Genomic DNA, 107,101 nt, shown 5'->3' with positions numbered 1-107,101 from the left:
GTAGTCTCATATCTAATGCAATGATCAGACAAGAGATTAAATGATGAATGTATACTATCTATTATAACTTCAAAACATGCATTATCGCAATTTTATATTTCACAAGCCTCAAATTTGTAATATTTCAGTATATGCTTCAAAGGGCGGCTACGTTTTAAAAGTGCAGTCATCCCATCTGTGCAACAAGTCTTCCATTATTCCACAATTTTTTCCTCCAACAATCCAACATGAGAGTATAGCCTGAGGGTTGAACTGTAAGCCTCAGCATGTACTTTCTTTTCTTTCACTGCTTGGGAAATGTCAACATACGATCCAACAGGATGCAGTGTTGCATCCAGGATGCAGCTCTCATTTACATAGTACATCTTCAAGGGATGAGCCAGGAGCCACCCGTCCCTCTAGTTTTATCTGTCACATCTACAGGTAAATGCCAAAATAAAGGAAACACTTCAGTAAACGAGGGATACAAAAGTATATTGAAAAGCAGGCACTTCCACACAGGTGTGGTTCCTGAGTTAATTAAGCAACTAACATCCCTTCATGCTTAGGGTTATGTATCATAATTCTGGGCAGGCCATTATTTTGGCTACCATGGCTATGCCCCGATGGGATGATAATGCTCCCATCCTCAGGGCACGAGTGGTCACTGAATGGTCTGAAAACGATGTAAACCATATGCCATGGCCGTCTCAGTCACCAGATCTCAACCAAATTGAACACTTATGGGAGATTCTGGAGAGGTGCCTGAGACAGCGTTTTCCACCACCATCAACAAAACACCAATGTATGTAATTTCTTTGGGAAGAATGTTGTTGCATCCCTCCAAAAGAGTTCCAGAGACGTGTAGGATATATGCCAAGCTGCATCAAAGCAACTACCTATTTAGAGACTCTATGTTGGTGTTTCCTTTATTTTGGCAGTTACCTGTACATACGACTAGAAAAAACACAGCCAGGTTATAAGTATCCAACATTAACCGCCTGCTATGACAGCTTTTAACTTCCCAAATGATGAATGATGGCTGACAAGCCAGGAAATCCAAAGTGCATTAAGCAACAATTTAATTGAGGGGGCAAATAATAGTTCATTAGATACATGGTCTGGATGAACAATACATCTGTTCTATCAGTGTCCTTGTCGTATGTCCACCCATATTCCCTAACAATCAACCAGCTCGCCAGAAGCCATTATTAACGTGTTCTTTCTGTCAGCGCACAGAACATCCGAAAAGGGATCAATTGTGTTTTTCCTCCTGTGCGCTCCTGACAAGAGCACAAATTGCTGTCACTTGTTCCTGTGCCTTAGGTGAAACGTTAAACAAGAGAAACGACAGTGGAGTTTCTCTTGAGGAGGACATTTTGAGATACTTTGCAAAACTATACCCTCTGGGTTAAACTGGGTTGAGTCAAAATGGTTGACTTGCTATTTCATCTTACTTCAGCGACATGTCTGTAGTTGGTTGAATTGGCAAAAAGTTCTCAAATTGTGGCTAACATTTTTGTCTCATTATGCTGTTGTCAAAAGTGAACCGATTCTGATCATCAATAGTGTTATGTTCATACAACTATCTGAGAAGTGTTTGAATGTGGTTATCGTGGTTCACAACAGAGTACATGACAAATCACAGCTAATATACGGGGGTGACATTTTGTTCCAGGTTAGTCATAACTGGGCAGGACTCTGTCCCTTGTTCCCAATGCACCTTTGTGTAGCTGTGGCTACCATATCAGCTAAATACTGGCCTATCTTATCAAACCAACTGCACCGTGTTGTGTAGAAGGTGACGAACGGCCATAGATTCCTATTAAAAGATTCAGGCCAGTGTGTGTGTGTTTGGGATCTACAGTCAGCTTCAAAAGCTCCCTCAGTGCGACGTGACACTGGAGAATGGTTTTGCACCCCTACGTGACAGCTCCGGAAACACAGAGCAGTGTTGAGCAAGAAGGCTGTGGAGGGCTGTCCTACTGTCAATGGAATGCTGGTCTCTACTAAAACTCAACATAAAGTTCTCCTCTGACTGGATGACTCCTTCTTGTAAAAAGTGAATGACATGCCGTTATAACCTATCCATGAACGACACAGACAATGACAAAGAGTTCAGTTGACTGATACATAACATGAATGATACTTTTTAAAGAACTAAACTGCTACATCACAAAGACAATATCTGGTCACTTGAAGGAATGTCGTTTCTAAGCAAAACATGTATTTATGCTGCACTGGTGTATGTATCATCTTATTCTCAATTCCACCCTTTCTGGAATTTGTCCAACCAATGTATGAACTTTAATTGTTAGAAAGTTACAGCATATACTCTACTATGCAAACTCAAGCAAATTAAAATAATCGAATAAAGTCTAGGTTTATTGTAAGTCGGAATAATCTGTTCCGTTGAGTGTTATATCTTACAGTACATTACCTATATTCAGTATCATTATACGTCGGCTATTTGCCACTTTAATATGGTGTGATGTGTAATCATTGTAAAATACTTTCCATGTATGCAAATGTTAAGGTTTACAGTAATTAAGTCATGTCGTGGTGTTTCCATCATCCCAACGTTGGTTTGGTGTTTCTAGCATGAATGGTTAAGAAAGCAGTGGCACTTTGAATAGCTCTCATGCTCACCCCTGACTCCCATGTTAATTATGCAAATATTTAAGTGGTTGTCATTTCTAAATTATAAATAATATAAAAAAATCTGAACAGAAGCAACGTAATTCACACTAGACTCGATGTTTGTAAGTTGCAAATATAATATAATAATATGAATCCATGAAGTGTTTCTATCTTCCTGAAGTTGTTTTGGTTTTTCAAGCTTGAATGGTTAGTATAAATTCTACATCTCATTGACTCCCATGTTATTAATTGGGCAAAACATCATCCAAAACACAACCAAAACAAACTGCAAATGCATCTCACAAGCTTGATGTAGTCATTGTGTGCAATGAATATGGGACCAAATACTAAACGTACACTAAAGCGCTTTCATTTCTAACTTGTAAAACAGATAACTATGAAAATACCCTCAAATAAAAGCTGACATACTGTACTGTTACCTAACACGAAACGTTCTATCTCAAATCTAAAATGCTGGAATATAGAGACAAATTTAAAAAATGATTATTTACAGTAAAATTAGGATATCCTGAAACAGCAGGACAAAACTAACTGCAGTTAGAGCTTTTTTAATGACTCGAATTATACTTTTTGTTCAAATGTGAAGGAACCCAATCCCAATTAAAACACTCTGTTGTGAGATGATTCACTGGCCATTACAGTAAAGTAGTGTCTAGAAGCCTGGCCCAGTTTGTGTTGGGGCCAGAGGGCCAGCGTGAGTTCAACACTGTTTAGTCTAACCCTCCCAAAAGTCACATACAAGAGTCATTTGGTAGGGAGCTGTTTCAACAACCCTATACAATTCAGATGGACCTGTCCATCCTGCAGCAAGACCTACATCACAGAGCCTCTGTGTAAATATATACATCCAATTGTAAATATAAACAAAATGAACATGGAAATGACATATGGGACGTATGTTTTTTCTTTAAATTATTTTAAAGGATTTTGTAAAATAACATATACACCCATTTCATCAAGTCTATAGATAATTTCATGTATATATTTATTTCAACGGAACAGGCAACAATCGTGTTTCTCCCCGAAGTTTTGCTTTTTAATAAGAAAAACATGAATCGTTCAAATCACAACATTCAAATCATAAACAACAACTTGACAATATATACAATATATAAGTCTGAAAAGCAAAATCATTTAAATAGTATTTTTAAAACTAAAATACAAGAAATAAAAACAGCATTTCTGACCTGAAACTCATGGTTTATCTTTGAAAAAGTGTTCCTTCAGTGAATATTCAGTTATTGGACCTCCATTATCAAAACATCTTGAAAGGCACTTTGAGGATGAGGGTTGCGACATAAAGCTCAATGTTGCATTGACATTGTTACAGTGATCCAATTCTAGTTTGCCATTTGCAGTAAAAAAGGTTATTATATGTAATTGTTGTAACACACACTGGGCCACCCCAGCTGTGCAAAATGGTGGGAAATCTCGTGCAAAGTACTGTATGTAAATGGTCCTATTAGTGAATTTCCATTCAACTCCTATCTTAGTAACTGACATACCATAGCTCCTCTCCCTCCTAACCCTTGGTATGTTGTGTAATATAATGTGAAGCAATTCCCAAATATCCTATGACATGAAGAGCTGGGGAACAGCATGCTCTCATTATTGATAATAAAAGGGGTCTCTGAAAATGTTTTAAAACAGACAAACAAAGCTGAAATTAGATTTACCACAGTTTCATCCATTTTTATACAGACTTCATCTTTTTTCTTTAAATGGATACCTGGTAAAAGAATACAAGAAATGGCTCTCTTATCAGTAAAAACAACAGCCTTCCACCTCTTGGAAAAAGTAACCATGGCAGCTACATTTGTGTTTATGGATGGGTATTTGAAGAGATTAAAACAGCATTTTAAAAATGGGAATGAAGCAATATGTTGTAAAACACAACAAGAATTCCCTGTAATGCAGTAACAACTGCTCGAAGCAGTAACCTGAACCTTTTCTCACTCCCACAATCCCTCAAATTGTTTCATGTCACATTTGTTTTGTAACTTGTCAATACAGCACTGTACAAGATATATTAATTTTCTTCCCTTCATAAATAAATGCACAACTTCTTTCCCCCACTCCGTCTATTTACACTGTGTACAACCCAAGTAGTCCTGCTTGTCTGTTGAACAAACCAAAACCCAGTTTGAAGTAGTCTAAAAAAGAGATAAGCAAAAAAATGGCAAAGGGGAGACATGACTTCTGTGTGGATTTATGAATGTATCAGTTTAAAGACCTTCTGGTGAATAGGTGTCAATCCAGCACTGGGTTTAACCTTTGTCTTCAACTTCATGTAACTGCAGGGTTTCCCTTTTCAACTGTGTATCAGCACTGCTAAATGTTCTTTGGTCCCTATTGAGTAGCCCTTCAATGGCAGCCATCTTACATTTTGGGATTTCAAGGCTGCTAAAAGTCCTTGTCAGCACCACTTGGCTGTGGTCCAGAGGCCTCCATGTTAGGAGGCATTGAGGACCGACCGGCTGTAGAGGGTTTGGTAGTAGGCCCCAGAGTCCATGACCGAGGGTCCTGCACTGTCGTAGATCTGCTTGGCTGCTATCGGAGAGGAGGAGGCGTAGCCATTGTAGGCCATCACCTGGTCCTGGTACGTCTTCAGATCCATCTTCTGCTCATTGGACATGAGGTTGGTGATGGAGAAGGGGTGGTTGAAGTTGTAGTGGGGATCCATGGCCTTGAGAGGGTCGTTCTGCAGGTCCAGATTATGCATGGCGCTGGGAAGGAGGTGGGGGCTGCCTCCCATGATCTGGGAGTGGAGGAGAGGGGCGGAGGAGGAGATGGAGGAGGGCACGGAGGAGGGGATTTCCACCGGGGTGCTCTGAATGTGGGACTGGGGCTGTGGGGGGCAGTCCAGCTGGACCATGCTCCTCTGCTGCTCCTCTGAGGAGGAACCAGGGTGGGAGTTATCAGAGTGGGCTGAGTCAGCCCCCTCCGAGCCCCCCGCTGGGCTGTGCTCCTCCATCAGGCTGTCTCCATGGCCCCCCTTTCCCGAGCCTCCGTCCTGGGACTTCCCAGACTTCTTCGCAGCCTTCTCTTGATCGATCTTGAAGCGCTTCTGGCGGCGCAGGTAGCAGCCGTTCTCAAACATGTTGCCTGAGTTGGGGTGCAGGGCCCAGTAGGAGCCCTTGCCGGGCTTGTCGGGCGAGCGGGCCACCTTAACGAAGCAGTCGTTGAAGGACAGCGAGTGGCGGATGGAGTTCTGCCAGCGCTGCTGGTTCTCGCGGTAGTAGGGGAACAGGTCCATGATCCACTGGTAGATCTCGTTGAGGGTGAGCATCTTGCTGCCGGACTGCTGGATAGCCATGGTGATGAGGGAGATATAGGAGTAAGGTGGCTTGGCGTGGGTCAGTGAGCGGCGGTATGGCTTTGGCACCTCCTTGGCCCGGTTGAGGGAGGTGGGAGAGGGGTAGCTCAACTGGCTCATGGGCTGGCCCATGTTCTGGTAGTGGGAGAGGGAGCCCAGGGAAGGGCCTGGGGAGCCCAGCTGGGAGAGAGAGTTGGGGTTGAGGGATGAAGTCACCGGGGACAGGTTCATATGGTTGGCTCCTCCGCCCATGGAGGCCAGTTGACTGTTGAGCCCAGAGCTGCCATAGCCCATGTTCATGGTGGCTGGAGAACAAGCTGGGTTCAAGTTGATGTAGCTGTTGATGGTGCTCATTGAGCTCATTGAATTCATGACACTGGGAGAGGAATACATCTGAAAACAAAACAGAAAAGAGTTGATTTAGTCATTTAGAAACACAAAAATATAGATATGTAGGTTTAGACAATAAATAATGTAATTGTATTTTTGTGTTCAAAAGCCTGTACTAATGGAAAGCATAAACGGACAATGATACAACTGCTGAAAAAGGGACATTGAGTTCACATAGCATTGTTAAACCTGAAAATGAAAAAATAAAAATATAAAAATATGCCTCAAAATAATCAACTGAAAATGCGCGTCATGGATTCGTTCCCTTTCATTTAGTAGATATCCTACTACTAAGTACTACAAAACCACAGCAAATAAAACAAACTTTTAACGAAACGTTCCAAAATATCTGACCATAGGCTATCGGTGATATAATACGCTATAAAAAAGGATCACAGAGCCGTAAACTACACAATCATCTAAGTAACCTAATATTTATTTGAGAGCATATAATGTTGATTAAAGACAAGATTTCAGTTGCCTTTCATTTAATCACGAATTTCTTGAGGAAATGTATAGCTTATTTAAACTTTCGGAGGTAGCCTACGTTAATCAAATGAACTGCTAATTTAATTTCCGAGATGCTTTAACATTCACAATTTGCATATTTAAATAGATTGGCCAATACGTGTTAGTAAACAGACTAGGGAATAAATTTAAAAAAAGATAGATTTTATGTAAACAAGCTTCTAAATGTCACATATACAATTTCAACAGGTCACACAATAGACAAATTGAGCCAAATCATATCACATCAGTGTTATATGTTGAATTGTAAAAGTCTAACATTACTATATTAAAGATAAAAAATTGCAGCCACAAGTGAAAAAAGGAGTGAAAAAAATCAAAATAAAGCCAGTTGTGTTGGTAAAATACTGAGCTTTCGATTAAATAACTTACTTTTAAGAAACTCTAGAATAGACTTTAAAGAAACATATATCCAGCATCCACACACACATAACCCATATGGTAAACTTATATAGAAAAAGTGTTTTTACCTCACTGGCTTCGCTGTAGAAGGCATTCCACTCTGGCAGTTCATGAGACTCCATCTTCACTGAGCTCAACATCCCAAATACAACTTTTTATAGTAAGAAACTATATTTGAGCGAATGAGACTGCAAATCCTTGTTTGTGTTTATAATAGCTTTGAGTCCCTGCTCAAAATTCAGGACACCGGCAAAAATAGTACAAGTTAAATCCAAGATAACGAAAGAGTTCCACTGACTGGTTAGAAGGCTAGAATACAAAATAAACAAGAGTGAGTAGGTCTTCAGTTAAATGTCAATATTTATTCGTTGATTTATCAATCATCCATCTTTTCATAATCAAGAGTAACAGGTTATTTATATTAAGCAGGCGTTCTCTTTGGGGAACGCTAGATCCGTATGACGTCCGCAGAATGCTCCCGTGAAACGATCCGTGTGAGTCAATGTGCTATGAGCAAGTACAGTAAAAGTTGGACGTGCCTTCTTAAAAACGCAGGTGAGGTCCCGCCCCATAAGGGCATTTGAATATCGTCCAAGGCTATTTGAATATCGTAAAAAGACCTCTCTTGCCCCCTGGTGAGGGTGTATATTGGCCCGGGACAGACACATCCATCTCAATTGCAGCATGCATCCTCCACTTCTTGACTACAAACTGCTGCTGAAACCTCACTGGATGTGTCTGCTTGTAGGCTATTTTCATAATTTATTTTACACCACAATTATGAAATCAAAACTAATTTGTGGCTTTCAATTATTAGAATATGAATTTATAAAGTGTTGCTTCAAGCTGAGTCGTCTTCTGATTGATAATCAGTATGACTGCCAATTAAAGTCAATCTGTAGCTCAATGGGATTGACATTATTTTATTTGTCTCTCATTTTAATACACTTGACCGATGAAAATATCCGCTCAATAGGTCAAGATCTGAAATGAAGAGGACAACTCGAAGGATTATTGCAGGCCTTGATGTGGTCAGGGGTATAATCTTCTCACGGGTTAAATTCATCAGTGGGAGGTCTGATAGGGGAGCCTGAGGTGAATGACCAGTGGGAGAGCTGTTAATACCCCCGACTAACACTTCTCAGGAGCTCTAACGGCTTTATGGAGAATGATTAGTTGCTGGGGAAATTGACTTCTCAGAAGCACTTTGGTCCCCAACTCCCATAGCCTATGCTCTTCCTCGTTATAGGCCTGCACAGTTTAAGTCCAATTGAACACTACATGAACGAAACATTGAATTATTCATATGCAATACAGGCTATGTTGTCTGCAATAAGAGGGTTACATTTGAAGGTAAATTAAGTGATGAAAATATTGGCAAACCAAAATAACGAAAAACAATAAATAATGCAGACCTAATCCAATGTGTGATGTAGGCCTATCCTTGGCCTGATTCAGAATACACATCTCGTTGTCAAGCGCAGACAGTAAAATCTGAATGTCAATGCATTTCCTAATTGCCAATGAATGGAGCTGTAATTGATGCGCATAGGTGGTCGACAGGATTAGCTGAGAAAAGTGCTAAGGAAACACGCAGGAAGAACACCTCGTGTTCAGCGCAATAGGCAGAAGTAGCTTACTCCGGGACACTTTGGTTTAAAAAATAATTGAAGGTATGAAAAACAACATAAATAATCAAAAGTTTAAATACAACCGAATTCGTTCATTAATACATCTTTTTGATTCAACATTAAGATCATGAGGACTAAGGAAAGCATGATCTCTATTAGGCCTATTGGTCTTAACACTTCCAACGATTTGCGCCTGTTTGCAAAATGTTGTCAGGTCGATTAACACATTCAATGGGATCAATCAAACGTATTTATAAAGCCCTTTTTACATCAGCCGATGTCACATGGCGGTCTGTAATGATAGCAATTAAGCTTTATAGAACAATTCTTTCCTAACCAAGTAGATGATTGAAGTCGGCTATAAGCAACAAGTTTGAGCACTGCTTTGAACAATTATATTTAAGCATGGGCTTACATTTTATTGAATTGTTTCTCAAGGCCAAATAAAACTAGCTAGGCTATATTGTTTTGAATCGAAGGCCAGCTATTTCGATATATATAGATAACCCGTCCAATGATTCTACTACATTATGGAGAGCTTTGGAGTAAGATGCTGTACCGGCTGTACTGCATTTGAGTAATGAGTAGACAGAACTACTTCCTCATTAATCCTTTGACTTTAAATGGTCTATTCCCCCAACACACATCCCTACATCCTCCTGCAGGTCGGCCGCTTCTAATGCCAATGTGACAGTAGATCGTTCATTAACACCTCAATAATTAGCTGACAATAGATGAGTTGACATTAATAGAGGAAGCCAGAGATTTCAATATGCTTTCTAGTGGGGGGAGTTATGACTGAGATTCGCCCTCTACAATATCTTGGTAGGCGGCGTTGTTCATTTAGGCTAACCTTTATGTGGGTTTTAAGAAGTGTAGGCCTACAGTAAAATACATTGAAAAACAAAGGTCCCCATCATTACATAACAGAACCTATTATCTAAGTGAAATTATGGCCGATGTCAAATACGACGCCATCTAATTGATAAACCGGTAACGGTGCCATTTCCCTCCAATATAGCGACCCCCTACAAAAAAAAAATCAAAACATTGGAAAATGAAGTGGCCTCCTGGTAGACTACAAGAAAAGTGGGCAGAAGTTCACAACACAAGATCTGCACAGGTTAAAGTCCGCCATCTACTGGACACAGCAAGACACTGAACATCGAGCGTTTCTTTGCAACACAGCATAAAACCGTGGCAGTATTTATTTTTTAAATATACATTTTTATTTATGCTTGAAATTTGTCGTCAATTACGTAGAAGTTTCATGAAAAATATCAAAAAGTGACATTTACACCCAATGAAGAAAAAATATATACAGTACCAGTCAAAAGTTGACACACCTACTCATTCAAGGGTTTTTCTTTATTTTTCAAACTATTTTCTACATTGTAGAATAATAGTGAAGACATCAAAACTATGAACACATGGAATCATGTAGTAACCAAAAAAAGTGTTAAACAAATCAAAAAATATATTTTAGATTTTTCAAAGTAGCCACCCTTTGCCTTGACAGCTTTGCACACTCTTGGCATTCTCAACCAGCTGCTTTTCCAACAGTCTTGGGGTTCCCACATATGCTGAGCACTTGTTAGCTGCTTTTCCTTCACGCTGCAGTCCAACTCATACCAAACCGTCTCAATTGGGTTGAGGTTGGGGGATTGTGGAAACCAGGTAATCTGATGCAGCCCTCCATCACTCTCCTTCTTGGTCAAATAGCCCTTACACAGCCTGGAGGTGTGTTTTGGGTCATTGTCCTGTTGAAAAACAAAAGATAGTCCCACTAAGCGCAAACCAGATGGGATGGCGTATCACTGCAGAATGCTCTGGTAGCCATGCTGGTTAAGTGTTCCTAGAATAATAATAATAAAAATTAAAAAAAAGTCACAGACAGTGTCACCAGCAAAGCACCCCCACACCATCTCATCTCCTCCTCCATGCTTCACAGTGGGAACCACACATGCGGAGATCATCTGTTCAACTACTCTGCGTCTCACAAAGACATGGCGGTTGGAACCAAAAATCGCAAATTTGGACCAAAGGACAGATTTCCACCGGTCGAATATCCATTGCTCGTGATTCTTGGCCCTAGCAAGTCTCATCTTATTGGTGTCCTTTAGTAGTGATTTCTTTGCAGCAATTTGACCATGAAGGCCTGATTCACCCAGTCATGAAGCTGAATGAAAGAATGCCAAGAGTGTGCAAAGTTGTCAAGGCAAAGGGTGACTACTTTGAAGAATCTCAAATATATTTTTGATTTGTTTAACACTTTTTTGGTTACTACATGATTCCATGTGTTATTTCATAGTTTTGATGTCTTCAATATTATTCTACAATGTAGAAAATAGTCAAATAAAGGAAAAAACATGAATGAGCAGGTCTGTCCAAACTTTTGACTAGTCCTGTACATGAAACTGAAAGTTGCATGAACAATTAAAAAGGTACACCCAGTCCTATAGCTGACATTCAGGGTTTTATTTTACTATACAAGTCAGTTAAGAACAAATTCTCATTTACAATGACAGCCTATGAACAGTGGGTTAACTGCCTCGTTCAGGGGCAGAACGACAGATCTTTACCTTGTCAGTTCAGGGATTCGATCTAGCAACCTGCAGTTACTGGCCCAACGCTCTAACCACTAGGCTACCTGCCGCCCCGAGTAGGTTTCCATTCCAGAAAAATGTTTAAAAAAATAACAACAAAAATAAGGGCAGAAATAGGCTAGTGTCAAGTAGAAATAGAGTTGGAATACAAGCTTTAACCTTGAACTGTGTTGAGATAAGCAACTCAACAGGAGTCCATGGCAGACAGGACCATAATAATAGAAAGGGAAGACAATCCTTACTAATTTAGGGGCCAAATACAAAAATACTTCTACTTTGTATGGATTTTTTACAAGTGCTTTCTGACAGAGGATGCCATTAAAGGCATTTTTTTTAAATGTATTTTTTATTTAACTAGGCAAGTCAGTTAAGAACAAATTCTTATTTACAATGACGGCCTACCCCGGCCAACGCTGGGCCAATTGTGCGCTGCCCTATGGGACTCCCAATCACTTGAGGAAAGTTGTATGAACATTTCAGTGCTTTTGTAGGAAATTCATTTGTTGTAAGGGCTACATTTGACTTACCGTATTTTTGATAAGTAATAGGCCTAATTTTAGTACTACATACACTTTCAGATACAGCTACTAGTGTACCGTATACATTCATGCCAAAGTGATCAGCAATGGCTTGATGTATTGTCCTCATTCAATTTCATATTTACACATGCACATGGTAAGGTATTGATTGGCACCAGCTCTGCAAATTGATAATTCAATTAATATATTAATTTTGGTGACGAACATAAAAAGGTTAAGGAAAACCTGACAGAGAAAGAAGTATTTTGATATACATGTATATATTATCTTTTAAACAATTCAAAGAGTTAAGTTCATAGGTAAAACAGAGCATAAAAGAGGGATTTTATAGAACTTTGAAAAAATAATAATAAGAGGATCACGTGAAAAACTTGAATCTCAGTCAATATAGAAAAAAACCTTTGACTTCACATAGAGTAAATTCCTTTAAATTAAACATCATAAAGTACACAATATTAGTTTAATCTCTACACCCTCTACAACTTCAGTTAACCTATAACTATCCTAGCAAGAACCATTTCACCCACTATTTCCCTGGCACATATTGAAATAATAAAGTAATTTAACACAAAAATTATAAGATTACAGAAAGTCTACACCCCCCTTGAACATTTGTTGCATTACAAAGTTGGATGAAAATGTATTTGTAATTTTTTTCAACAATCTACACAAAATACTGTAAGGTCAAAGTATTTTTTTATATATTTTATATATTTTTTAAAGACGAATGAAAAATCAAATACCTTGATTGGATAAGTATTCACCCCCCTGAGTCAATACATGTTAGAATCACCGTTGGCTGCGATTATGAGTCTCTTGCGTAAGTCTCAAAAGAGCTTTGCATACCTGTATTGTGGAATATTTGCCCATAATTCTTTTCAAAATTCTTCAAGCTCTGTCAAGGTGTTTGGGATCATGGCTAGACAACCATTTTCAAGTCTTGCCATAGATTTTCAAGCAGATTTAAGTCAAAACTGCAAATTGGTCACTCAGGAACATTCACTGTCTTCTTGGTAAACAACTCGTGTAGATTTGACTTTGTGTTGTAGGTTATTGTCCTTCTGAAAGGTGAATTTCTCTCCCAGTGTCTGGTGTACAAGCAAAAGCAGGTTTGCTTTTTTTTTTCTTTCTTCAAGATTTTGCCTGTGCTTAGCTCCATCCCATTTCTTTTCATCCTGAAAACCTCCCCAGTCTTTGCCTATGTCAAGCTTCTGAACTAATTTAGACTTGCCTAAACAAAGGGGGTGAATACTTATGCAACGACTATATTTTTGTTATTTCATTTTTAAAACATTATGGAGTATTTTGTGTTGATCAATGACACTTAATTATTTTTTATTTTTTTTACAATTAAATCTATTTCAATCCTACTTTGTAACACAACAAAATGTGAAGAAAGTTCAAGGGGGTATAGAATTTCTATAGGCACTGTAAATCTACTTTAGCATGAATCTTTGGTTTCTACGCATGTGTATAGGCTACTCAGTGATACACACAAGCTGTATTGTTTCAAAACTAGAGATTGCACATCTATTACCATCGAGAGAGATTGTCTTACATTCTACATTCAGTATAAAATAGAGAGGTATCCATCCCATTTCTTACATGCTGAATAAAGCATCTTTGTTGGGCACTGTGAAAGCCATCTTATTGTATCGCGTAGCACTGAAAGTCTCTGTGTCTGTCTTATAAATCGATGGCGACATACCTTAACTGCTGGTTTGAGGTTTCAGCAAAGAGCAAACAACTAGCTCCGTGACAGTCAGTTTTATGTAAAGGGCAAATGTGACGCGAAACACAAAAAACGGTCACAAGAGGAACAGTCCAAGTCTATACGTCGCTGTAACATTTAGTCAAGTCATCAGTCTTTCTCAATGCCACTCAGAGATCTTTTAGAAAGATGTTCCATGAAACAGAAAACAGACCTAAAATCAACTGTAACAGGACAGATTTTGTTTTATTTAACTTTTACTTAACTAGGCAAGTCAGTTAAGAACAAATTCTTATTTACAATGACGGCCTACCCCGGCCAAACCCGGACGACGCTGGTCCAATTGTGTGCCGCCCTATGGGACTCCCAATCACGGCCGGTTGTGATACAGCCTGGAATCGAACCAGGGTTTGTAGTGATGCCTCTAGCACTGAGATGCAGTGCCTTAGACCGCTGCGCCACTCGGAAGCCCTAGATGAAGTGCATACTTCCCAACCATGGTCCACTGGTTTATAAAGTCAGTGACTAATACTAGTGACCAATACTAATAAGTTGATGTTTGAGGGACAAAGGGGTGAATTAGGTATTAGAGGTGAGCAAGGGCTGGGGGTATGGTCCCCCCCTAACCAACCAGACAGTGGTGTGATAGTGTAAGGCCTGCCCCATGGAGGTAGAGATGTATGAAGATTGGCTGCGAGGTGGGGAGAACCTGGTGGATTGTCATGGTGGTTAGCTGTGAGGTGGGGAGAACCTGGTGGATTGTCACGGTGATTGGCTGTGAGGTGGGGAGAACCTGGTGGATTGCCGTGGTGATTGGCTGTGAGGTGGCGAGAACCTGTTGAGATTGTCGTTATCTGCAGGCACCAGGCTGCTGCTCCACTCAGGCATCAACAGCCTTCTGTCCAGACAGACATCACATAAACAAACAGATTAATAAAAAGGAGGCTAATCATATTCGGTGACAATTTAAGCTACATATCATATATTATACTGTATCATAAAGCACGTCACAAACACTAAATTAGCCTATGGCCTAGCTACATAGAGAATACTTTGGCCTAAAGACTGACTCCAAGACAACAAATTCAAAGGAAATCAAGATGTAGTGAAATTGCATCTTACAGTCAGGTGTCCCAGAGGATTTAGGGGTCGCGCTCCTTCTTCACCTTGACGTCTCCAGCCAGGATGGTAGCGACCTCTCCCTGCATGAAGGCCCAGGGCACGTTGGAGCCCACCAGGGGACACCTCTCTCCACTGGGGCAGAACATCTCGATGCCGGCCCCCTGGCTCCGGATGAAGTCTCTGGTGCAAGGGAAGCAGAATTTATGGACCGCAACAGACGGGCACTGGACAAAGTGAGTGTCCTCCAAGCGCTCATGGCAGATGGTGCAGCAGAGAGGGGGACCAGAGGAGCCGGAGGGGTCCCCTGCTCCCTGGTCCGAGGCACCAGCCAGGGGGAGGGCTGCCGTGGTGCCCCCTGTAGAGTTGCTAGCTCCCTGGGGTTCCCCGTTCCTGGAGGCCAGGTGGCGCTGCTGCCCTGCAGGGCAGGCTGCCATGGGGCTGCTGCTGCTTTGTCTCACTGCCAAGGAGGAGTGGCCCAGGCCTCCACCACCACTACTGCTAGGGGCTTCTCTGGGTGACTGGCCAGCGGCTGCACCCGCGTTGTCAGCCACGCTCATCAGTGCTGTGATGGGGGAGGGGTCGCTGCTGTGGGAGTGGGAGGCCGAGCCCTCCTGGTGAGGAGGTGGCTGGCTTCCGCTGGGTAGGGAGGAGGCAGCTAGGTGGATAGCCATGCCCGGGTACATCCCCATGGGCCAGTGCTGCCGGAGCTGCTCCTCTGTGGTCACTACCTCTCCACCCTGGGGCTCCGGGGAAGTCTTCCTCCGGCGCACGCGGGCTGGCGGTGCCGAGCGGGCCATGTGACACAGCGCTGTGGGCAGCATGGAGCAGCTGGTGTCCAGGTAGGGCTGGGGGAGAACGTCAGGGCCAGGGGTGTCCTTAAAAGCCCGTACCGAATCACTCAGCAGCTCAGAGAGCAGCCGCCAGTCCCCCGCGCCATGCCTTTTCTCGTACTCCACATACTTCAGGCCCAAGTTGATCACCTTGTTCCCAGAGTCTTTCTGGCTGTCGTGGAACATCTGCTTGACCAGCGCCGCCAGGCTGGAGAACATATACCCCGAGCCGCACGGGTACTCCGCAAAGATCTTCAGCTCAAAGTCCAGCGTCAGCTTGGCGTCGAAGGCAAAGATCCGTCCCACCAGGCTGTGGTCCTTCTTGAAGCGCACATTGAAGGGGGTGCAGCCGGAGAGGGTGAGCAGGGCCCCTCGTACAGCCTTGGGTCGGCCGGCCCAGTCGTCTGCTCGGTTCCGTACACTCTCTGACAGCTCGGCCAGAGCCTCTGCGTTCCTCTGCTTCTCCCTCAGCTCCTTCTCAAACTCAGGGCTCAGGAAGGAGGGCACACCCATGCCCATGCTCAGCTGCCTCTTGGTGATCTCGTTCAGCATGGGGGCAGAGAGGGTGAGGGGGGTTCCCCCGACTCTGGTATTTAAACCGGGCACAGCTGCTAGCAACCCGTGCGGAGCCCCCACAAGGCCTTGTGTCATTAAATTGGGTGGAACGGTACACACCATGGGTCGTCTGGCGTTGATAGGGCTCTGTCCACTGACATCTTGTTGTGGGCCCCCGTCATCTATTCTGTGCAGACCGTTGGGGAGCCGTGCTGGGGCTCCGTAGTCCCCTCTTCCCCTTTCAAAGCGTTCAGGAGGTGGCCTACCACCCTCCATAGGTCCATCTCTACCACCTGGGCCATGTTTGGTGGGCTGGGGACCCGGAGACCTGTCACCCTGCATACCATGAGTTATTTTCAAATGCCTGGCCGTCTCTATGAGGAATTCAATACGGTCCGCCCCTTCATAATTCACACAGCCTCGGCAGACAGTCTCGCTAAAGTCCCAGATCATAGCCCATGGCATCTTAGGCAAATCGCAAAGGTAACAACACCACTGCCGCCTTGAAGACAACTGGGAGGAGGACATATTTAATAGGCCCTCTTATATCTTTCTGGCTTTCTGAGGTCCTGGTTAAACAGATTTAGCTTTCAATATTTCAGGAACAAAAGCCGCTTATTTTACTTCTCAAATACCCCAAAAAGTATATGATACACTTTTTGTAATACACACAAAAAAATGGTGTTTACCCCCTTTCGGTCGCCTGCGTCCATGAAGTGTTTCTACTAGAAGACTGTCTTTGCTGGAACTTACACAACTCCGTGATAATGATGCATTCTGGGATTTATTGTTTTCGTTTGCGATGGCCTTCGTGAGTACGTGCCTCGTGAATAGCATCAGTTGCGTCTAAAATGCGAATATAGACTGCACACAGACCAATGTTTACGAAAAGTTATCATATGGATATTAATAAACACTGTATGTAAAATATTATCTATTTACAAAGGAACCGATATGCGCATCACACGCAGCCCAGATCCCCGTGAACCGAGCTAGGTAGTGTATCCAGGTCAAAGGTGATTTTTTTTTTTTAACAACACATGTTGCACCCATGCGCATTTAGTTAGACTAAGTTACATTTCGCAATTTAGCAGTACATAGAGGTCATGCCAAACGATGTATCTTCATCAAGTGATGAGGCAAGTGACACCGAGGAGGTTCCGCAAAAACGGAGAAAGCAGGGTAAGTTTTTTCTATCTTAAATAACGTTAGCTAGCTATCTAGCTAATGTTAGCTACTACAATCAAGTCCATCAAAGCTGTCTGCCAGGTATCTAGTAAATCCTGTTAGGAATCAAAATTAGGGATGCTGCAATGGGCAGACAGCATTGTGTATTATATGGCGAATTCCACAACAAACACAGATTACGTTCACTTCGCTAGCTAGCTATATAGCTAATAACAATAACTATGTTTATCCCTTCAGCTTCAAGGTATCAGTGTCCAGCTGATTTTGTGGCATTTGCCCACAAACCATGTGCCAGTACCCTCATCGAAAGGGTTTGTGAGGACAACACAGAATTATGGCTCATCAAAGCTCCCAGCAGTTTCAACCCGGACAGGTAGGCTATCCTTCTTTCCATTTATATGAATTATCATAGAAGCGTCATGATTCACTTCTAATAACAGACAGAGATATCAAACAAATTCCTCAGCATTTCTCAGTCAGTGATTAGAAGTGAGGCAACATCCACTTCCATTGCTTTACACCCACATGGTCTATATCTGGTGTGCGTAACCTCTTAACATACTGTGATCTCTCTCTCCGTCACAGTTTCAGCAGTCTGAAGATGCCTCTGTCTGGGCTGCAGACCATGCAGGCCCCTGCCCAGCAGACGCGTGATGGTGGGAACACCAGCCAGATCTACAGCGTGCTGGGTGGGCCCTCTGGTGCTGCGGACCTCCATCTCCTCACCAGTCACCCCCAGGCGCTCGACTCGGTGGTCTGTGCCCCGGCCTTCAGCGGCCTCCTCAACATCTGTGAGAGCTACGGCGACTGCAGCACCAACCAGACCCCCATAGCCATCCCAGCCACCCCGGCCCCCACCGTGCCCCCGGGGCTCCGCCAGCGCTTCCAGCCTTTCGGAAGCAGGACCCCCACCCTCTCCAGACTGATGGAGGATACACTTGATACTCCGCTGCCGTCTACACCAGAGACGCCTCTCAGGGTCACACTGGACCCGGGGGAGGAGAGGAAGAGCAAGAAGAAAAAGAAGAAAGAGAAACTTATAAAGACAGAGGAGGAGATGGAGGTGGTCAGGGTGAAGGAGGAGCTGCTAGAGACGACTCACTGTCCAGAGGAGCAATATGAACTTCCTGGGCAGGAAGCTGAGCTCTCAGAAGAGAAGAGGAAGAAGAAGAAGAAAAAGAAGGACAAGGACAAGGACAGAGGAGAGGTGGAGGACACTGTATATTCATCTTTTAATGTAATTAAAGAAGAGGTGGAAGTTAAAGTTGAACCAATGGACAGTTCCTATGGTGAAGTTGAAGATTCTGGAAAAAGGAAGAAAAAGGTGAAGAAAAACAGGCATGATGATGACTAGTCTGTTGTTTTTTGTGGTAATCTTGGTTTGTGAAGTTATGATATAATAGTATCATTCAATTAAGCAGTTCAACAAATAATTATTATGCTACTGTACTGTCATTTGGATTTTGGGGGGGAAATGTGATCATCTAATAAAGCCGAGACGATAACACATACCGGAGTGTTCAGACTTGTGCCTCTTTATTCACACCAAAAATATATATAAACGCAACATGTAAAGTGTTGGTCCCATGTTTCATGAGCTGAAATAAAAGATCCCTGAAATTTTCCATATGTGCAAAAAGTGTATTTCTCTCAAATTCTGTGCACAAATTTGTTTACATCCCTGTTAGTGAGCGTTTCACCTTTGCCAAGATAATCCATCCACCTGACAGGTGTGGCATATCAAGAAGCTGATTAAATAGCAATATCTTTACACGGGTGCACCTTGTGCTAGGGACAATAAAAAGCCACTCTAAAATGTGCTGTTTTGTTACACAACACAGTGCAAGTATTGAGGGAGTGTGCAATTGACATGATAACTTCAGGAATTGAATGTTCTTTTCTCTACCATAACCTGCCTTCAACATTGTTTTAGAGAATTTGGCAGTACGTCCAACCGGCCTCACCATGTGTTACCACGCCAGCCCAGGACCTCCACATCTGGCTTCTTCACATGCGGGATCATCTAAGACAAGCCACCCGGACAGCTGATGAAACTGGGTTTGCACAACCGAAGAATTTCTGCACAAACTGTCATAAACCGTCTCAGGGAAGCTCATCTGCTTGCTCGTCGTCCTCACTAGGGTCTTGACATAACTGTAGTTAGGAGTTATAACCGACTTCATTGGGCAAATGCTCACATTCAATGGCTGCTGGAGAAGTGTGCTCTTTACGGATGATTCACTGTTTCGACTGTACCGGGCAGATGGCTTGTATGGCATTGTGTGGGCAAGCGGTTTGCTGATGTCAACGTTGTGAACAGAGTGCCCCATAGTGGCGGTGGGTTATGATATGGGAAGGTATAAATTAAGGACGATGAACACAGTTGCCTTTTATCAATGGCGATTTGAATGCACAGAGATACCATGACTAGATCCTGAGGCCCATTGTCTTGCCATTCATCTGCCGCCATCACCTCATGTTTCAGCATGATAGTGCTCGGCCCCATGTTGCAAGGTTATGTACACAATTCCTGGAAGCTGAAAATGTCCCAGTTCTTCCTTGGCCTACATACTCACCAGGCATGTCACCCATTAAGCATGTTTGGGATGCTCTGGATCAACATGTACAACAGCGTGTTCCAGTTCACGCCAATATCCAGCTACTTCGCACAGCCATTGAACCAGAGTGGGACAACATTCCACAGGCCACAATTAACAGGCTGATCAACTCTATGCGAAGGAGATGTGTCGCTCTGCATGAGGCAAATGTTGGTCACACCAGATACTGACTGGTTTTCTGATCCACACCCCTACCTTTTGTTTTAAGTTATCTGTTACCAACAGATGCATATCTGTATTCCAAGTCATGTGAAATACATAGATTATTTAAATTCACTGATTTCCTTATATGAACTGTAACTCAGTCAAATCTTTGAAATTGTTGAATGTTGCGTTTATATCTTTGTTCAGTGTAGTTAATTTATCCTCAGTGTTACCATTAACTATTGATTCTGCTGCAGTCCTGCAGTACTCTGTCTCCACAGGCAGGTAGCGCTGTGGTACAGTGGTTCTTCCCTGGTTACCGGACACAGATTCGGTGGGTTGCCTCTCTGCCTGCTCTCACTCTGCACTGGAGTGTGGTCCTGTTTTCTAATGAGTTCAGAGACACCTCTGGTGCTATCCGACTCAATGTCTGTACTTTCCTCCCACTACACTACATGTATGCATCACTTACTCACTGCAGGGCTGTGGCAGAGCCGCTTTCCCCCCTCTTTTCAGACACATTACTGTATTTTTGAAGGTTGCATTTGGATGGTTTGATTTTATGAGTAAATTATGCGTCGTGAACAAACAAATTAATTTTGTTCCTGAATAACAATAAAAAACTTAGCTCTGGTATGGAGAGCATAGAACGTTGATGTTGGATCAAACCTTATGCGATATTTCTATGTATTCACACATTGCAATGTGTGTCTGTGTGTGTGTTAGGGATCTGCTTCAGGTATGGTGCTGCTGATAACTTGGCTCCTAGCTAGTGGGTTACACAACAGGTAAACAGCAGAACATTGACTCCTGTTCTGTGGGTGTCTCCTACACCACCACTGCCCACCTTTGCTGTCTCACGGGCTAACAGATTTAACCATGACTGGTTATTTGTCCGTTTCCATTTGATCCACTTGAGGAGAGCAGTCGTTGTCCTCCAGCAACAAACCATTCTGGGGCTTGTGTCTTCCTCCACATTGTGCACACGGTCATTAGTGTTCAGTGGATTAGCCATAGGGTCACCAGGTCAAGTCACAGCTGGGACAATGAGGCCCTCAAGTGAAGCACCTGGACGTGAAACAGAATTCTAGTAGAATTATTAGTATGTTCCCCTCTATCTCTATGCGTTGATGTATTGTTTCATGGGGATGGTTTTGCTATAGGCGCTGCAGGTAGCTTGAACAGTAATTGCTGTCTGGTGAAGCAGATTAATAATTGAATGCAGTCTGAAGTTAAGATACAACGTGTCCAGACTGCAGAGCAGGATTGGGCCCTGCGCGCCCCAACCGATGCAAATGATAAGATTTGAGGGGAGGGAGAGGGGAGCGACTAGTGGGGGTAATGCATTGGAGAACCAATCTCGCCGGCTGTACCCACCCCCTCCTTCTCTTCCCCCCTCTTCTCTCCTCCCTCCCCATCACTGCAGCGATTCCCTCTCCCCCTCTCCCTCTGTACTGCTCTCCTTTTCAACCAGCGCTCTCCAGCCAGCCTGCTGCAATGTGAGGGTTTCCATGGCAACGCAGACCTGCCAAGGACCATGGTGCTCTGCTCTGTGGCAATGGAGAGAGAGAGAGAGAACGAGCGAGAGGGGTTCGGCTCATCAATGTGTTATACGTGAGCTCCACCACTTTGGGCATGCTAAGATTGGTGTCTCGGAAAGCTGCAGTCCCCCTCTGCTTTTCTCTCTGTCCTTTTCTTTCCAAGCCCATAACACTCAGCATTTGACAGGGATTAAAGTGCATGGATCGATGCAGAGAGAAATGGTCCATTGGTTTAAGGATGACAGTGAAATTGGTCTGTGTTGCTAAATGCAATGAGAATTGGCATTGCGTTCTGGCGTTGTTTGCCCTTTGATGAATAAGTGCCTCCCTGACATTGCTTTGGCTGCAGCAGAGCGCCTCCAAAACAAGTCCTACCACACCAGCAACTTCATTGCATACTAATGCCTTGACATGACGCACACTCAGCCCTCCCATTCAAAGAGAAGAAATATGTCATTGAACCGAATAGGCTAAGGCCGCCTCTGCAAAATAGAAGAAACTCAATACAGAAGTACGTAATCTTTAAAAGTGTTGAATACACATTGTGCTCAGAATGAAAAGACGTACTGTCAATGGAGACTAACCTCGTACCGTTGATCAGGTGGACGAGGGTTTGGGGTCTTTTCTTCTCCTGGGCTTCATGTTGATTTGAATGGGCTCCTCTTGGCTGCTTCTTTTCTGTTGAATGTTACTTGAAGAACTGAACACCATGAACGTGCTGTGCCTATTAATGCTTGAGGGGAAAGCATTCAGTATAAATGGCTATTTAATGTAGATAAGCGTGTAGATAATTGATGATTGTAGATAAAGTGATTGAAAAACAATGTATTTACTTTTGATATTAGCCATTCAAATGAACAAAACTTCAATGGGGAATGGTCTGCACTGAGGAAAATCTGTTGCTATGCACTAAGTCAAGTCAGACATATGCTATGAAAGCAGCCCGAGCTGTCTTTGCAGCCAGTCTCCATGACAACCTCAATGCTATTTCCCTCATTGTTGTCTTGGACCAGCGTTAACACATCCTGAAAGCATTTCTTGGACCCTAATTCGTAAAAGCCTGGATGTCCTTCTATGGGCTTGCATGTATTCTTAGTCGTTATTCCCAGGTGGCAGTTTGGACTTTTGGAGGAACAAGACAGCAGAGAGAGACAGCAGTCCCTCGGGGAGAGAGAAGTCCTTGCTTTGACCTTCACAGTAGCAGGGAAGAAGGAGCAGTGAGCAGTTCAAACATCCCCGTAGCCCATACTTTGGAGACTAAGACTCCTAAAAATCAACCTTGGTGATACTACATTGTCTGCATGCTGTACAGTGCCACTAAACACTGTGGCATTAGCCATATAATACAGCAGATCCTTCCCTCCTTCACTCCAACATATGAGCTTCAACTAATTCCATATCAGTGGCATCTAAACATTTGTCACTTAATTGTATGCACATGTATGGTATGGAATGGAATGTGTATATGTACTGTACACCCTAAGACACATTATGGCATAGATTATACATAATATTGGTGGGATGTTAAAACATTTTGTAAATATTGAATATGGACAGTAATGCGGGTTACTTTTGTTCGAGAATGACTTCATTGACTTCAATTCAGTGAAATAGATCACATAACTACAGTCAATTGTAACCGTAATTCCTCCTTAATTCAGAGTGGACTGCACAGCTGATCTGTGTGTACAGCTGGACAAGCTGTGCAGGTTAAGTGCTTTGCTCAAGGGCAGAGCAGCACTATCTCCTCCTGGGACTTCACAAGGACCAGATGACACCATACCTTAGTGAGTCCTTAATAATGTATCAACTCACTGTCTCTAATGCCGTATGACTGGCATCATTTCCAATCTTTCAAGACTTCATAGTATCTCATTTAACAGAAGGAATCATACATACATTGTTAGCAGAAATGTGTACTATACTATTTAATGTACCACTTCATACAGTTGAAGTCAGAAGTTTACATACAGCTTAGCCAAATACATTTAAACTCAATTTTGGCCCATTCCTCCGGACAGAGCTGGTGTAACGGAGTCAGATTTGTAGGCCTCCTTGCTCGCACACACTTTTTCAGTTCTCCCCACACATTTTCTATAGGGTTGAGGCCAGGGCTTTGTGATGGCCACTCCAATACCTTGACTTTGTTGTCCTTAAGCCATTTTGCCACAACTTTGGAAGTATGCTTGGGGTCATTGTCCATTTGGAAGACCCATTTGCGAACAAGCTTTAACTTTCTGACTAATGTCTTGAGATGTTGCTTCAATTTATCCACATAATTTTCCTTTCTCATGAAGCCATCTATTTTGTGAAATGCACCAGTCCCTCCTGCAGCAAAGCACCCACACAACATGATGATGCCACCCCCGTGCTTAACGGTTGGGATGGTGTTCTTCGGCTTGCAAGCATCCCCCTTTTTCCTCCAAACATAACGATGGTCACCATGCCCAAACAGTTCTATTTTTGTTTCATCAGACCGTAGGACATTTCTCCAAAAAGTATGATCTTGTCACGACTTCCGCCGAAGTCGGTCCCTCTCCTTGTTCGGGCGGTGTTCGGCGGTCGACATCACCGACCTTCTAGCCATCGCTGATCCATTTTCCATTGGTTTTGTCTTGTCTTCCTTCACACCTGGTTCCAATCCCATCAATTACATGTTGTGTATTTAACCCTCTGTTTCCCCTCATGTCCTTGTCGGTGATTGTTTGATTGTATGTTATGTGCAAGTTATGTTCTGGTGTGCGATGGGTTTTGTACAAACTTTTATTATTTTGTGTATTTTGGTTTTTGGAGTTTTGTGAGCACTTATTAAACGACTCCGTTTATACCAAGTTCGTTCTCCTGTGCCTGACTTCCCTGCCACCAGCACGCACCCATTACAGATCTTTGTCCCCATGTACAGTTACAAACCGTAGTCTGGCTTTTTTATGGCGGTTTGGAGCAGTGGCTTCTTCCTTGCTCAGCGGCCTTTCAGGTTATGTCGATATAGGACTCGTTTTACTGTGGATATAGATATGTTTGTACCTGTTTCCTGCAGCATCTTCACAAGGTCCTTTGCTGTTGTTCTGGGATTGATTTGCACTTTTCGCACCAAAGTACGTTCATCTCTAGGAGACAGAACGCGTCTCCTTCCTGAGCGGTATGACAGCTGCGTGGTCCCATGGTGTTTATACTTGCGTACTATTGTTTGTACAGATGAACGTGGTATCTTCAGGCATTTGTAAATTGCTCCCAAGCATGAACCAGACTTGTGGAGCGCTACATTTGTTTTCTGAGGTCTTGGCTGATTTCTTTTGATTTTCCCATGATGTCAAGCAAAGAGGCACTGAGTTTGAAGGTAGGCCTTGAAATACATCCACAGGTACACCTCCAATTGACTCAAATGATGTCAGTTAGCCTATCAGAAGCTTCTAAAGCCATGACATAATTTTCTTGAATTTTCCAAGCTGTTTAAAGGCACAGTTAACTTAGTGTATGTAAACTTCTGACCCACTGGAATTGTCATACAGTGAATTATAAGTGAAATAATCTGTCTGTAAACAATTGTTGGAGAAATTACTTGTGTCATGCACAAAGTAGATGTCCTAACCGACTTGCCAAAACTATAGTTTGTTAAGAAGAAATTTGTGGAGTGGTTGAAAAACAAGTTTTAATGACTCCAACCTAAGTGTATGTAAACTTCCGACTTCAACTGTATATAGCCCTAAAAAATGTTTGTTCTATTTTGAATCACAACATCCTTATTTGTAGCAGCTAATAGTAGCCAATTCAACCTTGTATAACTTATCATACCAACTCAATGTGTTTTAGTAGTGGATGAGATTTGTTTGTGTGTGTGTCGTGGACAGTTTTGTCTCTCTGTGTGGCCTGGGGGACTGTCGTTTTGTCAGAGGCCAGGTTTCAGGGGCCAGGGCGCTGGATGAGGAGCACGTAACCTGTCGAAGAGGGCCACCGCTGCCTCAGCCAACCCTGCTGTGCACCCATCTGCCGCTGGGCAGCAATATGCCCACACGGTTCCATCTGTCCAGTGGCTCACCCCCCTAGATAAATGGGGAAGCAGCGGAGGAAAATGGGTCACGGGTGCTTTAAATACCTCCTCCATGTGTATGGTTTAACCTTCAAGTACTTGTTGCTGTTGCTGGAACCATGGACAGGCATTTTATATGACTCAAAGTGGAAATCCTTACGTGTGATCCACTTACAAATATGGCAGAGGCTTTTTCCTCCTGCCACTTTCAGTATTACAGTATGCATGAAGCTTGAGCCAGAGGTTTTGGATCAGAATAGTATCAAATTAGAGTTAAGTGGGTCAAGATTGCAGTAGGCTAATTTCCTTCCTTAAATAATCACTGATTTGTCCTGGATATTAACACATTAGTGGTCCTACAATCAGAGAGTACTCCATGCATGTTAGTATGATAGTAGAAAAATGTATCTAGGCTGAAACTGGACTTCCTCACATTATGAGTTCTCAGAAAGCAGGCTCAATAATCTGAGTTATGTAAAACAGGATTATGTCTACTGCAAGTATTGCATAAATACCCCTGTCATTCTAAATTCTCTGTGTGGTGTTCATCCATTATTTTGTAATACAAAGGTGACCCCTCAATCCTCAGCCTTAAAAGTCAGTTTAGTTAACAATTTATCTATTTTGATAAGCGATTTTTCTGCCAGATGTCGATTGTCTAACCGTTATGTGTTGTCTTGGTCTTTTGGGAGGAATAAATAGCAGCCGTTTCATTTTCCTGCCCACTTTATCTGATTTGATTAGTCTGACTTACTGAATGGCCATAAAGCCTATAATAACTCGGAGGGGTTCCGTCTAAAGGGATAGTATCAAGGTCATTAATCCACTATTCATTGTGTACTATTTAATGTGTCTAGTCTATGACCTTCCCCAGTTGAATAATGCCTTACCTTTTGTACTTTCTTCAACCTTTACCTTCTTGTCCCCTGTGTTCCTCTGTATAACCATTCTCTGACTCCTAACCCCTGTTCTTCCCCTGTGTGCCGGCTCAAGGCTAAAGTAGCAGCTCCTTACCCATCAGCCCACGGGGTAAAATCCACAACTGCCTCTGTCTGTCTCAAACTGGGCCAAGTCATTTGGATCTCCCCTGGCTTCTCCCTTATGGTTCATTGGTATGTTGCAGAATCTTCCATCTCCGGCCTTCTAAGTGTCAGGCCAGGGCTCCTTAGAAAGGTCAAATATGTTTGTGTTTCCCGGGGCCTGAAAAAGACTAATGTGTCCCTTTAGGGTTAAAGCCATCCTTGGAATGTCTCCGGGTGGCAGGTGTACAGTATAAGTCTGTAGCAGGACAGGAAGCCAGACGTCAGGTGATGAGTGGTCGGTTGGTGTCAAAGGACTGTGAATTTCACCATGCAGTCTGTATTGACCAGTGTAGAGTACCTAAGAGTACCCTGCTGTCTCTGTAAGGAAATCACAATGTTGCACCTCTGTGATCGATTAGCAAGCCCTGGCTGGAACTCATTATCCTAAGCAAATGAGTGAGTCAGTGTACGTTTAATATTCCTGTCTGCCTTGTTTTGTAATTGTTCAAATGAGCTGTATAACACAAATTGTTGGGACAATGACTATACATGGCACAGCTATGGTTGATAATCAATTATGTGAGCATTTAGTAAGTACGGTATATGCCGTTCCCTTGGGATAATTTAATGAAATGAAGTATCATTTACAAAGACAGTTCAGGACCATACAAACATTAGCTATTGAAAAGCTATCGAAAAGACGGAAATGAATGATGGCATTAAACATTAAAATGTTTTAGTTGCCCCCCCACACACACACACACCCACCCACACACATCATCGGCTGGCAAATTATATGCACCCAAAAAACATTTCCATTATGCAAATCCACCCACAACCCACCCAGGCTCAGAATTCTATTGGTATGCTGTACTGTCACCCACTTCATTTCCCTGTAGGATCATGTTGATACTAACCACACAGAGACAGTTCACATATAGGATATTGGAATAATACAGCAGGCACTGCTTAGGCTTCCCTTGTATACAGTAGAAAATGTATTTATTAAAGCATATGCCCAAGAACTGAAAAACAACAACTGCAAGATTGCAGAACATATCATGTACCATAAAATTGATAAAGGAATCACTGTACACGCTACAGTGTTTTAAAATCACAGCTTTTGCATCGCAATTTAAACGTATTTATTCTAACTTGTATTTATACACATAATAATCAAACATTAATTACATTTAAAGTTCTTTTTGGAATAGTTAAGAATGTAATGTGTCTCTTATTTTAAACATAATCTGTAATGTTGGTTAGAAATATCACAACAGCAACAACCACAAAAATAAACATACAAAAACGTACAATCATTGTTCAGTATTTTGCTTATCTGACTGGCATAAATTGTTAAATCAATTTGATTTAAAGAGAATGATAAACCAGATGGAATAAATACAGATTTTGGTCTGTGGAATAAATGTTCTGAAATATAATCTATAAACTGGCCGTGACGCAAAGTACCATAATTATAAGATCATTGGCTACACCTGTCATTGCATAGGCCCCGCCCTCATACCAATGTAACTACCTGTGGTACAGCCTATTACACTAACAGGCTAGTAAGTTCAATGCCTATGTAATGTAAAGTGTTGCCAAAGGACAATAGGCAGTTTCCACTTTAGTTGCTTAGGATGTGGGAATCATTTTTCCATTGTTGCTAGTCAAATATGGACTCCTCACCTCTTGTACCAGTGCAGATGGCAAGTTTAAGTGGGAGAGGTCCGTTGAGGTTTTCTTCAACCTTGGGGTTTGTTGTAGCTCAGTGGTTTTAAGTTCATTTCCAGGTCCAGGAATTTGATATCACTTTCTTAATGATGGATACTTGTTAAATGCATAGAAGGTACATGCAAATGGTAGACAGCAACAATTGAATGCTGAAAAACAAGTGTGGATTTAGTTTCAAGATTTCAGTCTTATGACAGTCTACAATTTGTATCTTCCTCAATCAAAGACAAAGTATTAGTTTCCTAGACAAACATGCAATAAGTAGATGAAAACATTCAAGAAATAACCCAAACATTGACCTGAGTCCTTGTAAAAATGTGAAAATGTCGGTATAACTGTTAGAACACAAACTCGGTCTTCCACAGGCAGTCGAAATACAAATAGCATTCTGTTTGTCAAAAATATACATTCCAATTTCAAATGTAATTAAATTACAAATAATCTCCTTTATCAGCCAATACTTTAAAATCTGATGTAGTCTATAATTAAACATTTGTCTTCCCTAATTTTTATACAAAATATTGCATTAAAAATACATTTATCTATTGATTCAAGCAGAGGTAGGGTGAAATTGTCATTAAATGTCTCCGTAGCCGTGTTAATTCTTAGTCAAAATTGTATCTTTAATTCTTGGTCAGAACTTTCTCTTAATTCTTGGTCAAAATATCTCGTAAGGGAACAAATCTCAAACATTGGCTGTTATGACACATTATTATTCCTCTCTCTGTATCAACCCGTACCTGGAATAGCCAAGCATGAGAGAATAGAAATGAGCTTCCGTGGAATTCAATTAGGCAGTATAGCACTGTGATTTGCCAAGGATTAAGTGCTTGTGTATTTTTCAAATTCAAAACATCTGCTGTTTATTCTGGCAAATGTATAGCCCCCTTACCAGCGACCTAGGTAACAGAGCAGTAGGGTGTGGGTGGACATGGGTGTGCTGTTGCAGACAGAAATCTGAACAGCTACATACAGTAGGTCTGGTGATGGGACTAATGCTACCGTACTGTAGCCACAGGCAAAGCAGTTCCGGTTTACAGTCTGATTGTGCAAAACGCAGGTAAAAAATAATTATTAGCAACACATTTTTGTACACATCAATTACTATATGTGTAATGTAGCATCCCCCCCCCCCCCCCATGTTTGCTAAAATTGCCTTGGAGGACTCTGCCTTTGTATCTATGGCACATGATAAAGTGCTGTCATCTTATCTATGAGGGGATAATGTGGACATTTATTCCATCATCTATATTTTATCCTGTGAACCCCATAGGGTCAAGTCCTGACTAGGCTGTTATTATGACATTATTAATGGGAGTTGTCTTTGATGTCCTTGTTCTTAGGTGAGGGAGCAAGTAGAAGAACTAGGTGCACAATCTATTCGCTCCAGCCTCAAGCATACTGTATTAGGGCAAACTCTTTGTCTCGCACTCTCTGTCCTCTAGAACTGAGTAGGATGTTAGCCAACACTAGCATCAGCAGTGAGGAGAAGCACAGAGATCTCAGCAACAAGGCATTACGTCTATCCTACCTCTCCTATCTAAATTTCCGAATGGGACTAGGGAATTCCATGGAACAGCCGGTCTGGGATTTACAGGGATTCTTGGGATGAACAAGGGAATGGAAAAAGAGCAGCTAGGAGGAGACGGAAAATCAATGTCGCCTCAGGCAGGAGAGATGCACAATTAGCAGGATTGGCAGCATTGGCGAAGATGAAACACAAGCTGTCCTACCACCAATCCAGTCCAACTGGCAGGAGAGATAGATGGGAGGTATATGGAGGGGCCTAATCTGTCATTGTAGCGGCTTCACCAGATGCCCAGAGGTTTCACGGAAAACACAAGCCACAAATGGGGCTTACAGGGATTGAGTAGTATTCCGTAGAGTGAATAATACAGTGCAAACAGACCCTTTAAAGGGATAGTTCACCCAAATTCCAAAAATGACATTTTGGTTTCCTTACCCTGTAAGCAGTCTATGGACAAGGTATGACAGCAATCAATGCTTTGGTTTGGTTTCCCTAGCACTGTTTCAACATGCTAACGTTTTTGAATTTGTAGCACAAATCCCATTCAAGTCATTTTTTGCACATCCTTTTCAAAACATACACTACCTTTCTGGCCATTTTGAGCCTGTAATCGAACCCACAAATGCTGATGCTCCAGATACTCAACTAGTCTATAAAAGGCTAGTTTTAGTGCTTTTTTAATCAGAACAACAGTTTTCAGCTGTGCTAACATAATTGCAAAAGTGTTTTTTAATGATCAATTAGCCTTTGAAAAGGATAAACTTGGATTAGCTAACACAACGTGCCATTGGAACACAGGAGTGATGGTTGCTGAGAATGGGCCTCTGTACGCCTATGTAGATATTCCATAAAAAATCTGCCGTTTCCAGCTACAATAGTCATTTACAACATTAATAATGTCTACACTGTATTTCTGAACAATTTGATGTTTTAATGGACAAAAAATGTGCTTTTCTTTCAAAAACAAGGACATTTCTAAGTGACCCCAAACTTTTGAACGATAGTGCATATGTGACTTTGTTGAGCTTCACAATCAATTTTCATGACCTTGGATGATTTGGACATGATGCGTGAAAAATGCTAATATTGGTCCCATGACTGGAATGGGATTTGTGCCACAAATGCTAAAATGTAAAGCATGGATTGCTGTCATACTTTGTCCATAGACTGCTTACAGGGTAAGGAAACCAATGTTGTAATTTGGCTGAACTATCCCTTTTAGGTTCAGTTATTCTCCATTAATCTCATAACTTACCTCCTTTCAGTCCATTGACGTTCTGGAGTGACTACAAAGCTATCAAGGACACAAAACAAACACATCTACTGTAGTGCCTAACAAAAGGCGCATCAAAGTTCTGACATTGCTCTATTACGTTGCTCAGAGGCTCATTACAATTTCTGGCTTCATATTGTACCATAACGTTATTTTAGCGGCCTTACAAATTGCCTTGATTTAATGACTTGGGAGGTGTGTGCCGTAAACCATAAACTCTGCTTCATTCTGAACCTTGGAGGTACTTCTTTAATGTATGGAAGGTTTGTGAGACAGGTTTGGTTTTCAGACCATGCTGTGAATGTTGATAAACCTGGGGACTCTGCTGTGCTGCAGGTCAATAAACCAATAGCCAATGCATGGAGAGGTCTAAGCCCATTGGCCAGAAGTAGCTTGGATCTGCCTAAATCCACAGGTCCTGATAGGTTGGCTGTGGAGACATGGTGAATGCGTGGGGGTGGTGTTTGCTGGTTGGATGAACTGGTTGGTGCACAGTGACAGTGGGAGGATGAAAATGTCAAAGAGCAACATAGCCTCCATCTTGATGGTGTCATTTCTATTGTATTGGGTGTGCTGGATGAGGTGAGACGAGTCCCAACCTTTCAGATCGTCTCATAACCTCTGATTGCTACGCTGCTTGTTCAGCAAAAACATGGTAATGTCCAACATTGTCATTCATGTCCTCCTTAAATACCTAAACCCGCTTGAAATATTCTTTCTGCCTCGGGTAAACATGTGTGTTTGTGAAACACCACAATATCATGTGCAACGTTGTATTACAGGACAAGGGGTGTTTAACTTACCTCTTTTGGGGTTTGGTTATAGTATTAACTGTATTCTGTCCAATATCAACTGTTTTTCAAGCACCTCTTTGAGTATTAACGTGGTAAACCAATGTGTGGGCCTTGATGAATTAATTAGTAAGACTAATGATGTCTTCCTGACAATTAGCTTCAATGGTTTATTTGACCCATTATTACCATGTACAAATGAACAAAACCGTTACAACATTTTGCATTCATTGGTCCAAAACCTCTCCTGATGGTGACATGAACACTGACACCAACGTTTGTTTTATTATTAGCGGCTAAATGTTGCACTAATTTGACAATGTACCATCCATTCTAACAGTTCAAAAAAAAGATATTTTCATTGCAAAAAATAGTAACATGCAATGACTCATAATTACATTAACTCATGTCACACAAATTGTTGTTGAAATGTCATCATTTAGCAATACGTAATACGTAATTTTTTTGTCCTACACATTCTTTTTCAACAGCGTTGGTCTCATTTAGGTTGTAAACAATACAGCATTTGCTTGCTCCTTTAAGTGGGTGCATATCATCCCTCAGAATAATTGCTAAGCAACCATTACATGAACATTGGAAATCATCGTCGTCTTTGGGCTCCATAGAAATCATTAGGGCAGAATAAAGTGGGACAACTGCAGAATGCAGGATATAAAGGTAGATCAAGAAGATACCCTGAGAATCACTATTTCTCTTTCTGTCTATTCTCTTGTTTTTAGACGAATCGTTTTCTGATGGGCCTGGCCCCGGCAGCTAGAGAGGATGGTTGAGTATCAGGTGGGAAGCAGGTTGACTGGCAACGGGCTCCTTTTGGAAACATGGAGGAGACATGTTAATGTGGATCTGGTCGAGTAGTATGTTATCGATGGAGAACATCACATGGTGCTGGCGTGTGGTAAGGGATGACTCAGGGATAGGGTAGTGGTGGAGAGTGGTTTGGTGGGAGGGTTATGAACGATAGAGTCGACTCAGGACACATGATGAAGTTCCAGCTATAACGTCAGGGGATTCCATTGGTGAATGGAAGCCCTCCAGGTTTTAGCTTTGGTGGACATTGGACAGAACACCCACCCACCAAGGCTCAGACAGCAGCCTTTCCATTCACACACTCTCTCCCTCATACACACACTCACACACACACACACACACACGCCACTCATACCATATGGCCCCGCCCCCAGACCAAGCACATGGTTTCAGGCACAAACTTGCAATGTGTTACTTGGATGAGACTGAGTGTAGTGGGAGGTGAAGAATAAGACAACAGAAGACAGGTGATGCTAAAATGAACATTTATAATGACTGTTGTTGCTGTCGGAAAAGAATAATCCTTAAAAAAAAGATTAAATATATATTAGCACTAGATTGCTGACTTCACTGGTAATCCACAAGTCAATAAACACAACTCACTACTTTTTTTAACTTTTTTTTTTACAAACACAATGCTACAATTACATTAAATATTCAATACTCTTTAAGTCAGTTAATGAATGGTGTTAAAAGCAACCACTAAAATACTAAAAAACAAAACAATAATTCACCTTTCCAGTCATTCCCTTTTTCTTGTTGTGTTGTCATTTATTAATAGTATATAATAGGTTGGAAATAAATAACTCATGAAGTGTTATCAGAAAATGAGGCTGGCAGCATAAAGCATTGTGAGTGGAGCACAAAGCTAAGCAATGATATGGTCAGTCCAGTCTAGCTGTGTCAAATGAATACTTTCAGTCTTCTTCGATCTACTAAACTCACTGACCGAGATATGTCTCAGTTGGCACTTCGGGCACCTTTGTCATGTTGGCATTTACATTCAGCAACGCCCACCTACAATATGCCTAATTAACATAATCGTAGTTATAAACTATATCACTTTTATCATGTGACTCTATTGCACTAAAGAGGGCTCAACTTCCTTTTTGTGGTTTGGGAGCGACACGGTTTTCCCTAGTCTTGTGTGTCCCACATCTAGTGTAAGGTGCTGAGTCTAGCAAGTTCTCCACATTGATATGTTCTTCCACTACCAAGCATTACAATAACTACGACTCACACTAAGCAAAACGAAACCACCAACGGATACAGCTACGGTAGCAAATGTAAACAATTCTATCACGAGGATGATTTTCAGCTCCAGAACTTAATTCTCTTTTGCGTTTTTACATCCTTTTATCTAAGTGGAGCTAGCATGGAAATAAACAACAACAAATACAGCAGGTCACACCAATGTCAATACAACAAGCTACTGTAGCAGAACAAATGAGTAGATGTATGGGGTGCGTCTTCCTTTTCCTCTTTCCACTAAGTGGGTTTTATGCTGCCGGCCCCATTCTGTTGAACACGCCTCTCTTTACAGCTCAACAAAATCTGACAAAAATATTTACAATGAGAGAAAAATGAAATTGTGGAGAAACAGTTGTTTAGTTTTTTTTGTTTGCCTGTATTTTTTTGTGGATGATTTTTCATTCTTTATCTCTGAGAATTGCCCCAATGATGAGAAACAAGCAAAAAAAATCAAATAATTTCAACTAGAATTGCACAGTCTCAAATAGTTTTGGTGATGGAATGGAGATTTAAGTCCAAACAGTTTGATGAACATAGAAGGGGAGGAAGAAGGTCAATAAAGTTCATGAGGGGTGAAAAGTTCAAAGTTCAGAAGACAGAGGATGGCTGCGCAGCTGACGATTACACTCCTTACACCATTCTGAGTGTGGTTTAATGTTAAAGAAAAAAATCGTCATTAGAAATGGATTTTTTATTTTTCCCATCGAAATCAAATGGAGAGACTTGGGGGTGAGGAGAGTGACAAGTGCCCCCAACACTATGGCACACAATCAATGATGTCCTGGAGGTTGAAGAGATGGTAGAGAATTAGGAAAAGCAGTTTATGAGAGGTAGCCAGCCTTTACCGGGTTAATCCAGGTCTGCTTTTAGCTTGGGGGTTTTTGATCTGTTTCTTTTGGGTAATGTTGAGGCGTCATGACTGACATCATGTTATGGAGGAACATGCTGGCTTCATGGGTGCGTCCAATGGATGTCCAACATACAAGAAAACTCAAAAAAGTTTGGAATGGTACTGTTTTTGTTTGGCACTCGGGAGAAACTCGAGGAGGAGGAGGAGGAGGAGGAGGTGGGTTTGGTGGTGTGGCGGGATCGGTGCAGAAGTGTGGGGGAGTGGTTGGAAAAGGGGGGCAGTGAAAGTGCAAAAAGGAGAAAAGGGGGAGTAAACAGGATACATATGAATGGCATTTTGTTATAATTGGTCTAGGTTAGAGAGCGTAGTACAAATAAAAAACAGGAAAACAAAAAAGAGGAACTGAACAGTGATATGACAAATGCAGTCTAAAATTGCTGGTGCTTCGATGGGGTACAAGCTCAAGAGTGGGACCCTGGGTTCCGTGAATGTCTGGCTAAGGGTGGTGGGAGTGGGTGTGAGCGAGGAGGGCGGGGGTTGGGGCATTGTGAGGTTTTGGAGTTGAGCACTAATAGCCACACACCTACTGAAAAGCAATGATGTCACCTACAGCAGGTGAACCATACGTTTGCATTCCTCTGCACATCACAAAACAGATCTGTTCGCCCAGCAACATGGAGACGACACCATGATGCTGACCTACTGCAGACACACAGACACGAGAGAGACAGACAATAGCACATGCACAGCTGTACAGTAAGGTACTACACTAATGCACAAACCCCCATCTCAGCTTACTCTACAGGGCTATACAGTATACCTCATGCTGACATTGTACTGCAACTGAGGCATCGCTAGGAACAGGGATGTCAATTTGGTTAAAGTTTAGACTGAGTGTCCCTTTTTGACACTGTTATTAAAAGCTTCAGAAATATACCTAAGTCCAAATTCTGTGTTAAGTGAGGACAAGCTATGTTTTCTTGTGGCTGACCAGCTTTTGTCATTTACAATCCCCTTTTGAGTATGCCAACACCATTCAGTTGTCTAATGGTGAAACTGAATGACAGTTGGGCAATTGACAACATGGGGAATATTGGCAAAATATATATTTTGTCGTAGAAAGTGTAATTATGTAATGAGACCAAATTCAGTGATTATAGAGTCACACACACCTTGTCCCAAATTCTGGAGAGACCCAGGATTTTGAGAAATACAAAGCTGAACAGCAACAGAGTGTGAAAAATCATGGTGCCTACACACGGCCTAGTTTGACACATCAAAATACTTTTCCTAGTTTCCTTTCAGGAGATGGGGGTTTAAATGAGAAATCTGTCTAAATGAGAAATATAAAGTGCATATTTACATCAAGACAAGAGATCAAGCTCAGAGGGAGCGAAAGGGGAAACAGATGGTTAGAATGACACTAGGGCCAGATCTGGCCTACCTGATGTTAGTTATTCACACAAAACACATGGACACTCAAGCCCTGAAGTCATGATCGAAGAGTGATATGCAAACTTATGCAGAGGTGAGTACACTCCTGGACAATATCTCCATATCTATGTAAAAAGCATTAAAATTCATTCAGGATTAAATAACTCAGTTTTAGTAAAAGAAGCACAACCAGAAAAAAACAAATTGCTTCATGTTTGATTAAAAGTTTGTTCCTATCTCTCTAAGACTGTTTTAATGCCTAGACAAAGTTCTCACAAAATACTCATCCAGTCATACAATCTAATTATACTGTGGCCTTGCTCTAATGGACTATGTCCCTGCATGTTCTTAGTGAAAACAACACACGTTTGAAATTGTGTCAAGGAAAATGAAAAGGCTTTTCCATTGTTGGCATGCAACGATTTGTCTTCAAAATGAAGAATACACACCGGGCCAAAAATGTTGTACGATATTTTTTTCTAACATTTTTTTTGTCCACACTTCACTTTGATATCATGCAATATAGACGTGCAAAAAAGATAACATCTATCTCCACAAAATACATTTTCAGAACTATAAAAGGCTGTATTAAGAATGTTAATATCATGTGTATCATTAACCATGCTAATCTATCTATATGTTGATTCTTCTGGCCCCGGAGTCTAAGTACTGTATTATTCAAGGAATTCTGGATTACTAGCTAACAAGATGGCTCCCTTCCTCCACAATCCCTTATTTCATGTCATATAGTAAGTAAAGGGGGAATTAAAAGTTTAACTAAAACGTTTTTTTTTTTTCATCGATTTTACTCAACAACAAAAAAGTCACTTGTACCATTTCCTTCTATTTACAATTATAAATATGGTTCGTTTGGCACTTCTCACATTTTTTTCTTATAAAAGTACGTTTCCTTTCATGTAATGTTTTTTAAATCACGCGTATTTTCAGTTTCAGTCTTTAAAGATCTATTTTGGCACAGGTTTATTTGTTGAGTTTGTTTTTACAGTAATTATTATCTTATCAGCATGTATAGCATTTAGTACACCTCTTGGAACTAGAACACCCTGCTAAACGACCAATCAGATATGTTTTAACTTTATTTTTAGTACATCACTTATTAAATAGCAGCAATTTCACAAAATCGTAATTATGTAAATCTATTTCAACATCTAGGTAAATCCTAAGCTTTTACAATGGACAGAACAAAAAGACAATACAAGGACAACATGCTACTACGTATATTGCTTCCAGTACTCATCACATTTTATCTAGATCCCCTAAATTACAAACCAACCAAAAATGGACACCCTAAAACCCCATCATCATGGGGTAATTTTGTTGAATTAGATAAAAAGATAACAAAGCCGTCCTTTGACAAATGTTGTTGGCACCTTCCCGTGATCTCCAACTACAGGTATTTGATATTGTTCTATTTGATATCATTCACATTGATTTGTCACAGTTGTAGTATCGCTTATATCCAGTAATCTCTGTCATTTCTTAATGACTTCAAAGTGCAGTATTTCCCTTATTCTACTCGCAATCTATGTAAATGTGTTTATGAATGGACTGTATGTATCTGGGCATGTGTACCAAATGTAGCATAATGCTTTCACTCCTATCACTAACATACATAATAAAATATGGTTTCAAGCCACTTGCCAGGGGATTGACAGAATGAAGTCAGATAGTAGCTCTCTCTCTCTTAGTTGCCTGGTTGCAGGTTACTTCCTCTGCCACCTACTAATTTGTTCTCACTGCTGCTGGCAAAATGGTCACTAACTAGACTCTCATGCTCAGCTCTACAACCAAGGGAACTCTGTCCTCTCTACCCTCAAAGCATTAGGAGACTCAGACAGTCATTGTTTTGGAGTGGTTGTGGTCTGGAAGGTCAAGCAGACATGCATCGTAACACCAGACATTATCACCCGACATTATCACCCATGGAGAGATGTGAGAGGGGGGCTCTGGGTTGATGTGTAAGAATGGGGTGCACGGCGGTACAAAGGTTGGGGGGTGAGGAGAGTGGATGGTATTAGATGGGAATAGAGAAGCCTCCTTACCAACCTGTCGAGATACGCGCTCACTGTCGCTCCAATGGACAACAGAGAAAACATCCCAATGTTGAATCATAGTGAGAGAGCCCACCATTGGATAGATTTCCTTTACATTACAGTGTCTAAATGTCCAATTGGGGAGATAGGTTCCCTTACCAGACCAAGTTAGATTGTTTAGTGTCAAGCAAAATGTGCCCCCCCCCTCCTTTGGCATTTTAGAAGGAATCACATTTTAGGTTAGCCCGCCATTTTCAGTTGGCTAACAGAATATATCAATTTCAACTGTTTGTGAAAACAGCAAATATGAAAAGGGAAGTCGGACGATTAGAGTATCTTAAAAAAAAGAGCAACCCGGTCAAAATTGGGATAAAACTCCACATACCTCCAACTGTTGTCTTTGAACAGCAAAAGCTGAACATGCACACCTGCCACTCCACCCCCCCCCCCCCCCCCCCAATCCCATCCTCCAAATAGAGACTGTTTCTACAACCACATTACTTTCATTGCCAAACTGAGTCAAAGCGCATCCAAAGCCTCAATCCAGGATCACGGTTTCAACGTAGTGTTTAGAAACATGAATACTCTTTCCTCGTCTTGCATATCTAACTGAGAACTGATATTGTATGCAAATAGAGTTTTGTTCATGAGATATGATTAGTTGCCTGGTATTTTCATGTGTACATTTCCCTGGCAGAATAATAACGCATATGCCTGTGACCAAGCTCCTACAGCACACAGCCCTGACCTCATGGGCAGAGAAAAAGATCCCCACACTTCACAGTGCATTAAGATGGACTTCAGTGTACTCCGATTGCAAAAAAACAAAACAAGATAAAACAAACCAAAACATCTTTAGCAGCTTATAGGTTAGTGGGTAGTATCCATTGCAGGGAGTGTGTAGTGGGAGGTCCCTACAGTTTGCCAAAATCAGAATAACCCACAACCATTAGACTTGTAGTTTACGCCCAACAGACCGTAGCACCTTACATTCCCCCCGTTCATCGTGGACAGAAGAACACTGCTTGATAAGAGAAAGTATTAGGGGAAACAACTTCTAAATATGAACTACCTTGAAATAGATCTGTTTGCAATGAGACGGGGCCTGGCAATCTGCTTGGACCCTAGTGAAATCGTTTCAACTATCAACTTTCTCATCTTCAGTGTTTGTATTTTTCAGTAGTATGTACGTATCCTGGCGGGGTCACCACCTCTAGGTTCTAAGTGCTCTTGTTCCTGGTGTCTCGGCTGGCCTGTCTAGACAGTGTTGTTAGAGTGCCACAGGCAGAAGAGCAGCGCTCGCTGGATATCTCAGTGGAGACGGCTATGGCCCTACAGTCCCAACAACACTTTGGCTTTTCACAATGTTGAGGGACACAGGCTAAGCTGGAGAGAGGAGAGAAATCTGAGCTCAGACAACATTGAAACAACTTTGGGGGTTGACGTTATTAGAGAACTTTGTTCCTGCAAGAATGTGAACGCTGCTCTTGGGCCTGTTGTGCAAGTGGCATTTTCATTGTGCAGCTATGTATGTAGATAGAGACTAGTCTGCTTGATTTCACCGTAATCTGCCATGTAGATATGTTATAATCCCTTTTTAGCACTGAAATGGCATCAGAGGGTTTGTGTGTGTTTGTGTTTTAATGTGAATATTTACTGTCCTGCTCTTTGCTGGATATCAAAGCTAACCCTTATTCTTCGTAATCACTGTAGTGGTCCCTACGGTGGTGCAGTTTTTACTGGACTTAAATAAGACATACTGTATATTACACTACGTGACAAACTATTAAATCCACTTAAATTAAACAAATCAAATCAAAAAATAGTCTTTACATTCATGTCAACCTGAATTCACAGATTTAAAAAACAAGGAAAATACCGAACTTTATGGGTGAAATCATATTAATAAATAATGATGATGATATCTATAATAATCATAATAATAATCATAATATCAGACTGCAAACCTTGTTGAGAAAAATGCCCCAACCTCTATATGTACTCTTGCGCTATGCTAGAATTCTGACCCAATGAGATGCACCATGCGTCTCTGCCTTTGTCCTACATATGAAACGCGAGCATCCCATATATAAATATGGAGCGTGACATAGCATGCATCTGGCTAAATCAGAACCTAAGGCGCGAGGCAATAGGGATAGGAGGGCACATCTCTCAACCTCCTTTACCCAAAACAGAGAGGGGGGGGGGGGGGCTGTGAGAGGGGCGAGGGATGGGGGAATGTAGGGGGATGTCGTCAACTACAGGGATTTTCCTTAGATCTCAAACCAAGCACTTGTTTGCAGTCTTCTCAGACCCTTGTAGGGGGAGGGCGAAAAGTGGGGGGCAGGGTAAGGGGCAAATTGAAACTGAAGGCAAATCTGAAGAAAAAAATCAGTGAGCTACACAGGAATGGGGGTGGGGGTGGGGAAGGGGCTGATTCCATGGGGGTCGGCCCCCAGTACCCCCACCGCCCCCCTTTTCCAAACTGCAGCGCGGCAGCATGCCAGTTTAAAATCGCATTCACCACTGTCCGGAGAATAGCCAAACAAACAAAAAACAAAAGAACAAAAAAACAAAACAATAAAAAATCCCGAAAGATCAAGACTTAAGTAATAAAACCGTATTTACATTTTACACCTTATTTTCATTTGTATTCCGCATTACACTTTCTCCTCTCTCCGAGCAAATATTTGCGTCACATCATTTTTACAATACTGAAACACGAAAAAACGTGTGGACGATTCCTTCCAACATTCTTGCTCTCCTCTCCATTTCTCTCTCACTTTGCATTACTCCCCAAGCCCCCACTCGTTTTCCTCCATTCCATTCCCTTTTTCTAGCCCACCTTCTGTGGGTTGGTGGCGCGCACACCCTGCTCATACGTGATCCGTTGGCTGATCAGATACTGAGCTGCCTGCGTTGACGCCGGAGAGCCGGTTATGGTAACTTTACGGTTCCGGGTGCCGGGAATGAACTCTCCCTTTTTGGAGATCTGGATCCGGGCTCCAGTCAGCTCCTGGTACTCCACTAGCGTTTTCCCTCCTTTCCCCAAGATGGCTCCGACCAGGTTTTCGGGAACAGCAATCTCCACCACGTCCTTGGCCCCCTCCTGCATCTGCTTCTCAGTGGCCATCAGGGATTGTGCCATCAGCGGGGATGAGGCACTCAGGTAGCCGTTGGTGGCCCCCGTGGCCGCGGCCAGCGAGCCCAGGGTGAAGCCTCCCAGGGAGGCGGCCTGGTGGCCTGCGCTGGTGGAGGCATCGCTGGCGTAGGATGCCAGGAGGTTTGCAGCGGCAGCCGCGGCGGGGTTAGCGCTTGCCGCTACGGCGGCCAGGACTCCTGAGGCTGCAGCGGGGTTGAGCCCCAGGCCCAGGGAGTTGGTGTTGTAGCCGTAGCTGGCTAACGTGTTGAGGGCCGAGGTAATGGTCAGGAGGTCGTTGCCTGAGAAGCTGGGACCCATGGTGGTGGGGAAGCCGCCCATACTCTGCATGGTGGCCTGACCCAGGAGGCTGGAGGCTGTGGCAGCGGCGGCAGCAGCAGCAGCGGGGTTCACCTCGGCTGAGTTGGCGTAGGGAGAGCCGGTGGGGTTGGAGTTGGCCACAGGGCCGGAGATATTGGAGTAGCTGATGTTGAGGCAGCTGCTGCTCTGGGGGTCCTCCTGGATCTTCTGAACGATGATCTCCACGGCTTTACGGTTCTGCTCGGGCTCTCCGCTAATGGTGACCACTCGCTCCTGCAGGTTGATGCCCTCTGGTTTTTGGGAGAGCTGCACCCAGGCGCCTGACTGCTCCATGACAGCCTTGACTGTGGCTCCACCTTTACCAATGATCAGACCTGCTGTGCTGTTTGGTACTATCAGCTTGGCCTGGGGAGAGGAGCAGAGAGAGAGGACATAGAGATGGTTACTGCACTGATTTCACACTGCCTTAACATTGTATCTCTACATGACAGAAGTGTGATATCAATTGAATAGAGGAAGGGACTGGGCGAGGGAACGGAAGAAAAGAGGTAACCAAGATAATAACTTGAAACAACCCAGAACAATAGAGAAGGAGGTAAGATAACAAACAAAGAGTGCGAATAGGGAGTATATTAGAAATAACTGACAGACAGAGAAAAAGAGAGTGAATCGAGCTTGAAATAGAGGGGGCTAGCAAAAGGAAATAGAAGTATAAAAATTGTTATATACTCAATATCTTTTTTCAATGCTGTAGCATAGGGGAGAAATAAGAGTGAGCTGTTTTTACTCCTTCGACAAACATTGTAACATTGACAGAGAGAGTCGTTTCTGGACAAAAAAAAAGGGAGAGAGAAAGAGTGTATTTTTCCCCCTTTGTTTCCGAGCTGTGAATCTATTATAAAGAGGCTCCTGGTGAAAAGCATCTACTCCCAGGGGTCAGTGTTACCATGGAAACAGCTCCAGCATTCAAGGGGTACTGAAAAGGAGTCGAAGCGACGCGTAGCAACTAGACCCATCCCCCCCACCTCCACCCAAATTCACACAAGCGTGCACACACACATATACACCCTAAATAATTCTCGATACAACTATGTGTATACACGTACTGTGTACACAGTATACACACTCACATAAACACCCATATTAAAACATATGCACGCCTTCACTGTCCTTTGTCATTCAACATTAGAGAAAAGGTGCCAGCTAGGGAGAGTGAGGAGGCAGATTTTTTTTCTTTCTTAATAAGTATGTACTTGATAAGTGCCACAAACGATTTATGACGCATTAAATGTACTGTAGTGGTATTTTGAACAAGGGTAGTTTTGCACCAAGGCCAGTCACACAATGTTACGAATGAACCTACTACGCAAGGATGATAAATGAGAGGAGTCTCACAGGGATGCTAATGGTTACCTACCTATATCGTGCGATGTGGAAACAGTTACAAAACTCTTCTTTGAATATTTGAAAATCCATCTTGAATGGTAAAAGAAGAAAAGCAAGTGAGTGTTGGTCGGAGGACAAGGCAAAGAAAGGAAGGAACAAAGAGAGAGAGAGAGAGAGAGAGAGAGAGAGAGAGAGAGAGAGAGAGAGAGAGAGAGAGAGAGAGAGAGAGAGAGAGAGAGAGAGAGAGAGAGAGAGAGAGAGTGTCTGTGTACAGGGGAAGTATGGGGCTAGTAATTAGCATGGCCTCCATGTTTCTCGCACTGGGTGGCTGGATTTGATCTTTACACTTTCTCAATGTTTGCTCCAGTCCTTCTAAAGACTTCAACATTTCTTTACAGAGGCGCTGCTGTAAACCTTGATTCTGTAGCCTTGCTGGCTGTGGTACACTGCAGTGAATTTACATAGAAATGGGAAATTAACAGAAGGCAGGGACAGAGAGAGATCAGGACTTGACTTCAAACAATTAAATATAAAATATTATTTTTGAGTATTCGTAGTAAAATATTTTATTCACATATTTATTTGTGACAGTGATGAAGAATAATCATGCATTGGAATTGAGGGATTGTTTTGGTTTAGTCCCCGTATGGATAAGTGCCATCTAAATTGGTCTTGGCTCAGTGCAATTTCTCATCCAGTTTCTCGCAACCAATTTTTCACCACATTCCCCCTAATTTTCATACAAAAGTGTGTGGTTCAATGTTGAGGCAAAAATATTTCCCTCTTTTTCATTCAAGCACGCATTAGAGATGGGTTTGAGGATCAGAACAACTGAGTGGGGGAGAAAGAGGTGAAGATTCTCCTAAGAATCCTTTTCATCTTCTGCATTGCACATATACACACACGCACACGCACACGCACAGCTTTTGCATGTTGTTGGATTGGATGTGTAATGATTCAGATGGGACTTGCCTCCTAAAGATTAGAAGCAACGGAATAAATAGCTGAATAGTGCGATGTATAAAACCCATTACTGCTAATGATGAGTCTCTAGGACCACATTCAGCTCTTTAATATTTAATAGATGTTCAAAATTGTAATTCTCTTTCTCTCATAAGTCCTTTACCCCACATGCACTGTTTCTAAAGAATTCATTTTTTTGTTCTTGGTTGCCGTTGAGTTTCCCTCGCTATGTCATGTTTGGCCATTTTAATCTGAAATAATCGTCCTCATCCCCAAGAGTTATAGCTGACAATCAGTTTTTTTGGGTGTGTTTTTTTTATGAAGGGGAGAACATTTGGCCTGTGCGTTGGAGCAAACTGCTGATTAAAATGTAGGCTCTTTAGAGTGCGGTAAGAATAGAGCAACGTCGGCGGATACGCCAAGCTAATTTAGCTGAATGTGTCTTAATGCAGGCAGACTGAGAATGAAGCCTCCTACCTCTTCCTTCAAAGACAGGGTGAAAGAGAGGGGGGGGGGGGGGGGGGGGGGTTGTGAAGGAGGATTGGGAGAGGGTAGGGGGAGAGGCGAGAGAGAAAGCGAAGATGAGAGAGACCTGCTGCTGTTTCATCAGCCGTGGCTAGTCGTTCATTATGTACTGTGGGTTGGGGTGTGGGACGGGAATAGGGGTGAGGAAGAAGGCTGGGGCTGCGCTGATGGGGACCAGGGATGGAGACCATAATAGCCATGGAGGGTGCTGAGCCATGGAAATATGTTTGAACCAGCTTTCGGAGATAACAAACATGAAAACAAACAAACAAACAAACCACAGAAGTTAACAAGGCCTGCAGCCATCAAAGAGATAAAACAGCGTCATTTGCTAGGCTGCCGCCGTCCCCGATATAGAAACCACTTCTTTTTCGGTTCCAGGTTTCCATCACGTCCATAGCTTGACAGAATGTATTGCTGTAGCAGTACTACACCCTCACTGTTCATCACCCCCTCTCCTGGTTTCTCTCGCCATGCTCAGGGATACTGAAAGGCTCAGCTCATGTCTTCTCTATGTCAAGGGCTAAGGCTCAACCTAAACCCCCCATAGTACTGTTTCAGCAAGGAGCCCAAAGGGTGTTATTGTCTGTGGATGCCAGAACCACACCCCACCCTCTACCCCACCCTCCTCTGCCCTCCCCAGCCCCCCAGTTGCGTACGTGTGGGGACACGGAGCAACTGTTTCCCCCTGCTCCCTCTGTCCATCCTTTAGACGGGACCTGATCCGTGAGCAGGGGGCTATTTGTACTTTGAAGTTATAAGCACCAGACTTTAGGTTAATCGCCTGTCTCCTGATCCCCGGGCTTAGCCGCTCCTCTCTGCCTCGTCTGCCTTTCAGTGTGTGGCTCTCTCGCCGCGGCTGGAAAAAAATCCTGGTTAAAAATAACACAGAAGCATCACACTGCAGCCGACCAGCCGCTCCGCTCCAAAGGTTGACAAGAACGGTCCCGAGTGATGGACCTTCGTCCGCCCACCGCTCACGCACAATCCAAATCAAATGATGAAATTAAAAAAGAATGCGTTCCTGGAACGAGCGCTGTGGCACGAACTCTGGGCCGCTAGCCTGATGTAAGGCCGTAAGGATTATCCCTGGTGGTCATCTCAACCCCTCCCTGTGTCAGTAATGTTAATCCGTTTATTCTCCCTCCATTTCACTGCTTATCACACTAAGAAAGCCGAATTTAGACATGCTAGTGATATGAAGGGAGTGTGTGACTTTTCTTTCTTTCTGATGACATAGACAAACACAATAGGGTGGAACTGATATCTAAACAGAGAGATACAGTATTTGAGGGGAGGACTTAAAGTGGAACAGACAGCGTTTAAACTACTTTGCAGATATGAAACAAACAGACAATCATAATTTTAGTCAAAAAGATCAAATTCCCAGTTTATGCCACAAAACCAACTTCATAAGAGGTTGAGAGAATAGATGGATGCAGTTCAATGCTTGATTTAGTGCCTTCAGACAGTATTCAGACCCCTTGACATTATCCACATTTTGTTACGTTACAGCGTTATTCTAAAATGGATTAAATATATAGAAACCTCAGCAATCTACACAGAATATGCCATAATGACACAGAGTAACCAGGTTTTTAGAAAAATTTGCAAATATACTAAGAATAAAAAACAGAAATACATTATTTACATAAGTATTCAGACCCTTTGCAATGATACTCGAAATTGAGCTCAGATACATCCTGTTTCCATTGATCATCCTTGAGATGGAGTCCACCTGTGGTAAATTCAATTGATTGGACATTATTTGGAAAGGCACACACCTGTCTATATAAGGTCCCACAGTTGACAGTGCATGTCAGAGCAAAAACCAAGCCATGAGGTCAAAGGAATTGTCCGTAGAGCTCCGAGACAGGATTGTGTCGAGGCATAGATCTGTGGAAGGGTACCCAAAAATGTCTGCAGCATTGAAGGTCCCCAAGAATACAGTGACCTCCATCATTCTTAAATGGAAGAAGTTTGGAACCACCAAAACTCTTCCTAGAGCTGACCGCCTGGCCAAGCTGAACAATCGGGGGAGAAGGGCCTTGGTCAGAGAGGTAACAAAGAATCAAGAGCTCTGGAGTTCCTCTGTGGAGATGGGAGAACCTTCCAGAAGGACAACCATCTCTGCAGCACTCCACCAATCAGGCCTTTATGGTAGAGTGGCCAGATGGAAGCCACTGCTAAGTAAAAGGCAAAAGACAGCCCTCGTGGATTTTGCCAAAAGGCACGTAAAGACCCTCAGACCATGAAAAACAAGATTCTCTCGTCTGATGAAACCAGAGAATTTGGCTTGAATGCTCAGCTTCACGTCTGGAGGAAACCTGGCACCATCCCTACGGTAAAGCATGGTGGTGTCTCATCATGCTGTGGGGATGTTTTTCAGCGGCAGGGACTGGGAGACTAGTCAGGATCGAGGTAAATATGAATGGAGCAAAGTACAGAGATCCTTGTTGAAAACCTGCTCCAAAGCGCTCAGGACGTCAGACTAGAGCAAAGGTTCACCTTCGAACAGGACAACAACCCTAAGCACACAGTCAAGACAACGCAGGAGTGGCTCCTGGACAAGTCTCTGAATGTCCTTGATTGGCCCAGCCAGAGCCCGGACTTGAACCTGATCAAACATATTTGGAGAGACCTAAAAATAGCTGTGCAGCAATGTTCCCCATCCAACCAGACAGAGCTTCAGAAGATCTGCAGAGAAGAATGGGAGAAACTCCCCGAATACAGGTTTGCCAAGCTTGTAGCATCATACCCAAGAAGACTCGAGACTGTAATTTCTGCCAAAGGTGCTTCAACAAAGTACTGAGTAAAGGGTCTGAATACTTATGTAATGTCATATTTCTGTTTTTTATTTATAATAAATTAGCAAAAATGTCCTAAAACCTGTTTTTGCTTTGTACCTATGGGGTATTGTGTGTAGATTGATGAGGGGGAAAAAATGATTTAATCAATTTTAGAATTAGGCTGTAACCTAACAAAATGTGGAAAAAGTCAAGGGGTCTGAATACTTTCCAAAGGCACTGTAATTCACCAATACATTTCTTGGTAGTCCAAAAAATATTGCTATCAGGTTGTAAATCACAGCTGGCCTGACACATTGTTTGCTGCCTCCACCCATTCGGGATGCAGTGTTTTAGTTTCAACTAGTCAATATTTTGAACAAATACAGACGACTATAACTGAGTCTGGGAATGTCAATACAATCAAACTAGCAAAGGCAATGATCCCAAGTCAGTTGTAACATGGCTAATAGGCTAGCGCACATGTGTCAAGGCCCTCGGGCCAAATATGATACACAAGCAATTATAAATGAGTCAACAGTTGAGTCATGAAGTATTTACAGCCTGGTGCGCTCGCATCGGTGAATTCAACTTCAATTACGCTGGTTTCGTGTGTCCTGTTTACAGCGCGCAGCAGAGGGAAAATGTGCAGACACATGCCACAGTCCTAGCTAGGCTACTAAAATGTTGCAGTCTGGCATCGTTTTTTAAAGCTTGACAATGAATAACCAAAAAACAAAACCTGCATCAAAACACCATGCAAAGGAGAAACATGTAAGCCTATTACAGCAACATTTGAGCAGTAGCCTAGGCTGGCTACTCAACTACATTGCATTTTGAGTGCACCATACAGCAATGCTGCATTCAACTGCACCGGTGATCCGTGCAGTGCATTTAAAAAAATATGTTTACATGTTACATGTTTAAACATGTTGTTTAAATGTTACAACGACCTATGGCTATTAAATACTTTTGATTAGGGTCGCAGCATATTATGCAGATCTGCAAGCATAGCAGCAAAGGCTGGACAAATATTATTTATCTCTTTTGTTTTAATATGTTAAAATGCTATATACATGTGGACATTATAAAGGGCCATATTTTCTCTAATAAAACATTGGCCCGCGAATTCGTTGTTTTTCAATATGGCCAGTGCGCCCCTGGGCTAGCGTATCTATTTATTTTGCTAGCTATTTTAGCGAGCTAAAAACACGGAGCCTAACGTTTGCCAGCTAGCTGCTGGGAGGAGTGGGTGAGTGACTGACTTTTCCCCTTCATATTATTGTCGGTGGCTACAGCTAAAGATTCAGGTGTCATTTGGTTGGCTACCAAAGAAATGTGAATCGCTTTACTAGCTAGCTAGCTAGCTATGCTGAACTTGAACGACTGTTATCCACAGTTAGCTTATCTCTTAGTTGTCAATCAAATCTATTTGGCATCAAGGGTTTTGCCGGGTTTGAGAACTGGGTAGGACGGAAGATGGCGGAAACTGAGGTTTTGTTTGAAACTGCTAGTGAGTCGAGTGAAGCTAATAGTACAGAAAGTGAGAATGAGTGGGTTACAGCGGCAAAGAAAAAGTGAGACAAGACAAGTAAAGCTATGTTGGAAAATAGGAAACTGTTGATAAAACATTTACTGGAGACAGGAGATCAAGTTGAGACATAGGTGACGAGTGGCCTTGAGACGAGGTGGATATTGTATAATAAGGCAGTTTATTCACAGGTAAAGATATCTTTGAAATCGTGCAGCACGGCCCCGTTCTGTCTGACTCGTATGGAATCGTCGGAAAAGAGTGCCCTAAACATATTGTGCTGATTATATATGCAATAAATGAAGTAGGTTGATCTTGTAGTCTGGCCTTCCGATTGGTCGATCTGGGTCGTGGGTAGTCCTGTTCGGGCCTGATGTTGACGTTCCATTGGCTCTTAACATAGTTCTTTGTCTTAGAGTCTCAACCTCGAGCAGAATGCATGTGCGTTCTGTTTTAGCAGGGGCCTGTTCATGGGGGAGGGGAGTATGTGTGGGTCTGTGGTTATTATCATTAAGGGTACGAAGTGTGGGGGTATAGAGGGGGATGGGTGCATGTTGTGTCAAGTATAGCTTGTGTTGAGAAGTTGTTAAAACAAGTTGCCAGTATCTATTACAATTTCTTACAAAACCACTAGACTCGTTTTTGGTCGGAGTCAGGGTTTTGGATCAATGCTACTTGGGAAATCCGTTTAATGTCTCCAGGAAAATCTGTAATATGTTGGAGGAAAGTGTGGAGTCGGTGAAAGTCACAAGAAGTGGTCTTATTTAGTTTGTTTTGTGTCTGCGGTGCAGAAGAAGCATGTTTTAAGACTCAAAAAAATATCGGAGTGGAATGTCGTAGCAGGGAGCCTATCAAGGGGGTTATTTCTGGGGTGGCGCAAGAAATAAAGGCAGAGGATATAACTGAAGACATGGATGGAGTGGTTGATGCACATCGACTGACCTATATGGTGGACGGAGAAAAACATGTACTTCCTCCATGCTTCTTTGACGAAGAGTTTCTCCCTTCTCATATAAAGTTAGGATTCATGCGATACCCTGTAAGAGCTTTTGTGCACAAGCCTCTTCAGTGTCATGAATGTAAAATATTTGGTCATGTGTCAATTGTGTGCAGAAGGGAAGAATATCGTATGCCAGATGAAAGGAAATGCTGCAACTGTGGAGGTGAACATGCACCTGAATTCTTGGAGTGCCCTGTTAGGGTGAAGGAGAATGAGGTGGCAAGAGTAAGGAATGTCCAGCGTGACTCCTATCTGGAGGCAGTGAGAAAATTGGAAGGAACGAGTGGCGGGGAAGAAGCAATGGTAGTAGAGCCACCACGACCAGTGAAGGTTTCTCATCAACCGAGGGATAGTGAAATGCTACATGTTATAAAGGTTTATTATCAGGTTTATTTTGTGTATTTTGGTGAATGTGTTAATGGGATCTAATGTCGCGCTGTTGCTACTGCCTGTAAACACATAATTCAGTTCAAAATGGCAGGCAGTGTGGCAAATGGCTTATTTGCATATAGGCATACTGTAGCTATGATTGGCTGTGGCGCACTGGTCTGCGTAGACTTCGGTCCTGAACAAGACAGAGGTTTTTTGGGGGGTTTATATTTACTGCAGTGTCTATTAATTGTCCAAACGCACGACCGCTCTCCCACTCTATATTGCTATAGAAATTTCACAAACGCCATACTAGACGTCATTCCCAGACATTCTATGAATTTATGAAACCGCTGAAATGACCATATCTAAGTGCTCGCGTGTCAGAAAATGTCCAAAATATATATATTCTTCATGGGGGTGTATATGAACAGATTTGAATAAGATTTCATGTTGCTAAAAGTTCCACTTCAACTGTATTAAGAAAGCAGTGAATTTGATATGGATTGTGATCTGAAATAGGATCTTAATTACATTATTTGGGTCAGTATATTCACATATACTATAATGTACAGTACATGAACATATGCACGTGTGTTGCACACCAACTTTGCTCAGATTCGTGGCTGGCTCTAACCCCAAACCTGGGCCCTCGATCATGCATTAAGTGACCTCATGAGGCCTGCCATCTAACAAGTGCTGATGAGGCCAAAAATAGCCTGTCCTTGTGGGGCTGAGGTGGGGCCACGTCCGTCCAACCGAGGATCCTCAGTGTGCTGCTAAGCCGGGCCGATGGGCTGCTCCACCAGGACATGTTCACTCACAGACCCTAACACGCTGTGACAACATGGAGCGGTGAAGAGAGAGAGAGAGAGGACTGAGAGGAAGACCTTCTCCTTCCAGCTCCAACGGAAACAGGGCTGATGCTGTGTTCAGGCTTTTAGCCTTGGAAGTACCATTCAGCCTTAAGTAATACAACACCACTGTCCACTTAGCCCCCTCAAGGCTTTCATTAACAGAAGAATCCTGAGCTGCGGCACAGCTGATAGAGAATTTTAAGTCACTAGGGAATGGCAGTGTGTTTTGAGGCTGGGCTGGGAAGCCCATGTCAAACACTAGCCAACCAGAGGAGGCGATGGATGACACGCTCAGAAATGTTGGCGACCACAATCTTATCGGATTGTTAGTACAGACATCTCTTCTCACAGTGGATTACAATAACTCAGAACCCTGGTGTGCCACTGGGAAGGAAAGTTGCTCTTTTCTCACGCATATTTAATAAAAGGGGATTAGTAATGAATTGTTCTAGTATCCATGGCAACTGCTGACCTCCATCCCTCATCTTGGTCCCATTCCCAGTCCAAGCCTTGCAGACAGATATAGTACATTAAATTGTGGCTACACATTTATTAATAAAAAACAATTACAATACAAAATATACACATACAAACATCAATGACATCACACCTGCCCAGACCCACCTGCTCACACCCCCATCCCCAGCACCCGCATCACTCTCCGCCACATGGCCTCAAACTGCACCATTTTGTTTCTCTCCACGCCCACGTACTTTCAACATTTAGATAATAAATAAAGCATTTGACCTTTCCATTGTGTTAACGATTGAGGATTGGTTATTTTCCCGTTTTTAAGTATACGTTTAGGCTATACATTTAAAATGCTAGACATATCACATACACACATACAAATACTAACTTAACACCAGATGTTAGTTTCGCTTCCACAAAAGCCTGATCCAATATTCCTCTCCACACATACTGTAAAGCAGCAGATGGATAAACTTGTAATTCATAAACATAAAACACTCTCCTTCAAAGGACCTCTCCCTCCCAACTACACACACGCATGGAAGCACGCTCACACACACATCCATACACACCGTGGCAAATGCGTCCTTCCTTCCTAAGAGATTTAACCCAACATTAACGGGTGCACATCCTTGTCAAACAACAAATATATTGTAGTGCCTCTCTCCACCGGCTTTCCTACGAATGGGATCGATACTTGGCGGAGGAAGTGACCTTTTCCTGAGCCAGCTGATGAATCTGAAGGTTAAAAACGGCATTAAAATATTTTCTGCTGGCCATCGGTCCTCCTGAGACAAGGCTGGAGAGGGGGGGGGGGGGGGGGGGGTTGTTGGAGAGGTTGCATCGCTCTGTTTTCTTTTTTTATACGTTACAGCGATTTCCCTGATGTAGCTTTTAATTTAGGAGATGAACGGCCCAATCTGCTTGCGCTAGGCCCGGCTGTATGGATTAGCCGGCGCTGTGTGCTGTTCCAATGAGAACAGTTATTAGATACAGGATGCTGGTTAATTAAATAGACTGGGCTTGGTGGTGTTGCGGAGGGAAGGGTGGGCTGAAATGGCGCAGCCACTTAAAGCAATCACTTACAGTATGTCATTACAATGAAAGAGAACCTCTGCGTCACCACAGAGCGAGGGAGCATTTTAAGAGTTGAGGTTTATGGCTTACTAAAGCTTTTAAGAGATTAGACCAAAGAAAGATAGTTTACTGTGTAGCATCTTCATGGTCGCTTACATGTTAATTTTCTGAACCGTTAAGAATATAAACATTACTGTTTCTGACCCAGAAGAGTAAGATCTAACTTTCAATACTTAAAAAACGAAATCCCTAAAACACAATTCCTTGTAATTGACCACCCAACCTCAGTTACAGTACCAGTCAAAAGTTACTCCTTCAAGGGTTTTTGTTTATTTTTACAATTTTCTACATTATAGAATAATAGTGAAGACATCAAAACTATGAAATAACACATATGGAATCATGTAGTAACCAAAAAGTGTTAAACAAATTGAAATATATTTTATATTTGAGATTCTTCAAAGTAGCCACCCTTTGCCTTGATGACAGCTTTGCACACTATTGGCATTCTCTCAACCAGCTTCATGAGGTATTCACCTGAAATGCATTTCAATTAACAGGTGAGCCAATCAGTTGAGTTGGGACAAGGTAGGGGTGGTATACAGAAGATAGCCCTATTTGGTAAAATACCAAGTCCATATTATGGCAAGAACAGCTCAAATAAGCAATGAGAAACGACAGTCCAACATTACTGACATGAAGGTCAGTCAATGTGGAAAATGTCAAGAACTTATAAAGTTTCTTCAAGTGCAGTTGCAAAAACCATCAAGCACAATGATGAAACTGGCTCTCATGAGGATTGCCACAGGAAAGGAAGACCCAGCGTTACCACTGCTGCAGAGGACAAGTTCATTAGAGTTAACTGCACCTCAGATTGCAGCCCAAATAAATGCTTCACAGAGTTCAAGTAACAAACACATCTTAACATCAACTGCAGAGTAAAGAAAAAGCAGCCAACAAGTGCTCAGCATATGTGGGAACTCCTTCAAGATTTTTGGAAAAGCATTCCTCATGAAGCTGGTTGAGAGAATGCCAAGAGTTTGCAAAGCTGTCATCAAGGTAAAGGGTGGCTGCTCTGAAGAATATTAAATATAAAATATATTTTGATTTGTTTAACACTTTTTGGTTACTACATGATTCCATATGTGTTATTTCACAGTTTTGACGTCTTCACTATTATTCTACAATGTAGAAAATAGTAAAAATAAAGGAAAACCCTTGAATGAGTAGGTGTGTCCAAGAAGGTGTGATCATCACAGAAACCAGAGAATATTTTACATTATTCAGGAATTGTTTGGGTCATGCGGTGAGGGAGGGTTCATGTTGTATGGGAAGTAATTGTTTATACTGTGCAGATTCACTCAACTATGAAAGCATTTCTGTACCACAACAAATAGCCCTCTACAGGCAATTACACATGGTGAGCTAGCCACAACTGCAATGCATTTTGGTGTCGTAGGGCGGAACAACACACATTTGAGAGAAATTCCATATTCCACAGTTCCACTTTTCTACTCACTCACATCTAACTCGAAGTTAACCTGACTCCCGAATTCCTATACATTTTTGGGCTACTTCCTGTGTGGCCAGGGCAATAACAGGAAGTAGGAAGCAGGTGTTCCTGCATGGGGTGAAAGGTCACAGGAAACCCCTGTTGGCCAGAGGAAATCTGGAGGGAGGATTCTGAAAACATTTGAGACCAAAGGCAGTGGGGTGCAGCTCAAAGTTGACACAACTCACTGTCATTCTGTTATTGTAGACGTCACAGTCTCGCCATAGTGGGCAGTTGTTGCCTTGAAATGCCAGATCAGATCAAAGTTAGCTAGCACAACAATGCTATTTAGCATTTCAGCTAAATTAGTCATGTATTAGCCTAGGTATCAGTTTGAGTACTGAACATTGCTCCATGTTAAGTGAGATTCAGTGTCAGTGGGTGTGGATGTTTTTTGTGCCTGTCTGTCTGTCTTGAGTGAAAGCTTTGGATTTGATTGAGTTAGGTGTTTGCTGCCTGTGCTCCTGCTTGTCCCGTCTCCATTTGGCTAGTGGAGATTAGCGGCTGTAGCTTACAGAGAGCCAGGCTGGCAGCTGTTGCTTAACATGACTTCACATCTTATCTTACATCTCTCACTCACTCTGCTCCCTGGGGCAACCAATAATAAGACACATGCCACGACAGCCGTGCTCATGACAACAACCAGGTTAAAAAAATAACCACGCGCACACACAACCAAAATAGGCCCTGAAAGCGCATGCGTTGTGCCTTTGAGTTGAGTACGGAGTATGGATGTCCATTCATCAGAAGACCTCCCTTCTCACTTGTTGTTTTGGTTACAACCGTTGTCTGAGCAATGTCGACCATGCTCTGCAGAGTCTACGGAGAGTAGTGTATGGACCATTGGAGTTTGGAGAATAGCTTACGTTACTAATAGCCCAGCAACCAACAGGCTACACTGTCTGTCTCTGTGTATCTCAAACACAGAATCATGCCATACAACACTCTCAAACTCATTATTATTAATAGTAAGAGAGAGGCACAGGGATTATTTCTGTCTAAAATAACTGCCCTTAATCTGATGCCGTAGGAGCTGTTCCTTTTTCCAGCTCTGCCATCAATCCATCGTTCGCTCAAAAGCTTAAAGGAAAGAATCACCCATTTTGAATGTTCTATCAATTCCCGGGGTCATTTCATGTGCATCTGAGCTTATTGCCATTCAAGCAGGCAGAAATACAGCCGGTATGTCAAGTTTTGCATCGAGATGCACAAAAACCACATACCATTCAAAAATGAGTGAATCTTTCCTTTAAGTACTGGTTTGTGTATAAGAGTGCATTAGTTTCGATATACAGTTGAAGTCAGAAATTTTACATACACCTTAGCCAAATACATTTAAACTCAGCTTTTCACAATTCCTGACATTTAATCCTACTAAATATTCCCTCTTTTAGGTCAGTTAGGATCACCACTTTATTTTAAGAATGTGAAATATCAGAATAATAGTAGAGAGAATGATTTATTTCAGCTTTTTGTTCTTTCATCACATTCCCAGTGGGTCAGAAGTTTACATACACTCAATTAGTATTTGGCAGCATTGCCTTTGAATTGTTTAACATGGGTCAAATGTTTCAGGTAGCCTTCCACAAGCTTCCCACAATAAATTGGGTGAATTTTGGCCCATTCCTCCAGACAGACCAGAGGACATTTCTCCAAAAAGTACGATCTTTGTCCCCATGTGCAGTTGCAAACTGTAGTCTGGCTTTTTAAAGGCGGTTTTGGAGCAGTGGCTTCTTCCTTGCTGAGCGGCCTTTCAGGTTATGTCGATATAGGACTTGTTTTACTGTGGATATAGATACTTTTGTAGCTGTTTCCTCCAGAATCTTCACAAGGTCCTTTACTGTTGTTCTGGGATTGATTTGCACTTTTCGCACCAAAGTACATTCATCTCTAGGAGACAGAACGTGTCTCCTTCCTGAGCGGTATGACAGCTGCGTGGTCCCATGGTGTTTATACTTGTGTACTATTGTTTATACAGATGAACGTGGTACTTTCAGGCATTTGGAAATTGCTCCCAAGGATGAACCAGACTTGTGGAGGGCTACATTTGTTTTCTGAGGTCTTGGCTGATTTCTTTTGATTTTCCCATGATGTCAAGCAAAAAGGCACTGAGTTTGAAGGTAGGCCTTGAAATACATCCACATGTACACCTCCAATTGACTCAAATTATGTCAATTAGCCTATCAGAAGCTTCTAAAGCCATGACATCATTTTCTGGAATTTTCCAAGCTGTTTAAAAGGCACAGTCAACTTAGTGTATGTAAACTTCTGACCCACTGGAATTGTGATATAGTGAATTATAAGTGAAATGATCTGTCTGTAAACAATTGTTGGAAAAATTACTTGTGTCATGCACAAAGTAGATGTCCTAACCGACTTGCCAAAACTATAGTTTGTTAAGAAGAAATTTGTGGAGTGATTGCAAAACTAGTTTTAATGACTCCAACATAAGTGTATGTAAACTTCCGACTTCAACTGTATACTGTATGTGTGTGTTCCTAGGATACGTGTGTGAGTGCATGTGCGTGCCTGTATAATGTGTGTGTAAGTGTATATTATGCATAAATTCCTGACTATATCAGAACCGTAAAGTGTTCACCCTGCAGTAACTTTTTCCCAGTGGAGTATTCTTTGCCTAGCAGAGCTGTGTAACTTGTCTGATAACTCCTATAATTATAAACATGGCCTCGCGGCAGGAGAAGGAACAGGAGCCGCCATCGGCAGGCCCTCGTGTTGTGTTCCACGAATTTAGGTTATGGTCTGCCATCACTGAGTCAGCTCAGTAAATACAAAAGGGACAATGCCGTGAGGGATTACCACAGCACAGATACCAGAAAATAACTCAAGTTCTGAATTATGAATACCCAACATGTGCTCTTTGTCCTAAGAGGTAATTGAATTAACGGGACGATAAATAGAATGTTGGGGTCAATGTTGCAGATGAAAACAATGCAGGTCCTCCCCGAACAATCAATGGAGTGTAATCATCAAGTGACCATAAGTGATAATCACTTAAAGAGATTGGGAGGGGGAATCAATGGCTTGGCTAACTGAGCCTGGTCTGTGTTGGTATGGACTGGTGGACTCTGAAAGGCCAAACAATAGAGTTATACATGACAAAATACAGTGACAATTCGTCTTGTCATTTTCATTCGATAGTGCTGCCATGGTTGATTTGAAAGGAAGTGGAAGGTGGAGAGAGGGTGATGGAAGGAGCAAATCATCTGACTAGAATACCGCAGCACAAATGAGCTGAAAGTCTCAGCCCTGATGTGGGACAATGTAGATATTGGAGGATGGCCTTTTTCACTTCTAACACTTCATCTATGTGTTTTAGCTGGACGACACTTATGAGCCACACTTCCTTTGCGGTGCTGGGGGAGCTTCCTTCCAGAGCCTGGTCTGTGTGATAGCTGGTGATAGGTTGAGGGTAGTGAGGCTAGCCATCCATTGTTAATGTCACATGTGTGGGTTTAAGGGGGCCTATCTGGAAGAGCAAGAAACCCCACACCGCAGACGCCATATCCTGTCTGGGTGGATTATATCACAGCCGGAGGATGTCTCTTTCTGTCTGTTTATATGGAAGCTGGGAACACTCCCTCGAGCCTCGTGCAGATCACAAAATCAGAGCTTGGCCACAAACTCACACTGAAAACATTTATTAGATTGGGCCTTCTTCGAAAGACAAATAATCACGAAAATCAAATAATCATGACCTTGTTGTGAGATGGTAGCTGCCAACACATAGACAATGGGGTGAGGCTATATACAAACTAATGACTGGGATTATAATCATCCATTTTGGTTTGACTAGCTCAGGGGTCAACATTTTGGCTCAACTACCGCAATGATTCTCCTCCATAAGGGTTCAGTCCAGGATTGTTAGTTTGCTCCGTCATATTCATACCTACCGACCCAACACACACCTACAACCACACACTCACGTGCACACAGACACTTTCATTGCCTCAGTTGGGATAAAATAGGTACAAAAAACACATGGAAAAATCCCTTCTACATTCACTATACACTCTCAGGTTGAACTCTCATTTAGTCCAGGGAGAGAATGTAGTCTCGGTCTCAACACTAGAGGGTCTTGAGAGAAAAGAAGCCGGGGTTGGGATCATGGTAACGGGCTTCACCTGTTTGATGCGGTCAGGGTTGACGGTGGTCTGTGGCTGCATTACGCTGACCGGTTCGGATTTCTGGCTGCTCTGTGGCATCTCCCGCACCTTCTCAGCGATGAAGTTATGGACTCCATTCAGAGCCTCCACTGTCCCCTGGATCAGACACACCCGCTCTGTCGTGCCTGGAGAACAGACAGAAACACTTCAATGTCTCATTCATACATACAGAACATGACTTACGAACTTAAGGCTTTTGGTTCCTATAAGGAGCACTGGTTGTTGACAAATACATACAGAACATATGCAACTTTAATTAATGGTAATGTACTCGCATTACCAATCAAGCATCTCGAGAGAATGTCATTTTATGGGTATGTGTTGGCCTAATCAAACATTAAAAAAACACAATGCAATCAGTATGTGTATTTCTTTAATGTCCAGTGACTTCCTCTTTTCCCAGATGTCAAAAGTTCCACTTCTGGTCTTTCCCAAGATGGCGGCCAACATAGGAATTGGTTAATAATATTTGCCATCTCATAAAATACAACCCTGTAATTTCTAACTACAGTCTCTTCTAATTGGTTCCCCTTAGCGGACAGTATCTATGCAACGACTCAATGTAGTTTGTTTCTATGAACATTAAACATAACTATTTTCACTATTGGACAGATTGTTTTCAGTTTCCTGGCTTCACATCTCCCATCTGTGAAAGTAATATTAGTAGCCTGGTCAAATTCCATCAGTAAAGTCATACAGAGTCAGCAGGATGAATACAGCCTGGTCACAGATCTGTTTTGTACTGTTTTGCCAACAATATATATATAGGACCAGTGCATATAGCTTGACTTAGATCCTTAATCTGCTGTATCTGCTATATACAGTATATATATATATATATACTAGGAATCCGTCTGCTACATTCATCATCAACCATTTGGCTTCACTATTGCATGTCTAGAACCATGATTAGCAGTGATACAAATGTTTAAAACGTCCACATGGCCACATCTGTTCAGTGTTACACTGTACTGTGATGCCATGACAGGATGAAGTTGTGAACGCAGCTGAAACAACAGCCACACGGCTCTGGAGTGTCGTGTTATTCGGAGCGTGGGCTACAGTACATAATGACTAGTGTTGGACAGGGAGTCTGCTGAAAGACTCCATATTGGAACTAATTCGATAGTAACACCAGTCATTGACTGGTCTGACATTGGAGTCTCCCTCGGGAGGGGAATTGGACAATAAAAGGGTTCATTTACAATGTCGACCTCTGCATTACCAGCACTATACAGTAAGCACTTCATTTTTAGGTCCAGATTCTATCAGTCTGGCTACAGACCTTGGTTAATTATCTTCCTCTACTGCCGTTATCAGGTGCATTGGCGCCACGCATCCAAGACAAACACAACTTCTCTCTGTGTAAATGTATCATCACCATTCTCTCAGAACATGTGTGTTTAGACCATGAAAGGAAAACAACCCGCCTAAAAGCCCTCAAAACGTGGCAGAAACTAGGCCAGTCCCAAACCGAGCCGTCTCCCTCCCTCTCCCTCCCTTCCTCCCTCTTTTTCTCCCTCCCTCTCTCTTCTGTTAGGGCCGGACTGAAATCTGTCCTTATCGCCTCCGACCAGTCGCAGCTTCCTGCTTCACGCTTTCCCTCCATTGTTTTCTCGGGCCAATGGGGTTGAGTTTGGACCTGCGCACTACCAGTTGTGGCGAGCTATTAATACAGGGACAGTTAGGAATTTCAGACTATGGGTTGGGGTAAAGAGCCTCTGTGAGTTTCTGACAACTGGTATCCCAGGGGTAATCTGGGCCCGACCAATCAGCCAGTGTATTATTAGGGCAGAGATGGCCATTGTCGTTGCATGGGGATGTGGGTAAGGAGGGTGGGGAGGGCAGACTGGTTACGCAGCAGCAAAGGACATCCTATCAAATTGTACCCTTTTTTGCAACACTTTTTCTGTATTTTCAATTGTGTAGGTCATTTCTATAGATAGACTGTCTGTCTGAGGTTTGATATTCAGCAGCACAGTTGAGCATTACTAGTTACATGAAGGCCTAGGAAAGTGATGACTATTGTAATGTAGCTAAAGGGGAAAAGTGTGTGTGTGTGTGTTGTTGAAGCACCTTTGGCAGAAATTACAGCCTTGCGTGTGTGTGTGTGTGTGTGGGGGGGGTTACATGGGGTAACCCTGCCCAAGAAGTGTCACTGTTTGACAAAGCCTTTCCCTGCTATGTTGACATTTCCCACAGTGCTCACAGAGCATGCTCAGTTGGCAGTCCCATCACCACTACTCATGTTGCTCTGACTAACCTCTACCTGGTTACTGCTATAGTCACAGTTACTATGGTAGGGAAACCCCTTGTTTCATCCCAATCAAAAGCACAAAAGACCGCTTACAAGTAAGTTGTATTTTCTTATGAACTAATGTTCATAGACATTATAGGGAACGGGTAAAATGTCTTCTTCAAATGTGGCCCGATGAACCACGTTTTGGAGCCTTTGGCCTGACACAAGTCATTGAGAAGCCCTTCATGTAGTAGATGGATGGCCTGGCTGGGAGAATTCAGCTCAGCAACAACTGCCATGCTGAGAGCGATGGGCCATTTCAAGAGCAGTTGTTTTTATGGAATCATTAATTGTGTGACTCATTCATTCCCTGCACGAATGGGCAGAGAGGGGAGCAGAGGGGAGCTGCTGAGAGATGATGTGTGCCCTGGCCTCCCCTGCTCCCCTGCTCCTGAGAGCATGACAAGCCTTACATGCAGTAGCAGCAGAGGGGGCAACCCTCCGCCGCCATGTCCTCCTCCACAGCTCATACATACACACTTCTCCCAGCTAGTTCTGGTGGACGTCCAATGACAGATGACATCTCTGGATAACCAGGAAATACTTGAAGATGTATTTAATTCTACCGCTTTCACTGAAATCATCCCAGTTTAATCCCTTATTCCAATTCTGAGACTTCTTGAAAACAATCCAGGATTCTATTATGGTTGGATTCACACTGGGATAACCTTAGAGAGGAAAAGCCTGATAAATACCAATCTTAAACAGTGAGATATGGGTAGGTTTAATGTAAGCTCATTAAAGGGAGCTCCTTAGTCCCTGGCTAAACCCGGTAAACTGTGTACCTTTGATCTAATAGCAGGATTATCTGCCTATTATAGGTGAGACTTTTATCCATGTTGTTTCAATGGGTTAAAAATCACCAAATAGGAAATGTGATGAGGTAGAATCACTCAGCCATGTCACATAGGCTGTGTTTACACAGGTAGCCCAAATCTGCCAATAATTAGCAAAAGATCAGAATTCCCCTGCCTGTGTAAATGCAGCCTAAGAACAAAAACTAATGCCGATAAAAAATAGATATCTCAGACACCCAAAGTGTGTTGTTCTCATAGGTAAACAGAAAGCATACTCTCAAGTATCCTTATGGTGACATTATGGTGTTAAACTATTTACAGATTACAGGTTAACTCTGAGTCACACCACAACAGTTGAATAGATCAAAAACCCTCGTCTCCAAGGGAAGAACTCACTGTCATTTAGAAAGTGCTGACCACAAGCTAATACCAGCCTAGCAGAGAGAGATTGATTGATTTATTGATTGACAGGGCACTGAACCCATAGAAATGACCATGGCCGCCTCAATAACCAATTAAATTGGTTTTAATGGCTTAACGACCCGGCCCAGCTCCAGGGACAAAGGACGCAGAGCTATCTGTCTCAGCAGACAGGGGGACAGTGTAGCAGAAGACTCTGCCTGCCTGCCTGCCTGTCTGCCTGCCTGTCTGTTCTGACTAGGTTTTGGAACATGAACTCTAACCCGTGGAAGGGGTTACAGATGTTTCCTGGCTTTATGACCATCAGAGTGAGAGAGACAGAGAAAGAAAGAGATTGTGTGAGAGAGAGTCAACGGGGACGACTGAGAGAGGGGGGAGAATATAAAAACAGGCTTCAGCCTTCCTCCGTGACTCGTATTTTCCTGTCCGCCCATCGCGGCTCACTTGATTGCACTTTTGAAACAGATGGGGCCCCTGAGAGTCGGGGGCTCATTGTCTATAGGCTGGGAGCCAGAGCCCTACTCACCAGGGACAGGGGACTCCAGGGACCCTATGCAGTGTGTTTATGTGTGTTTTGTTATAGAGAAGGGGGTTTGGTTCAGTCCAGACCCATGATTATTCCTCATAGTCACCCAGGCAACCGGCAGGTTGCCCCGAAAATATTGCAGGGCAGCTGTTGCCTGTTGGGTGACGTAATGTGTTATTATTTAAAAAGGAGAGGTTGCATGTGAGGCGACTGCACTGGATGTGGATGTTGCATGTGCTTATGCAATCATGAACAGTAAGGGAGGAGGCGGTGGGGGTCAAGGAAACTTGGCAAATGGTTTCTGTCAAAAATCACTTTATGTCGTTTGAATGTGCTCATGTCAGTCATGTTCCAGGGTGCCTGTGGATGAGAGAGAGAGAGAGAGAGAGAGAGAGAGAGAGAGAGAGAGAGAGAGAGAGAGAGAGAGAGAGAGAGAGAGAGAGAAGTAGTCTGCAACCACTGAGTCTGAGGGCCAGGTTGGGCCGGAGTACAGCCAAGGAACGCATTTGGGTCATTTAGGAAACCATATGAAAACTGAGTGTTGGTGTGGACAACGGGCCTGCAGCTTTCTAGAGGAATAACGTACCTGTAACAGCAAATCAGCAAACATGATTCACAGCCTCCTTCTGCTCAGCTTTGCAACGATTGAGTGCACCAGAGGAAGTATAAGAAAGTCTCAAAAGAATAACAAAAGGACTTGGAAGAAACAGTGACTTCCTCTATAGTGATGTCACTCTTTTGAGTGGGTCCAGGGCTTTCTCCCCCCTGTCCACCCAGCCAACCCCCCTTTTCCTCAGTTCGACTTCAGCCAGCAAGAATGGCGTTGTCATGGTTACGGGGCCCATGCCGTGCAAACAGCTGAAAGATGCCGTGTCTGCTCTCTCCGCTGGTCTGCCCTTCATCTCCCCTCACACTCTCTCCTTCACCCTCCCAAGGCCCTCTATCACACCCCTCTGAGACCTTCCAGCTAGTGGAGAGTACACAGAAGAGAGGGGGGGAGAGAGAAAGAAAGAGAAGTAAAAAGAGAGAGAGAGAAGATAGGGAGGGAGAGAGAGAGAGAGAGGAGGGGGGGAGAGAGAGAGGGGGGGGTGGCGGGAAAGGAGGGGTGTTACCCAGAGAAAAATCAATTTTGACTCTTGGAAGTTGTTATTTCTATAGACAGTCACACTGTCTTCCATTTCCATTTCAAACGGGTCTAACTGCATGTTAACATGGCCACAGAGCCAGAGTAGGGAGATGTGTCAAACCTTGTTTGGCTGTGTACCAGGCTGCATTAGCGAGGAGCAATGTGTTTACTATGGATATGATTTCAAGTGACTGATACTACTAACATCCTAAAACATCTGACCCACAATACACAAAGACACAAGGACAAGCGCACACACACATGCACACACAAGCTGCTAGCCTATCCATGCGGAGAAAACTCACACGTCCAAAAGCATACCCACAGAGGTCTATATATACAGCCATAATCACCAAACATTCACTCTGCTTAATACACACATACCAGCCTGCAAACACACAGAGCAAGAAAGGAATCACACACACCACACACACATAGCTAGAAAAGATGCTCTCTCCCAGCTAAACCGTGCACATTGGAAACACACAGAAACACAGTTACAAATACACATTTCAGCAGCTCATTTGTGGTCTCAGGGCTTGTGTGGTAACTGGACCTCGTGTAAATTCCTGGTCAGCCCAGATGAGTCTAACGGTGACTGATTGCCATCCGCATTGGGCTCGGATGGAGGGAGGAGGAGATGAGGAGAGGAGGAGGGGGCGCTGGAGCGCTCTGAAACCCTGTCTCGTCAACCCCTGGGCCGGGCTGTACTGCACAGACGGCCTAATTATGATACACCCACACTCCCCGTCTCACACACACACACACACACACACACACACACACACACACACACACACACACAACCCCCACTATGAATAATGAAGCAGCTACTCTTGGCTCGTGGGTGATGGAGAGGAGCGAGAGGAGGAGGGAGGGAGGAAGCGAGGGGGGGGGGGGGGGGGGGGGGGTTGGAGGAATGAGGTTAGGGGGGAGAGAGGAGAAGAGAGGCTCTTGGCTGAAGGAGCAGGCAGCATGCTGCCCTCCCTCACTGAACATCCCCAGCCCTCACTCTCCTCAACCCCTCACCACAGCTAGGTTACAGAGGTGTCCCTCAAATCTCCTCTACCACAGATCACACTTGAGAGGTGTACGGGGACCCTGCTGTACTGCCATGTCATCTGAGTCAGCTAAACCACTGTGCTGATTACCTCAGAATCTTTACAACCACAACAGGAGGATAGATGACAAAGTGTCTGTCCTGCTTTTCTACTTGGATTCCATTATGTTGAATTGACTATTTGACTCCCATCCTAACTATCCCTCTAGTACCCTGCTAGGGTGTGTGTGTGTGTGTGTGTGTGTGTGTGTGTGTGTGTGTGTGTGTGTGTGTGTGTGTGTGTGTGTGTGTGTGTGTGTGTGTGTGTGTGTGTGTGCGCGTGTGCATGTGTGTGTGTGAGAGGAGGACAGGAATGGAGGTCTGTGTTTAGACTGGCAGCAGTGGCCTGGGGGTCTTAAGTAGCATTAAGGTTGGCTGTGACCTTCCCTGCAGTGGGCCTGGGCTCCAGGGTCAACCAGACCATGGTGGCTCCTGTCAGTGGAACAAGATGGGGGCCTGGTGAAGCCTTCACTCTGGGGATGGGGTGGGGGCAGCTGAAGGCGGTGGATAAACGGCCTAAGCCTCTAACCCTCCCACCCCAAATGCTCTCTGTCCACAACTCTTTTGAGCACCCGTTAAGAACATCTCCCCTTTGATGGTGTTGGGTATCGCCCAACTGCCAGGCGGAGGCCTGGTTACCGCACACCTGTCCCCGCTCACCCTGCGTCCGTCAAAGTTGTCTAAACATCCCCCTGGTCTGGTCTGGAGGATGGCCAGACTGTGTCAGCTGGCATCAACCACCCCACCCTGCCCCCACCCAATCTCTAAACCCTAAAATCCCCCCCAAATCCATCTCTGTACCCGTTGTCCCTCTGACTGTCTCCTGCCCCTGTATGTCAGCTGCCTCCCTCCCCCCCACAGTTACTCACACTCCCATGCCACCCTCCTTCCTCCTTCCTCTATCCTCCACCCGGTCGTGTGGCTCCTCTGCCGAGCTGTAGGGTTTATTGGGATGGTTGCTCAACTTTACCACCGTTTTCACGACTTTATAGACTGCTCTAATCCTGCCGCCGCTCCTCTCCCCTTATCGCCCTGCTAGCACCTCCCCCCATCCCTCTAAATGTAACCCCATCACTGCCACACATACTGCCACACACATGCACGCACTCACACAGAAACACACACCCTGGCAAGACTGCACTGCCCCTCCCCCGACTGCCAACAACATCTCTTCTCCAGCTTTTCTCCTCCAGCTCTTCTTCCCCAGCTCTTCTTCACCACCACACCTTCTCTACCTCTTCTTCTCCAGCTCTTCTTCTCCACCTCTTCTTTTCCAGCTCTTCTCCAGCTCTTCTTTCCCACCACACCTTCTCTACCTCTTCTTCTCCACCTCTTCTTCTCCACCATACCTTCTCCACCTCTTCTTCTCCAGCCTTTCTTCTCCACCTCTTCTTCTCCAGCTCTTCTTCTCCAGCTCCTCTTCCCCACCACACTGTCTCCACCTCTTCTTCTCCACCTCTTCTCCAGCTCTTCTTGCCCAGCTCTTTTCTCCACCTCTTCTTCTCCAGCACTTCTTCTCCACCCCACCTTCTCCACATCTTCTTCTCCAGCACTTCTTCCCCAGCTCTTCTTCTCCAGCACTTCTTCCCCAGCTCTTCTTCTCCAACTCTTCTTCCCCAGCTCTTCTTCTCCAACTCTTCTTCTCCAGCACTTCTTCCCCAGCTCTTCTTCTCCAACTCTTCTTCCCCAGCTCTTCTTCTCCAACTCTTCTTCCCCAGCTCTTCTTCTCCAACTCTTCTTCTCCAACTCTTCTTCTCCAGCATTTCTTCCCCAGCTCTTCTTCAACTCTTCTTCTCCAGCTCTTCTTCCCCAGCTCTTTTTCTCCACCTTTTCTTCTCCACCTCTTCTTCTCCACCTTTTCTTCTCCAGCACTTCTTCTCCAGCCCTTCTTCTCCACCACACCTTCTCCAGCCATGATCATGGAGTCCAGTGGGAGCCACAGATTGGAAACAGAGCTCTTTTCATTGTTTCCATGGGCACGTGTTGTTAGTAGTGTTGTTCCTTCTAAACTGTACTAATCTGCAGCACAACGTTTACTCAACCTTTTCCATGGAGACGGGGATGTTTGCCATTTTACATCATACACAATCTGTTCCTCATTTTATACAGCTCAAACTGCAATGAGGCAATGGAGCCTGTGAACGGGCCTCAGCCAAATAACAGAGGCTGTGCAGTCTGCACTCAGCCCTACATGGGCTGCTATCTGAAATGCACAATCACATGGAAAAAAATGCATAAAACACAAGTTTGCCGATGTATGCACATTCTTTTCACAAGCGTGTTTATTCTACACTATGTAAACACTATGACACAAAACTCATCTATATGAATTAAGATGGCGCTGAAGAGTATGGCTGACGTTTTAGTTGTTTGAAACTTATTTTGTACATAATGTTGCTCTACCGTCTCTTATGACCGAAAATAACTTCTGGAGATCAGAACAGCAATTACTCACCATGAACTGGAAGAAGCTTTTTCCTTTAACGAGTCCGACGAGAAGGATATACTGCTCTCCCGGAAACAGGCCCAGATCCCCGCCATTTGCGTGAAGAAAATATGGAGGAAAAGTGGATGCAGATCGGGCTGCCTTCTGAGAATCTGTAGGCGAGCAAGTAAACTTCCACTGCCTTCCGTTCTACTTGCTAACATACAATCATTGGAAAATAAAATTGATGACCTACGATTACGATTATCCTACCAACGGGACATTAAGAACTGTAATATCTTATGTTTCACAGAGTCGTGGCTGAACGACGACACGGATAATATAGAGCTGGTGGGATTTTCCATGCATCGGCAGAACAGAGACGCTACGTCTGGTAAGACGAGGGGTGGGGGTGTGTGTCTTTTTGTCAATAAGAGCTGGTGCGTGATGTCTAATATTAAATAAGTCTCGAGGTATTCCTCGCCTGAGGTAGAGTACCTTATGATAAGCTGTAGACCACACTATCTACCAAGAGAGTTCTCATCTATATTATTCAAAGCCGTCTATTTACCACCACAGACCGATGCTGGCACTAAGACTGCACTCAACCAACTCTATAAGGCCATAACCAAACAAGAAAATGCTCATCCAGAATCGGCACTCTTAGTGGCCGGGGACTTTGATGCAGGCAAACTTAAATCAGTTTTACCAACCAAATTTGTACCAGTATGTCACGTGTGCAACCAGAGGCAAAAACACTCTGGACTACCTTTATTCCACACACAGAGATGCATTCAAAGTTTTCCCTGCGCTCCATTTGGAAAATCTGACCATAATTCTATCCTCCTGATTCCTGCTTACAAGCAAAAACTAAAGCAGGAAGCACTAATGACTCGCTCAATACGGAAGTGGTCAGATGACATGGATGCTATGCTACAGGACTGTTTTGCTAGCACAGACTGGAATATGTTCCGGGATTCATCCAATGGCATTGTGGAGTATACCACCTCAGTCATCGGCTTCATCAATAAGTGCATCGACAACATCGTCCCCACAGTGACCGTACGTACATATCCCAACCAGAAGCCATGGATTACAGGCAACATCCGCATCGAGCTAAAGGCTAGAGCTGACGCTTTCAAGGAGCGGGACACTAATCTGGACACTTATAAGAACTCCCGCTATGCCCTCAGACGAACCATCAAACAAGCAAAGCATCAATACAGGATTAAGACTGAATCCTACTACACCGGCTCTGACGCTCGTCGGATGTGGCAGGGATTGAAAACTATTACGGACTACAAAGGGAAACCCAGACGCGAGCTGCCCAGTGACGCGAGCCTACCAGACGAGCTAAATGCCTTTCATGCTCACTTCGAGGCAAGCAACACTGAAGCATGCACAAGAGCACCAGCTGTTCTGGATGACTGTGTGATAATGCTCTCGGTAGCCGATGTGAGCAAGACCTTTAAACAGGTCAACATTCACAAAGCCGCAAAGCCAGTTTACCAGGACATGTACTCAAAGCATGCGCGGACCAACTGGCAAGTGTCTTCACTGACATTTTCAACCTCTCCCCTAACTGAGTCTGTAATACCTCCATGTTCCAAGCAGACCACCATAGTCCCTGTGCCCAAGGAAGTGAAGATAACCTGCCTAAATGATTAACGCCCCGTAGCACTCACGTCGGTAGCCATGAAGTGCTTTGAAAGGCTGGTCATGGCTCATATCAATAGCATCCTCCCGGATACCCTAGACGCACTCCAATTCGCATACTGCCCCAACAGATCCACAGATGACGCAATCTCAATCTCACTCCACACTGCCCTTTCCAACCTGGACAATAGGAACACCTATGTGAGAATGCTGTTCATTGACTACAGCTCAGTGTTCAACACCATAGTGCCCACGAAGCGCATCACTAAGCTAAGGACCCTGGGACTAAACACCTCCCTCTGCAACTGGATCCTAGACTTCCTGACGGGCCGCCTCCAGGTGGAAATGGTAGGCAACAACCCGTCTGCCACGCTGATCCTCAACACTGGGGCCGCTCAGGGCTGTGTACTTAGTCCCCTCCTGTACTCCATGTTCACCCACGACTGTGTGGTCAAACACGACTCCAACACTATCATTACAGTGCCTTGCAAAAGTATTCATCCCCTTGGCGTTTTTCCTATTTTGTTGCATTACAACCTGTAATATAAATAGATTTTTATTTGGATTTCATGTAATGGACATACACAAAATAGTCCAAATTGGTGAAATTAAATGAAAAAATTTACTTGTTTCAAAAATTCTACAAAATAAAAATGGAAAAGTGGTGCGTGCATATGTATTCACCCTCTTTGCTATGAAGCCCCTAAATAAGATCTGGTGCAACCAATTACCTTCAGAAGTCACATAATTAATTATATAAAGTCGACCTGTGTGCAATCTAAGTGTCACATGATCTGTCACATGATCTCAGTATATATACATCTGTTCTGAAAGGCCCCAGAGTCTGCAACACCACTAAGCAAGGGGCACCACCAAGCAAGCAGCACCAGGAAGACCAAAGACCTCTCCAAACAGGTCAGGGACAAAGTTGTGGAGAAGTACAGATCAGGGTTGGGTTAAAAAATATATATATCAGAAACTTTGAACATCCCACAAAGCACCATTAAATCCATTATTAAAAATGGAAAGAATTTGGCACCACAACAAATCACAACAAGAGACGACCACCCACCAAAACTCACAGACCAGGCTAGGAGGGAATTAATCAGAGGCAACAAAGAGACCACATAAAGAAAAAATAAAAGCAAACACATTTGGTGTTCACCAAAAGGCATGTGGGAGACGCTCCAAACATATGGAAGAAGGTACTCTGGTCAGATGAGACTAAAATTGAGCTTTTTGGCCATCAAGGAAAACGCTATGTCTGGTGCAAACCCAACACTTCTCATTACCCCAAGAACAACATCCCCACAGTTAAGCATGGTGGTGGCAGCATCATGCTGTGGGATGTTTTTCATCGGCAGGGACTGGGAAACTGGTCAGAATTGAAGGAATGATGGATGGCGCTAAATACAGGGAAATTCTTGAGGGAAACCTGTTTCAGTCTTCCAGAGATTTAAGACTGGGCGGAGGTTCACCTTCCAGCAGGACAATGACGCTAAGCATACTGCTAAAGCAACACTTGAGTGGTTTAAGGGAAAACATTTAAATGTCTTAGAATGGCATCGTCAAAGCCTAGACCTCAATCCAATTGAGAATCTGTGGTATGACTTAAAGATTGCTGTACACCAGCGGAACCCATCCAGCTTGAAGGAGCTGGAGCAGTTTTGCCTTGAGGAATGGGCAAATATCCTAGTGGCTAGATGTGCCAAGCTTACGGAGACATACCCCAAGATACTTGCAGTTGTAATTGCTGCAAAAGGTGGCTCTACAAAGTATTGACTTTGGGATGGGTGAATAGTTATACACGCTCAAATTTTCTGTTTTTTGTCTTATTTCTTGCTTGTATCACAAGAAAAAATATTTTGCATCTTCAAACTGGTAGGCATGTTGTGTAAATCAAATGACACAAACCCCCCAAAAATCTATTTTAATTCCAGGTTGTAAGGCAACAAAATAGGAAAAATGCCAAGGGGGGTGAATACTTTTGCAAGCCACTGTAAGTTTGCTGATGACACAACAGTGATAGGCCTGATCACCAACAACGACGAGACAGCCTATAGGGAGGAGGTCAGAGAACTGGCCGTGTGGTGCCAGGACAACAACCTCTCCCTCAATGTGAGCAAGACAAAGGAGCTGATCGTGGACTATAGGAAAAGGCGGGCCGAACAGGCCCCCATCAACATCAACAGGGCTGTAGTGGAGCGGGTCGAGAGTTTCAAGTTCCTTGGTGTCCACATCACCAACGAACTATCATGGTTCAAACACACAAATACAGTCGTGAAGAGGGCACTGCAAAACCTTTCCCCTTCAGGAGACTGAAAAGATTTGGCATGGGTCCCCAGATCCTCAAAAAGTTGTACAGCTGCACCATTGAGAGCATCCTGACTGGTTGCATTACCGCCTGGTATGGCAACCGCTCGGCATTTGACCGTAAGGCGCTACAGAGGGTAGTGCGTACCCCCAGTACATCACTGGAGCCAAGCTTCCTGCCATCCAGGACCTATATAATAGGCGGTGTCAGAGGAAAGCCCATAAAATTGTCAAGTCATAGACTTGACCCAAGTCATAGACTGTTTTCTCTGCTACCGCACGGCAAGCGGTACTGGAGAGCCAAGTCGAGGACCAAAAGGCTCCTTAACAGCTTCTACCCCCAAGCTATAAGACTGCTAAACAATTAATCCAACGGCCACTGGACTATTACATTGACCCCCCCCCCCCCCCCCATTTGTTTTGTACACTGCTGTTACTCGCTGTTTATTATCTATGCATAGTCACTTCACCCCTAACTACATGTACAAATTACCTCAACTAACCTGTCCCCCTGCACACTGACTCGGTACCGGTACCCCCTGTATATAGCCTCATTATTGTTATGTCATTGTGTTACTTTTAATTTATTTTTAATTTAAAAAAAAAACTTTTGTTTATTTGGTAAATACTTTCTTAAACTCTTCTTGAACTGCACTGTTGGTTAAGGGATTGTAAGTAAGCATTTTACGGTAAGGTCTGCACTTGTTGTATTTGGCGCATGTGACAAATAAAGTTTGACTTGATTTGAATGCACTCTCGCTCTCTCCTAAACACACAGACTGTCACACTCACTGGAGTGTCAAATAGACAGCTACGTGTCAGTCAATATGTTGTGAAATAGTTAAACAACCTCATGGTACAGGACTGCATGTGTTAGAAACCATGGAAAGAATTCTCAAGTGGAGAACACTAGTAAAGATTCTACAGCTGAATACTGTATGTGGATCTGTGGATCAGACATGTTTCCTTTCAAATGTGGTTCACCATGAGAATGCCAAAGGCTTGAGTTTACGGTTCAAGGAGAGTCGTAGGGGCTTTTCCCAGGAACTGTGGGGGTTTGTCAGGGTTAAAATGATGCCTTCCTACCTCTCTCCCCCCTTTCTCTCTCTTTGCCTGTTGGCAGACGGACAGACAATCCCCTGTCCCCTCACATCCCGGGTAGAGGTGTAAGGCGCTACAGCGCGCGGCTTCAGAAAGAGCCTCTGAAAAGCAGCCTTCTCCTCTCCTCTCGCACCTGCCAGGAAGAGGAGGGGTAGGGGGGCTGAAGGCTGGGTTTGCACGTGCGGCCCATGGGCGACCCAGGCCTGAGCTACCTCTCGTAGGTCTCTCTGTGTTTAGACTATGGGCATAATCGGCAGGACTATAATTATGCAGAGGAGAGCGTCTGACTCAACTAACAAAATGCATAGGACACCATTCCTACTTCGTTCATTCCCCTTCTCTCTCCTTTCAACTCTACCTCTTTCTACGGATCTCTTTCACTCTCTTTCTCTCTCTCTCTGCCTGATTTATGGGAGCAGTATCCCCTTTCAGTCTGTCTTTTTTGGGGGGGTGTTTGTGTGGTTCCAACAGCGGGGTGAGAAAATAGCAATTAGCTATCAGCAAAACAACAATTAGCAATGTCTTTAGTGACTAACGGGACCAAGGTTTCACCCGTCTTTACTAATGCGGTGGAGCTGAGGCTGCTGCTCTAGGAGTGACATGAAAAACTCACTGACGGTAAAGCATCCTCATCCATCCATGATGCCATTATCATTCATCAAAACCATATGGCGTTGGATGGCTATAATTTCAACTTCCCCAAAGAATGATGTGTTTCATAAACAGCCTCACCAATTCATGCACTGCAAACATTAGGTTTATTTACTGTTTCCATATATCTCCCCCAACATCGTAAATCATCATATAGTGTATTTCTGGTTAGAGTTGATAAAAACAGTCTAAAATTATCATCTAGAGTGTGTCATGCAAGAGAAGAACAAGACCCCAGAATGTAGACGCACCCATCATCAGAAGCAGGTCAAAGGTTATAAAACCCATCAAGCTCTCATCACAAGCCCTCTCGGGGCTCCAGCAGCCATGTGACAATGGTTCCGGCTGTCTCATGACGTGGCTGGACACCAACTGTACTGACCCCAGCCAACACACCCACACCCCTGCCCCGTTGCCCCCTAACGAGACCCCTCTGTAGGGTCACAGTTAATTAGCGCTCCCCGATCTGCCGCAATTAAAGCGAGAGTGCAGATTGTGTGTTGAAGGGGCCGTTCCAACAACTAATGGCTTTGGGGAACGACCAACCGGAGGGGAAATTAATCACAGAGAGGGGGAGAGGATATAGGGGGTTGGGGCGGGGCGGACCCTGGGGTGTGAAGGGGGGAGCTTTTCACTGGAGATTAGAGATAATGGAGGGACATGGGGCGGAGCTAGAGGCAGCTGTGGAACCTCGTCTTTTTCTAGGGGGGAGATGGTGGGTATCGGGGGCAAGTAGGAAGGGGCACAGGGGGGAGCTTTGTCCCCATGTAAGAGATTAGGTCTGTAAAGAAGGGGGAAAAATCCTCTACCGGGCCAGCTCTCTTTTTCAATGAACCTCTTTGTCAGCGCTCACCTTCCATTTTAAAGGGAATGCAACCTCCACACAAAGCAGGTCTCAATTGTCAGGCAGTAAAAGTGCAGCACGCTCCTTTATGACCTTCCGTTTCTTCCTCCTGAGAGTTGCGGTATACACTCTCTTTTCTTCAGACAGTCTCCACCCGCGGCAAGGACATTAGGAGATTTAGACCTTTGCTTCTAACCTCATTCTGCAACGAGGGATATCTCCATGGCAACCATAAACGCTAAGTGTCATTGTTGTGAGTGTGCAATCACAGGAGACTGTGTGCACGGGGCCCAATGTTGTCCAATCCAAAAAGGCATCTAAACAATACAGTTCTGTTCTCAAGGAAGTAGTTGAATAAAAGGTGTTGTGTTTTTACTTTCCATCCACAGAAACGACTGCAGCGCTGTTCGCCACCCATTGGTTCCCTGAATCTGTGTGCCCTCGATGTGAGTCGAACAACGGAGAGCTGCCGATGAGCTGCGCAGCCGCAGTCCCACTTCACTCTCCTCTCCTCCAGCAGAGACACAAGGCCAGAAGTGACAGACATCTTCCTTTTCCTGCTACACCTGCTGGGGTGGGGAGGGAAGAGGAGGGAGGGGGGAGGGGAGAGGGCTCTGTTGCTTGGGGAGCTGTCACTTTCATTCCGATCACCAAGGCAACCGGGTGTGCAGCGCAGTCCCACAAAACCCGCTTTGTTTTGGGAGTTGGGGTGGAGTACGAGGGGCGTGTTGTCTCCTGCTTTGTACCTCGAGAACACCGTACACACGTATACACACCCAAGCATGCATGCGCACCAGTGGAGGCTGCTGAGGGGAGGACGGCTCATAATAATGGTTGGAACGGAGCATATGGAATGGCATCAAACACATGAAACCATGTGTTTGATGTATTTGATACCATTCCACTAATTCCACACCAGCCATTACCACAAGCCCGTCCTCCCAAATGAATGCACCACCATCCTCCTGTGATCGAACACATTCAGTCGCTCTCTGTCTCCCTCTCTCTCAGCTCTCTAATATATCACAATTCTTCCAATATCATCCCATCCGCTCAATTCAGATCACAAAGCAAGTCAATTGTGGTGGGGATTCAGACGTCTCAGTGGGTGGGGCTGAGCTTTGTGACAACATGTTTCAGGAGAGAACATGTCAAGTCCTCTCTCCTCTCCCTAACTTGACTCTGTTGTTGAAACCAGAATGTGTGTTGTCTCCTACACTGTCACTCATGGCGTGTTCCACAGTAACATTTTTCCCCCCTCTTTATGTCTGAAGAGGCAAGCCTTGTTGCTTAGCCAAGCAAACCTAAATAAAGACCACTGACTTTTCTGATAAGCTCACAGAAAAGATGCAGCTGATGACAAGATGAGAAGAGATAGGCAGGCGGTTGTCTGTTATCCATCAACTATATTCTGCTGACTTTAGCAGGGTGGTACACAGCAACAACATATATTGTGATTATATCAAATCATACTCATGGCATTGACAAGACATGGAGCGTGAGTTGCATTATTTCATGAACTGCTAGGATAGTACAATGAGTTAGAAAGCCTGGATTTGTATCTCCTTAGATAATAGATTTCAGTGGAGGCTGGTGGGAGGAGCAATAGCAGGCCAGGCTCATTGTAATGACTGGAATGGAATCAGTGGAACGGAGTCAAACATGTGGTTTCCATATGTTTGATCTGTTTGATACGGTTCCATGTATTCCATTCCAGCCGTTACAATGAGCCTGTCCTCCTATAGCTCCTCCCACCAGCCTCCACTGGTAGAATTACTGTAGCTATCAAATTTATACTACACAACCAAACATGAGCTCAAGCTAGCAACCAAACAAATGCATTAAATCCAAAAACTGATACAACTGTAGTCCAGTTCTAAAGGCCTGCCTGCACACACACCGCGCACCACACACACCACACACACTACACCACACCACACACCACACCACACACACTACATCACACACCACACCACACACCACACACAGTGTGACATGACCCTCTTGAGGCAGATGGGAGACCAACTCGCTCCCCCCTTCCCCCACCCTTGAGGGGCTGAGCGGTCACAATGTCAAAGACTCTATTGTCATTAATAGTGGCCCACCACTCTCTATTGTCCCTGACAGTTTGGGGCCCATCATTGACCATTCAAACCACTGGATATGCAGTCCACTGGATATTCAAACCACTGCATATTCAATCTACTGGATATTGCTTTCCTTCATCCCTCTCTCATTCCCTTTCTCCCTCCCATTCTCTCTGTTCCCCCAATCTGTCACATACACATTCCCACCTCTAATTAACGCACACCTCTCTCCTTCCACTTTCACTTCATCCATTCATACAGCTTCTCTCTCAGAAACCTCATCCATTCATACAGCTTCTCTCTCAGAAACCTCATCCATTCATACAGCTTCTCACTCAGAAACCTCATCCATTCACACAGCTTCTCACTCAGAAACCTCATCCACTCATACAGCTTCTCACTCAGAAACCTCATCCACTCATACAGCTTCTCTCAGAAACCTCATCCATTCATACAGCTTCGCTCTCAGAAACCTCATCCACTCATACAGCTTCTCTCTCAGAAACCTCATCCATTCATACAGCTTCTCTCTCAGAAACCTCATCCACTCATACAGCTTCTCTCTCAGAAACCTCATCCACTCATACAGCTTCTCTCTCAGAAACCTCATCCATTCATACAGCTTCTCTCTCTCTCAGTAACCTCATCCACTCATACAGCTTCTCTCTCAGAAACCTCATGCATTCATACAGCTTCTCTCTCTCAGAAACCTCATCCATTCATACAGCTTCTCTCTCAGAACCTCATCCATTCATACAGCTTCTCTCTCAGAAACTTCATCCATTCATACAGCTTCTCTCTCAGAAACCTCATCCATTCATACAGCTACTCACTCAAAAACAAAAAACCCAGAGCCATATCTTTACTTGTGCCTTCAACCGTAGATATGAATATACCTACATCAACACCCTCCAACAAACAGGCTCTAGTGCAGATTAGTCCTATGTAGGTCTGGGCCTCTTTAGGCCAGGCAGTAGCAGTTGTTGCATAGTCCCAGAGAGGAGACAGCACAGCTGGGGCAGAGCTTTGTCATGCCAGCACAAAGGAATGATTGAGGCGGGCTATTTTCGACTCCCCTCGTACATAATCGGCCTGTAACAAAAGCCCTCGTCCCTCTCTGCCAGCCAGCCCGGCTACAGCCAATCCCAGGACAGCTCTGGTCTGTCTGCAGTGCCGGCAACCACAGAGGTGTATTCTGATTGGTTGCCAGGTCTGATGGTGTTGTGATTGGCAGGTGCCTTGTGGAGTGGGATTCACAGGGTCAGATATCCCCCATTTCGACACAGAAAATGATCCTATTCAAAGATTCTTAAAATAAATTAGATAATGACTGGATTCACTGTCCCCTGCATTCTTGTCCCGGAGAGAATATTTTAAAAATGAGCTTTAAACAAGTCTTGTTGCATGACTTAAAAATAAATAAAAATACCTTGTTTCATGACATAAAATTTCAGCTGGAATGATGTCCCCGTTTGTTTTTTATTCAAGCACTTTCATGAAAACATTGCTCTTTTTTAACTCTAACTTAGGTGTGAGTTATTTTTTTAATTTTTTTTAAAATTTATTTAACCTTTATTTAACCAGGTAGGCAAATTGAGAACACGTTCTCATTTACAATTGCGACCTGGCCAAGATAAAGCAAAGCAGTTCGACACATACAACAACACATAGTTACACATGGAGTAAAACAAACATATAGTCAATAATACAGTGAAAAAAAAAATAAGTCTATATACAATGTGAGCAAGTGAGGTGAGATAAGGGAGGTGAAGGCAAACAAATATATGTATAAATAAATAAAAATATAAAAGGCCATGGAGGCGAAGTGAGTACAACACAGCAAGTAAAATAAAAACTAAAAAAACAATGGAATGGTTGGTTTGCAGTGGAAGAAAGTGCAAAGTAGAGACAGAAATAATGGGGTGCAAAGGAGCAAAATAAATTAATAAATAAATACAGTAGGTAAAGAGGTAGTTGTTTGGGCTAAATTGTAGATGGGTTATGTACAGGTGCAGTAATCTATGAGCTGCTCTGACAGCTGGTGCTTAAAGCTAGTGAGGGAGATAGGTGTTTCCAGTTTCAGAGATTTTTGTAGTTCGTTCCAGTCATTGGCAGCAGAGAACTGGAAGGAGAGGCGTCCAAAGGAAGAATTGGTTTTGGGGGTGACTAGAGAGATATACCTGCTGGAGCGCGTGCTACAGGTAGGTGCTGCTATGGTGACCAGCGAGCTGAGATAAGGGGGGACTTTACCTAGCAGGGTCTTGTAGATGACCTGGAACCAGTGGGTTTGGCGACGAGTATGAAGCGAGGGCCAGCCAACGAGAGTGTACAGGTCGCAGTGGTGGGTAGTATATGGGGCTTTGGTGACAAAACGGATGGCACTGTGATAGACTGCATCCAATTTATTGAGTAGGGTTTTGGACTGACTGGCAGTGGTGGTGCAGGGGGAGTCTGGGGGGATATGAGTAACCTTGTGATAAAACTCACCGGGTGGAAAAAGATGACTGCCTCTCTTCCCTTAGCCTTTCTCTGCACACATAGTCACAGTTCTCATTTCCAGAAGTAAACACAGACTTAGGCCTGTTAGATCAACGGAGGTTCTGCAGTGGGTTGTCGGGGGGTGTTTGATAATCAGAGTGTAGGGGGTTGATGACAATCATATTTCACCATGCAGGAAGCAGGCGGGCATGGTGTAGTACACTGCAGACCCTGCTCCCACTCCCGGCACAATTGATCTGTGGGATATATTGATGGAAGTATATTTATGGCCGATCCCAGTTTGCTCTTTTTATATATATATCTGATTAAAAAGCTGGAGCACATGGAGCCGGCAAAGCTCCAGCACCCTAGAGACTGAAGAGATCAGGGAGAGAGAGAACAAAGGATACAAGATGAATGAGAGATCAAAACAGTGAGGAGACTTGGAAGACGAAAGAGATAGAGGTAGCTAATGAGAGAGAGAGCGAGAGAGAAAGCAAGAGAGAGAGAGAGCGCGAGAGAGAGCTGCAAAGGGTAGGAGGGAAGAAGAGAGATTGGGGTGAATGCATGTGGGTATACATGTCTGCAGGTAGCTACAATGTCCTGCACTCCACTCTGGATGTGGCTATTAGATTGATTAGCCATGCCTTTCTTGGCTGGGCGGGGTGATTGATGTGGCCAGATGCAGGCTGTAGCAGAGGTGAGTGAAGCCTCTGGGTTAGTTACACAAGTCAGCTGGGTGATGGAGTGGACCAGGAAGCATACAAAATGTCCAGCAAAGTGAATACATCACAGAAATATCTGTTGTACAGTCAATAAAGGCCATCTTGATAATCCCAGAAAATCAAAACAATAACCTGGTGAAGATAATGTGGATGATGAGGCTGATAAGTAGTAGTTTAATCATCATCATTCTAATCCTCCCTGTGCTCCTGTGTGCTCCTGTGTGTGCTCCTGTGTGTGCTGCCTGCCTGTGATGGTAGACTGCGCAGTGATCGCTCAGGCACTGACTGGCACCGAGGAATTATTCAGCCAGTCGGCCATTCGTTGGCTTGACGGTGACGTCACACATCAAGGGGACCTTCTCTGTCCCCACGGTGACGCGGGACACCCTGTCACCAGCCTGTGATCCTCTACTGCTGGCGACACTGTCACTACTGCTGCTCAACAAAGATCCTCTACATACTAGGCTGACATGCACACAGGCACTGAGTATAGCTAGATAGCATTGACCTAGCATCAGCCATGTGCTGTGGATTTTATGATGTTGTTTTAAAATGGAGATGGAGTGTATTAAAATGAGAATTGCTGCTTTTGTGGAGGCTGCTGAGGGGGAGGACGGCTCATAATAATGCCTGGAATGGAGCAACTGGAATGGCATCAAACCATGTGTTTGATGTATTAGATACCATTCCACCATTCCGCTCCAGCCATTACCACAAGCCTGTCCTCCCCAATTAAGGTGCCACCAACCTCCTGTGAGCTGTACATGTATGCCAGTGGCATAATGTTGGGAATGGTGGATATGGGAACATTTTCAATGTTTTCTAAAGGTAATCAATGACAGAAATCATTAACCGTTCATGGCACCGCTATCTCAACCCAATCAAACTGGCCTGTCTCTAGGTGTGAGTTCACAGAGATGAACTTCAAAAGACAGTCAAAATAGTGGTATCCTTCTACCATTAGCCATAAAATGCCCCATCCCATATCTAACTACTCCCCTGAACAGCATCACTTCCTGGAATAAAACTACTTCCTGGAACATGGCTGACCAGAAATGAAAAGGGAGAGGGCAGTCTAGATAATGACAACCTAACTTCATATTAATAGTGAAGGTCTTGGTTAGGCAGCACAGCACATCAAACTATACATTCATCACAATATTTCTGAAATTCAGTCAGAATCAACATCAATAATTGTATTTAGATGATATACTGAATTAAACTCAATAACTGAATTAAACCACAGACGGTAATAATGATTCATCTAGAAAATAGACCGTAAATGAAAACAAACAGGAAACTCATTTCAGCCAGACGAGTTGGATATGTAATATTGCGGCTTTTCATCTTTCAGTCAAAAAGCTTAGAGCCTAAGCGGCTTGGAAGGGAGAAATCAGTGATGTTGATAATGCTTTGGTGGGGGGGCTGGAGGGTTAAGACAAAGCATGGCAGAGGATTAAGACAAAGCTTCAATATGGTGCCACGCTCCAGCGATATGGAGGGCCAGGGGAAGATCAGTGAGCGGTTGGTCGGGACAAACTAAACGTGGAGGGAGTCCACGTTTAGGAACAAACGACAAGACGGGGGGGACTGTCTCTCACTTAAAAGGAGAGTTCTTTATTCTTCCACCATCACCTTTGAACCCCATTAAACTGTCCCTGTGGTGGGTGCCCTAAGGGCATCCTAAGGGATGGGGTGTCACAGGGGCAAACAATTTGTAGGTGGTAACCTGTAGGTGGGTTCATGGGTCAAAGACATGTTAAGGCTGTGGTCTTTATGAACCATGTGTTAATAAGCATTTGTATCTCCAAAATTTGAAGCAAAATTGTCCTCATATTAAAGGGGGGAAGAGACGCCACCACCGTTCTCTTGACCTACTTACAGTCTCTGGAGACAGTAGACAGCTTCCAAAAACTGGAGAGGTGACCCAGAACAAGTAAGCTCATCACCTGGATGATAATTGGACTGGAAAACACCTAGCTATCTTCTTGTATTCCTTAGCCGGTAGCTAACATATAAAAGTGAACGAGCATATAGCACCTTGAGGCTAATTGCCATCTGAGGGCATGAAATTAGAAATGTTGATTTTCTTAATCAGTTTCTAGCATTTCTCAAACTTCAATATCGCATACAGCATGAGAAAGAAAAGCCTGATCATTTCCAATTGCACTCTGGGTGCGATAGCTAATGTCTTAATATCTTTATTCCACTTGTGATCCCCAAAGAAAGAGTAATGGATGACATGAGTGGCTGCAGCATCCTTTACCTTCTCTCCCTATAGGCCCAGACACCTGCAGGTATGAGCAATGATGCTGTCATACAGAGATATTTTTTTCCAAAATCTACATTTTTTCCCCAGCCCTTGTAAAATAGAGCAGCGGGCCTCCACTCTGCCGACGCAAGGTCGCAGTAAAATATGGTCGCTACTTTCCAGTAAATGTCGCAGGGGCCTATATTTGCAAGGGGCTGTATCTAATAAATCTTGGCTCTTTAATAATGAATGGTTGCCTGTCTCGGCCCAATACTGCTGTGGCCAACTAATTGGTGGGCAATGAAATGCTGGTGAGGCACTATCCCAGGATGAATTGAAGGAGCACGTCTTGTGCTGTGGGACAGAGTCTCAAGCACTACACAGCCATTCCTTCTGGCTTGACTCTACTTTTCCCCCCATCATTCCCCACGGCACCCACCTTGCCCAGCGCCTACCTCCGTGCCCCCCTGGTGGAACCCCAGACGGGACATCGCAGCAGGTGGACCTTTTGATTTGTCAGCCAGGAAGAGCAGCGCCGGTGCTCATTTGCATACAGATGCCTCCTTCAGTGCAGAGGAAGGACACCCCCCTCCCCCTACACAGTTCCTCTATACCCCCCCCACCTCCCCCCCCCGCACTCCCCCAAGACGACAGAAAAGGGCCTTTACAGCCATCTCTTTCATTTTCTTTCTTTTCTTTTCTTTCCCTTTCACTCTTTTCCTCCCTCTTTCTGTGGTCCTTTTCACTCTCTATCTCAACAAGGCCGTTCCCAACATCAGATCACTAGTTACTGCCAATTCCAATAAGGGAGGAGGGTTTGGGATGTTTGGGAGGGTCGAGGGTGATGGGGCTCTCGCACCTTGCATCTGCTCTAGCTGGCTGGAGTATGGGGTCTTCAGTCCCAGGGAGAGGAGATACAACAGAGATGGCCTGTTCTGTTGACAGGGCTAGCAGTAGAAGGATATACAGGGAATTACAATGCTCTTCTAACAAGGAGCCCAACATCTGAAACTGATTGCACCTTCTCCCATTTCACATGTGCAGACAATAATCCCATTGAGTGCAATAGAGATATAACATGTACAGTGATTGTTTCGTCTCATAATTTCAATGTATCCCTTCCTGCCTGTGTTGTTCAGAGCAAATTCTCATCGAGCACACAAGCTGCTTCACTGACAGGCTGGGCACACAGCTGAGGTGCATCTCATGTGTCTAGCTGTGCAAAAACGCCATGTCATGAGGGAATTAAGAGTTTAGGCAAATACAATTTCACCTTTAACTAACCCTTTAATCCTGTATCTGTGGTGAACTTGACTCTGTGTTCACTCGCATGTCCCTATGTGATCCACGGCTGCATGAGCCCTGACAGAGGCCATGTCTGTTACCCAGTGGAATCAGGTTCCAGATACAACACGTCTGGGAAAGGGGAAGCCTCTTTGAGGGGCAGAGGTGAATAAATAAATACATATAGGAGACTCCTGAAATAAGCTCATTTATATTGAAAGATCTCTAAAATACAGCGTCTTTGATTGAAATACAGCAGTGGTCAACGAGCACTCACCAGGGTAGAAGTCTTTGGATTTGGACAGCTTGATGGTGGCGCCGGTCTCTTTCTGTAGCTGGACGATGGTCTGTCCTCCCTTGCCGATGATGGAGCCGGCCGCATAGCTGGGGATCAGCACCTTCAGGAAGTACTCACCTTCCTCTGCAGGCAGGAAACGGAAAAAGAAAGTCAGAAAGTAATACACTCAGGTGATCAATCTACCTGTACTAAAATCGCACGGCCACTATCATCCATCTCTGTTTTGCACAGTCCCCCCCCCCCCCCCCCCTCTTTCTCCCCCTCAACCTATCCATTCATCTTTCAGGCATCCTTAAACTCTACAGAAAATCATCTTAGTGCATGATTAGATTATGACGACAATCCACAACAACTCTCCTCTTTCTATGCATTTACAGCTGTAAATCATTTCACAAATGGATTTAATCTCATTTTAGCGTTTCACAGAAGTATCTGCTCTTTGTCATCATCTTGGCAGACCGTTATTAATAAAGGGCTATGGGATTTGTTAAATCTAATCAAATATATGTAATGCTTTTGGAAACACAGTCACACATTGCATAACCATACTCCCATATTTACACCATCTACCCCTACAGTCTGGTTTCCATAAATGTCCCTTACACTTTGGCCAGTTTCAAAACTAGTGTATACATAACAGAGAAAACTTGTACACTGCTCTCAGCTCCTGTTCTTCCGCCCACCCTCCTTGGATATAGGACAAAACAAGAAGACACGCAGGCTACTGTAGTAGGAACACAACTGAAACATCAAAAGCTTGAAGACACGAAGGCGTTGCTTCAAAGTGGGCAAATGGGGGGTTTAGCAGCAGAGAGAAAACGAAGCTACCCACCCACTTTCGGAACAAAAGTGCCTTTGTTCTGTATGGCGATGGCTACCTGCCTGCTGAAGCGTCCACATGCTTCCTATCCAAAACAGTTCAGTGATTGGTCAACAGTAGGGATTCTTCAATTAAGTGTTTGTTGCCATTCAACGATAGACGACTCATTTTCATGAAAAAAAATTCACTTGAGAAATACTGCACCAAACATCCTAGTTAGATGTCAAATTGCGCGACTAAGATCTCCTTCGCAAAAACCTCAAAATGAATGACTAGTTTGAGGAAGTGGCTATGGCATCTCAAGATGGAGAAACAGTTCTATTGTCGCTTTTTTCTAGTTTTTCAAGCGGTCGAGCACACTCACATACCTAGGCGCCAGCCGAACCAAAACATACCAGCAGCATACCACCCTGCATACCACTGCTGGCTTGCTTCTGAAACTAAGCAGGGTTGGTCCTGGTCAGTCCCTGGATGGGACACCAGATGCTGCTGGAAGTGGTGTTGGAGGGGCAGTAGGAGGCACTCTTTCCTCTGGTGTAAAAAACATCCCAAATCCCCAGGGCAGTGATTGGGGACACTGCCCTGTGTAGGGTGCTGTCTTTCGGATGGGACGTTAAACGGGTGTCCTGACTCTCTGAGGTCGGGATTAAAGATCCCATGGCACTTATTGTAAGAGTAAGGGTGTTAACCCTGGTGTCCTGGCTAAATTCCCAATCTGGCTCTCAAACTGTCATGGTCACCTAATAATCCCAGTTTACAATTGGCTCATTCACCCCCCTCCTCTCCCCTGTAACTACTCCCCAGGTTGTTGCTGTAAATGAGAATGTGTTCTCAGTCAACTTACCTGGTAAAATAATGGAGAAATAAAAATGTGGAAGCCTTAATCCAGCAACTGGCCTTAGCCTCATGCCTGAATGTGACTTTAAGGTCTATAGCCTCTTGCCTGACTGTGACTTTAAAGTCTATAGCCTCTTCCCTGACTGGGACTTTAACCCTCAAACTACCGACTTGGGTCATTTTGACCTCATAGGCATACTTTTGACCATATCCCAAATGTGGTTTATTCTATTCTTAATTTGATTTTTAATTTAATGAATTTGTCAATCAACTTTTTCTTAATAAATCTAAATAATTGTTTAATATGGACTTCAAGTCCTTTGGGATCATTTTGACCCCAGCCAAAAACACATTTTTCCACCTGTAGAAATTGAATAGATAGGACCTTTATTTTAATTTAGGTTTCTCTGGGGACATAATTACAAGTTATCCATGCCACCAGAGGGTGGAGGGGGACCAGTATCAGTGATTTTGACCAGATAGACAGATCATCTAAACAGCTCCCCATGTACTCACCTAAAATTGTCATTTTTCATACCACGTATCGTACGACACTGTACAAAACCAAAATGACCTTATTTTTGTGAATATAAAAATCTGCCAATGGTGTAAATACTTGATAGAACTGTAATACAGAAATCAGATATGTTCTGAATCCCTCCGACCCTGTTCCTAGAGAGTTACCGTCCTGTAGGTTTTAGCTTCAATCCAAATCTAGCACACCTGATTCTAATAACGAGCTAGTTGATAAACTGAAGCAGGTTAGTTACAACAGAGATTGAAAGGAAAACCGACAGAAGGGTAGCTCTCCAGGAACTGGGTTGGAGATCCCTGTTCTAGGGCAAATCTAAAAAACGATTTCTTTGGTTTCTCCAGAGACATAATATTAAGCTAGACAAATCCTCAGAAGGTGGAGGGGGACCTGTTGGAGTGATCTTAACCTGACAGACAGATCACCTGCAAAAATGGAGCACCTTATGTACTTGCTTATGGTTATAACATGTAACTAGGTATGACCGTGTACAAAATCTAAATTACCTTAGACATATGCTTAGTTGCAGTCAAAACAGCTCATAAAAGTATGTCAGTGGTATGATGCTTGGTAGAATTATAATACAGAAACCAGCTAGCTCCCCTCTGAAAGTACACATAGTGCTGTATTGGTATGTATTCTCAGAAAAATAGTTATTCTACGTAAAATGTTATATAAATACCAGAATTCCTTTAATACCCTCCAATATTCTATATTTGTGCAACTTGTTATGGTTTTTTGGTTGCTATAACATTTATTTTGAAGTGACTTTGAGGATTTGGGTATGCTTTTTGAAGCATCCTGCCAGAGGCCCTATCACTCCCATTGTGTCACTAGCAGTAATGCTAATGCTGGCTGTGGGGTATGTAAATGAAGAAAACTAAGCCATATGTCTCTCAGGATCAATGGGTGAATTCCATTTTGTCCCCAAAATGTAGCATATTTCAAATGCTGGTGTACTGACAGACATTTTTACCACAAGTATGACACAATTAATATTTACCTAACTGAATGATACTACAATCAAATTATGGTAAATCTGCTTTTTAGTGTTCATGTGGATGTGTATAACTGCCATTTTTTATTTCAGTTTTACAGATGCTAATGAACTGTACATTTTCAAAAATAAGTCTGTTTTTACATTTTTTTTATCTGAAAATAATTAAGTTGTTATTTTTCTATGATTGTTGCTTTTTCCAATAGTTTCTTCTTGGGGTCAAAATGACCCAAGTTGGTAATACGCGTATGTAAAATATGTTGGTAGTTTGAAGGGTTAAGGTGACATTGTATCCCAGTATCTCAACCAGTCCTCTCCTCCTCTCTTAATATTCCACCACAATTAATCCAGGTTGCCTCCCCCAAGGCGGCAGATATAAATAGGAGTATTATTACGAGGGCATGGTTTTGTGTCACTTCACGACACATGCACATGCACTGTTGATGTGCAAGGTACGCTACGGATGGTACATGCCATAATACCTGTTCCGTACTAACGCAACAGAAATCAATCCACTGTGCAAGGTGTGGAGAAGGTGGTGGGGTGTCATGAGTTGTGACACAATTGCCTTTTGAGTGTTTGCTTATAATGACGGCTACACTCACACTTTGACTTGAGTCACAATAAAATAGCGACATCCCTTGCATGGACATTGATGACTTCCTAGCATGTGTTCAGGAGTGTCATGCAATTTCTAACGAAGAACACGGAGTACCTTATAGAGTGTTGGTTGAGGGAGATGCTGAGAGGGGTGCAGGCAGGCAGACATAAGATGTTTTGGCCTAGCTGGGGGAATCAGCAGCTAATTAAGAGAGTTCATTATCTTTCATCAAAACACTCAGTGGTCCTGCTATAATCTCATTAATCGATGCACCCCCATTTGTTGTGTTTTCTGTGACTGTTTGTTTGTGGGTGGATGGCTGTGTGTGTGTGTGTGTGTGTGTGTGTGTGTGTGTGTGTGTGTGTGTGTGTGTGTGTGTGTGTGTGTGTGTGTGTGTGTGTGTGTGTGTGTGTGTGTGTGTGTGTGTGTGTGTGTGTGTGTGCAAAGAGTCCGTTTGTTAGAAATATCGTTTTCTAAGCACTGCTGTTCTCCTCAGCATTCTCCAAATCATAAAATTGCACCATTGGCACCATCTGGGTCCTGGTCTGTTGAACCCACCCAAGGGTGATGTACAGAGAGCGCTTTACACAAGGAGGAAATACGATACTTTCCGTTCTAACTGGGAGTAAGGTCATAGCAATGAAATCATGCATAGAGCTGGGACGGCCTTTTAAAGCAAGTTACAGCATTGTTTTCTCCCGCACAGCAATGTCTGACAGTAAGCCTGCTTGCACTGAGTATAAGAAGCAGCAGAACTGCCTGCGTTCTGCGTTGACCCAGATTCCCAATAAAGCCAAGACTGACCTCATTTTGATTGGGATGGGTCTACTTTTAACCAGCCTCAATTAATAATGGAATGAATAAATAATATCAAACACAAACGGGTTCTGCTGCTGCACATGAACCCTCATGCAAACTACACAACACAAGTAGACACACACACAAATACACACACAGACAGGTGGACATACATACATACATACATACTGTATATCCATATAAACATCTCATAAACAGTACACACGCCTTTCATACACAGAGGTTCACTTTTATACATAGAAATGATTTCTAATTGTCTCTGTCTTTAATAATTTGTCATACAGATTTGCCTGTATCATGGCTAGTCCCAGTCGCTCAGATGATAAAACTGCATGCAGCCCGTACTAATCAAGCATGATGACTGTGCACAGTTGCTCGGCTACTCCTGTCTAGACAATCAGCACGCATTCTACATCGATCTCTGATAGGTAACATAAAACCACTTGCTCTAACCCTGTCAAGATATATTTCCCTGACGCTGTCAGAAAATAGCCTGGTCAGGCTGGGGCACAAGATCCTCAGATTGAATTCGTATGTTTTGTGAGAAGAGGCTTTATGCTGAACTGTCGTGAGTTTTAAATAATTGTCTGATACATCCCAGTGAGGACTGTGGATGGATTGATTTAAATGAGCATAGACCTGAAAGAGATGTGATCCGCCCTAAGCAGATGTTAGGCATCAGGATTGTGGTTCCTGGTTGCCAAGGGTCTTTGTTTTCTTTCCTCTCACACAACAAAAACAGGGACACATCCCAGCAGCTACAATTTCTGCCGGAACACAGTCATTTCCCCTCACTTGTCATTGCATAAGACTCAAAGGGATACGTCAAGATGTTGGCAATGAGACCCGTTATCTACTTGTGGATACCATTTTTATGTCCCTGCGAGCAGTTTGAAGGAAGTTGCTAACTAGTGCTAGCGCAATTGCTAACTAGCATGCTAGTTAGCATTGGCTTGCAAAACTACCTCTGACTTCCTTCTTACTGGACACAGAGAGATGAAAATGGTATCCATGAGTTCCTCTGACTGGGGAAGTAGATAAATGGCCTCATTGCCAAAATCCCAAAGTGCCCCTTTAATGGAGGAAAATCAGTCACCTATTCTATGTGTGTGTGTGTTTTTATGCATGTTTGTGTATGCGTGCGTATGTGTGTTTTAGAGAAATGCTTCCAACTCACCACTCCCAATGTGTTCTATTGGGAAAACAACAAAGTGAGCCAGCTAGGTCAGAATACATCCCACATGTCTTACTCCTAGTATCCTTGGCGTTGGATCAGTGTCATTCGTTCGAGGGTGTGTGTGTGTGTGTGTGTGTCATTATGTGTGTATGTAAGGGGTAGCTACAATAAATAATGAATAGGCATCTGACATAATAAACTAGTTTGTGAACACAGCAATCTGTTGCTAGAGGCTCCCAGTAGTCCTGGAGCCCAGAATAGGCTCCATCAGCCTGGACGGTTCAAATCTGGGGATCTGGTGTCGGTGGCTGGGTGGGCTTCTGGGCTAGGCTAAAGCAATGGGGTGTTGGAAAAATGCTATTCACTTAAGCTGGGGAGATTGTGTGGGGGAGCGGGCCTTGGTCTCAACCTCCACTCCTTTTGTTCAAGTTAAATCTCCAAACCAGTTAGTGGACAACCACCTGTCTTGGTTCTATATGGGAGCTACTCTGAGTCAACCCTAGAACATGAATAACACAAAATAAAAAGTATTTCACATCTGTAGCCATTCTGTTGTCTGGGAGTGTTTTCAAGGTCACCAGTTAATCTGTATGAACCTCCTAGTGGCTGTCCTCTGTTTCTTATGTAGCCAGGCGCTTAATGTGTTTCGGTTTTGTCTAACCAGTGTGTAGCCTTTTCAAAATGTCCCCCCTTCTAGTGTCCACTTTTGAGCCTTTCCGGACACGGCTATCTGAACTACGCTAATGCCCATACTGAGTGGCGCTCCTTCTCCAGCGCGTGAGTGTGTGAAAGGCGCTGTGCATTGTTCGTCGAGCACGGCTGTTTCGAGAGGGGGCTAGATCTTCCCCTCTGCATCGCTCTTTTCATCGCTCTCATCCATATTCATCACGAGGCCTCTCCTCCACTCAGCAACCCTCTGGAGGAGACAGGCGACTCCTGCGCCCAATTGTAAGCCACCATTTCACCCGCCCCAACCCAAACCCCGCCCTATACAATGGGATTTTTTTTTCTTTGACGCAGTGCTAAAAAATAAAAAAAAACAGATGATGAAGTAGAAGAAGCAGCTCCCCCTTCATGTTCATGGTAATCGATGGGCAGACACGGCTGCATGCGGTTGCTGGGGGTAGGTTGTCAATGGCAGCTGGCGATTGATGAGGAGGTGGGTGGAGGTGGAGAAGAGGGAGCAGTCGTGATGGGCTGAAGGAGAGCCATGATTAGCATGGATGGAGAGAAAGAGAGCGCCGTGCTGCCTAGAAACGCTCAGCTGAAAAACAGCCATGCCGCAGACAAGTGTTTCGGCTACAGCAGCCCGGGCTAACACACACTGGGTGGCTACGAGATTGGTAGGCGATGGGCAAAGCTTATATTTGCTCTTTGTTCATAGTGCTCCTTCAACATCATTGACATATCAATTTGCAAATGTTTATGCAAAGCCTCTATAAAAACCAGCTCTGCTCTCTTTTGGGGGTTTTCACTCTGTGAATGTGTGACGCATTCTCCTCAGCACCAACGGTTCGATCCAGGGAAGGTAAGTCACTTAAGCATGCGTGAGAGGCGCTCAGCTCCGGAGGGGAAAGCAACACAAAACACTAGCGATGCGATCGATAACATCAAAGGCCCTGTCCTATAGACCGACGGCTCAGTGCTGTGTATGGTATCTGCCAGAGGGGGGAGGGTTGGGGAATCATCACCCCCCCCCCTCCCATCATTAGCTCGTCTGGGTCCTCGTCATCCTCGCACCCCCTCTCTGTCCCCCCTCCCCGGACTTATTCACAGCCTCCTCACGTCATTTGGCAAGGGCATTAGAAGGCCTCCTCACCACTATCCACTAAAGCCACTTTGGTGCCAGTCCATCCATTTACGAAATGACTTCAACATATCTTATTATAGTGGACAGACGGGAATATAATGTTTTTATATATAAGAGGGGAGTTGGGCTGAAGACCTATCTTAATATGCGTCCCATGGGTATGCAGTGGGAGCAAGTCAAGCATCTGGATTGTAAAATAAATCAACCCAAGTCAGTGATTTTTCCCCTGATAAGAATGTCACCTTTATGTAACATATAATCATGATTTACAGCCTCTATAGGCTACAGCACAAAGCACTCTCAGACAAAGATGAACATTCAGTAGAGTAGACAATATTTAGAGAACACAACATTCATTGAGGTTGAACTATGTCTAATCCACTTTATCATCATTCCCAATCAATCCCCCCTTTAACAATTTCATGCAAAAGGAGTGAAGGTGATCATGTTAATTATGAAATTATAAACAACCAATTGAATATACACAATATATCCAATAGATATGCAAATATTATAAATATGATAACTTGTTAAATTCCACAAATATGAATAGCATGGCAAAATAAGCATGGCAGTTTAACATGAAAATGGATGCTATGGACTTAATTATATAAAACTTAAACATATGCCTATATTTTTTTGCAGATGATATGCTTATAATCCAAGCTTCCATGATAGTCCATATACATAAGATGCTCATGAATTGAGATATCTTTAGCTCAATAAAATAGGCCGAAAATGTGAAATCAGATTTAAAGGTTTTCCAAAATAGTTTCAGAAAAGATTGGGTTATTGTAGTCTGCAGACTATTTTTGCCTTTCTTTAGGAACTATTCATATCACTGTCAAACTGCTATAGTAATATTGTAATTTAGTAAGCGAATAGCAAAAGAAAGAAGAATAATAACAAAATCAAAGTGTCTCTCTTACCATATGCCTCAGAGTGTGATTCCTGGTGAGGGAATACAATGCCTTCAGTTTCAAAAAGGGGCTGCAGGAAGGCCACTATACAGGAAGAGGAAGCACATTGTGTGTGTGTGGCAAAACTAACGTTATCACAAATGATTATGAGGTCCTGTACCCCCCTGTAACTAGCTTCAATGTCCTGAAGTCTACTACTGGTTCTGTTTAACCACAAACAACCTGCACGAGGCCTGTTGATTAAGCTATTGGGCTCCAATATGGACAGGCCGCCAGCTAGCCTACATACAGTATCAATGGTTGCTCTGCTATAGAACACAGTCAATCACTTTGGGGTATTATGATCATGAGGGTATTGTTTAGAAAGGTCTCAGTAAAGCTTTAGTTAACCATTTCTGAATGTTTGTGTGTGATGCAAATATTAAAACATCAAGCTATTGAAGTGGTTGGTAACACTGAACTCGATATAACCGACTGCTATAACGCTTTACTACTTTTTAAGCATGTACGAGCCTTTATAATGTATTCTTATCAAGCTTGTATCTTTCCAGGATATTGCTCTTTATATAATTTCAGAGAAAGCAATTCCAATGTGTAAACAAAAACAATCTCATTGAGTAGATGTGTGTGTGTAAATATTTTGACTGGGCGTCTGTTGACTACAATACTCCATGGGAAAGTGTGGCTACTGTACTCTAGCTGTTCTCATAATCACAGACATTTCATTTGGTCAAATGGATGAGATGTGTGTGTTGGTAATGTCTCCCAAGAGCGCTGCATGGTTTTTAGATATGTGCAGCTGTGCATCGATTCCTTTTAACAAAGCTGTCTCACTTAATTTCCTTGGCAGCGTTTAATCATCGCAATGCATTATGGGAAAGCACTTTTTTGGGTCACTTTATGCTTATTTCTGGTTGTAAACAATATCATGATGTTGTTACGTGTGTGGTAGGTAGGTGTGCCACACTAAAATGCCTTTTCTAAAACTATTTTTTTTACCTTCAAAAATGTTTTGTAGGCCTATCAAAAGTCCACGAAGACAGGATAAGTAAATACTAATGGTATAGTAATAATGCCAGTAGAGGATGATAATCCTTGGTGCATGACAGCATGTAAACAAAAACCAAATGGTGATTACCTACGGTGACATCCATCTTTGATCCAACCAGTGAACATAATTATGATTGGAATGTATTCAATGGCAATGTAGCCTTTCTTTTAATGCGAGTTGCAGTATTTTTAATGCTACAATGACAATGATGCATAAGCAGTGAATGCATAATAGCAGATGACAATGTTGCACTGAAATGGCGACATATACTGTAAACTCCTGTATTAAGGCCTACTACCAATGGTGTCTGCATGAATGTTACTGTCTTCTTGAGCAATTGCACGCAAAGAGACTAGAGTAGTCTAGCCTATGTGACAGATTATCGACTATCACGCGATTACCCGTCACAAAGCAAGGGATGTGAGCGCGATCAACAATGGAATGTTTTTCAGTTGTTTGTAGTTTCGAGACTGTGTTGTTATTTTGGACATCCACAATTTCCTTTGCGTAAAACTCAAAATGGGTGAAATAAAATATGAATGAAATAACCCTTTTAGGTTCAAGATAGCACCTTTTTTTTCTACGAGTTGTACATGAGACCTGAGGGTTCCCTCCAAATCAGCACCCTCTCACTCACCCCCTTCATTGCACTCATTCCATCAACACAAAGGATTTTCCTTATTTTGTAAATAGATGCAATGAAAAAAGACTACAACAAGATGCAATATATTTCAAATGTTGCTTTATACATCACTAAATAACACTAGTTTTAGTGTTGTGTTGAGCCATGCTACACATCAAGATGATAATCAGATAATCAACCTGCCATCCTTTCCCTTTTTCGGTGCTACCCCAGTGTGCGCATAAGGATAACCTGGATTCACACATTCGAAATAATCCCTCGCATCCCCATCTTTTACTTACCTCCCGTGTTTGTGCGTTTAGTGCTGCTAGCCTCGGTTGGGGTCTCCAGTGGTCTTTTACGCGAATCAGGGGGATCCGACTCCATGTGCGGCTGTTGATTGTGATGGTGAGGATTCAAGAAAACCCCGTTTTGTTGTACTGCCCCGCCGGCCATCATTTTTAAAGTAGGTTGGGTGAAAATGCGTTTATCCCTTTATGCAACGTAGCCTATTGAAAAAAAATGTCTTTAAATAGACGAAGCGATTCAAGAATCGAAAATGCGTATAGTCTTGCGAATGAAATATCTTGCGCGTTATCCTCGCCTTTTCAGAGAACACCGAGATGCTACGCAGAGTATGGGTTATTTGTTCTAACGGAGGAAGACGATGCTTGCGCTGCGTATGGAACGTAACCTCAACAAAAATCCAATGAACAGATAAATGATGTCCCGTTCCAGATACTATAAACGTGTTGTAGAAAGTAGGCTAATTTAATCTTCCAATAATTTCTTCATGTGTGTTATTTCACTCCACTGCAATAAAGCGCGTATTCCTATCAGGCAATGGAGACCGATGGCGCTCCTCTCTGTATTGCGGTTAGGCAATGGTCAACAAAATAAAAGATCAAAACAAAAATATACAGACGACAAAGAGGTTAAATAAGTAAAGGGAAATGAAAAGTGCTGAAATAAAAATATGGTGTTCTATCCGGTCCTCCTTTCGTGCATGAAGACACCCTGCAGTTCGATTTTGGAGGGCAAGGGGTGGGTTTTCAGGAGGGTCCAAAGGGAAGAGAATGCGAGAATGGATACAAAGCTAGAGGGAGATGCGAATTGTTTGTAGTCTCTCAGGAAAGATGCTGCAATCTTTCGTTCAGAGCATCCCTTCGTTGACTGACTGTAGGAGCGCAGGGTATCGGGTGACGTCACGAGGATCAGAATCATCCCTGTCAAATGTTGTGAAAACGAGCCGCCCCTCTCGAAACGCGATTGGATGAACTGATTTTCTCCGGCAAACAGAGTATAAAATAAATGTCACATGATAAAAAAAGAGGAGGTGTCGGGGACAACTAGGTCAATGCTAGAAGGGATACAGGTTTGGTCAAATTAACGTCAAAAGTTGATTCTTTTTTTTTTGCATTTTAGCTAACCCTAACTCTTTTCCTAAACTTAACCTAATTATCCTAACCTGCTACGTAAGTTCTAACTTGCTATGAAAAGTCAAATCTGACAAAAGCTGTATCCCATCTAGTGAAAACCGGACAACTAACCGAGGGTCGATGCACAGGAAGATGTACAGGAAGATGTAAATCTAGGCTGATTTGGAGCCGTAACTTCTAACGGCGCTCCACAGTGCCTCATTCACTGGAATTCTTATCGTGCACATTTTATGAAAATAAAAACAGCCACGATGAAGTGGCTTAGACATAGAATACTATTATTATTATTATTAATATTGCCTATTAGGGTAGGCCTAATTATTATGTTATTCGCCTATGTTATAGTGTAGACGTACAGCCTATAATTGCCATAACAGGGTTGACTAAATAGTTATACATAATTACACCCCTTAACAGATTCTAAAATAAACCTTTTTCAAAAACTGCTATACCTATAGGAAAGGAAACTTGGAATATATAGTAGGCTACTACCTGTGTGGAATCCAGCCATCTCCGTGTGGAAGAAACCAAATGGAGGTGATCCTCCGTGCGCGCGAACACTCTGAGCCGGGCTTTACTGCCTCTGTCACACACATACACACTTGCCGGCACACACCCTCTCTCCTTGTCCCTGTCCAGTCCTAGACAGATGCTGAGCGCCCCTCGTGCTCCTCTAAATTCTCGTCAAGGTGACATTACGTCGACCGTGGCCTACACACAAGCAGGGATCTCACACGATTTCACATTGCTGTGAAATTCTCAGCGTTGAGCCATCTCGGTTTTCTCCGAGAATACGCCGCTTGATGTGTAGAAGTACGTGGCAAATCCAAGGCAGATGTATAAAAACATTTTATTGGACCGCCAGAGTTCGGATAAGAAACAATTGCGCAGTATACCACTTTCTTTCAGCCCATGTTGTGGACCTATACTGTTCAGCTATATTTTTAGTGGTTGCCTGCTACAGTAATATCGAAAATATAAAGTAGCCTAGCCCATAAGCTATTTTTACAATGAGGCATAGTAAGAACATTCTTTGGGTTTTATAAGGCAGGATGTATAGGAGCTAACAGCTGTTGTAGCCTAGACTATTCTGAAGCTTATCTGGTGTAAAGTTTCCTAGATTGCTTAATAAAAAATGTAGGATACTATTTGTACCTGTTGCTAGAAAGGCTGATTATTCTGGCGATGCACAGCACAACATATGATATACATGTATGATATGAAATATGACAAGGTTTCAATTGGTTCCTCATCTCCGGGGCGGACAAGCACCAGAAATCGGTTCTGGCATTTCTAACACACCATTTTCCCCCCTTGAGGCCCACACCAGAATATTTAACTCCTTGAGGCCCCCATTATTAGCCAGATAATTATAATTTTGCTTCAATAAAAATGAGGGGGTTGGGGTATACACACACACAAGCTAAGGAACTGCAGTTCTCTTTGATTACCATGGAGAAAGAAAAGTACTCTTTACAGCTGTGACCCTTTGGCATTATTCAAAACTCTGGACTGTCTAGGCAGGCAGCAAGGCTGACTATAGCTGAGCCCAGGGCCGGCCCTAGGCATAGGCGACATAAGCGGTCACTTAGGGCCCCCGTCGAAGCTCACATCCACTGCAAATGTACTTTCTATACCTGTGATATGTGGTTGTCCCATCTAGCTATTTTAAGATGAATGCACTAACTTTAAGTCTGCTAAATGACTAAAATGTCACTCCTCCCCATGCAAAATGTGTAGAATTGCAGGAAACTTGCTTTAAAACTGCAACATTTTCTCTACGCTCCATTGCAAAATGTGTAGAACAGTAGGAAATCAACTTTCGAAATTAAATCTCTCCACTTTAAAGCGGTGGTGCACTAAAATATTTTGGCCGCTAGGTGGGAGGCCCCCCAACCAGGGACCCTAAAAGGCTAGGGCCGGCCCTGTCTGAGTCTACTGAATCGCAGATGGAGCCTGTTGGATTGGCTCCCCATGTGGTAACTAGGGTGAGGAAGCAAGATTGGACTGTGAATGTTATGTTTTCTCATTATTGTTTTCACATTTAGATTTTTGATTTAGTTTTTTAGACCAAAAAAAATCCAAATGATATGCTGTGGACTTTTGATTTTGACACACAGGTTTCAAACAATAATGTAATATCATGTAATATCATGTGTCCGCACATTTTAAGTCATAGGTCACAATAGAAGTCCCCCTAAAGAAAAGTGTCAGGCCACAATGCCATGAGAGCACAGCAGGTCCAATAGAGGGGCAGATGAGACTGGAAGAATCTTTAACATAGCATGGTCTGGTACAAAGGCTCCCCTGAGAATAACAGAGATAAGAAATATGCAATAAGGAAAAGCAAAAATGCTGTGTACAGGAGGACCACATAAATACCAAAACAAGTGCAAACATTAGACAAGGCAATTAGAACGATAGTAAACTATCAGGAGGTTGATAGAGATCGTTCATGTAACAATGGCAACTAGATCCAATGCCACCATTAAAATAACTGTTTTTTTCAGAGTGATTTGGCACGTATTATGTGTAGGTAAAGCCACCAATATCAGAATTTTCCCATCAAAGCATTGTATTCATCTGGTAATTCTGGACAGATGGTCCGGGGTAAAACCCTCCATTCCAGCAATATGGGTTTATGAGCTTTCACATAAACCCATCCTTCTGTGCTAGAAGTAAAAGGCTAAAGCCTGCTTGATGTAGACCAGCAGCAGATGATTCTCCATGCATAACCCCCATCCCATTGTTTGGAGGGATCCCCATCTGCCCCCTCCTACATGGTGTTGGGACTACTGTTCCCTCCTGACCTGCAGCATGAAAGGAGCTGGTCAAATAGCCACATCTGGTGTGATCATCTTTATGTTATTTAAGTTATTCAAGTCTCTATTATGTACTTTTATTATTTATTATCATCATTATTATTATTAATAATAATAATTGTATTATTCAACTACATGAAAATTAGGTCAAAGTTGTATGCAAGAGTTTTATTATTAAATCGTATTGTTATTTACTGTTATGTTTTGTAGATATATTTCATATTTTTTCTGGATCCTTTATCCAAAAAAGAACTGTGTTAGAATCTACAAACCCTCATCATTTTGCATTATAGGCCTATCCACATTGTGATTGGTGAAAGTAAAAGTAGGCTATCGAGAGGTGGAACTAGGATTATTATACAATGTCACCCCCTAGTGGTTAAACTGACACAGTTTATTCTACAGCTAAACTACTCTAGATACAGTATGTAGCAGCATCCAGTTGCAGTCGCTGACAAACATGGCCCCCGACTAATGTTAAACCTTTTAGGCTACAAAAACTACTGCTACCGTTTTGTAAGATATATTCAAAGTACAGGTTCTAGGCCCATTTATAGGGAACATTCAGATATTTGAGAAAAAACAAGCTTTGTTTATTAAAGGTTAGAGGTTTAGGTTTGCTTGTTTGAACCAGGTTAAGGCTACAGTAAAACACATTGACACAAGTACACAAATATCTCAGTTCCTTTCACTGGATGGCTCTATCACTTTCAAAATGCTGCAGTGCTCACAGATTACTAATCTTGGATACCCAGAACTTAATTAAGATGCTTGATTAAGTTCTGAGACATGTTAGAAAATGTACAAACAAGAATAGTGACGTCTCCCCCGTCTCAACGGAAACTCTCAGCCAGTATCTGAAAAGTCCCCTCCTGAAGTTCAAAAAATTCCAGTGCCTGCAAAATCATTGTTTGTCCAAATGATCAGTGAGGAAAAATTGTGATTTGTCAAATGATCAATGACACTGATATAGAGAAACAAACATACCTCCTGAACAGATTTGACCACACCCCAAACAATTGCTCACCTGAGTGTTGCACCTGAAGAGATCTAAGAGATGCTTTTATGGTTAGTGTTATCCTGGATCCTTGGGATGTCCCTACCCTTACCCTAACCATAACCTTAACCATAATCCTTACCTAACGCTAACCTTAACCCTTACCTTAAAGGTGCAGTATACAGAAATCGCCCCGCCATTTCTTGGTTGCTAAAAGTCTAATAGTTCGCCTAACTTCAGTTTACGTGACCGAACAAGCAGTAATGGTGTAGATACTCATTGTACCATCTAAATATTGTATTTTCAGCTGTTTGAAGCTGGTGTACAAAACCTAAAGTAAAAGAACCAAAAACTAAACTTATAAATGGATGCATTGAAATAGCGCAAGTAGAACATATCTACCGCTTGTTAGACTTGCTTTCTATGAGAATGGAAGATCTATAACTTATATTTCTATGTGAATTTGGTCGGGTTGCCAAAAAAAGTGACATATTTCAGCTGTAAAGGCATAGTGCAGTCAAAAACTGAATTTTCCAGTGTTTAATATATACCACTATGAGGTTGGAATAACACTGTAAAATTGTGAAAATTATGACAATGCCCTTATAGTGTAAGAGCTGTTTGAAAAGACCACTTGCAATTTCTGCTGTTTTGGTGGGATAGTGTTTTGGCCTGCCTCCTGCCTATTGACATCACCAGTCAGTAAATTAGTTAATAGACCAATAATGAGAGTTCCAAATCTTTATGCTAATAACAGCTAGTTTTCAGTTTTCCCCTCCTCACTTAGACCACTCCCAGTCCTGGCAAAATTATTTATTGAGAAATTGCTCTTTGCTATTAAATAAGCTATTTTTGTTTCTTTTTGATCATTTTAATAGAAATAAATCACAGTAATATACTTAATTGTTACCCAGAAAGCATTTGATATTGATACACAAACAGCTGCATTGGACCTTTAACAGTTTTACATTTCAACTTCAGTGGGGTGATGGTCAGAGTTGAGACATCCTAAGGATTCCATTTAGACATTTTCCATGTGTTTATACATGTACTTTCTGCATGCCCACCACTAATTAAGGTCCCTTGTGAAACACTGACCAAAACATTTGTTCTGCCACAGTTTTATTACCACAGAAGCACTAGACCACTATTTAGTGTGATTACATTTAATAGTTTTGACAAATTTGAGGGATATTTATTGTGTGGCAATAGCTGCGCAGGTAAAGATGGTGATGCAGACTATCAGGCAGAAGCTGGAAAATGTAGAAAGGTGCACATGATTGTACACTAGGTGGCGCTCTTGTGTCTTTCCCTTTATCCATTTTAAATTGTTCTACAGCAACAGCTGTGTACTTGTGGCACAAGGCCAATTGTGGTACATCGACACCTATAAAACATACTGAACATTGTGTATTTGTTGTATATTGCCGAAGTGTTGTTTTCTTTTTATCATCTAGTTTAGGGACAACATTATAAACAAGTTATTTCTAGATGTTCCTAATACACCTTTAGAGGTATTGGTCGCTAAAGGCATTGATTCATCCTTATCATACATTTGTACATATATTTGTATATACTAGTATATTTTAAGTGTGGTCTGTTGTTGCCTGCCTAGCACAGAGACATCGTCCCCCACAGTGGATGTTGGTACATGTGATATGTTGATGGAAGACAAATAGACAGGTCTTACGATCATGTACACGATATTCTTTCACCACTCTGTGTTTATTTTTCCAACGTTATTTTCTGTTTGGATTGTGTGGGGAAAACTATCCCTGGTTCAATGCAGAATTAGGCAACCCTTGTCTCTGTCTTGGTGTCTGGATGCCTTGCATTCGCAGGCCCATCACTGGGGCCACATCCTCATTGGCTTCTTCATCTTCATTGCCGCACAATAATAAAGGATCAACAGGAGTGAAGTTCCCAAGTGAAATTCATTCTGACACATTGATTTTGGGGCAGAATTCCTGCTGATTTTACAGTGGTGAGTTTTTTGGTTTTATTCCACCCTTGGGTATCAATCACTAGACCAGGGTTTCTAAAAGAAATTCAGCTCAAGGCCCAAATCAGAAATGGACCATCCTTCTGTGACACAAATCGTCCTCCAACTACCCAAATTAAGAATAAATAATTGTGATTATAGATGGATTCTCATAACTCACGGCCCACCACTCACATGCCCAAGGCCCACTTTGGTTCCCTACCCATAGCCTACGAAAACCTGTACTAGACAATCATACACGTAACTAAGGCAAACAAAAACATACAACAAAACCCACAGATCTGTTATTAGATTGAAACTCTTGACAAACATTTTTGTTTGTAGACAATTCAATTTGATTAAGTTTGTGCTGCACACTCAAATATGTGCAAAGGATTTTGGTTGTTTGTTTTTAGTCGATTATGTTTACTGATACCACATCTCTGCAGCACATGCCAATTACACTCATGTCCAATGGTACTGCTTGTTCTCAGTTCTCTCCAACAGACTGTTCTCTCCTTCCTGAAGTCTCCCATCACTGCAAGACCCATGAATCACACCAATTTAATCATGAACTAAATAAAGAAAGAGGATTTAATCATCACCATGCAATTGCATTGTAAATTCACCATTGGCATTTCAAAATGTGAGAAGACAGACAGGTTTGTGCGTGTTTCTCAAGACATTGTCAATTTGTAATGTACTTAAAGAGCCATTGAACACACCGATTGGCACGTGTTTTTTTGTTGCTCATTAGAAAAACGAGATTTCAGTCTTGGAGGTGTTTCCTGACAGATTCCGCATTTGGTTAATGATGTTTGTTCCCTACGAGACACTGAAGCATATTCCACTTCCTCAAAATCCCCAGAATGAATGTAAGATAACTCAAGAAGTCTGTCGTAAATTTTGTAGTTGCGCAATTTTGTGCAGTATTTCTCAACAAAAAAAATGTGCAACATGTTTTAGTGCCGCAATTTGGTGCAGTATTTCTCAAGTATAATTTTTTTGCAACATGTCTGTAAACAAAGTCGTAGTTGCTGGGCAGGTTTCTCTCATGGTTTATGCTATTGGATAGAGCGCAATCACCGCAGCTGTTCACCCCATATTTGTGGGCAAATGGACATCATGGACATCATCCCAGCCTTCATTTACCCGTTGTGACGCACATATGTTCCAAACTCTGTTTTAGACCAGATTTTCAAAGAGATTTGTTGTTTTTAAAGGCAGTTGCTCTTTATTAAGGCCGTGCAGTGCATAATGCTTGGCAGGAAAAAATTACAGCAACGCTAAGAGGTCATTCCCATCTCCAAGCCTGTACTGTGCGCTGAAGAGATTGTCAAGAGGACTTACAGGGGCTTACATTTTCAAATTCACTTTTGACATACAATTAGCCATACGAGCCAACTTCCAAAGCAAACATGTTGATGAAAGTACCTTATGTCTCAACAGTAAAACAGTCTGACCATTTCTTTGTTTAGGGATTTAGGCCAGTCGCTTGTACGCTTCGTCATCATCCACCATTCACCCTCTCTCTCTCGCTCTCTCTCCCTCTGTCTATCTCTCTCTCTCTCGCTCTCTCTCGCTCTCTCTCCCTCTCTCTCTCCCTCTGTCTGTCTCTCTCTCTCTCCCTCCCTCTGTCTGTCTCTCAGGCTCCCCACTGGTGCAGAACACGGAGTTCTTGGAGGGTGTGTTTACAGAGAGGATGGGAATGCGGGAAACATGACCGCATCCTGAATCTGTCTCTGTCTCCCCTGGTCCCCCTGGACTCAACACTGTGAGACCAGCTGGAATCCTGTCTCCCCGGTGACCCAACAGTGTGACGAACCACGAGCCATCATCATGACGATGACACCAGCAGGAAGTGGGATGCGTCTTAGGGCTGACTTCCTGCTCCTTCTTTTTGGCCCATAGTCATCCCATAGACCACCAAGTTGGAGCAGCCTACACTTTGTAGCTCAGTTGGTAGAGCATGGCACTTCTAACGCCAGGATAGTGGTTTTGATTCCCGGGACCACCCATATGTAAAATATATGCACGCGTGCCTGTATCTCGCTTTGGATAAATGCATCTGCTAAATGGCACATTATTATTATTATATTACACTCCAGATGTCACTGTGGCAGAACCCTTTGAAGAACCCTTTGTGTTCCAAGTTTAAGCCTCTGTGGAAAGGGTTCTACATGGAACCCAAAAGGGTTCTTCAAGGGGTTCTACCATGGGGATAGCCCAGTGGGGAACAGTTAGGGCCTTCTATGCCTAAGGCCTAAGGATTTATAAAATAATTGTAGTTTTTAAATGTAAATGTCCTTTTCATTTCTATGTTATCTTTTCAATAATATTTCAATGATATTCTAATTATATTATTATTTTCAATGATATTCTGATCTAATCTCTTTTGTTTGCTGAAGAGAAAAAAAAGATTGAATCAGGATTTTTCTTTGGCGGTCTCTGGGGTGATAAATCTGGCTAGCTAAGTGAGCCATTGGCTAGGCCCTCAGAAGTTAGATTAAAGGTGTCTGCCATTCAAATGTATTAGGGCAGAAGCGACTCGAAAGAGTCGGAGGTTCACTCCAAAAACTCTAGTCTGCACTCAACTCTGCGGATGTAATATTGTGGTGTTGAGATATACTGTACTTGGCTAGGATAACACCTACTGCAGCCGGTAGCTAGCTAGACTGTGGGAAAACTACTACTCGCTATTGTGCAGTGACCTGTCGGTCTTTGAGAAGGTGGACGATTCCATACGTTTTTGTCCAGTCCCACCCATTACAAGTCAAAATGTGATTGGTTAATTACACTGTCACTCCAAAATTCTGCCCTAATATAGTTGAATGGTAGATGCCTTCTATCTACAGTACAGTGACTTCAGAAAGTATTCATACACCTTGACTAATACCCCATAATGACAAAATGAAAACATGTTTTTGTAATCTTTTGCAAATGTATTGAAATTGCTAAAATATCGCTAGACAACCATTTTTAATTCTTGCCATAGATTTTCAAACCAATTTAAGTAAAAACTGTAACTCAGCACTCAGGAACATTCAATGTCCTCTTGGTAAGCAATCAGTGTGTCACGTTCCTGACCTGTTTTCTGTTGTTTTGTATGTGTGTGATGGTCAGGGCGTGAGTTTTGGGTGGGCAGTCTATGTTTGCTGTTTCTATGTTGGTTTTGGGTTGCCTGGTATGGCTCTTAATTAGAGGCAGGTGTTTTGCGTTTTCCTCTAATTGAGAGTCATATTAAGGTAGGTTGTTCTCACTGTTTGTTTGTGGGTGATTGTCTTCCGTGTCTGTGTACCACACGGGACTGTAGCGTTTGTTTGTTCGTTCGTTTGTTATAGTCTGTACCTGTTCCTACGTGCTTCGTGTTTTATGTAAGTACTCATGGTGTAGGTCAGTCTACATTCGTTTTTTGTTATTTTGTAATCCTTCCCAGTGTTTGTTTTTGTGTCTCGTCGATTGATTTAATAAATCATTATGTATTCAAAACCCGCTGCATTTTGGTCGAATCACTACTCCTCCTCTTCGTATGAAGGGGAGGAGGAACACCGTTACAGAATCACCCACCAAACCCAGATCAAGCAGCGGGTTAACGGACAGCCACGACAGCAGCAGTGGGAAAAGGAGGATTGGACATGGGAAGAGATCCTGGACGGTAAAGGACCCTGGGCAGAGCCAGTGGAGTGTCGCCGCCCCAAAGCGGAGCTGGAGGCAGCGAAAGCGGAGAGGCGACGTTATGAGGAGGCAGCAAGGCTGGAGGCCCGTGAGTAACACCCAAAAATTTATTGGGGGGGGGGGCTAAAGGGGAGTGTGGCGAAGCCGGGTTGGATACCTGAGCCAACTCCCCGGGCTTGCCGTGGAGTAAGAGGGCGTCGTACTGGTCAGACACCGTGTTGTGCGGTAAAGCGCACGGTGTCCCCAGTACGCGTGCTTAGCCCAGTGCGGGCTATTCCACCTTGCCGCACTGGGAGGGCTAGGTTGGGCATCGAGCCGAGTGCCATGAAGCCGGCCCAACGTATCTGGTCTCCAGTACGTCTCCTCGGGCCGGCGTACATGGCACCAGCCTTACAGGTGGTGTCCCCGATTCGCCTGCATAGCCCAGTGCGGGCTATTCCACCTCGCCGCACTGGCAGGGCTACGGGGACCATTCAACCTGGTAAGGTTGGGGAGGCTCGGTGCTCAAGAGCACGTGTCCTCCTTCACGGTCCGGTATATCCGGCGCCACCTTCCCGCCCCAGCCTAGTACCACCAGTGCCGACACCACGCACCAGGCTTCCAGTGCATCTCCAGAGCCCTGTTCCTCCTCCACGCACTCTCCCTATGGTGCGTGTCTCCAGCCCAGTGCCTCCAGTTCCGGTACCGCGCACCAGGCTGTCTCTCCGTCTCCTCCCTACAGAACTGCCCGTCTGCCCAGCGGCGCCTGAACTGCCCGTCTGCCCAGCGGCGCCTGAACTGCCCGTCTGCCCAGCGGCGCCTGAACTACCCGTCTGCCCAGCGGCACCTGAACTGCCCGTCTGCCCAACGGCGCCTGAACTGCCCGTCTGCCATGAGCCTGCAAAGCTGCCCGTCTGCCATGAGCCTGCAAAGCCGCCCGTCTGCCAAGAGCCTACAGAGCCTTCCGCCAGACCGGATCAGCCAGAGCCTTCCGCCAGACCGGATCAGCCAGAGCCTTCCGCCAGACCGGATCAGCCAGAGCCTTCCGCCAGACCGGATCAGCCAGAGCCTGCCGCCAGACCGGATCAGCCAGAGCCTGCCGCCAGACCGGATCAGCCAGAGCCTGCCGCCAGACCGGATCAGCCAGAGCCTGCCGCCAGACCGGATCAGCCAGAGCCTGCCGCCAGACCGGATCAGCCAGAGCCTGCCGCCAGACCGGATCAGCCAGAGTCCGTCCAGCCAGGACCTGCCAGAGTCCCTCAGCCAGGACCTGCCAGAGTCCCTCAGCCAGGACCTGCCAGAGTCCCTCAGCCAGGACCTGCCAGAGTCCCTCAGCCAGAACCTGCCAGAGTCCCTCAGCCAGGACCTGCCAGAGTCCCTCAGCCAGGACCTGCCAGAGTCCCTCAGCCAGGACCTGCCAGAGTCCCTCAGCCAGGACCTGCCAGAGTCCCTCAGCCAGGACCTGCCAGAGTCCCTCAGCCAGGACCTGCCAGAGTCCCTCAGCCAGGACTTGCCAGAGTCCCTCAGCCAGGACTTGCCAGAGTCCCTCAGCCAGGACTTGCCAGAGTCCCTCAGCCAGGACCTGCCAGAGTCCCTCAGCCCGGTGCTGCCCCTTATCCCGGTGCTGGCCCGTATCCCGGTGCTGCCCCTTCATTTAGGTGGGTTTAGTTGGAGGGTGGTCATTGGGAGGGGGATACAGAAACAGGGAGTGACTATGGTGGTGTGGGGACAGCGTCCGGAGCCTGAGCCACCACCGTGGTCAGATGCCCACCCAGACCCTCCCCTGGACTTTGTGCTGGTGCGCCCGGCGTTCGCACCTTGAGGGGGGGGTTCTGTCACGTTCCTGACCTGTTTTCTGTTTTGTATGTGTGTGATGGTCAGGGCGTGAGTTTTGGGTGGGCAGTCTATGTTTGCTGTTTCTATGTTGGTTTTGGGTTGCCTGGTATGGCTCTTAATTAGAGGCAGGTGTTTTGCGTTTTCCTCTAATTGAGTCATATTAAGGTAGGTTGTTCTCACTGTTTGTTTGTGGGTGATTGTCTTCCGTGTCTGTGTCTGCGTACCACACGGGACTGTAGCGTTTGTTCGTTCGTTTGTTATAGTCTGTACCTGTTCCTACGTGCTTCGTGTTTTATGTAAGTACTCATGGTGTAGGTCAGTCTACATTCGTTTTTTGTTATTTTGTAATCCTTCCCAGTGTTTGTTTTCGTGTCTCGTCGATTGATTTAATAAATCATTATGTATTCAAAACCCGCTGCATTTTGGTCGAATCACTACTCCTCCTCTTCGTATGAAGGGGAGGAGGAACATCGTTACACAGTGTATATTTGGCCTTGTGTTTTAGGTTATTGTCCCGCTGAAAGGTGAATTCATCTCCCAGTGTCTGGTTGAAAGCAGACTGAACCAGGTTTTCCTCTAGGATTATGACTGTGCTTAGCTCTGTTAATTTATTTTTTATCCTGAAATACTCCCCAGTCCTTAACAATTACAAGTATACTATTAACATGATGCAGCCACCACTATGCTTCAAAATATGGAGTGGTACTCAGTAATGTGTTGTACTGGATTGGCCCCAAACATAACACTTTGTATTCAGGACAAAAAGTTACTTGCTTTGCCACATTTCTTTTCCTAATATTACTTAAGTGCCTTGCTACAAACAGGATGCATGTTTTGGAATATTTGTATTTTGTACAGGCTTCCTTCTTTTCGCTCTGTCAATTAGGTTAGTGTTGTGGAGTAACTACAATGTTGTTGATCCATTCTCAGAGTTCTCCTATCATGACCATTAAACTCTGTAATTGTTTTAAGGTCACCATTGGCCTCATCATGAAATCCCTTAGCGGTTTCCTTACTCTCCGGCAACTGAGTTAAGAAGGATGCCTGTATCTTTGTAGTGACTGGGTGTATTGATACACCATCCAAAGTGTA

At 43.5% G+C, this 107,101-nt stretch overlaps 4 protein-coding genes across 8 annotated transcripts; 1 reads left to right on the top strand and 3 right to left on the bottom strand.

Moving 5' to 3' along the window:
* Nucleotides 1–3,602: 3,602 nt before the first annotated feature.
* Nucleotides 3,603–7,804, bottom strand: LOC139549098 (hepatocyte nuclear factor 3-gamma-like). Its single transcript, XM_071359221.1, has 2 exons — nt 7,345–7,804; nt 3,603–6,349 (listed from the first exon to the last, which is right to left on the bottom strand). The coding sequence occupies exons 1-2, from the start codon at nt 7,414–7,416 to the stop codon at nt 5,093–5,095; spliced, it is 1,329 nt and encodes a 442-aa protein (XP_071215322.1). The 5' UTR covers nt 7,417–7,804; the 3' UTR covers nt 3,603–5,092.
* Nucleotides 7,805–13,245: 5,441 nt separating this feature from the next.
* On the bottom strand, nt 13,246–16,940 carry LOC139549095 (interferon regulatory factor 2-binding protein 1-like). Of its 2 annotated transcripts, none has more exons than XM_071359219.1 (2): nt 14,886–16,940; nt 13,246–14,658 (listed from the first exon to the last, which is right to left on the bottom strand). In XM_071359219.1, exon 1 carries the CDS (start codon nt 16,796–16,798, stop codon nt 14,906–14,908), a length of 1,893 nt encoding a protein of 630 aa, XP_071215320.1. In that variant the 5' UTR covers nt 16,799–16,940; the 3' UTR covers nt 13,246–14,658; nt 14,886–14,905. The 2 variants fall into 2 exon arrangements, with proteins under 2 accessions (XP_071215320.1, XP_071215319.1); XM_071359218.1 differs by having other exon boundaries at nt 13,986–14,661.
* Nucleotides 16,941–17,025: 85 nt separating this feature from the next.
* On the top strand, nt 17,026–18,969 carry LOC139549096 (DNA-directed RNA polymerase I subunit RPA34-like). The gene is made up of 3 exons (XM_071359220.1): nt 17,026–17,452; nt 17,696–17,831; nt 18,044–18,969. The coding sequence occupies exons 1-3, from the start codon at nt 17,377–17,379 to the stop codon at nt 18,810–18,812; spliced, it is 981 nt and encodes a 326-aa protein (XP_071215321.1). The 5' UTR covers nt 17,026–17,376; the 3' UTR covers nt 18,813–18,969.
* An 8,810-nt stretch (nt 18,970–27,779) lies between these two features.
* Nucleotides 27,780–95,360, bottom strand: LOC139549094 (RNA-binding protein Nova-1-like). 4 transcript variants are annotated; one of them, XM_071359216.1, is made up of 5 exons: nt 95,212–95,352; nt 91,617–91,691; nt 83,074–83,217; nt 58,673–58,839; nt 27,780–42,418 (listed from the first exon to the last, which is right to left on the bottom strand). In XM_071359216.1, exons 1-5 carry the CDS (start codon nt 95,228–95,230, stop codon nt 41,390–41,392), a joined length of 1,434 nt encoding a protein of 477 aa, XP_071215317.1. In that variant the 5' UTR covers nt 95,231–95,352; the 3' UTR covers nt 27,780–41,389. The 4 variants fall into 4 exon arrangements, with proteins under 4 accessions (XP_071215317.1, XP_071215315.1, XP_071215318.1 ...); XM_071359214.1 differs by lacking the exon at nt 95,212–95,352 and adding an exon at nt 93,583–94,490; XM_071359217.1 differs by lacking the exon at nt 91,617–91,691 and having other exon boundaries at nt 95,212–95,360.
* Nucleotides 95,361–107,101: the final 11,741 nt, after the last annotated feature.

The sequence above is a fragment of the Salvelinus alpinus genome, chromosome 22, assembly GCF_045679555.1.
Source record: "Salvelinus alpinus chromosome 22, SLU_Salpinus.1, whole genome shotgun sequence".
NCBI classification, from domain to species: domain Eukaryota; kingdom Metazoa; phylum Chordata; class Actinopteri; order Salmoniformes; family Salmonidae; genus Salvelinus; species Salvelinus alpinus.
The sequence above is the reverse complement of the archived record's forward strand: the minus strand, read 5'-3'. Positions and strand labels throughout refer to the sequence as shown.

What these genes read in the sequence shown, in the direction of transcription:
- LOC139549095 (XM_071359219.1), bottom strand. Translation starts at nt 16,798, where the DNA reads ATGTCCTCCTCCCAGTTGTCTTCAAGGCGGCAGTGGTGTTGTTACCTT.
- LOC139549096 (XM_071359220.1), top strand. Translation starts at nt 17,377, where the DNA reads ATGCCAAACGATGTATCTTCATCAAGTGATGAGGCAAGTGACACCGAG. An exon ending in GCAAAAACGGAGAAAGCAGG is followed by an intron (nt 17,453 to 17,695) that starts GTAAGTTTTTTC and finishes TTATCCCTTCAG; the next exon opens with CTTCAAGGTATCAGTGTCCA. An exon ending in AGCAGTTTCAACCCGGACAG is followed by an intron (nt 17,832 to 18,043) that starts GTAGGCTATCCT and finishes TCTCCGTCACAG; the next exon opens with TTTCAGCAGTCTGAAGATGC.
- LOC139549094 (XM_071359214.1), bottom strand. Translation starts at nt 93,739, where the DNA reads ATGATGGCCGGCGGGGCAGTACAACAAAACGGGGTTTTCTTGAATCCT. An exon ending in TAAACGCACAAACACGGGAG is followed by an intron (nt 91,692 to 93,582) that starts GTAAGTAAAAGA and finishes CTTCCTGTATAG; the next exon opens with TGGCCTTCCTGCAGCCCCTT. An exon ending in ACCCTGACCGCATCAAACAG is followed by an intron (nt 42,419 to 58,672) that starts GTGAAGCCCGTT and finishes TCCTCTCCCCAG; the next exon opens with GCCAAGCTGATAGTACCAAA.
- LOC139549098 (XM_071359221.1), bottom strand. Translation starts at nt 7,416, where the DNA reads ATGTTGAGCTCAGTGAAGATGGAGTCTCATGAACTGCCAGAGTGGAAT. An exon ending in TCTACAGCGAAGCCAGTGAG is followed by an intron (nt 6,350 to 7,344) that starts GTAAAAACACTT and finishes TTTTGTTTTCAG; the next exon opens with ATGTATTCCTCTCCCAGTGT.